Genomic DNA, 126,836 nt, shown 5'->3' on the forward strand with positions numbered 1-126,836 from the left:
TGATGAGAGTGCTCGTTGCAAAAAAGTGTGGTAAGCATGCCCACACTCTCCTCCATGAATATTTTAAGTGTTCATATATGAGCACTAAAAAATAAATTAAAAAAAAAAAAAAAAAGAGGAGAAACACACTAAAAAGTATACTTATATTTCCCTTCCTCCCACTCCTTTTAGCAGTGGACAGACAGCAGGAGAGCACTAGCAGCTCCTGCCCAAGTAACTTCATCAATCCAAACCTGATCAATCTTCCAGAAGACAGTACCAAGAGGAACAAAAATGAGCCACCATCTGTGGCGTCTTCTGGGTGGCAGCACAACTACGATTTTGTGAGTGAGCTGACACGCATGTCAGAGATGAGAGATGCACGATGCTTTAACAGAGAAACTTTTGTATCACTCTAAATTTATTTTTGATAATCTATTTGAAAGAAAAATTGATGCCAGGAGCAGCAAGCTGCTTTTTTGTGTAGAATGCTAACAACTTATCTTGACAGTTGCTGCATGGCACACTCTCATGGCTGTCATTGTATCTTCATGGCGTGACACAAGCTAACCCTCCCTGAAACTACAATTCACTACTGGCAAGCAGTACCTGAAGGTAATTCAAAGCTCTTACATGCCCTGGTACACTGAGGAGATCAAAGAACCACCCTGAATGCACACAATGAGGGAAGCTGCTAACAAAAGCCTCTATGCACTCAAGTAGTCCAGAATATTGTTTTGGAGATGTGTTCATTGATTTTCTGAGGTAAAAGCTTACTGTGGTGGAAGTGATAATGGTGAAGAAAAGTCACTTGATACACAAGCTCCAGCTTTCCCTTCAGCAGACAGGTCCAATTGATTAATTGCTAGAGTGTTGTCAAATATCCGACACATCAGACCCAAACGGCGCAGTGCGTTTGCACATTCTATGCAGCAGTCAATCCAAATCTTAAAAGTAAAGTTACAGCTCTCAGTGTTGTAAGGTTTCCAAACAGGCACATCGTGCATGTTATTCATCGACATCTGCCCTTTAGATGCAGAGCCGCAAGCTTTCACCTGAAACTCAGCGGCAGCATCTCAGTTCTCCAGTTAAGCTATTGAGTTACTGGCTGTTTCTGCAGACAGCCAAAAGAGTGAGAAAAGATGAGAAAGAAGCTGCAATTAGCAATGAGGAAAACTCAAAATAGACAGATTGGGAGAGAAAGAAAGCCTGGTAAAGGAAAACTGTGACAGGAAAGAAGATGCCAGAGAGCATGTGAGGAAATGAACACCAGAGAGAGCAGAGGATCCGCAGCCTCAGCTCAACATGAGATGCCCAGGAACAAGGCAACCAAAAGCTGAGCCACATGCCATGTTCACCTGCTCACCATGCCCCACAGCTGCTAGGACCAGGCTTTTCATGCCAGAGGGTCCCAGGGCCTGCCAGAGCCCCCTCCACACACACCCCTCCCTCACAAACCACCCTGAAGTGAGGCCCCCCCCCTCCTCCTTCCCCTGAGGGGTGGAGGCAACTTCATGTAGCCCAAAAACACATTTATCACCTCAGCAGGACAAAAGCCCCCACAGCCCCTGTGAGAAGGCACACACCAACCCACACAACGCGCATTTCAGCACTCCTGACCTGGTTCATAGTCTCCACAGCTCATCAGCCGCTTTATGTGATGGAAAATGGATAAAAATTGAAGAAACTTGTTGCTTTCCTCCTCAGGCTGCCGCTGGTCCTTCCACAGCTCACTGAGGGCTGCTGGGCCATGCCCAGGTGTCCCCCTTCAGTCACCTGCCCCGGCCACAGCTGCCTCCCCTCAGCGCAGCTGGCACCCCTCAGGGCATTCTAGAAAATTCCGCGCAGCCCCCTCAGCCCTCCTGGGCTGGCTGCTCCACAGGGGGCCTGTGAAGGAGTTTCAAGTGGGCACAGAGGTTATCAGGGCTCACGGGCAAAATAAAAGATGCTGTTCTGGTCTCTGGAGCCACAGGTGTCACCAGGATCTGCTGATAATACACCAGCAGAAAATAACTTGATCTGAATGTGGGCCAGGTGTTGCTTGGTCTAAAATGTCCTTTCTTTGTTAGCAACCTGCACAAAACACCTGCTCGGAGTCAGGGCTTGCTGAAAGGATGTCTCCACTGTGGGTTCTCCCTTCAAAGGAAAAATAAAAGTTTTTGAAAACTAGGGCAAAGGCTGGTAAATTGTCATAAAGTTATTTGTACAAGAAAAATCAGAGGACTGCCTCTGTAAATGGAGAGCTCCTGTAAGCAAAAAGAAAACATGTTTTGCTCCCCAATTTGATTACGAGCTGGAGGCACCACCTCGTTGCAGTGATCTGCAAGGAGAATGTTGTACAAGTAGGAAACAGCAAAAGCTGCCTTGCTGCTGTCTGACATCAGAAATGTGTCTGACCTGTCGTGTATTTATACATCTGCACCTTACGGCTTCTTCTGTCTGTCCATGACTTCGTCAGCAAAAGGTGTTCAGGGTTTACCTGATATGAAGTAGCCAGACAGAAGGTATTAGCCAAGAAATGGATTTTTACATTCCACCATCAAACTGAAGTAGTCAATAAATACAGTGGGATGCAACTGCATTAATCACACAAAGCTTCATGTGCATATTACTGTTGTAAAGGTACCAAGTGTAGCCTTCTTACAGTGGGGTTTTAGTCCCATTTTGGTTTCTTCGTTGCATCTTTATTTTGTCCTGCACCACTTAGTCCTACCTGTGTAGAATAGAGCCAGCTGCCAAGGTGCCTGTATCTTCTTTAGGAGCTGCTGTTGTTCAGCACAAATGGGCCACACACACCACCAAACGTGGATCCCAGCCTAGCAAATTCAAATCACTCACAGGGTGGAAGGGTCACACATCAACTCTGTTTCTTCTAGGAATAACTCTTAGCAACACAAAACTTAGTGAATATACTCTTGGAGGAAACATGGAGAATTCAATAATAATAATAATAATAATAATAAAAAAAAGGCAGAAAATCCAAACTAGGTTTAAGGTGTTTTTTTTTTGTTGTTGTTGTTATTGTTATAGTTCTGTTTGTTTTTTTTTCCCTCAATTGCATCGCAGCTGAGAAAGTTTGCTTTTAAACTAGATAAAGCAATGCCCTCTAGTGTTCTGCAGAGAAATCTGGAACAAGGTTGCCCAGAGCCTTCTAAATCTCAAGGTTGGGACTGCTGTACTGTTTCAGTCACAGCCAAAGTTTTGAGAGCTTACAGCTGATGCACAACACATGTAAAATTTCTGCACGCAAGTATGGCCTACAGAATTGTTTGGGATCCTTTTTTTCCCCTCTGTTCCTGCTGCTTGCAGCAGAACTCCATGCCAGAAGATGGAAGTATATTCTGGGCATATATTAATTGCTTGAGAAGCATCTGGGAATAAAGGGGGCTTTTCAGAAAGAGACAAAAGCCTGATCCGTTCCTTCCCAGATTTCACAAAACAAACGAAATTTATCTCCTCTCTTACCACCTACAGATATCATCTGTGGATAGGTTTTTTTACTGCATTCCCAGCTGTGGCACATGACAAGTCACACAATACTCACCCTGCACCTTTGCCATGTATACACAGCATTTGATACCCTGTGTTACTGGCCCACCATACCTCACAGCATGTGGATTCCCAATATATCGATAAATTCCACATAGAACTGTCCAAAGACAAGAAAGGTTTAAATAAAGAAGAGAGCATTCTCATTGTTTAAAAAAAAAAAAAAAAAAAAAAAAAACTAGTTATCAAAACATTTATTTACACTCTGTATACATTTAAAAACTCAATTTTGTATTACACAAGAGATTTTTGTAGGTCATAAAAGCAAAAGATGAAGTCCTTGATGAAGGCAGTTCTTAAATGGCCAGCTAGGAGTTCTTAACTTTTACCATGCATTCATTGTTCTTGAAAGACAACTGCTGGGACTCTCACCATCTAGACAGAATAGAAACTTGAATGCCTTTCATTAAACTTTTACTTTCATCAAGTACTTTTAAAATAATTAGCAACAAGGAAAATGACTGTTGACCACTTTCTGCTTTTGTAGTTTCCCCCAGCTGCATATCAAAAATTGCAATTGGAAAAAATAAAAAGAAAGATCAAAATGAAACATCAGTTCCACCTATGTCCTATCTAAAATAAGAGGACAAAAAAGGTGAGACAGTATCTTCTGGAAACTTAGGGGGTGCTGGTAGACTTAGAAAACTTTTTGACAGGTAGAAAGGATCTTATGTCTCTAGGCTAGGCATCACCCTGCACCTCCCAGAGGTATTTGTTCATAAGAACAAAGCAGAAGAAATAACTTTATCAAGTTTTATTCATAAAAATTATTGAAACAGAAGTCTGCCAGACTGACTGTAGTTCTACAAAAACTATTGGATACAAATTAAACATCCACTTCAGTGAGACTACACTTAGGGTAAATGCTGGGCTTGACCTAGCATTTGTGATGAACACTTTAGGACGCTACCTTTGTAGCTCATGTGTTGGCAGCTGCAAAATAGAATATGGATGTAGAAGTGGGAATCAAATAAGAGATTTTTAAAATGAGGTCTAAACTTTGGAATACTACTTGAAAATTTAAATTACATTCCCTTCTTCTCAGAAGACAATCAATACATGTTCTACTTAAACAAGCAGATACGTGTTTTTCTCTAAGGGGGGAGTAGTTTCTGACAAGCATTCTCACTGCAAATAAATTATTTATCTTGTTATATATGTAAACAAATAAGGGAGAAAATAAAGCAGTTTAGATACTATCCAAAAGACAGACAAGGTAAGATGTCAACTGCATTAGGAGCTATTGTTTCTTAGAGATCCGGCATCTGTGACTGGTCAGAATATGATCCTATATATGGAAAAAACATATGTGAAAAGATAAAAAAAAAAGTTCACAGGATCAGCTTCTTCCCTGCTGCGCTGTCATTTTATTTGCAGGGACAGTAGGGGAAAGGGACCGTTCAAAACTCAGGATAAAAAAAAAAAAAAACAAGGGAAAGATCTCGGGAAGACAGACATCGTCATGAGAATTCACAATCTCCGGCCTGAATGAACAAAATGGCTTTTTCAGTTCTTTCAGTTTATTCAACAGTCCAGTGCCTCTTAGACACATTTCTGCCTCCTCCAGGAAGAAGTAGAACAACCTGAAAGAGAATGCAGGAAAATGCCCCAGCATTCATAATGGAGAGGCCACACACACATTGACATATCTTGAGGTTTGTATTGTACTGCAGGGCTGGGAGCATTCTACCAGTGCTTCACTTTGCTGAGAGTGTCCAAGCAAGACACTGTAACTGTTTAAGATGTACGTAGTCTCATCAGTGAAGCATAAACTGAGCTCTTCTATTCTTCTCTTTAGACCTCCACTTCCACAAGTGTTTTGCTATGAGACTAGCACTGGTGTGTTCTCCTTGTTTTCTTTCTGTATCACCGTTTGCAGGTACTTCAGTCGCATAGGAGGGAGTTGCTCATAAAGGTCAAATCCCAAAGGGCTCTCGGCATTCAGCAGTCTGTAGTAGAGAAGGTGCTTTTTCAGGGTCTGAAGAAAGAAATTGCAATTATTAAGCATGTCTTAAAAGTAAGAATCTAATCATTCCTATCTCCAACACAAGATAGCAACCTGCCAGACAATACAACTCCACCATGCCCAACATATTTAACTGCACCATCTTCAATAGAAGAGCTGTAAAAGGTGAGTTTCTTCCAAGAAACTCTCTTGATTTGCATGAGTTTTCCACTTCTGAACAAAAGTCCACTGTCTCCTCAACAACCCCTCTCAACGATCTCTTGCCAGATGCCAAAATGGGGTTTTGAGCGGGAACTAAGAATTTACCCTAGACACTAAACATAAAGGGCCAAACGACTAAGCTCTGTTACAGAAGTGATAGACTTTGGCAAGATCTGTTATGATAAGGCAGGACAGAAAGCAGAAAAGCAGACACCTCACATTTGTTTTGTTCTTTTGTGGGGAAAGCATCCAACTAAGAGTTAAGGGAGGTCCCTGCTGGCTGCCTGTTCACAGCTGTGCTACAACCACCCCTCACCATCCAAATAAAATACTGCTCTAGCAAGAGGCTCAGAAATACAGTACAGGAGATCCATCTGTGTTCCAGTGGGCTCAGTGCATTGAGTTCAATTAAAGCAAGAACTGGATAATACTCCATATAGCCACTGCATGTTAAAATCCTTCTGCTAATCTCTCATTCTGAAGTTAGCAATGTAGACAAAAGCAAATTTCAGACTTCAAACACAAATTTAAGTCTGTAAGAGTACCACACCTGAAAAACTCTAGCCCCAGTACCACCACACACTGATCCTTACAGACCCTACCTCATCCACCAAGAGCCAAGTCTTTCGCAGCATGCTTTTCCGAGCAGCATCAGCCTCCTAAGAACAAAACACATACTTAAATTAATACGGTACAACACTAGCTTTGCCCACAGGCCATGCAGCACTCTAGAAGGATGCTCTGCTTATTATGATGATGGTCCAAAGAGCAGCTTGTTCCATCAGAAAAGCCTTGAGGTGGCAATCACTTGGATCCCTCTCCTTTTCCTCCTTCCCCTGACCTGAAGCCCATCTGACATGTATTGATAGAAAAAGTGGTAATGGCTTTAAACTGATAGAGGGTAGATATAGATTAGATATAAGGAACAAATTCTTCACTCAAAGGGTGGTGAGGCACTGAAGCAGGATGCCCTATCCCTTGAAGTGTTCAAGGCCAGGTTGGCTGGGGCTTCCCTGCCCACAGCAGGGGGTTTGGAACTGGATGATCTTTAAAAACCCTTCCTAACCAAACCCTTCTATGATTCTATGACACCTTAAGATTGCCCGAAAAGAGGCTAAGTCTATTACAGGCTATGGAGCTAATCAGCTCCATCATTTGTGCTTCATTCTTTCCTTCTGTACAATAGCCCACAGTTGTAGACTTTAAAGGTTTATATAGGATTGGCTGCCATTAGTACAAGTTTCTTATTTTATAATGAATAATGGTTATCATCTGCTCTCTCCTATGTGGATTCCAACCTTCAGACCTCAAACAGCTGCACAGTCCTCAACATGTGCTTGCTATCTTTGTTTTCAAGCTCTGGGTCAGTGATTCACCAACAAGCCACAATGGACTCTTGGGAAGAGCAGGTGCAAAACTCAAAGCTTCCAGCCCTGATGCCCTGCCATTCATTACCTACCTGTGTTGTACTGTCTTGGGAAAAAATAAAGCTGTTCACATGAGCCACAGCCACCACATAAAGAACAGGGCACCAGGTGTGGCGCAGTGCGCCAGTGACCAGCGTTCGGAAGTAGAGTCGCAGGAGGTTCAGGTTATCCTCAGGAGGGGAAGTGTATCGCTCAAGAGGCACAGGAAACTGCAAGAAAATCACCCAAAGGCAACATTACTTTGTGTGTCAGGATCTAAGTAGTGAGGGGAAGTTCAGTATTTTAGTGTCCCCTTCCCCAGTTGTTTTGGTGCACACTCCCATGTAACACAATGCACCTCAGTGGCACAGCTCCCAGCTGGAGCAGAACTGTTGCCACCCACACTGACTAATGTGATGTGCCTTTGTCAAAGCGCCCTCAAGACCTCTTCATCTTTATGAAGAAGTGTTTTACTGGTCAAGTGACTATAGTTGCTTTTGGGCACAGGTAAGAAGAGGTGTTTCAAAGTGAGGAGACAAAGTGCTTTCAGCAGCATCTCCTGCTAATGCATCAGAGAGGCTTACACTGACCTATGCATTTAGTGAGAAAAGGAAAGCAGGTATTTATGCCAGAGTTATCATTGCTATTAAATGAAGTTTCCAGCACTTTGACTTCACCTTCTAGCTTTGAAAAATAGGTCATAAATGCTTTTAAAAACAACTTGGTTCTGTTTGCTTCTCTGTTCTCCAGAAATCCAAATTTTGTTCTTCTCCGTTTTTACAGACATTTTCTAGAACCAGCGTTATGTATTTCACTTTGAAGCATCTTCTTTGCAAGACTTGAAGACAATCATTGACTACACTCTGTAAGTCTGCAGTGACAACATAGCATCTATGCCAAACTTCAGTCTTTGGCTACAAAGACTGTACTACTAAAATTTTTACTGCCCTGCCTGCTAGGGTATGTTTAACTTACATTAAGACAAAAGAAAAGGAAAACACACCTCCCCCAAAATGATTTTGCTCAGATTTTCCAATGCACAATTTGTTTTCAAGCAACACAGCAATGAAAACATTATCCAAAGTATTAATCGTTTAAAAAAAAATCTGAGCACATGAAAAACAAAGCATAGAAACCTGTTTTGAACTTCCTCCATTGTAACGTATGTCACAGTTCTGCTGGCATTGGGGGATTTGGCATTGCAGGATCAAGGCAAGATAAAGCATATGAAAAATGAACATTTTCATCTGGAATAGGGTGTTCAGCTCTATGTATATTTGTGGAACTAAAACTGAGACAGGGAAGAGCTACTGAGAATAAATAGGTCAAGAAAACAGAGAGCTTTATGATAAGAAGCAAGCCAGAATATCTTGGCTTACTCGGTTTAAGAAACAAAAGGCTCATCTGGTCATAATGATATAGACAAGCTGGCTGCAGGGCTACTATATCCAGAACAAAAGTATCGCAACCAAGTGATGCAAAGCATTGATCTCACGTAAACTGCTGGTTCACAGTTGCTTGAATTTTTTTTTTGAAACATCGTTTTTGTATTAACAAACTTTAGGCAAAATCAGGTGTCAACTGTTGCAAGAGACATAGAATTTAAAGAGAAATTCCATGTCTTACGCTCTGCTCATTCAAAAGAAGTGCAGTCCTGCACTTGGCAGGTCAAACTTTCTCACTGAGCGACCCAGTAAAGCACAACTCCAGTATAACCAATTGTGGAAACACAGTATGAGAGGAAAAAACAAGTGTTTGTCCATGCAATGCACAGGAAAAGGTTCTCACTAGACAAAGAAAATATTTAAGGGAAAGGTAATGTATGTCAGAAGAACATGGGTGCAGAATAGCCCTTGATACATAGAGGCCATGAATGAGGAGCTTCTCAACCATTAGACCAAGCAGAGCAAGGACAGAAAGCATTACTATTCTACTGGACACTGAGGGATGAGGAAGAAGAGGAAGTGCTGGGAGGATGCCCAAATCAAGGTTGAAGAAACATGCAAGAGCCCAGTATCCCAGAAATGTGCAGTGACAGGTAACTACTAAGCCAGGATTACCTGATGCAGCGGCACTCCCAGTGCCCGCAGGATGCTTGTGTGCTCCCCAAAAACAGAAAGACGCAGATGAACATTGAAACGCTTCTGCAGAGGTAGAAGAACAAAGACTCCAAAGAGTGGATCTCCAAAGGAGACGCCTTCAAACTGTTCCAGCAAACTTATATAGAGATCATGGAAGGAAGCCAAACCAGGGAGTGGAGCATCCAAGTTTAGGGAGTCTAGTGCCTTGGGCTGGCAGTAGATAGAGAGAAGGGCAGCTGTGTAGCAGTGGATCGGTGCTTCTAGAAAGAGGTCACCACCTGTGAGGAAGACACACATAAGTCGTGCAAGTTTGGCAGCAGTAGGGATGCTCTGAAGGGTTTTAGCACGCCACGTTTCCAGCAACAAGACCCATTGAAGGTTCCAGGTCACAGTGTTGACTAGATCAAGTGGGAGAGAGTTCAGCACAGCCCCCCGTGTCTCCGCATTAGTCACTTTGTTGTAGAGGCTGATAAGTGGAAAGAAAGGCCAGTCTGAAGGCAGGATGGGCCCTTTGACCTCAGGAAGCAGCATTGACTGGATGAGGTAATTCCGTCCTTCGTAGGATGCTTGGGAATGCACAAGGGCAGGCTGCAAGTGAACAAAATGAGAGAGGTAGCAGGAGCGGATGACAGGCAGATTCTGGTATGATTCTTTCAGCAGGGCACCACGTGTAGGCTTTGAAGATGCTGCTGCTGCAGAGCCAGGCTGTGCCAGTTTGGCACTGGTACCCAGATGCAGGATATCAGAAAAGTCAGCTGCTTCTGGCCCTCCAGTTTTCCCTTCACTGTAAGACAGAAATAAACATCAGTTAAAATTAAACAAATAAAAAACACCACACACGCCAACTGCCAAAAAATGAGCAACACAAAAATTCATCTGTATGATCTCCCTGGATCAGGGAGATTAGTAGTACACACAGCAGTTGCAAAACTTTCTGCAGCATTCAGTTATAATAATACTGTGTGCCTGTAAAGCATCAGCTACCTTGATATCTACAGGAAATTCACAGAACTACATCTGGAGCTAGCAACATGAAGGTATTGCATGAAAAACCTCTGCACAATGTCAGCACTCTTGTGGAGGATGAATCAGTAAGACAATTCTCACTACAGTAGCTTTGCTGCTTGCAGTTGCAACTATACAGACCGGTAAATTGAAATGGAGGGAGGGGTGCTGTCAAACCCATTTGCCATGATTTCAGATCAGACTGACCATCGTCTTTGAGTACTTGTCAAATTCTTGCAAAACAGTGCCTCTATAGCAGATATTTGCAAGAAAATACAGTTTAAAAAAGCTTTCCTTTTGAAAGGCAGCTTTTCTGGAGAAGTATGGTATCTCTTTGCAGTGTATTTGTCCAACTTCCTATACGGATACACCATGGCAAGTTTCAAAGTGACTGGGATGAACTAAAACTGCTGCCATCTTGGCTAGACATGAAGGCTTTACGTTTGAGATGCTCAAGATTTCTTCCAGTACAAGTACTTCATCATTGTCAAATCAGCAAAAGTTTATGTAAGGAATTGTATAGTAAGGGTTACAGAAAGACTTAGTGAGCTTTTCAGAGTAGGTCAGGTTGCAATGTGTTTTGTATGCTCACTACTCTCAGGACAGTAGATGCTGGACATTAGTGAAAATCAATTCTACCATGAATCACAGGACTCCAGCCACAGAGGAGATCAAAAGAAAGTGGTCATATTTCTCTGCATGGCTACGCTGGAAAGAAATCTGCAACCACGCTGTTGGTCTGACTGGAAAGCTCCATGACTCAAGTCAAGTCATATTCTCAAGAATACGTCAATGAATATCTACAGTTTGAATACAAGCCCTATTAAAGGCAAAAAATTACAACCAAATGCCAGTGCCAACCTCTGCTTTTTTTAATCTTTCCCAAATCTACCCACGTACCAGATTACAGAAAGAAGGACAAAAAATGCAAAGCTTACGGAAGAAACTCTGGATTAAAGGCAAGATCCAGTAGAACTTCGTAAGCCAGATGCTCGCTCCCTGGTAACAGACGGCTTAGCAATGCCAGGGCGACACAGTGATGGAGCGAGGCATGCTGCCTGTAATCCGGACAAGTGCCCACCTGTATGGAAACAAAACACCAGGTAAAAACACTGCAGCATTTCTCAACATGACAATCAACAAGGATGGGAGCAGCTGAGGCAGAGATCTCACTCGAAAATTAGAAACTGAGGCACCACGAGCATCGTCAGCATTCACATGGACATTTTTCTGCTTCCCCTTACTGCCCTAGAAAGGCAGACACAGTTTTCAAGTGTGCTGTTAAAGAAGTTGTTCTCACTCTAGCCCAAAGACAGCCAAAAATTTAATTTTGCCATCCAAAGTGTTTTGGATCTAAATCCCCACATCAGCAACTGTAAAGTGAAGATACTCTTTGCTAATGGGGCAGAACAGTCACCACACCTAAGCCAGCTACATGAAAGAACCCTGATGTAAAGGCCAGTTGCCAGTCTGACACACTGAGTTACAGAAACCGAGGTGAAGTCAATTCCTGGAGTGAAAGAAATTAGAGGACCAGCAAGAATACCATTCTCTTAGCCAACGCCAACACGAAGTACTGCAGATGATATTCATGGCGCAGCATCCATGCAGATGAGGGAGTTACAGAGGGAGGTCCAGTCTGCCAGCTTTGGTGCAGATAATCTTTCAGGCCTCCAAAGCTCAGCACAGAGCTGTACTATAACGGAATCAGAAGCAGAGACAGATACTACTAATACAGTCCATGCATGCATGAAAGTAAAACAGTCCTCTGCAAAGTCTACCCCCCCTTGCTTTCTCCCATAAAAACTCATGTTGGCTACTGCAAGAGAGACATTTAGAAATGGCCTGATAACCACCTTTCTGCCTTGGGGCTCACCTGCATCCATCATGACCACCCCTGACCTCAGGTAACCCATAGTCACTGCCTACGTTTTCCACTTTGCTTTGTAAGACAGAAACCTTAACCGCTGACTTTAAGTCAGCAACTTAAAAGGTTTTTCTCTCACCTAGCAATATACTGCTATTAGTAACTGATCAGCTAATTAAACATAAGATCACAGAGGAAAGCTCTGAGAAAACTTATGCTAGGTACTCCATCTCCCTAGGATGCTGCCATTTCCTCTTCAGAGTTAGCACTCTTCCATGACTCACTCTTACTCTAACAACTCAGGGCAACAAGAAGTGGGAAGAAACCTTTCCAGCCACTGTAGCTTTCATTAGCTCATTTATTTTTATCCCATTTTCCTTTGTTCTATATCCTTCAACCACCTCTTTTCCCTCCTCTGACAGTCAATTATTTTGTTTAGCCAAACAACAGTTGCTAAACCCTTCTAAATATTCTTCATAAATCCATCCTTTAAGCCTCCTTGTCATTTGACACTTGCTTTATAATCCCAGCTTCCCAGTGTCAATTGGATATTTGAGTTCAAAGGCAGGATATTTTTCAGATGCTTGTTTCACCCATTCTGAAAATGGGGGTATTTCTCTCTACAGTACTTTGATATTTTTAAATTAAAAATATACAACAATTCTATTTTAATCATCTTAGTAACGTCATTCTTAAGCCTGGGAATACACAAACACTAACCTCCCTCCCAAGTACACTACCATTCACATAGAATTTATAGCCAAGAAGTCTATTCTCACCTTGCTGATCAGCCCTTTATGAATGTGAGTGATGCTATTGATGAGAAACAGGAGGGCAGTGAGGAAGGGAAAAGGGGACTTGGAACCAACTAGGTTCAAAGGAGGTTTGCCTCCAGTACAGCTCAAAGATATGATGCTCAACACAGATTCAGGTCCCGGGGAACAGGACAGAGGATTGCACAAAGCAGAACATGGCCTGTGTGAACAAAGAATGAGAGAGAGATCAGATCAAAAGCACATGTCTTTAATTCTTATCTTCAGTTGAATAGTACATGATGTACAGAAATATTGATGCACTGATATATGTCTGATTTCAAACATTTGAAAGTACTGGACCCTTGATTTAAAAAGAAATATATATATTTATATATAAAATATAAATTAAATAAAATATAAATTTATAAATATATAAATTTATAAAAATATATGTTTTATATATTTTTTACACATTTCCCCACAAGCACGTAAGCCAGACTAATAGGGCTGCCCGCACATTTGGGACATTCAAAAATAAACTGTCAGGCAAAGCCAAAAAGCCATCTTATATCTAAAACTGACATTGCAAAAATGCTGCCCCTTGTGTTGGACTCTTTGGTGCTAGAAGCTTCCGATTTTTCAATCATGAAAGAACATGGGCCAGACAGTTTGGTGACCATTCAAATGCCACTTAAAACCAAAAATTTCAAGTGCCCCTCACATCAGACATTGTTAGAAGCAACTAGATGTTTCCCTGGCTACAAGTGGAGCCTTTCAGGTTCCCTCTCCTCAAAGGATTTATTCGCAGGCTGGTAGCGAGGCTCCCTCTACAGTAGAAAGACAGAATATCTGCAGCGCTCAAGAGTCCACAGAGCCCAAGAGAAAAGTCACGTTACCCAAATGTCTGAAAGGACAGTTTGTCATCTGGCCTTTCACTTTCCTGCAGGGGCTTTCAAGGCCCTTGTGGAGCTCTGCAGGAGCTTGAACTATTTTATAAAAGAAGTATCATATAGAGCATGTGAACTGTACATGTACTCCCCCACCAACATAAGAGGGACTCAAACTGATGTTATTTTCTTGTTGTTTTTAAATCAGGGAAACCAAAGTAGAATCAAAGCCAAGAGTGACTACCACTGATTTGGAATTAATATAAAATACAGCTACATGAAGGGTAGAGATGCAGGCACTGCAGCCGCACCAGTAGGCAAGGAAGAACTAGAGAACCTCTGTAGCCGTCCTGCTTTTTGCTATGAGCAGAGAAGACAGCAGGGTGTAGACACAGCCCTACTGCACTCTAGTTCACCCAACTGTCAGTTGCACACACACGGTGCACTTAGGTACAGGGTAAACAAATGGGAGGGGGGAAAATATTTGAAGCAGAACTGTGCTCTTTTATATATTCTAGGCCAACGTTAGAGAATTTCTTTGCTGTGAGTGGATTCTCAGTCCTTGAACCACTGAGCTTTGTCCATTCCTGATCATGCAGTCCAAAGGGCTCCCTTATATAGTACAGCAGTGAGACTCCCTTAGCTTCAGGAAACTGTTTCTTAGCAGTGGAATGATTTTACCTGAGTAAATCCCACATGCTGTGTATGGCTGGCTGGCTGAGAAGGGGCTGTAGCACCTCAGACGTCAAACGTTCCAGTTCTTCTAAGCAGTCAATCGGATTGACCGATGGCTGCATAAAACATGGGAAAACAGGAGAAAGCAGAAGAAGACAGGCTGATTTAACTTTTCTCTCTTTTGTTAATTACCTCTTTGAGACAAGTTATCATCTACATACTGGTACTGCTATAGGTTAGAGCTGGCCTCACCACTCAAGGTGTGGAAGCCGAGAGCTGGCACCTCAAGGTGTCCTCAGTACTCAAGTATTAAATGCATCATAGAGAATTCTTATTTAGCTGGAAGTAAGGGAGTGAGATTCCCTAAATGAAAACTTGCCCTAAGTGGCTAACCTCACCCTCCCCATACTATCTATGTGCTGATCTTCCCATTTAACTTGAAGAAAACACAAAGGTGATCAGAACTACCTTGAGAAAGCAGAGTGGCATCATGAGGGTCTTGAAAAAAAAAATCAACTGTATGAAGTGCATTTGACCTACCCATCAAGACATGGCTGTGGATGAACACTGCACAGGGGAGGATCTGTGGCTTTTAGAGAACCATCCGAATTCTTCCGACCCTAGTAAGCAATATTCCAGGTTGAAGGAACTTGCTGGCAATTTTTTTACTCTACTTTCTTTTCATTTGTATGCTGCTTTAGGATACAGAAATACTCATTTCCATAACAAAATCTGATTTTCCCTAGGTGAAAACTCTCTCCAGAAACCAGTCAGCAAAATCTAAATGAAGATGTTAACCTCAGTTGTTAGTAGTCTAACAAAAATATTCTGAGGTCCCAATATTCATGAGTCCAGTTACCATACAGGTTGATTTTTTTCTCTAGCCCATTAAAAATAAAAATAAATTTTATGTAGCATGTTTGATTTTTCAAATCAGACCAGATAAACACAGGTGGATGATTACTTTTTTTTTTTTAATGGAAATAAAAATTCTTATGGTATAGTTCAAGGATCTAAGAATTATTTAGGCAGCGATTCTTCTGGTATATCTATTAAGGTTAAAAAGGAGTACTAGTCTCTTTAAATAGTCATCCTGGTTCCCTAACACTCATGACCTAATGACAGCAAGTGAAAGGTGCGAACGACCTTTGGGGCACTGAAGATAGCTTTGAAAGATACTAGCAGTTTCCACCCCAGCCATGGCAAGAAAACTCAATTGTTTGGGGGCAGATTTCAGAGGAGTTGCAGATGTCTGGATATCTATGGGCGTTAAATTACCCCCACACCTTGAAGACAGCTCTCCCAGGTCAGAACCTGTGCACATCAGTTGGGCAGTAAAGAAAAAACCTGCACTTATCTTCAGAACATGAATCTTTGAGATAGCTTTAAGCTAAGTATAAAACAACACACTGATGTATAACCTTTGATGTATAACCTTCAGAAAATTCAGTTTAGAAGATGGTCACATACAGTGACTGGGTTACAGAATTAGACTTTGAATGTCAGTGGGGCAGCAAATAAATTTATCTTTGTTGCCTCTTATCCAAAGTTTATATGGTATGATCCTCAGTGCTCAGTCTTCCAACCAGGTTATTGCAGTAACAATCCACATGTAAGCTCTCAGACCATAACAAATGCAAAAACATTCAGCTTAAGTTAGCCCACAAAAAGAAAGGACTGCCAAACTATATTAGGTCATATTTGCTGCATGCTATGGTTTTCCACAGTAAATCTAAACAGTCAGAGTATGACCACATACTTTGATTGAGACTCCAAGCCCAAAGGAAGAAATGACAACAGTGATATTTTGCAATGTTAATCTGAAGGATCAGCAAATTCATTTGACTCTCAATGCCACCCACTCTAGATATGAGGTGTGGTAAACAAAATCTAGTCCTCATTTAATGTTCTTCAATGCCTTTCTTTCATTTTTTTTTTTTTTTTTTTTTTTTTTTTTAGGTTTTTAGTGGTAATATACAAACTGATGCTGGTGAGATGAAAAGACACCCTATATATTTCAGGCCTTACCTGTTGGCTGCAAGCCCTGTAATAAACTCCCAGGTAGATCATATAAGTTGTGGTCAGAGGCTGGAGAGTTTGCCAAGTTTCTGTCTGGGATATCTCCTGTAGGATTTTTTTCAGACCGGTTTCAATGAAAGGTTGTAAGCCCGACACTTGATTCCATGCTACTGGAGGAGGCGGAATCTGATCACTACCTTCTGAACTATTGCTGAAACACAACAAAATAATGACAGGATAGTGAAAATCTCTCAAAAAACAATTCTCTCCAAAACATCATTTGATCATAAATCATAAATTATTTGATCAAAACATCATAGTAAGATTTCCAGTTCCATGTAGCCCAGAAAACAGAAGCCTAATGACAACCACTAGGGGAAAAACATATTTGCACATTCCCGCAGACCAAGCCAAACCACTCCAGGCAGAAAGGTCAAATGCAGAATCTACTAACTATAGCAAAAGTTTCTTCATCTGTATTATTTTGTCATTAATAAGCTCTAGATTTACTGGACATGTTACCCTAGTATCCAGCTTTGGTTAAAATGGTCCAGTGTTTCTTGCTTTGGACCAGAAAATGTACTTGTGTCTTCAGCAACTTCTACTGCTTTGACATATGCCAAAACCAAATCCACTGCCAATTTCTCTCTATCCTCACCCACCTCGGTCTCTGCAGAGAGGTTCTTTCCTCCAAACCTCAGAGGTTTTTCTTTTTCCCAAAGGGTAAATTAGAGGAGTTTCCTAGCTCAATTCAGCAGTGCGTTTTGCTAACACTGCCCTTGTAACCCACTGCTAAATGCACATCTTTACTTCTCCGTCTCATAAGGCTAGCAGGCATCCAGCTGTCTACCAATCTAGATACCCCCTTCTGACCTCACGTCAAAGGGAACACGCTCTGGCATGAAGGGATTCACACATGGGATGGTACACCACCCCAAAACAAAGAAACAGAAGGGAACAGCCAGGTCTCCTAACCAAAGAGAAGGAATACTGGACACCAACTGCTCAGACAAACCGCACTGGTGACAGAGGGGCTACCTGCTCAGCTTGGCCTGCAGCTCCACCGTGCAGCCTGCTGTTTGTGTCACGTGCATCAGCAGAGTAATCACTGCTGTAGCTCGCTGGACAGACAACTCACGCACTGGGTTCTTCTCACAGCAAGAGCTGAGCAATTCAGGCAGGGACTGAAGTATCCTCACCAGCACAGGGTAGAGATCCCTAGTAAGAATCACAGAATAAATGATATTGGAATGGAGATCTACAGATCATCTGCAGTCCAACTCCCTGTTCAAGCAAGTTTGCCTAGGAACATGCATAGCTGGGTTTTGTGTATCTTCAAGGATGCAGAATCCACAATGTTTTTGAGCAATCTGTTCCAGTGTGAACACCTTAAAAGTATAAGAAAACGTTTTCCTACTGCGAAATAAAATTTCTTGTATTTCAATTTGTGCCCATTGCTTCTTCAACTTTCTTTGCATGCCATAGGAAGCTCCCAGCTCTATCTTCTATGCACCCTCCCATCCCAAGTTTATAAGGATTACTAAGATAAGACGAGAACAAACACCACCAACATAATAAAAATAAACAGACATGGGAAAAAGATGACAGAGAAGGACTTCTGTCATTCCCAACTCGACTGAATGGAACCTACCCTGCCTCCAAGCATTGTGAGCAACTCTTGAAAAATGTTATTTTATTCTTGTTTCTCTAGTTCTCAAATGCTCAAAGCGTCTTTGGTTATAATCATGCAAATTTAAGGAATCTTCTGCTGCTTCTCTTTCCTCAGCATTATTTACCACATTAAAAATTATATACATTTTTTTTTCTATTAACCAAGACAGATGATGGGGCTGGAGAACATAAAATGCTGTTGCAAAGACAGAACCTCCCTTCTGACACTTACTCCTGGCCTCCTCTTTACTCCTCTTCAGGGTGACTCCACAGGCTTATCTGTGGTTTCAAGGCAGTGTAATTACATGAAGAAGATTCAATGCTTGAGACAGGTCAGACTTACCTCAGTGCAGACCTTGAAGGTCAAGTACAAGAACTTTAATTTTATACTGAACTGAGAGTCAATGCAGAGTGCCGTTTGTTGGCATTAGTCTGCTTCATTTAGCATGCATGCTGGTGACTGCTGCTCACATTGCCCTTAGCTCATCAGATTCAATCCTGGGTGTGCTGCGCTCACTGTGTCTTGATGTTATGCAAACACAGATTATTCATGCCTGCCAGGGCAAAAAAGATGTAGCCCTAAAAAGTTCAGGTGCCCTCCCACAGTACAGAGAAGTAAGAGATTACCGATGATTAAATGTGGGAGATAAGGGAGAGAAAGAAAAAGACAAGAAAATAGCATGAATAGCTTTAGAAATTGAGTTTTACTGCAGAAGACCAAAGAAAGGGAGGTAAGATTCCCTTGAAGGAAGTAGCAAGTGATCCTAGAGATCCCAAATTCACTCCCTCTGGAACAGGATGTCCATTTCCTTTTGTGACCTCCACCCCGCTGTTCCCATTCCTCCAGCTTTGGACCGTACCTGTAGATATCACAGGCCTGACCATAGCCAGCAGCCACAGCCCACAGCCGGAAGGCTTCAGTGCTTAGCCTGATGGCTTCTTCCTTTGGCAGAAGCAGATCCTGTGGATCTTCAGCTATAAATCGAATTAATCGGCTCTTCATTTCAAACTTGTTAAGCTGAAAACAAATAAAAAACAGGAAAAAGAACAAAAATGACAAAGGAATAAGAGGCTTCACTCCCATGCATCATGACACTCATTAAGCTGCAGTGAAACCTGTAGCTTTGCTGGTGCATCGAACTATTCTAAGCTCCCTTCACACTGTTCACATCTGTCTTTAGCATCTGTAATCTTAGGGAGCGTATTACAAAGAGTCAACAAATGGTTAATGGCTATTAAGATAGAAGTATTCCTGGGAGGGATGTCTAGGTATTACCTAATCTGTTCCTTACACAGATCAAGCACACTTAAATCACTCCTGGCGGAGGTTTGTCTAGCCCACACACACTCTTGTTTTAGATGCTCTCTGCAGCTTTCAATTGACTTTTAAAATATATAATTATCCTTCTTTAACTAGTCATAAGCAGAACTCTATTAGTCAAGATTACACAGAGATTTATCTTATGAAGACACTGTATACAAAAATACTGAATAGATGCTTACGTTTTTCTTAGGAGGTCACACTTAATGGCTTTCAGAGGTCGTACAACCTGAATCTTTCTATGATTCTGTTTATTTCATGAAAAGGGTACCTTCCTGCCTATTACTTTTATACAATTATGGAATTTTGGTGCCTTGAAAATGTTCTCAGGTTATTTTAGTACTGAATTAAACATGACGTGACTCATCTGAAGTTCTCTAGAAATAATTTTTATCCTCCCCAACAACTGGGTATTTTTGCTTAACCATAAAAAAGAGCTTCTCTTTCCTTCTCCCACACATACAAAAGCTTGTGTGTGCTCTGTCTAAACAAATGAGTTGACAATGTCTTTTTCACAACACAATGACATATTATAGATCATTTAAAATTCAAATGCTTTAGAGCCATCTTGTAGGGAAATCACTGCACACCAGTAGGAAAGCAAAGGAGCTGATGAATCAAACTGAATTTTGACACCCCTCCTACAGAACAGAGGGCAAAGTTATATTTACTTTCAGAGGAGGAAGATGGAAGAATTTTGTTGCTCAGTAAAATAAATTCCTACATTGACAATTTTGATTTGGGTTTTGATTATCTTCAATTCCCATGTTCAAGTGCATGCAGTGAGCCATATAGGAGCACAACAGAACCAAAGCCTGAGTAGTAGGAACCTTGTAAACATTTTTTGCATACCTTGAAACATCTGGAGTACACAAAGCATGGAAGAGTAAAATTTAGAGATATTCTATTATGTTCCTACCACCACCTGCAGCCTTTAAATATTCCACTATCTGTTATCAGCATATTATTCTATGTATCTTGTAGCACAAATTAGTACTCTCGTGCTGATGCTAGCAATTTCCTGTATGGTAATTTATTAGATACTATTAAAAATACTGAACTAACAACCCTAAGAGGTGCTCATTGCTCTGTAATGTGTGCCGCTCTGGGTAGATCTTGTGTATTTATAGCACTAGTGTGATGACCTATATGAGTGAACACAATTATCTCTGAAGTGGAAAACCCATCCCGAAGTAGCTAAGAGAGGTTGGAAATACTGATAAATAACCTTAGAGTTATTAAGAGAAATTCATGGCAGGAAAAGTTCAACCAGGGCTGTAAAAGACAAGGATACAAATTAGATCTCTGGCTTATGCAGTCCTAAGCTGCCAGGACATGGGAGAGGACAGAGCACTACGTGCCAACGTGTGCTCTAAGCATCTGCTATCGATCAGCATCACTCAGCTGTGCTATTTGGTTTTGCACAGCTGCACTACACAGAACAAAAAAGTAGATACAAGCTTGAGACAGCTCCTCTACTGGCACATAACAGAAGATAGCATGATTGCAACACTGTCAGCAGCTCCTTCCAAACATACACATGCACCTTCTTCACAATGATTATTTCAGTTTCTTTATTCCAGCTCACACTGTCTTCCAAGAGATTTCTAAGGTTTGCCTGCAACTGGCAGAACAAATCCAAAGGAGCATAGACAGTGCTGTTAAGAGCTATGCTGTGCTTTAACCATAGGCAAGTCTATATTCATAGGCTTATAGAGCCACAGATTAGTTGTTGGTCAAAAAGAGCTTCTGGCAATTGCCTAGTCCAGTCCTCCCTGCTTAGAGCAGAGTCAGCTTGAGAAGGTTGTTCAGAGCTGGGTCCAGTAGAGTTTTGAATTTCTTCAAGGATAGGAAGTCCACAGCCTCTCTGTGCAACTCATTCAAGTGTTTGACCACCTCCACAGTAGAAAAAAAGTCTTATGTTTATCTGGAATGCCCTTATTTCAACTTGTGCCCATTGCTTCTCATCAGTATATCCACTGAAAGGGTAAGAGTTTTGCTCCATTTTCCTCGGTCCCTCCCATGTAAAACATCACACACAATGACAAAACATACTACAACCTGAACTTTTTCTTGCCAAGCCTAAACAATTACAGCACTCTCAGCTGTTCCCTGTATATCAGATGCTTCAATTCCTTAACCAACTTAGTGGCCCTACTGCTTCTCTTTACCACAGAGTGGGACTGCAACAGGAATCCTAACACAATCTCTCCCAGTTTCACATGTATTCATCAGGCCTGAATCAAGACCTTCAGCTCAGTCACCTCCAATTAACTGTCTATCTTACTTAAGAAGCAAGGCACAGAGAACAACAGCAGCTGCCGTCAGAAAAGCTCTTGTAAGAATCACTCACCAGCCTAGCTGTTGCATTTCTGCCTCCAGATGCCAATACTCTGATGAACTTCATAGCAGCGGAGCAAGCAACTCCATGGAGACTGGTGAGTAAACACCCCGGTTCAGCCACATGAGGATCCCACTGAGTAGGGATAAATTCCCTGACAATGGTGTCAATCAACCGAGGACAGTCAAGCAGCTGCAGAGAAATAGCAGGCAACACAAATAACTAAAGAAACACCATTCCAGCAGCAAGACATACAGAACACCCAAGTTTGTCTAACTCCTTGCCATAACTTTGTGTGCTTCTTTTTTCCCTTTTTTAAACCTTTCCTTACCATTCCTGAACCACTGTACAATGGGAGATTTACCTGGCTGCATGCTTCAGAGGAATGCCTCGCTATGTGGGTAAGGATGTGCAGGATATCCAGGACTACTGTTGGAACAGGTCGTACCACCTCAAGAATGTACCTCAGCCGGTGCTGGATCCGTGTCTTCAGAAGTCCCTAAAAGGGAAAAAAACAAAATATCTGTTATACTCCTAATGGTAGCTCTCTGAACAGCGGAGAAGCTCGCTGAACAGTTGCTGGAAGGGAAAAGCAGACTAAATTAAATCTGCAGAAAGTATCAAAATCACCACTGGGGCAACAGGGAGAACTTCTGGACTAAATAAGACTACCAGCAGGGTTTTTGGATACTTCTGTTTTCCAGAGTATGAAACTGCAAGTAACAGTGAGTACCTCCCCTATAAAGGAGTACAAAACCATAAAGTGGCTGAAAAGGGTTCTCTTGCTCTTTGATTCATTTTGGCTAGCCACCACCTCCATCTAATGCAGTATTCTGTCTTTAGTGCTGATAGTCTCTGTTACATCAGAGAAAACTGAAAGAAGAAAACAGACACCAATTCCTATTTTGCACTAGGAAGAGAAAGATGCAGACAGATCATGTGATTTTGTATGGTTCACAGAGCAGAAGGCCATGATCAGTGACTGTGCTAGGAAACAAATCTTCAATATAAGTGACATTGTTATGCATTCCTAGTTCCAGGAAAAGGCATATCGCCTGAGTTCATAGAACTGATATTTAAAAAAAAGAGTTGCAGTCAGGCAAGGTTGTGGTTCTAGACTTGAATGAATTCAGCTGCTAGTTTCAATATTATTTTTCCAACATGTGGGGTAATTGGGTTGTAACAATTAGCAGATGTGAAATGGATTTCACAACAGCTGGAACAGGGCAGAATTTGATCCCAAATCTCTTCTGAGTTCAGGCCACTTGGGAGAAGTTAATATATTTTATGCTGAACCATGTAACTATTTCCAGAATGACAAACTAACCTCATCGTTATCTACACCTCTTTTATTAAGCCTTTTAAACAGTGTAACATAGTAGAACAGATCTGAAATCATGAAGTCACTAACTGAGACCAGATGCCCAAGTACAGTAATTCAATTGCCCAGTGAGTTTATAAGCAAGTGCCATTCGGATACAGGCTAAAGCACACGGATTAAGTGATGTGATCACAGACATTAACAACTGCTGCAGGTAAGAGAATTGCATCAGCTCCCCCAGGATTGGGTTTGAGATGACAGATTAATATTGTTAGATCTCATATCAGGGATGTGGGATTGGGTTTAAATATATGTAGAATTCCTTCTAAATGTTACAACTTTTTTTTTTTTTTTCTGAGAGAGGCAAACATGAAAAACAATATTGGGGAAACGATAAGTAGCCACCCTATGTCAAACACAAAAGGGAATGTCATTGTACAAATCTATCTAATTCAGATCTACCCATCTGTAATGCTCCTGCTTAACTTTACAACAGCACATAAAGACACTTCAATTGTGGCTACAGCCATTACACTTTTAGCTCAACTAAATGAGCTTGAAAATCATGTCTGCATGCAATCTTTCAGCAGGTTTAAAAAAACTGTTTTGTTCAGAACATTAGTAGCGTACACAGAAGGGTACACATTTCAACAGCATGCCTAGCTACCATGCAGAGACTATTTGCCTAAGAAGATTTGAGACCTAGCTCTGTGCTTACCTTTACAACATCATATCGGGCCACATCTGGATCTGGCTTGTTTTCATCCTTTAGTTTTTTATTCTGAGATTTCTCTGTTCCAGTTAATTCTTCCTCTTCCTCCTCTTCTTCCTCCTCATTGTTGGGGACAAAGGGGAATGCAGCCATCCCTTGGTACCATGAGAAAGTCCAATCGAGATATTTCTATAAGGAGAGTAAAAGCACACAAAATTCTCACACAAAGATGTATCATGGAAGACAAAAAAAACAGATCAAATCAAGAATGCTTTACTGATTTCCACCTAACCCCAGGAAAAGAGAACACAGTAAAGGTACTCTAAGCACATACAAGTGGGATGAAATGCTTTTTCAGGGAAGTGATTTTTAACCTATGACCTACAGACACTTGGGAAACCATGAAAAGCAATTACTGTGAGGTAAATTAAATTCACTAGACACGGAACAGAAATGCAGCTTAAGTGGAAAACATTTAAGATAAAAACTAAATAAAATAACCACTGAGGGGTCTAGAAATTAAACTGGAATTTGGCATTTATTGGCTCTATTCCCATTTCTGGACTTGTGTGGAACTCAAATAACAAATAACAGAATGGCCATGTAAAAATTATTACGTTAAAATAAACACTACCCAACACGTTTGTTCATGCTTGTCTAGCTTTCTGTTGAGTGACCGTTCTCAGCTTCAGCAAAGAAGAAAAGCATTTTTGTTCACAACCAATGACAGCATCAAATACCCCCAATTTCTATGGCAATACTGCAGTATACTGCAGCTTTCAATTCTTTGGAGAGGAGATTGTGCCCACAGACCTACTTCCCCCAAAATGTTTTAGAATATAAAAGATGGTTTAAATTGATCCTTGCACTACTTAATAACTGCTTTAAATTTCCATTTCTTGAAGCAGCAATCAGAAATAACTACCAAATTAGTCAGAAAAAAAGTGGTAGACTTCAACTGAACCTTGAGTCCTTTTTGAAAATTTTCAAATTAAAGTGCAAGTTATTATCAGACATTAAAACAAAGTAAGAAGCAACATGAAATAAAGTTGGTGAGTAACTGACTGATATGATCAGAAGAGGCCTGTCTTTACTGGACGTGGCTATAGGCCCACCTGGAATACCAACTTTATCCTATAATCTTCATTCCAGCAATAGAAGGAAAAACATAGTATCTGATTCTGGTCTTCAAAGGAAACAAAGAAGAAGGTGCTTCCCATAAACACTGATGAATGAACAAACCATTTTGGTAGAAGATATTTATACATTTTGATCTTCTATGTGTACAGCAGGGATAAATCCAGTTTTGTCTTATAAAATCTGAAGCAGCAGGCTAGACTTCCAACCCTGCCACTTCATGGAGGTCCTTTTGAAATTCAGCAGCATGAGACTCTAGGAAGGACCCTCCAAACAGGAAAATACACTGACACAACACTTACAGTACTGCTTTTGGCATGAAGAGATTTAGCAATTCCCACATACACAAGACATCAAACCACAAGTTTTGATCTTAGAATCACAGCATTGCAGACATATGTAAGACAGAGTAATGTCAGAAAAAAAAAAAAGAAAAGTCACATTAAGAAGATGGTTTATAGCATTAATCACCTAACACAGGTGGGCAGCACTCAACTAACAGAACACCATTATGCTGATAACTAAGAAAAAGAGCAAGAGGTGGAGAAAGCTACCCAATCCTTGCCTTTCCACTAGGGATAGCACTGATGGAATGGAGAAGTTATGGTGGACTTCTTGAGATCTAACCACTCTTCTCTAACACCAGTCCCTTTACAGCATGACAGGAGTAGCTCTCATGAAAGGAACTTGAAACACAGGCCTTAACCTGCTCTGTTCATAATGATCTGCTTCTGTCCAACCACGAAGACATTTTAATCTCGCTGCTCAGGGCTGTCCAGTATCTCTGAACATCCAAAAGAGGTTTCAACTTTCTAACAGGAGAATAAGCGTCATGGAGAAAATAAAACACGTAAGAGAAAACAAGGTATTTATCAGTGAAAGAAAAGTATGAGAGAACAACAAATAACGGACAATGAGTGGGAAAGAGAACAGTACTACTGTGAGGCATGAGGGAAAGCAGGGAGAATATTTAGTCACTAATCTGTTCAGAAGCAGGAAAACTACACAAAGAAGCCAACAACGTAAGAGGCCATATTAAAAATAAAAATAACAAGACTAAATTGTACACTTTCATTAGTAGTGACATGATCTAGATTGTAAGGGTGTCAAAAAGGAAGAGAAAATCCCTCAGCAGCCGCACTGAGTTTAATCATAGGCAGAGCTAATTCAAACACAACAGATGACTGAAACGCTCAGACTTAGTAACACACCCTCTTGTCTGTCACAAAGCACAGCAATAGCGTTCTACTGACAGTTGAGCTAACCCATCCAGCAAGACTTTGAAACTACTTACCACGACTTTTCATTCTGATTCCTGTAAACAGTTTAGTATGAAAACAAAGTGGAGCACGTAATGATTTTCTCACCTCATCATCGAGTGACACCAGTAGAGCCCGGAGAGCGCCAACAGATGCTGCCATGACATTATCCACTGCATCGTCCAGCGAGAAGCGCAGCAAGAAGAGAAATCCAGCATCAAGCAGCAGACGCAGAATACTGCCCTTCAAGGATGATGCAAACTCCCCAGCCCTAGCCTGAAAAGTACACCATACAGAGCCGATGTTAAAGCTCTTGATACGTTGCATGTTTGCCTCTTCCCATTGCAAATTGCAATTGCAAAGCAGCTAAACTGCGTGCAGTCAGCACAACAGGCTGCTCTGCTGGCTGTTCTCCAAGGAAACTTCAGAACTACCTACTGGGACAGGTAATTTTTGTATCACCCAGTTCATTGCAGTGATATGAAAAGGCAGACAAAATGCTTAGGACCTCAGACATCCTGAAAGACCTACAAAGCCAGCAGTGCAGTAAAATCTGTGTAGATACTATGAAACTGGGCACCTGAGCCACATTCTGACCACCGGCTGTTATCACTAGAGTTAGGAGTCTTCCATGCAACCTTACTGTAGGACATCACTGACTGATACAAACTTCCCACTAGGGCCTTGCTATACAGCAAGGTAACACAAGTTGGTAAGTACTCATAAATGTACACGACAGAATAGAGAGCCTTTCTAGGGAACATTACCTACTGATGAATGGCTCCTGTTTTTGCATTGTGCTTACTCTTCCTCTCTGCACAGGGGGAGGGAGGGTCGCACGCTCCCAAGAGCAGAACAGAAATCCACCAGAATGCCCACCCTGTTTGACATGCTACAAACATCTCTTCCCACTTATAATTCTGTGACTCAAGGGCCAACACAGGAAAAAAGAAGTGTTCTAATTGAATAATTTCATATTCCAATGATATTTCAGCAACTTGGTGGCATACTACCCATCTGGTTTAGAGCACAAGAAATCTTCTTCTGCTTAGGTCCGTCTTGGGCTACCTTTTCTGAGTAGTCAACAACCATCCCATAATAATAATCAAGGAAGCAAGTCAGCTGTTTCCCACAGAAGAGGTTTTAAGAAAAATTGTTCTTTATTTGCTCTTCCTTTCATCCTATAGAGAGGCATAACTCCAATTCCTTAATCCAGAGAAGTCTGAACCCATCTTTCTGAAGTCTGGACCCATCTCACGACTTCATCCTGTTCTGCCCCTCCTTTCTTCTCAAAACCATACTCTTTCTTCTCTGCCTCCACTGCTGTTGGAGGAAAGGTTAGTACTTCCCCCAAGAGAGTTAGGTGGGAAGGTGCATGGAAGTAAATATTCACTCTGCTTTATGCCCGTCACTGTAAGAGTAGGCTGGTTCATTCTCACCACCTACAGAACAAGCACATCATGTAGCTGGTTCTGGCAACAAAAATGAAAGGGTCATTGCCAAGGATAGCTTTTATCACAGAAGTAACCCCCAAAAAACAACTTTTGTCCAAAGAAACAAGGAACTGAAATTTCAGCACTGCTGCTGAGCAACATCTGAAAGCAACTCTCCGCAGAGAAACCTGAAACTCGGTTTATCTGCCAACACTGTAGGTTTTCTAACAGCAAGATCCTCAGGGTAAAAAGAATACTCTGCAATTGATTTTGCTCACCGTCATTAAATAAAAGAAAGCAAACAACTAGCACCAGAGAACATGGACCCTGATCCACTGCAAATCTGAATTATGGGGAGAAGTTCCATGGAAAGTGGCTTACCTTTTGAACAATACGACCCAAAACCTGTAGAGCCAGCGTCCTCTGTTGAATAACTTGGCTGCGAGATAAATGAAAGAGCTCTTGGAGAGAATAACCAGCCCTCTAAACAGGGAAGGAAAAGAACAAAACAAAAACAAAAGCTACTATAGGCAAAACAGGCCCCCTTAAAATAAAGTAAGATTGGCTCTAAAATAGTGCCTAACAGGAGACAAATTGCAACTCAATGTTGTTTGCTATTTCACATCAATCACGGAACAGATTCTGATGGATTACATATGGAAGAAAACTACTTCTTAAGAAAAGAAAGTATGTGCACCTTTTTCTCCACACCACAGATGGCGTTAAAGACAAAAAGCATTAATGGAGTTAACAAACAAATGCACAACCCAAGTTAATGCAAGCAAACCCAACTTCTCTTCAGGAGCTTGTTTCAAAAGGAAACCATACATCCACGCTTTCCTGAGGGTTTTGTCACTAAAAAGCATTGACACAAAAGGAATCTGACAAATTAAACACAGAAAATGGAAATGGGTGTGCTCCTTCCTTTCTGCTTCATTACACCTACCTCTGCCTCTTCTCCATGGTGATGCAGGCCTAGATGAGTAGGCAAATCAGCGTCTGCAGGAATCAAGTCTCCCTTTAAGCTGAATCGAGCTTGCATTCCCTAATATAAAGGAAGGGTGCAGGGGGAGAGAGAAGGATTATTTCTAGTGCCTTGTACTCTATTCACCATTTAAAATTCCACTTCTTAAATCAAATTCTGAGAAGTGACACCTCAAACTCCCCAGATCAGACCTCAAATTCTTTTTAGAAAAAAAAAAAGTTTACTCAATTTTCTTTCCTTTTCTTTTTTTCTTAGATTTCAGACCTGTTTCATCACAGATGACAGTTGCTAGACTCTCACTTTGTAGCTCTCTTGAGCACTGCAGACTAAAGAGACCACGGATCACCTCACCTCATGAAAAAGACTAAGGGACCTCTCATTCTTACAAAAATCTCTCAGATTAAGTAACCAGAGGAGTGGTTTATGAAACCTTCAAAACTGTTATTGCTGAGAAACATGAACCAGACACCTCAAGAACATGAAAAATCAGTTTCTGCTTTTAAACCTTTTTGGTTTTCTTCTGTCGGGGTGAAGGCAAATCTTTCATCCACTCCAGCTTCTCAAATTCCACATTGTCCATGTGGATCCACTCCTTCTTCGGCTTCACAGGCAGATCATCATCTTTGGAGGAAAAAGGAAAAAAAAGAAGCCTTACATTTGAAGCAAAGATGAAGAAAATACTACTCCCTCTTTGCCAAACTATTTGGCTTAAAAACCTGATTTGGCTGCATCAAATATAGTATTCATGTAAAATAAGAAAACAATTTTCAACCTGACTGTTGGCTGATGCATAAATATCAAAGATTTAAAGCTGTTTTCATCTTCCAGGAGAGCTAGAAAAGGAAGTAAACAGCACTGTAATGAAATTAACAGACTGCTAATTTGGTGGAAAACTGAAGTCAGGATACAAATTAAGTAAAGTGATCAGAACCAGGGCAGAAAATAATATCAGTCCTACTTTGAAGAAAGCAAATGAATATCATTCAAGGAAGGGAGTGTTATGGGAGATGCGAAATGATTCAAAAGAAGTAGTAATGCAAGTAGCTCCAGGCAAATTACTGCTCTGTTGTGAAGCATGGTTTTAAAGATGCCAGTACAAAGTCAGCCTAGATGCACCAGCGGGAGCACCAGTGCTAATACTCATGCTTCCACAGCACCTCCAATACTGCTCTTCATTCTGTGTCTCTCTCTAAAGACTTGAGGAGATCAGCTTGGGAGGAAAAAAAAAAAAAAAAAACAAACCACAGAACAAGTGAAAATTTACACAGCTTGCCTGAGAAACAGCTTAGTGGGGAAACTGGGCAGTTGAACAAGAATTTCAGAGGTGCAAGCACTAAAGGGAAGAAACTACTGATTTAACTTGTTAAGGAGCTTTGACCAGAACAATTTGAGAAACAAGACATTTATGCTTGTCATCACAAGAATTGCCCTAGGAAAGAGACAGATCAGCATGTGGAAGGATCTCCCAAGTGAAGGGACAGGAGAGATTTAATTGGGAGTTATCTAAAAACCAGCAAAGGTAATGCTTTGCTAGTAGGAAACCATCCCACACTGCTGTGAGAAGAATGAACTAAGTCTTTGCTATCTCAAGAAAAATCACATGTGGACAGAAACAGGCAGATTGAGGGCATGAAAAGCAGGATCATCATTCCTACTGCAGCAAAACAAGCCCAAAATTAATTTGCACTGCAGCTATTAATCCTAGTGCTCTGGTCTTCTGTTGCAAGGAAATCTCTGAATTGGAGAGAGATGGATCTGAACTGTGGACCATTCAGATAGGGAACTGGGTGGATGGCCGTATCCACAGCTGTCACCAGCTCTACATTCAGGTGGCTGCTGACACGTGGTGTCCCTCAGGGGTCTGTCCTGGGACTGGTGCTGTTTATTTTCTTTATGATACAGAGAGTGGGATCGAGTGCACCCTCAGCAAGTGTGCAGACACCACCAAGCTGAGTGGTGCAGCTGACACAACAGAAGGAAGGGATGCCATCCAAACGGACCTGGACAGGCTTGAGACAGGCTCATGTGAACCTAATGAGGTTCAACAAGTCCAAGTGCAGGGTGCTGCACCTGGGTCAGGGCAATCCCAGCCAAGAGGATACACTGAGAGAACCCACCAAGAGCGGCCCCACAGAAAAGGAGGAATGGTTTTAAGCTAGAAGAGGAGAGATCTAGATTACATGTTAGAAAGAAATTCTTTACTTGGATGGTGGTGAGGCACTGGCACAGGCTGCCCAGAGAAGCTGTGGATGCCCCATCCCTTGAGGTGTTCAAGGCCAGGCTGGATGGGGCTTTGGGCAACCTGGTCTAGTGGGAGGTGTCCCTGCCCATGGCAGGGCGTTGGAACCAGGTCTTTAAGGTCCCTTCCAACCCAAACCATTCTGTGATTTTATTAAGGAATAGTAAGTCCAGCTGAGACGCTCTTCTTTCATCAGATCTTTCCCTGCTGATAACTGGCCCCAACCCAACCTTTTACTTTACACCAATTAACAGATAAACTTTCAGGAAGGGCACTTATCATTTTTTAGGATGAAACTTCACCCTTATGATCAATGTGGTACTGAGTCAGGCAAGGAACCAAGCACAGTGTTATCTTCTCCAGCCAGAAAGCTGTTCCACAGAATTTCAGCCAAAGGCTCAGCACACATTTTAATTGAAGAGACAGAAAAAGCATCTGAAATGCAAGTAAGTGGAATGGTTGTGGGTGGTGGGTGCAAAACCAAAGGAAATAAAATCAACAGAAAAAAAAAATTAAATCTATTGACATTTGTAATTCAATAAATTGTTTTCTCCTCCATTAATCACTAAATTGGATAATCATTCCGTGATTAGTTAATCATTCTATGAATAGGATTACACATATTACCATCAGCCCTTAGCATTATGATCTTGTCAACAAGACAGATATATTCCAAGGCATCAGCAGATTGTTCAGCTAGTGAGAAAATCCTTTAGAGAAACACAAGCTGACAGTCTGAATACAACATTTGTACTGAACTTTTTCAGAGTTGCATTAAATTAAGGGCTACCAAACAAATTCTTCCTTTTCTTGTTTGCTTTCTCTTTTGTCTTGATGTCAGAATTTGTTTTTTGATTTGATAAGATTACAAGTTGCTAGATAAAGGCCTCACTATCTTGTTTATTAGAAACAGTGGCCTTTTATCTTATTAGAGAGGCAAGTTTGAGTTCTGAGCAATTAATTGTGTTCTTTTCTATTATCCTCCTCTTCCTGAGGAAACTCAGAATGACCATTTCTGCTGGGTTGTTCATGACATTTTTATGTCTCCTGTTAGCCAAGATAGGCTGTAGGCATAAATTCAGGTGCTAGAAAGGCTTCCCTTTGTTTTATAACGATGTTCCCGCTAGTGCTTTCTTTGTTTTTTTTTTGAATATCCCAAGAAAATTGCTTTTTCTTTCCTCTGCAGTCTTCCTTGGGAAGCAAAATATACTGTCAGGATGCAATGCTCTGAACACTGAGCTATTCCCAAGAGCACCATCACAATTTTGTTCAGTCTTTACAGCTGAACAACCCACTCCTCCGATTGCTCCCAGGTGAGTAAAGGAATGTCACTTAAACAGGTGCTACTTGTGCACCCAACTGTTCTCAAAAAAGCAGTAAGAACAGTTCTTTTGATTAACATGGATTGGTGAAAAAGTAAAACTTGGGGAAAAACAGCAAAAGGACTGCTCAGTGAGGTGTTTTCTTCAATAAGAGGCTAATCATCTTCCCTTGTCTTGCACTTGTAAACACGCTCATAGATTCATCCCCCTCATCAAGGAAATGGTAAACAGTTGTCACTTGCAAACATCAAGCTGAAATCCAAGAGTGATTCAGAGACCTCCTTCATCAGTCCACATGTTGCACTGGGACACAACGAATGCATCAGAAGCCAAAGATCAACATGAAAATGGGAAAAAAAGCATGCTAATGAAGGAGAGATGTCTCTTTCATACATGCTACAAACAAAAGCATTCAGAATTATGAGAATGGGAGTCTAAAATCATGACAAAGAAATGACTAAAGAAAAAAAAAACCTGCAGTGAGGAAAGCAACAATAATAGCAGAAACATAAGGAGGAAAATTCTTTTGTCTGCCATGAGAATATAAGGGCTGCTCTAACTGCCTGGGATAAAGCAGCTTTCTTCTGATGCAACCACAAAAATTGCAGAAGCAACACAGGCAGCATCAGTGCAAGCTTCCTTAGCCTGCCTGGAACACGGAGACAAGCCAACACTTACAAGCAGGTAATTAAGCAAGAGGTAAAACTTTCCCCTAGTGGCCCATCAAAGACTCCTTACGTCATTTAGAAAGGGAAATAAGAGATGTGAACAACATGCAGAAATTCACAGGCAGGCAAGTTCAGGGGACCCAGTTCTGATATGAGTGCACACAGACTTAGGTCTCTTGCCAGTTTGAGGGCTAAAATAAAGATTTCCATCAGCAAACTTTCACATCTTCATTCTTTTTGACACACTACCACTCTCTTGCATCACCAAGATATACAAGATAAAAGAACCAATGGCAAAATTGAGTATTAAAGTGTTCTGCCATTAAAGGCAACAGCTCTATGCAATTCTTCCAAAAGAGCAGAACTTTCTACACCTTAATACTTCCTTCCACATATGGCACACAAAGGAAAACTTGGAAATGACTTCATGGGCTCTGTAATACAAGCCACAGAGTGAGGCCACCAGGAGCAGTGTCACGATAAGACACATGCTGTATGAGCAATTTCACTGAGATTAGATTGTCATCTTCATGCTATCCTGTGAGCATATCAGTGATTCTTTTTAAAGAAATTTACCCAACAACCTTCTGTTCCCACCTAGTCCCAGTTAAAAGAAATTATTCAAGCAGCAGCTGCATCTATCATACTCTTCTGTTTCCCTGTTTACATGACTGAACAGAAAAGCAATGACACTTACTGTTTAAAACACGTTTTCCTTCCCAAGGAAGGTAAGAACAGAGATCTCAGAGCAAATTCCCAAAACAAAGCAAGATCTCCCACTGCATAGCTCACCACCTCCATTACGTAGTGTATCATGCTTCTAATCTACAGAGCTCAACTAGAAATGACAAGGATGCTCTTTCCTTAGCTCAAAAAAAAAAATTCCTTAAATATCATGATAAATTTCTGATTTGACTAATTAACAAAGTGCCAAAGAACTCCAATCTGGATTGACGCAAACTCTATATGAACTTTACATTTACGTTTAGAACATTAACAACATGTACTTTGTTTCTTACCTGTCATTTCCATTTTCATATTTTCTTCCTTCCTTACAGATTCTTCCAGATCTGACTCCTGTATGGAAAGAGATGCTCCTACACCATGCTGAGGCACAGTCAGAGATTCCACAAACTCCTCCGGTCTGTTCTGTTCCTTTTTTAATTCGTTTTTCTGGCCTGCATTAACACCACGTCGTGACTTTAAGAAAGCAACTAAACTGGGATCTGCAAGTATTGACAAAGAGAGAGACAGAGAAGTGATAGAAAGTCTCAAAATACTTGATAACGCCTATAGGTCTTGCTATTTATCTTGGTCTTTCCATTCCCGTTCCACATATCCCCTTCTTCTGTGCCAGCTGTCATTTCTTTTCAAATTGAGGCACTTAACTGCTTTATGACCTCCTGAGCATGTAAACTGGGGACAACTCCCTGGTGAGGTGACACCAGAGAGAGAGATGATAAATGTTTTTCAAGGTAAAGCAGCAAAAAAAAATCTGTTTATTCTTCTGACTTACAAACAAAACCAGAATTGTTTCTTTCCCCCTCACTGCTACTGAAAAAGGCACAGCCATACAAGACCATTCGTTACAGAGAGAACTCTGGTCTGTGATTTATGGGAGGAAGCCAGGTCTGACAGTTTGCCTACCCTGTCTGTGAATTGTTCAGTTCTGAATGCTATGAGAGTACACAGAACAGACACCACAAAAAGAATTACCTGCTGTACTGAATTGCACTAGAACTGCAGTGCACGGTCTACATATTAAGTTAGGAGAAGGAGATCTTGTTCATTCTGAACTGATTCCGCATCCTGAGACTTAATTATGGTCTTATAACATCCAGAAAACATAAGTGATCGTTCTCTTCATGCTTTGGAGAAGAGGAATGCTTGGGAGGCAGGGGTGTTTTGAAGCACAGCTAAGATTCCTCTCTCAAACAAGAAAGCATCAGGAGACTTATACATGTTACTTTCAGATCTGCTACAGATATACTGCATCGTTTTTGATGAAGTGCATTTTCTCACTCTGGAAGATGATTTTCCATCTTGAAGATGGTGTTGGGATGTTTATGCCTGAGACAAATAGCAAGAGCCTGTGCACTACCTCCCTAAAACACACAGAGACACTTTGATAAACCATGTCAGGCACGTGTAAAGTAAGAAGAATATATCTTCCATTGGTTATTTATTCCTTGGAGGACAAAGGACAAACAATTCAGTTCTCTGTACGCAACAGAGGTCATCCCCCAAAAAAGAAACAACTACTTCATCTCTTGAACAGTTTGAAGAGGATGCAGGGATCCATCCCACACTTGTGACTGCTGCATGCTCTTCTCATGAGGCAGTATAAACCTCCCTCAGTGAGGGAGAGGCATTCAGCCCCATCTCATTAAAGCATCCATATTTTTTTATTGAATGCAGGCAGAGCTCTCACTTTCCCACACTTTACTGTATGCAGCAATGAAGAGGCTATATTCCCTATTTCATAAAAACATTAATCAAAAGTCACCAATTATATAAATCTGTGCACAATATGAAAAAAAAAAAACAAACTATTTCTGCACACAGTATCCATAGGTAAAAACAAACTAGTGACAACTATAAGAGTTTGAAGACCCTACCCATCCTCACAATCCACCCCAAACAGTCTCATTTACTTCATGCTTAAGAGATGAATTCTGAAACTGGTCAGCAATAAACACCCACAAATTATTCTGACTCCTGAATATGGAGGAAAAGTCTCCTGAATCCACATGTCTGTACCTGTCCAGTTCCCAAGCTCATTCACAAGCAGGCAACTTAGTTTAGGAGTTGCTTCATTGTGCATGATTCCCTGGGCACGGATATTTTCAGAATACCAAAATAACCCCCAGTATACTTCAGGCCTCAAAGACTGAAAGATTTATAACTTCAACCCATAGGGTACATAAATACATATGCGGCTTAAAAAAATAATTAATTGTTGAAAAATACTTAACATATACCCTATCCTTTTTTAAATCCTTAAGTGTTTGCTTCACTAATACCCTGACAGGCTGAGTGGTGGGTGAAAGAAGCAAAGGCAACAAATCAGTCACAAGAAGAATATGCATGAACAAGGTATTTTTCATACACATGCTGTTGTTACAAACAGTGAAGTTAGAAAAGCAAGATTCTGTTACCTTTCTTATAGGCATCACAGAATTACATTTTAGGACCCCAGTACATGTACATGTAACCGGGTATCAGGTGTACAAAATACACAGCAATCCCACAGCAAAGGGGAAAGAAGAGAGTGTTAGTGTAAGCCCCCTCTCACTGAAGAATAAGCACTCTGGAAACTCCTTCACACTTGATTCTTACTCATAAGCTACTGACATGACATGGAAGTTAAACTACCCCCATGTGCAATGACTGGTGATCCTGAGCTCCCATCTTTGATCTGCATATTTGTTCAGACTTTGAGAGACCTACAAGTTCAGTAAACTTCCATGCCTTGAGGGGAATTCACCCTGGGAAGCACATACCCAGCTGAGCCAGAAGCTTTTCCTGTTCCTGCAGGATCTCTTCCTGGGACATGGACTGCAGCTTCTCCAAGTTCTCTTTGTGAATAGCCTGAGCTTCCTGCTCACTCTTTTGGCTTCCAAGACCCTCTCCCGTTATGATACAAGGCCGCTGAGTGGTAAAAAAGTCATCAGCTTTATCTAAAAGATCCAGCAAAGAAAGCAGTTAGTGATTTAAGTCTCTGGTATTGTAAGCTCTTTTAGATTTTGTCATTATCAAGCAGAATCCACAAACACTTTTTTTTTTTTAAAAAAAAAAAAAAAAAACTTGGTAGCCAAGTTAAAACAGGAGGAAAGTTTAATTTATCTTGAAACAAAGTATTTGGGCTTTCAGGTTTTTGTCCCATGTGACAACAAAACACCATTTCTGCCTTGTTTCATTAGGAGTTGAGAATTAATTCTCACAAGAGAGAATTAATTTAGTTTCTGTAAAGCAAAGCAACAAAAGGTGAACTTGAGCATAATGTTTATTACAAGAAACGGAGCTACTCTGCTTCTCCTCTTGCTTCTAGCAACCCTCTCACAGAAACCCTTCCCCAGCAATCTCATAGAGGCTAAGCCATTTCCTGATCCCTCTGTTGTGTTACTACATTTATAAGTGTTCTCCTGCTTCAAGGGGATCACAGCCATGGGGCTGCTGTTTCCCTTTGGTATTTCTCAGACAGAAGTACACTGGCACAATTGTAACAGGGTATACAGCAAACAGCAATTGACCTGGGTGGTGGGTTAGTGCAAACACCACACAGCATGCTGAAGGTTTTCTTACCAATTCTTTGACAGGATCCTTAGCCAAACGATGAGAACCTTTACATGACATCTAGCATCCGTTTCAATGTGAAAAAGAGGATGTCAGGGAAAAACCCAGACATATGGTAATCCTGTGCAGAGGGGACTGCTCAAGACACACACGTGCATGCGCACACAGAAGCCTGGAGTTGCAGGTACCACTTGAATTGGTTTCATCTTTCCTTGTCACATTGCTGTCAGACAAATAACTGCTGGAGGTGGCACTGACTCAGCGCTGCCTCACAACACTCCTTATAAAGCAAAGCCACAGTCTCATGGCAGAGCATCCAGGGATGGAAGACTGAGCTTTCAACTTCCAGGTAGTAGCAATGGGAACCTTTCTCAGGGGTCCTGAACCATCATGGTGCACAAGATGGACCCTTCTCCAAAAATTGCAAAAACTACTGATGAACCAATAAATGCTATACATGTGACAGACAGAGAAGAAAAGGAGGGCAAGAACCTTGAAAAATAAAACTATTTGGCCTTGTGTAAAAACAGAAGAGAAAACTATTGTGAAAGCTGACCCAATTTTTAGAATGTTAATTTGGGTCTCTGACCATTTCAAATCCTTGCCATGCCACAGACATTCTAAGTGACTTTGCAATGTCTGAACTAAGGACAATAAGGTTTCCCTAGTTTAAAGATAAGGTGCACTGCTTTTATGATATTATTAAGGCTATATAAATATAGTAGACTGGATAAGCAGAACCTTTTCCACTTACCATCCCTGTTGCCAGGCCGAGGTGCCTCTTCTGTTGATCCCTCAGGATCCAGGGCATCCCGAGGAGCTGATCTTACTTGCACGCACTCAGCAGCAGAGGGAGCTGTTGCTTCCTTTTCAGCAGCCCTTCTTGCTGCCATCTTTTGTGCAAAGATGCTTTTTCTTCCAGATCCCACCTTCACCTGCAAACAAGGAAGCCATGTGTCACCATCTCAGACTCCCCCGCACACCTGGCACTAAAAAAATATGTAAATCTGATCCTAAAGACACCCTCGGATCAGACTTTGGGACACGACACAGGAGAAGCTGCTGGCAGCCACCTGCCCTTTTCTGTGCATGTGCTGTTCGGTTTTTTAGCATACAATTTAATGCTAGGACAGAGAGACAAAACACCTGAATGTTTTTTCTACCTAGGGAGAGAAGATGATTAATTATAACTCAGACCAGGCGAGTACACCTAAAATATCACCAAACATAACAGTTCCAGCTTTCCTGCTGCTTGGAAACCTTGCATAGCTGAATACTTTGCATTTCTGAGGATAAATGGGGCTGTGCTGTGCTCACCACATGCTTGGAACAGGCTTCTTATAAGGTGATTAGAGAGCAGCAGGGTGAAGAGATTTACACAGTAAGAAGTGGGCAAGTGGTGCTAAAATAATCCTGACTAAATTACTGTTCTGCCTGCCTAGGCGATGGAAGGGCAAGGCTCTGAACAGCTTTTGATACACGGGAAATCCAAAGAAGACTAAGAAAGAAAAAAAAAAAAAGAAAAAAAAAAAAAAACTCTTGCATGTCCCCAGTCCAGAGAAGGAGCTTAAAAGGCAATCTTAACATTTAGTAGCTACTGTGTACTCCTGCATCAGGTAAACAGAACTGGTAGGTTTGAAAATTACTACTTCCTCTCAAGAGAACTGTCCTTCAAAATCAACCCTCTCTTCAAAGCAACCATAGCTATCAATCGCATTCCATTTCCCAGTATCTGACACTTACTCAGCTAGCAGCTCTTGCTGCTACAACAACTACTCTGATGATAGCAGCCATGGCTTCCAGCTTTACAGCCTCAGAACAAATTTTATGTCAAAATCTAAGAAGCTGCAAAAGATAATCTGAGCAACCGCATTCAAATGTCATTCCAGGAAGAATCAGGGGCAACTTGAGTAAGTACAGACTTACACAAACCTGATGGGCAAATTCACAGAAACTGTTTCTCAAAAAAATCAAGGCAGAACACACTGTCTTACAACAGGGCAGATTTGATCCTTCTCACTAAAGTTAGCTGAAGGGGATTGCCTTGCCTAAACTGAAAGAATTCCAGTGTTATTTAATTGCAGGGTATGGACTGCCTATTTGATGGCAGTTTGGTAGGAGAATTTTCTCCTGTACCAAGAAGGCAATGCCAGAACGATGCTGAGCCAACTCTTATCTCCAGCATGCACTTATTTGGAGCCCTACCAGTCACCAGGCACTGCATTTTGTTGTGGAGAAGACTTAATAGTTAATGAAGGTAGCATAGAACAGTTGGTCCCACTCTTACCTCACTTTTTATCTCAGAACGGTGAAATGTCCTGGGAAATGGGTCTCCAGTGGGCACTGGCATGGTCACTTCTACTGCACTCGTGTCTCGCTCCTGCAGCAAAAAAAAATCAAATGCTGTAGAAACCAGAACAGCCCCACATGTTTATACTATTCAGCTAAAAGTGGGCTAAACTCTCAGCTCTGCAGCTCACAAGCTTTCTGTTATGTAGCTGTCATGCTCAGAACACCTTGTGCTTACTTGAAGCCAAGGTGAGGCTATCTTCCAAAAGGCTGTGCTGCCATGCTCCACAAGCCACCCGAAGATTCAGATGTAGGGAAACCTGGGCCAATGCAGAGCAATAAGAACATCCCCTTCAGAGAATCCAGAACCTCACCCAAATCCACACTAGAGCACAAGCCTGCACACATGCAGCGTGATCTGCAGGCACTCTGGACTGGACAGCAGATTCAAACCCATGTTTAGTTGACAGCAAAAATATACCCAATGAGTTGTTTTTTTCCCCCAGGATGCTTCAGGACACTGGTCTACAGTGCTACAACTGCTTCATTACACTGCAGAAATAAAAATCAGCAACAGAACCCTTCATCCCTGTGCAGTGCTCAGTCCATAGCACTAAAAAACCACTGGACTATCAGGTGAAGGCTAGACGTACAATGATTTTGCTGAAGACTGCTGTAATGTGCCGATCATGACTCTCAAGTCTTTCCTCTGGATCTTCATCCTCAAAGTGGACAGAGGCACTTTTAGACTTTTTTGGAGGACCAGGAGTTAGAGCTGGGAGAACATCAGGAAAATCTGTGGAGAGGAAATAAAAAAAAAACAGACAGATTACTCATGTATAACTACTACACAATAGGTATCAAACCAAACTCTCCCTAACAGCACCTATTATTGCTATGATGAGAAACAAACCAGATGAGGAAGCAGTAAGACAACTAAGAATCCTCCGTCTCTGACTTGCACTGGAAAATGGAGAGCAACATGCTTAAGAATTTTATTATTTATGTATTGGCACCAAAGTTTTTTCAAAGAGGTGCATAAGCAGAAAAGGGTACTGAGGCCTGACTGCAAATCTTAAGGGAAGAAAGAAGGCTGTACAGAAACAACTGGTGTCCTTGCAGGTTGTGTTCAGGCACAGAAAAGCACAGTTCCACTGCCAGCTCCAACAGTGAGTGATTAGTATGATCACAAGCTAGCTAGTCAAGGCCTTCGTTTCACTCTAAACTGGGATCGCATTTCTTACCTAGAAGCAAGCTCTGCAAGATTTAAACTGCTGCTTTCAAGAAAGCACCTTGAGCTTCTGAGACTATTAAGTGCATGATAAGCGTTACTACTGGTGGAGGAAAACAAAACCACAAGAAGGAAGTTTATCAAAAGAGATCTGCCAGCTGAAATTTGGAACTGCTAGCAGAGCTAAATCTCAGAGACAGTGAGAAGGGGGCCTGGATAGATGGCAAAGTAAGCACCCAGAGTCCAATGAATACACATCTCATTGCAAGAGGTATTTTCTGTGATTGGCAAGGTACCACAGACAGCTGATAAATGTAGATGAAGACAGTGTGTTGGAAAGGTGTTTCTACTGCACATAGTAATGTTGAACAAGGGCATTTTCAAACAAGGGCAAGAACAAATACTACAATGGGGATATATGCAGGAGTACAACAGCAAGTTCAAAGGGAAGAACTGAAAGGCAGAGAGAAGCCAAGCAATTCAGGGAGCCCCACAAGGGAAATTACCATCCAGCATCACCACATCCTTGCTGTCCTGCAGCGGGGGTCTCTCAGCATCTGTGCTCCCTTCCTCCCCCTTTCTCTTGTCTGCTTTCTTCACAATCTTCACCGCAGGTGAAGCTCTGGCTGCCAGGAACTGGTTTTGGAAGTGTATCAGGTCTGCCTCGGACTCGCCAGGCTTTGGTCTTGACAACATCCTGCCTTCTTGCTCCTGCAGGCCGGCCCTGTGTGGTGTTCACATGGAAGACGTGGAAAACGGGTTAGAGGACTGGTGTTCCTGATGAAAGGACGAGGGCAGCAAGCGAAAATTACACATTTTTGTCCTGCTCTGTTGTTTCTGTACAAACTGCAGCTCTTCAGGATCTACTTCAGGATCACCCCAGGATACAACTAGTTGTACCAGAGCCCCAGACAAACCACTCACCTTGTTCTTCACTGCCAAACACCATGCCACTAGGCAAGCCAACACCTGCTCTAGCATCCAGCTGGAGCAGAATGGCATCCATCCAGCACAGAACTGGCCAACAAGTCTATCACTGCCAGAATGCCAGCCACACGGCCTTGGATTTGCAAAGCCACAGAAGTACCTGTGCCAAGGCAGTAGGGTTGACTTATTCCAGTATCAGCAAACAAGAATGTCAGAGGGAGAGGGACATGCACACCTCCTACCTCCACCATACTGTCTTATCAAGATCCCGCCACCAGCATCTCTGTCAGGATGCAAGAGCCTCTCCATGTAGATTTTGGACAATACACTCACCACTATCACTCCCCTTCTCTAATCTCCCAACAGAAGAAAAAAAAAAAAAGAGAAAAAAAAAGGTTTTCCTCTTTATCTCACCCTTCTTCTTCAGTTCTCTGTTTCACTGTCTTCTTACTGGCACAACTTATGCTATTCCCAAGCATTTTCATTCACTGCTCAGACCAGTTTTCAGATGAGAGATGGGTGGTATTTATAAACACTTGTATCTCAGTCTATATCGGAGCTTACACGGAAAGAAACTCTTCCACCTCTCATCTACTGGCCATGAAAATACTTGCAAATACTACACCTCTCATTCCCAGAGCCTGGGACCATCAATCTACTTCTCCCAGGCAGCGAGGGTTTGCAAATACCTATCACTCGAATTGAATTGCTGATCAGAACTAGTGCTGCAGACTTGACACCCTCCCATACCCAGAATTTTTAAATGCTTTGTACACATTTGATCTCTTCTACTTCTAACAGATGATCAGGACTCAATGATAATTTATTTTGAAGCTGGAAAGGGACGTAGATGTGGATTTTTAAAGCTTCGTTCATCTCCCATATGGACAGGCTGTATGCACGAGCAAATGCAAAGCTTTGAAGTGAATCTGTCAATTTCTGACCAAAACCAAGTTCAACCCCAGTGCAGACACAGCCTGCCTTGAAATCAATGTTTTGTTTGTCTTACTCTGTTACCATCCTTTTCTGTAAAGTACTTGGGCAGATACCTTGCGGGAAGGATGCTAGAAGACACAAGAATTACACAAGTATTACCTCATGCAGTATTTATGGCCTACACTTGGAATATTTCTACCATTTTCAATGATCCCATTCTTGACCAATGCCAATTAGATATGATGCTGCTTGCTCCATCATCTCTAAGTGAAGAAGAGACCCAGGCACTTTCACACTTCTGTGTTGTTCTTTGGTTTTGGTGATTTTCTCTTTTTCTTTTTTTTTTTTTTTTTAAATCAAGACCTTCATGTAAAAACAACGGCCAGACCAGATCAGCTGAAATACTTCTTCCTGCCCCTGCTTTTGTGCAAAAATTGGACTAAAACCATTCAGATTTAAGAGCTTTGTGCGCCAATACAAAGTGGATTTTCAGAGGTTTTGAGTTTGCAGGGACTGCATTCACTGCAGCACTCAGTAATGAGGAAACCGGCCTCTTCATCCGATGCCAGCATCACGAGTTAGTTGCCGATTTCAGACATCTCAACACGCTGGCCTTAATGAAAGCTGTCAGCTCAAGAGTCCCAGAACAACAACTTCCATTTACACCAAGCCTACACATGGCATAGGCAGCAGCAAGGGGAGCCTCCTCGTATCCTCTGAACCATAAAACCCTCCCAATAGAGGGAAAAGATGCCCAGCCTCTCTGCCAGATAGCATCAAGGATGTCTGTAGAACACGGCCACCAGTGGGGGGCAACTTCCCAGCCGGAAGGTAGGGGAGTGGAGCACGCTGCTACCTTGCCTGACACACCTGGGATGTCACTGTGGCTCTGACTGATGCTGAGCAGGCAGAAACGCTCCCAGTTCCCCTCCAATTGCACAGCAAAAATTGCAGCTCCTGCAGACGGCTCCTTTTTTGTGCACTCCTAGCATACCCACGCCTACTCGCGGTTTATTTATGGACCTTTCTGCCTCAACAGGGGCTCCAGTAGTCATACCTCAGTAGATAGGTCCCCCTTTCACATGCATAAGCAGCATCGCATGCATCAAAAGCCAAGTGTTTCATGCCCTGTCATCATGGGCTTCAAAGCCTGAGCGAGGGTGATGCTAGGATTAGCAGACACAAAACACCTGGTTCTAAGCAAAGCGTGCTGCTAATCTTTCTGTGCTAAGCCCCTTCCACACACACCATTGTCTGAGTCTCTGCATATCACTTACATTATTCAAGAATATATGGGGCCTTGAGGCTGCCTTTAATTGCCTGGAGAACTGTCAGGCAGAAGAAGCCAACTTTGCAGTCACTGTCTAAAGAGATGGGACAGAAACTTGTCAGGAACCATTTCCTCAAAGTCGGTCCTTCCTCCATATGGATATGAAAGACACCCAAACAGTTACAGGGTGGTAATACGGAGGTGGGGCATTAGTCTGGTGTGAAAAATAGATAAAAAACTTCAATGTGTTCTTTCTATTTTCTGAGTCTAGAAATTTAATACAACCAAGGCCTTTGACTTGCTCCTTCTACAGTCTAATGGGCAAGAAATTGTTTAAATACACATGGTACTTGCAGACAGAATGAGGTAAAAATAATTTACTTTGAAACAGTACCTCTTTCCATGCCTTCTGGAGGCTATCTAAACACTTTAGCAACACTCACCTGGTCATCACAAATAGGAATTCTCATCCATCAGCACCCAGAGAAAACACATAAGACAAATAACAAACGGGGCTGATCATCAGCACTGCCACCAGCACCACACAGTCTGGTTATCATCAGTCTCGCAACCTGCATTTTAAAAGCTACCCACTCAGAAGTTGTCTGTCTACAGGGTCCACCACCTAACCAACACACACAACCTGCCAGGGAAATGTTGTCCTAGGGATGCCTGCAAGGGATCAGAAATACAGTGAAAGGCCCATAAGCACCTATACACACCAGAACGCTGTGATTGTTATGCCAGACATGGGATCATTTGCCAGTGTATCCTCTGTCTGGACTAAGAATCTCAATAAATACCTTTCTGTTATGTGTTGGACTCATGGATATGGACTGTGGATATGGTTACTTGAAAAGCCTGTCAGCGCTGCAGATAGTTTAACAAATGTGGTCAGGACCAGTGGGTGAAGTTGGAGTAAGAAAAGGTGCAAAAGGACAGACGGCGATGAAGTCTCTGAGTGCTTCAAGTGCAAAGACACGTTTTTGGATTACCCAACTTCAGCTCAAGTGTCACCCTGAGGAGGAAGGCTGGTTAGGGCAGTAGGGGCCTCCAGTCACAGCCTAACACATCACTGGTGTATCGCAGAGGGTGGCACTTACGTTACAGACACACTGAGGTTTGTAATACTCCTGCAACACTCCCCTGAAGCAGCCCTTGAGCTCCAGAGGCACGTGTTACTCCTCCCTGCCGCCTCCCCTAACCAACACAGAACAGCACCAGAATCAAGCAGTTTTGTACGAGCAGCACACCACGCTCCTGCCCAAGATGTGTGGTTGTCACCAGGCTACAGGCCACACTCGGTGCAATCCCCTGCCACAGCCACTTTTATTCTGCTCTACATCACCTGCATTTACTTGGCGTTGTTTCTCCTGCAGCAGCAGAGGCCCGCAGAGCCACAAAGCCGCACACCAGCCGCGAAGTGGGCACGGGCTGGCCCCGATGGCCCCGAAGGCCCTTCCCAACCTTATTAATTCCGTGCCTCTGTGATTTTACGGCTCCACAGGCCGCCGGGCTGCGTACAAACACGAAACCGCCTCAGGCTCCGAACAGATTCTGCAAGTTGCCAGCGTATCACCCCCGTCCTCAAGTCTACAGCGTTATATTGGTTTATTAAAGCTGCAGGGTTTGAAATAAAGGAGAAAAGAGCGCCCAGGGGCCGCAGGCAGCGCCTCCTGAGGCGGCCGGTAACGCGCGGGGCCCCGCGCCCGGCCCCGCCACCACTCACCTGCGCTCGGCCCGCACCGCTCGCCGCCAGCACTTCCGCTCCGCCCCGCAGCGGCTACTTCCGCCCGGCAGCGCTACTTCCGCCCGCACTTCTCCTCCACGGGGGGGCGGCGCCATTTTGCCTCCCCTCAGTGCCCGTCCTTGGGGGTGTCACGCGCACCTCGCCCTGCTCGGTGATGAGCTCCAATAATTCCCCCAAATCTTTCTTAGGTTGCACAGCACAAATGCGCGCTCCCCCAGGTGTAAATATAGGGCACCACCTCATAATAGTAACATATGCCTGCCAGTATTAAAACACATTTATGTAAATCTCTGATCTGTCCATTGTCTTTATTAGAGGTTGTTGGTGTGCCTGAGACTATAGGTACTTCAGGAGGACGGATATATAAAGCTACATGAACAGAGCTATAATTTATTATTCATGCCTAATTATTCATGTATTATTCACATACACCAAGCTTTATTAAAGAATTCTGGAAAGCAGTCGTAACTTGCAGAAGCATTTATTTTAATAGTGGTCATTAGTTTTAGTGCTTAATCAACTTTGAGCTTTTTTTTTTTTTTTTTTTTTTTTTTTTTTTTTTTTTTACCAGAGGTAAACTCAGTGGGCATGGGTAGGGATGCAGGTTGCAGCTCTTGGGCCAGGTGGGCCCCCTGTTTGGGAAGAACTCACTACAAGTGCCCCAATACCATAAGGAATGCAGTACGTTCCCATCTGCTGGATCTCATTAGGCTTTTTATTCCTTCAGAAAACTATGCTACTGGCAAAATTGCAGCCAGACACAAGTTTGACACTTAATTCTCTATAGAAATTAAGATAAACCCTTACCCTGACAACAGTGGTCTCAACCACAATGTCTGTGAACCAGTTGTGATTAACTTGTACAAAATGGAACTTCTCAGTGAAAATACTGGGCAGAAAACATCCCCCTCAGCTGTCATCTGATGCTTTGTGCTATTCCTGAGATAGAGGTTGAAGATTGTGTTGCTTTAGATCATTAAATACTTCTTAAAGCAGAAACCAGCAAAATCATTTGAAGATGACCAACTAAGTAGCCAAGAGTGAGCCCAATTCTAGGCTTGTGGGTGGACAGTTTTCTACCTGGTTCTGGCACAGGTGTTTGAGCAGTTACTACTATTATGTCTATGCTTATAGATGACCCTAGCAGGAGGAATAAAATTACATTTGGAGATTCTCAGAAGAGAGCCTTAAGAGTGTTTGGAGTGCCTCCCTGGTGCTGCCATGCCAGACTGCAGTTCATCAGCTGGCAGAGCTCATCTTTGCACTCCTTAAAGGAACTGGAATCAAAGTCAAACCTAGTTCAATAATAGCAGTGACTGTTTAGAAATGTAAGGTCCAATTCTCCATTCCACTGAAATCAGCTGTTAGCCCTACCGCCACCATCTGTCATTTAATTTTGTCATTCACAGATTCTGCTGGTTTGGGATGCAAGAAACACTTTGAAATAACTGGTCAAGTTTCTTGCAGTTAAGCCTCGAGAGCACCATTTTCTAGTCCCTTCTCCATGGAACCATCTGACACTGCTCTTGGCAACAGGAGTCCATGGCTACCGCAAGAACAGCACCTGGAAGCAAGAAGTTTAATGTTCTATTTGGTGCCTTGTTGGCTTCTGCGCATTTTTGTGCTTGTGGGTCTGTTAAGGTTGTGTAGAGCTGCTTTAAAACCTATTGAAATCAATGGATTATGTCTCTGCCTGAGGCAAAAGGTGGAATTTGGATTTTAGTTTATTGTGCTGTTCATCTTTAGACCAGACAAGAGAGCATTGATTTTACAGAAGGATTTGGCAGATACATTGGTAGGAGTAGACCTTTTTCACTCTGAGGCTTTGCTGGCGCTAAACTTCTGAACAATTTGCCAGGACATTTGGGTTCTGTTACCTGGATAATAAGGCAGGAAAGCTTTAGCACTGGTTGCATTAGAATGTATTTCAGTTAAGTGTTGAGACTGTTTTAATTGTCTGACAACTGCTCATGAAGTTGAGTTGTTCTGAATTCAGAGAATTTAATAACTGTTTGTAAAGTCACTTTGACCTTACCAACATTGTTAGTATAGAAATGAAGTAAATGAATTACTATACATCCAGTAAAAAAAAAAAAAAAAAAAAAAAGTACCCTAAAGGTGTTACAGGATATTTGGTCCTATTTATCTTGTACTGAATCAATTCAGCAAACTAGATAGCCTGAGACACGAAAGGGCCTGTTTGAGCTACAGTTCTTAGGGGTGATCCGCTTGTCATCTTTTTGTCTTAAGCCCAGGAACCATGTATATGATATACATAACCAGTTGCTAGCAGAATTTTGCTTTGCCTTAGTTGTTCTCTGATAATAATGATAATAATAATAATAATAAAAACATGTTAACTTTGTCTCTTGCTTTCTTCTGAAGTAAGCCTGCACCTTTCTGTAATAATTCTCATGTGAATGATCAGCACTGAACTTAAGAAAGCTAGCAAGTGTTATCTCAGTTATATCTAATCTGAAACTAATCTGATGGCAAACAAGCATAACTGGTCAATATCCACAGATGGTAATCCTATCCTGAGAGCGGTGTGGCATTTAAACTGAGCTGCCATAAGCATTTTTCCTCCCTGATTTCTCTCACACTGGCTGCACAAATTCTACAGCCACACATGGTGATTCTTAGCAATGTATGTGAAGTGAACAAATAATCTTTTTTTTTTTTTTTTTTGGCAGAAAGATATAAAAATATGCCCAAAATGTTTTTTATTTTAATTACTGCAAGACAGGAATACTTCCTGTCACCACTCCTGGAGTTTTATGTATCTTTTCTTCATTCTATTAATTATTTACCTTTTGTTTTAATAATACAGCTAAGGACACTATATATAGCTGATGCTCTATCAATAAATCATGCTTGTGCGTCTTCATATTTATCCTATAAATTATAAGTATCTACACACTTGCGGGGATCTGCTAAGCTCTTCTGGCAAGGAAATTCCCACCAGAGCATCTATAAGAGTCATTGGAGGTGAACTCAAATAATTCCTCACTTAAGGAGAGCCATTTTATGATATTTTAAAAGCTCATCAGTCTTGTCACAGGCCCTGATGTTCTCCCTCACCCCCTTCTTCTTGCTTGCCACAAGCGAGTAGCTTCATGTGACTTTCTGGTGGATGTTTTTGATCTTCCAAAGCAGAGAAGCATAAGAGCCTACAACCAAATGCTTTCTCACTAGACTGTAAAATCCAGAGCATCAGAACAACAAAGACAATATGGCAGTGGCCTTAGTGGGATTAGAAGGTAAATCTGTAAATGCAACAATATTATCTGTGTTGCAGAGATGGAAAATATTTGGATGAGTCGCCTAAGAAGGAAATGGCCACGGAGACAGATAATCCTAGAGTTTTGTTTCCAGAAGACAAAAACCGAAGTCAAGAACAGAGTAGGTAAAGAGCAGGGTGGTGAGAAGTACACAGGTTTGTGTGAATAGAGAACTGGTGATAATATGGGATAGGTCCAAGATACAAGTCCTTACGTGTGTTCTTTGTAAAAAGGAGTTGAGACTGGTAGAACAAAGTGTTCCGTGTCACGTTGTCACCTGAGCTATAGGTTCAAATCTGCAAGGATTGGGCCTTGAACTTGAAAGGAACGGTAATGTATCATGCCTCAAAGGAGTAGTTGCACTGCACATTGACACCAATCTCTGCAGGAATCCAGTTGGAAGAGAAAAAGCCTGAACCAGAAGGCAGGGAAGTACACACAGCGGTGTCACACAAAGCACAGCAGGAGTCCCTGTGGTATTAAAAAAATACACGTGTTCTTGAAGAAATGTGCATGCGCAAGAGCAGAACCAGATTGTGAGTAATCAATGGCAGCTTTCTCGCTGGTGGGAGAACAGGATAGGCAAACAGAGATGGAGCATACATCCGAATGTCCTGAGAGATCCATCTGAAGAGCTTTGGTTGGCTTTTTCTGCAGCTCTCTGGCCAACTTTTGGGGTGAGACCCTGGGATTCTGTGAGAAAAACACTTCAGGCTGCTGTGGATTCCTAGGACTAGGTAAAGCAGGAATATTTTAAATCAGACCTCTACTCACTCACCAATAAAAAGCACAGATCCATAATCAATGTAAATTGATTTAACCATGTAATGAGGAGGAGAGGTTGCATGTTTTAAAAGCCCAAAACAACAGAGTATTTACTCATCTCTAGCAGTGCATCTGCCAGGCATTATGTTGGTTCTTGACAGTTAGCATGGGATTTCCTCTTGGTTGTTTGTTTTATCAATTGTTTCTATAGAAATGCCATTTTTATCAGACTAGATGAAAATATCCTGAAATAAAACACATCTTCAGCAAATAAAGATATTTCTTGCTCAGTCTGTATAATGTATGCCTATCACACTGGGACTTCCTCACCGCATTACAACATCAAAATAAAATCCTTCTAAAAGTGAACTGACATACAGCTGAGACTCCAGAGGGCAGGCTGCTGTGGAAATTAGAAGGGGCAGTCAAGCAAATGTGTTTCTCAAGTCAGGTCTTTCAAACGCTGCATCTGAAGAGTATTGCAGGTGAAAATCACTGTTTGCACAGATGGTGAATGCATCATCAATGACATTCACTGGTTCACAGAAGGCTTAAATGGAAATAGTCTCTGAGCTGACCCTGCCTGGCAATGCTCTCTGCCCCTAATATCACCAAGGGAAGCAGCATTTCTGAACTTCAGCTTCCCTGGGCTGAGGACAGTGTCTCTCATGGCTACTGCTGCTGGATCTGTCTGCCAAAATTTGAGCAATGTAGTGGATGCAATCAAGTCTACTGTCATAGATTTTAAAGGAAGCCTGTCAAAGTGCCTAAGCCTCATATTTCACACAATTTAAGACAGTTTAAAGCACTGGCTGTGCTCAGATGATTATCCTCCGTGGCAAATCTCCTGGAGAACTGGCTGTTTTGTTGGCAGTTTAGGATTTGTTCCTTTCTTCAGATTATTTCCTGATGTATCATGGGGAAAACCTTATCCTTCTGCATCCCAGCAGGATGAGAGTGATGCATGCATGCTTCATCCAGATCCCACCTGTACCAGCAGAATGTGCATCAAAAGGAGTGCCCAGGGAGGCTCACTTTCCCCAAAATCCAGCCCTGGCACCTTGGGAACAGGAAACGTGGCCTTTGCTATGCTCTCAGTTTGGGGAGCTCAATATTCAGTGCAGATGCATGCTCAGCAGCTAGTTCATACTGCCTGTACACCCAAGCCTGAAGTACGTAATTGTCAATAGCTATGCTAATGCTGCTAGATCTGCCAAGAGTTTTTAACAGTGATGATCGTGTTGTCCTGATGATTTAAGTGATCTGGCAGAACTAACTGCAGTCACACGGTTGGGGTTTTGCCTTCGTCTTTGAAAATGTAAAGGGCTGCAGTGGCTGGCTCTGCCTTGTCTGTGTGAGGACTCACCCATGGAGCCTTATTAGGCCCGAGCTGGTTTCCCAGCTCCCCAGGGGTGACATGAAATGCTGTGGGTTCCCAGAGGAGCGTGCTGGTGGTGTGCATTTCTACTTCTTGGGAGGAAAACACACAGCATTCACCGGCTGTCCAGGTAGGGAGAGACAGGCAGTGTGGTGATAACTATCTGAAAGGACTACCCAGCACAGTGGAAGTGGTGTCTCGAAGAGGGGTTTTCTAAGGAAACAACCATGGTATCACATGGGATACTTAACACTTATATGTGGTACTAGTACTGAATCACTTCTGAACTTTTTTCAACCATGCCTAGCACCAGGACAAGACTGTTCCCTCACTGGTGATACTTGGTGAGGGAACCAAAATCATCAGAAGTAGGCTCCAGCTGCCTGCACTTCTCTACCAGGTTGATGTGGAAGCATTTTTCTAGAGTGCTCTCTTATGCTCTTTGTTTGCCTGACAACAAGTTCTCTTCAGTGTTTTGTGTTTGTTTATTATTATTTATTGTTATTATTTGCAAGGGCATTTAAAGCTATTGTGATCTCTTGTGACAATTGCCTACATGAGGAGAGAAGAAGTCGATGGCTCCCAGAGGAAGGCCCGCAGGCAGAGAGCCCCCCTCCTGCTAGCGGCAAGTGGTGCCACTAGCAACGCCAACACTTTGAAGCCCTTTTCTTCAGTGACACGGTTACAGGAGAAACAGCAGAGATCTAATGGTTGCACAATGTCACCGCGTTGGAGCACCGACTGCTCAGATGCATGTGAGCACCTTTTCATGTTGGTCTGTCACTGGGGTCCACGCATTTATTTAAAAGTCTGTTTGGCACTAGACAACAGCCCTGGGGGCTGGCAGGCTGCCTTCTGGAGACATACAGCAGCAGCGACTGCCCAGCTTTTTTCCCATGGGAAAATGCTGGGAACCCGCCAAATTATCGACTTGGCTCTGGGATGTCACTGCCCAGATGGCCGTTCTGCATCAGAAGGCGTGAGACACGGAGGTCAGTGCGTACATCTGGGCTTCTGGGTTTAACTTTGGAAAGAAGTTGGTCAAGCCATGTGATAGTTGGGTGTTTCCTGCTGAGGACAAGAGGAACCTATCTGCTGTTTCTCTGACTGTGCACCCCCTGTTTTGGTGTGTGGAGCCACCGGTGAATTTCCTGGCCTAGAGTTGCTCTGAGGCAGCTGTAGGTCCTTCACGCTGCCTGCGGCCTGTCGTGTCCTGCCTAGGGCTGGGGGGAAAGTGTGTGACAGCTCTTGGTGACAGTGATTGGGACACAACTAGGGAAGGTTTGTCAGGACTCAAAGACTGAAAAAGCTAGGAAAGAACTTGTGGGTGATGCTGATTGTCCAGGTGTTGGAAACAGCACATCAGAAGGAGCAAGATAAGGGAAAGAGAACTAGACAACTGGTGCCAAATTTGAAAGGCGCAAGCTAGAGGAATAGATGAGAAGGGAGAACATTTCATTCTGAGGGGAAAAAGCAAATGTCAGTGCAAATTCTGTCGTATCTGCACAAGTCAGCAATGGTATTATTAAGCCTAGAGCTTGAGAGTGGGCATCACTGCAAGCAGGAAAGAGATTATGAGAGGCAGGGCAGGGACATCTGAGGGAATGGGAGGGAGGCAGTGCAGGAGAAAAGAGCCTGGGATGTAGAGATGGACTGAGAAGTTAAGAGAAGATGGTGAGCAGTGCCAGGAGGTGACCAGGGCAGGAGGTGACAAGGAATAAAAGGAGTTCTTTGCTCCTCTAGAGAGGGCCCTTGTCTTGGGCCTCACATCTCTATGGGTGACAGCCATGCTGTCCAGCCGTGTCACATCCCCAACACCCACTAAATTTTGTCCATTACCTATTAAAGCCCAGACTCCTCTGGACAACAGCAGTTGACAACAGGGGTAGCTACATACCGGACATGGTACCAGTGCCACCCAGCTCATTTCATGCTGGTAATTGGAAGGGCACCACATGACATCAGGCTGCTGGTTCATCCCACTGTGCTTCCTGGAACTGTGACCGTCACCCTGACAGCCATGGATATTATTTGAGTCAGAATGAGGCATCCTTTGTCAACATCACTATATTAGAGAATGCAAAGACTTTACAACCCAATAGACAGTATTGCCTTTGTCCTCTTTTTCTCCAAGAAGGCAGCAAACTACAAGCACCAGAGGATGTAATCCAAGTGCTAATAAATTATTGATGTCTCCCTTCAGCTTTTTACTTACTAAAAGGATATCAAAGCTCATTTTGTGAATGGTCCAGACAGATTCTCTTTTTCTATATCTACAATTTAATTCACAAATATTGCACTGAGCTTTAATATTGACGCAATGTGGTGTTCTCCCTTTACAGACTTTGCAAAGGCTAATAGACGTGGTTTGGATTATACAGACTCATAAACAGATACAGTGAAGGAAATGCCACTCGTGACTCCAATAGAAGTTTGAATTTGTAATTAAAAAAAGAAAGCTTGGTATTAACTAGAAACGCTGTGGTTGGGATTTGTTTGGGTTTTGTTGTTGTTGTTTTGTTTTGTGGTTTTTTGTTTGTTTGTTTTTTTTTAACACATTAAGGGCTGATCAAAAGCCTATTGAAATAACTGGGCTTGCTCCTTAGGGATAGGCTGTCTAGTTCTTTGGCAGCTCACACAAGTCGTAGGACAGTATGACGTATTTTATATTTAGCAGTAGCTCCTCTCTTCCAATATGTCTATTTGCATAAGTCAACTTACAAACCATCTGTATTGGAAATATTCTTTCCATTACTTTTAGCTTTTGGGACAGCATGTGGCAGTTTCTTAACAGCATATATTAATTTACACTGGTTTTTGGAGCAGCAGATAAGTAATTTGAAGTTGTCATACTGCAGTTTCCCTGCTAGGAATCTCCCCTGGACAGAAGGCTTAATGTTTCTCTTCCATTAAAGTGCTCTGTGAGTTTTGATGGCCATAAACACTCAGGATCCTGATAGCTGTCTCATCTGGAAGACAGGCAACAAACTCCTATGTATACCTTAAAAAGGTTTCAGACCTTTGCAAATTTAGCCCAAATTCTGTGTCGCACTAAGGAGCAGAACAAAATTCTGCCTGTTAAATCGGAGCACTGGCCTGGCCGAGCTCAGGGAAAGGATTAGCAGCGTTTTAAGAGGCATGCTCTGAGTGACAGGGGGCTGATTGCAAACCAACAGTGACTGCAGTTCCTGACTGCACCAGTTTCTTGGTGCTCTGAATAGAGGAGGCAGCACCACAACCCGTGTTGTCTCTGTTCTCTGTTAGCCATTTAGAAAGTGTGAGTGACCAGGCACAAAGCCCAGAAACGACAGCTAATTTTTACAATATGGTATACATATTTTGCAAGCCAGCCTGCAAACTGCTTATGACATTTTTGGTACTATATATATAAATATTCATAATTAATCTGTGTTAGAATAGAGGGAAAAGCTTCTAAAGAACATAAATAGCCCCTTCAGGCAGCTTACACCAGTGACACTGATCCCCTGCATTTCTGAAATTAAAAAATGAGCTTTGCACAGATTTTTGCAGTACTTTCTGGAATTCAAGCTTCTTTCTTTTTTTTTTTTTTTTTTTTTTTTTTTTTCCCTGTTTCTTCAGGTTGTGAAGACAGCCTTGATAACAGAGATTGATGCACTGAATCTGGAGCTATAGAGGTGGAAATAAAGGCACCGAGTGAGATATGACATTTCCAAAGCTTCAATCTCAGGGGCAGCAACATTCATTTTCCCTTCTCCAGGTCTGCTTCGTCTGCAGGCTTTTCCCGATGTTTTTCAGGTGCCACCTGGATGCTGACAGCATGTCAGGTAGGAAGATGTACAAGCCTGTGCCTTTCGGTTCAAAAGCCTGAGTTCAACTGGAGCCTACCTAACCCCAAGAGACATCTTCTTCCCTTAAAGGTGAAAGGGCTGATTATCCAGTCCCTGGCACTGCTTGTAGCTGTAACCAAGCACCGGTCAGGATTGGTTTAGATTAAATAACTCACGGGTTATTCAACATCAAAAGCTGAGTGTCTGTGGAAATGAAAATAAATTAAAAACCTTCATGAAGCTGTTCAGGCTGCCCCAAAGCCCGGTGGGTATTAGATGTATTTATTAAACAGAGGTGACTATTCGGTATAGGATGACAGACAAACCTGAGCTCTGCCAGGTCTTTGTTTTCTGTCCTTGTGTGACTCAGCTCTTAAATTTGATTCTCTTACTCCTTGGCTGCTCGGCTGGCCTGGCTGACACCTCCCTGATGCACAGCCTCTGTCTCCCTGCTGTCTGTAAAAATGGGGTCCCCGACTTCAGAAAACTGCCCTCCCCTTTTGCCTTACCATATGGGGAGGCATCTTCTCCACAGCCACGCAGCACACCAAAGCCCATTTTTTCCACCTCCCTTTGTTGCCACTGATGCCTTTGACTGCTGCTGTTCAACAGCCCCCACAAGGAGAATTTGGCACAAGCGTAATGCTCAGTTTGGGTTTCTCTGTGGATGATTCTCTGGCTGGGCACATTTCCCCTCTAACCACAGCCCCATCCTGTCCCGGCACCGCTTCCACCACCGTTTTTACAGTGTATGTAAGGTCACTGAAACCATCCAGACAAACATGCACAAGCTGACCAAGCAAAATGGATTTTAAATTTCTCTCTTCCCCTATAGGTCCTGGCGGGTACAGCACAGGCACTCCTTACGCATTCTCTGCTGCTCCTTCCTGCATCCCAGATGTGATCTGCTCCCTGCCCATCTGCTGCCCAACCTGTCCCCTAGAGATCCTTCCCAGTTGTGCCACCTGCAGAAAGGAAACAAGGTATTTTAAATGTGCGTTTTCATGTGGTTTAGAGAACCTGCATTGTACTGTCTGCCACTGAGTGCTTCTGGCAGCTCCTCTGCAGGGCTGGCAGGAGCAAAAGCCAGACTACTCTGTGCATATGTACTGGGTGCAGCCAAGCAAATGCCCCTCCTGGCAGGAGGAGATGAGCTCTGGGGAGAAAAAGGCACCTGCGGCTGTAGTTGCAGCAGCAGTGTGTGCATTGTTGTTGGTCCAAAGCCACAGGAGCCAAAGGGAACTTGTCTGTTATCTCTCACGGATGCCCTTCTCCTCCAAAGCTAGGTGGGTTTCCCCCTCTTGGATCAGCTAAGATTTGCCCAATGCAATCCATGCCCTGAAATCCAGATGTAGCAGGTGCAACACTTCTAGAAAACCCCAGCTTTGGGGGTTTTCTCCCTGTACATCCACACACCAAGCGCCGTTCCCTGCTCTGCAGCCCTCCTAACCAGCCTGGTACGCAGCCCGAGTGCCTTACGCTGGAGTGGAGCTGTACAGAGCGGCACGCCTGAAAAGCAGCAAGCATGTTGGAGCAGGAGTTGAGGTGCGAATATTAAAGCTAGGGTTGATGCCTCAAGTCTGCTCACTTGCCAGTTTGCAAGATTTTATGGAGCATTTAAAATATATACTGCTGTAGGGCACCGAGAGAGAAACAGATCAAATGAGATGAGCCTCACAAGGCAAAGAGTGTAATGAAACATGAAGCAAACATGCCGGGGTAAGATGGTGCAGCACACCAGTCCTGGGCAGCAGGAGAGCAGATAATGACGGGATGCACAGGATGCGGGCGGGAGGAAGAAATATTGGCGGTGTGGGGAGGTCATGGCAGGCTGCAGCTCTGGGGGGGAGACCTGTGCTGGGGGTGGGTGAAACCCTAACGAGGAGGGGACAGGAGAAGCGGGGCGCTTCCATCTCCTCGGGGAGGGGAACAGGGGGGCAGCAGGGCCGTGCAGCCCCCTCCTGCCGGGCCGGGGCAGCCCCAGGGCTGGGTGCCGGTGCGGCCGGGGAGAGGAGCGGGGAAGTTTGCCCTGGCTGCTCCGCGCCCCCCTTCCTGCCCCGGCCGCGGTGTGAGCTTGGGGAGAAGCGGGGAGAGGCACCCGGGGAGGGAAGGAGGGATGCTCGCCCCCAGGGGAAGGCGGGGGGAGCCCCCGGGCGGGGCGGGGAGGGGACCAGAGGGGATGAGATGGGATGAGAAGGGGAGGGAGGGGAGGGAAGGGAGGGAAGGACCCCCCCGTGGCTCCCAGCCTCCCCCAGAGGCTCCCACCTTGGGGGGGCCGGGAGCGGCTGGGGCACCCCCCTCCGCCTCTCCTTTCTCTCCTCCCCTCCGCCGCCTCCCTCCCTCCCTCCCTCGCTGCCCGCCTGCCTGGGATGCTGGAAGGAGCCGGGCGGACCCGGCGGGGCGGCTCTGGGAGCGGGGGGCGGCTCGCACCGGCCCCGTTCCCGGCCCCGTTCCCGGCAGGGGGGCGGCCCGAGGGGGCTCTCGGCCGTCTCGGGGGTCCGCAGCCCCCGCCGCCCGCCGGTGATGGCCAAGGATGTCCTCGGAGGGGGATGCCGAGGCGGCTGCTGAGAGCGGGCCGGGCAGCACCCCCGCCCCGGGGGCGGCCGCCGCCGAGCGGGAGGAGGTGAGCGGCCGGGGATGGGGAGGGGGACACCCTCCCGGGGGGGTCCCGGGGGATAAGAGGCAGGGGAGGGGGCCGGGGAGCGAAGGAGGGAGCCCCGGGGGGTGCCCGCAGAGAGGGGAGGCAGCCCCGCAGCCTGGCCGCTACCTGCAGCCGCCGTGCGGGGTGCGGAGCGGTGCGGGAGCGGTGCGGGGAGCGGTGCCCGCCGCGCCCTGCAGTGCCCGGGGCGCCGGCGGTGCGGGCGGGGTCCCCGCAGCCGGGAGGAGGCTGCAGAGGGAAGGATGCAGGGGGAGAAACGGGGCCTGTCCAGGGGAAGTTTGTCCCGCTCGGCACCTGGGGGGCCAGGGGTGCCTGCTGCTGCCCAGGGGGCGGAGGTGGTCGTGGGGTTGCAGCTCTCGGGCGCTGGGATAACTTGCAGGCTGGGTTTGCAGTTTGGGGCTTGGAGGGTTTCAAATGCTCGGGCCACAGGACTGAGGACATCCCTCCCATTTTGTCTTGGGGCCTAGGCACTCTTCTTGGCTGATCTGCAGTAGAAAACACCGTAGGAAATAATAGCTTAATGTGCTTCTTCACATCAGCTGCGAAGCCCTCGCTGTGGCCTTGCAGATCACCGGCAGGGAATGACTGATGTGTCTGAGCGGTGACACAAAAAACACTGAGCCACAAGGCACCGGCCAGACAGAGCTGCAGGGCTGTGTGGCAGCCGATGACAATATGCTTACAGTCCTGTACATTTGGGACAGCGAGCGGTCCGGTGTTAGGAATGCCTGTGGTTTTCTTCTAGCCGTAATGTAGCCTTGGCTCCCGACTGTTTTGACAGGTCTGCCACTTGCATTGCGTAATCCGTGTGCAAGTCGTGGAAGTGGCTGAACTTTCTTCATAATAGTTAACAGCAAGCATAGATGCTCCTGGGGATGCATGGAGCAGCCTCCAAGCGGGCAGAGAACACTGCAAACAGAAGCGAAGGCAACCCCGGAACATTTCTGTGTGCAATTTGTCTGCTTACAGCTTCTCTTTATGTTTACATTACTCGTCAACGGTCTCGTGGTCCTATGGTCGTAATCTCAGCAAAGCTTACGTGGAGCTGCCGGACGCTTGGGTTAAAACCAAGCAACACTTTTTAAAGTCACTATAATAGAAAATTGACTTCTCAGCTGAGGCTGAAAAAACTGTCCTCTGTGGGTGAAAATTAGGGTTTTGTCCTGTCCAATTGCTTTTTAAACACCTGCGATACAGTTCACCGCTACGAGCTGTGGCTGGGCCCAGGATAGAGCCGCTGTTCGAGCGGTAGAGCTCCCCAATGTAATTACAGCCCTGCAGAAGATCAATAGATGGTTAATGCTGGAAGGGATTTTTTGATTTATTTGGTCAATGGCCACAAGCTACAGAAGGCTTTCCAATATATTAAGTCCACCATAAAAATATCTAAGCCGTTTCTAGACATGAGAGCACTTGATCTCTCTGCTAAGCACATTATATCTTGCTTCAGTCATCCTCTTCTCAGTTTTTCTTCTGTTCCAATACAAACATTTGCACATTTGAGTCTATATTTCAAATGCCTGTAACAGTGATGTCTTAACCCTGCAGTCCTACATCATTGGTCTTTTCCTCTTGCTTCTTCTATCTCCATGTAAATAGTGTTATTTTTTTTTGGTTCTGGGACCTGCAGTTGCATTGAATTGCCCTGAATTAAATAGGCATTTCATGGTCTTCTATATTAGTCTTGTCATTTATGGATTTTACTTGGATCAAATACATGGACTTAAATCCTAACAGTGACTTAAAATTGTCTTTATTGGGGAATAAATCAATGTGAGATAAAATCCTGAGTGAGTGGCAGAGAACGCGCCTCAAGTCTGAGTTTTTATTCATGAAAACAGGACAAGTGAGGATGCAGCTGCGGAGGAAAGGAGAGCAGCTGCTTGGTCCCTGGCTGCAGCCCTGGCCCTGTCCTTCCCAGGGCCACCTGGGTTTTCTGCTGGCAGTGCTGAATGTCAGAGCAAGCCCTTGGATTACCTGCCACTATTCTGCTGTTTTGTGGTTTGGTGGCTGTTTCTGTTGTTGTTGTTGTTTTTCTGTTGAGATATCGATTGCTAGAGCTGGATGATCTGTACCAGTCATGCTTTTGGTGGTAGTGTAGGATTTTACCACCCCATCAACACTTGTGAAAAAGAATGAGGGTCTTTGAGGTGAGGGAATGGAAGGGACATGGTTTTCCAAAAAAAATCAGCAGTTATTGCTGTCGATTTATTCTCTGGACATATTTTCTTTCACTTTCCTCCCCACTGCTCTGTCCTGCCCTGGTTAGGCTGTGGGCTGGCTACTTTTCTTGTCTTGCTTGTTACTGTGACAGCCTACACCTACGCTGAAGAGCTGATAGTGACTTTTCTGCATTTTTGCCAACTTACACCTCAATTAGGAAATGGTCTGAAATATTTTTTTTAAACTTAGCTGATTTTTTTTTTTTTCAGGAAAGTGAAGCTGGTGAGTACAAACATCATTTATTTGCTACCAAAGCCAACTAATCACTGAAGGAAGCTGAAAGCAGCAGCCACTTGACATTTTGAAATACGTATTTGTCTTGTCTGTATTGGCAGAGTCAAACAGCAGTTGCCCATGACTGGTTTTGTCTTGTCTTACATATCTGAGGACTGTAATTGGGCATGACATAGCACAATCAGTTAGTCTGTCTAAATAAAAGAGGGAAAACCTCATGGGTAAACATTCCTGAAACCCATGGTCACCAGCGTGATGATGTACTTAGAAATGTTGCAGAAGAGGGAGACCACTCAACGCTGTCTCATCTGCCTCTTGCTGCCAATGCAAGGCCCAACAGGAGTTGGTTTCAAAAGCGCTGCTTGTGGCCACAAATAACTTAGACTAGGTAGCTTTACATTGTGCCCATCTATGAGCAGAGTCTTACCCACATGGATGGAAGGTGGTGGAGGGACCAGGCAGGCGGCCCTCACAGGTTTATCAGCCCTGCCGTAGCTGCACTTTCCTCACCAGCAGCCCCCCTTGCTCTGCTGAAGCCTTCTCCCTTCTAGACCCCCTTGAGCCTGTTGGGTCCCCACTGCCTCTGTGGCTGCCGCCTGCTTCTGCAGAGGCTCACTGTCCTCGTTGAGGCTTCTCTGCTCGCCAGAAACAGAATCAGGAGCCAGGGCTGGAAAGGAGAGAGGGCAGAGGGCCTATGAAGGAGGTTAATGTTGGTCTCTGCCATCTTTTAAGCAGAATCTTAGAAGGTACCAAGCATGAAATGTGGGACCTAGGGAAGCACTTTTCTTCCCCTCGGCACTTTCAAACCTCTTGCAGAAGACCTACTCCAGTAGCACCCTGAATATTAGCTACTGGTTGGCCCAGTGGAAGCCTGTCACCGTCCCAGGCGAGTATAATTGACCAAAGAGGTAATATTTGTATGGTGCACAGTATTGCCCCTCTTGAATGTGGGTCAAACAGTGATAGACCCTTTCTACCCCTCCTGCCCACTCATTCAGCAAACACAAATCAAGGAGAGCACCTCATTTCTTGATTCAAGTCATCTCCCTCATAAAGACAAAGGAACAATTCCATCAATAGTGGCAATGGAAAAACAGGAAAGCTTATTTTTCATGATCCTGCAGTTCCAGGAAATATTTGCATTGCAGATCCTGTCAAAAGAAAATCCATGCTGAGGCATCACATCTTACTCTGCTTTTGTTCTTTTCTGTGCCCCACTTTATCTTCTGCTCACGTGCCTGTTCTTGGTGCCCTGAAGTTGTCTTTCTTCTCTGTACTTTGAACCAGAAGCTGACAAGAGTTTAAAAAAATAGAGAGGAAACAGCAGATGGATGTGTCTGAGCTCTGAGTGGCAGCCTGGGCTCCAGCTGGGGGGGCTTCCACGGCCAAGGTCCTCCGTCCTTTGCAACAGAGAGCACTTCATCACAGCCGTGGCTGAGGCTGAACTGTGTTGCTCCTCCTGGCTGGTGTTCCTGCTTCCTTCCAGCAAGATAGTTGTTTCGGGGGAGTGGACTGGGGTGACTGGGGAGCTTGTGGAGCACCGTCACTGGAGGGTTATGAGGACAGCTTTGGCAAACAGCTGCTAAGTGCACAGATGTTGCCTTGTGGGAGAGGAGAGGTGAGGAGACCAGGCGCCATTCAGGCCTGGTTGCTAATGCTGTGCCCTCAGGAGGACAGCCAGCCGGCTGGTACCAGTGGAAGGCAGGGGGTCTGCACACTGCTTTGAAGCCCCAGATATGCTCCTTGTTCTCCCTTTCTCACTTTGGAGACCTCAGAAGATAATCTCCACCCACAGGGAAGAGTGGTCACCAAGGCTTCTTTTCACTCAGCGGAAGCCACGGCAGCGATGAGGTAGAAGGTGTCTTCTCCCTGGGAACAGTATGGGGCTTCCTCCCCTTTTTTTCCTATACCTGGAAACAAAATAGCTCACAGCTTTGCTGGTGACCAGGGACACTAGGGGAACAGAGATTTAGAAGAGTGAAATGTCCCCAAATGGTCCGTATTCAGTGGGGCTTTGTTCTCGGTGTGTTCTGGCACACAGCAGTGAGTTAACACCAAACCCAGCCACTGCCGAGCTATCAGCACCGTAAGTCCCTGCAGTTGTTACGGTGACACTGTTGTGACACTGCAGATAAGGCTCTGTTTGATTTCTCACTTATAGCAGGAGCTCCAGTTTCCAGAAAAGCGTGGTTAAGTAGTTAATTAGTTTTTAAGTTCTAATCATGAAAAATATAGTTCACTGAAGGTTTCGCTTTCAGACTATAATCATTCATCCGTCTCCTCTGAGCTTAAGAACTACAAAGTTAAAACTAGTGCACCGTGAAACTTTGCTGAGGTCACTGTTCTTGTAGCAGTGCTGCTAACTAGCCAAAACCCAAGGGGCAGCGCTGTCTCTAGGCGGGTTATGATCCCTGGGATGCTGCCCATGCTGGACCCTACATGAGCTGCTGTCGCCCTTCCCGTAGCACATCTCATCCCAAGACACAAAATTAAGGAAGAGAAGTTCCTGGACCTAACTGCTTAACAGTTTGTGCTTTCTGCTCTTTCCCTGCACATCCCAGCCCTGGAACAGCTACCTTGGCTCTGCCCCAGCAGCCTTGGCCCCCCGAGCATGGAGCTCCTGCATGGAGCACTGCAGAGGCTGGGTGGTTGCATCCACCAGTAGGTTCCAGCCAGCATGGGGGACCCAAAAGGTGGAAAACAACCCCTTGGGACTGCCTGGAGGTGAGGAGACCAGCCAGAAGTGCAAGTACCTGGTGGAGGAAGGAGGCAACGAGGGCATGTGGTGAAAAGGTGTGAGTGGCAGTCTGTCTGCAGGCCTGAGGTGTGCAATGGAGCTGGAGCACCCATGGGCCTCAGCAGGGGCCTGTCCAAGGCAAAAGGCAAAGCCCGTGGTTCTCAACAGCAGGAACATGGAGCAGCAGGGTGGGACAGCTTACACACCCTACAGGAGAGTGCTGCTGCGATGCTCATGTGAAAGCACTTTACAAATGCTGTTTTTTCAATATCTTCAGGAGGTGCAGAAAGGTGTGATGAAGCCACACCATGCTCAGGTCAGGAAATAAACCCCAGATGTCCTGGCTCCCAGGAGTTCTCTTAACCATTAGGTGTTTTAAATGAATCTGCAGTGAAATTTTCACATGCTGTGTTGTCACAGGTTATGGCAGAATGTTTCTCTGAGAGAAAAAAGAGTAGCAAGAGAGAGAAAGGAGTGATATTCATCATGAATCTTCTTTTCTCACTGGGAAGCATAAGCTGCTGGGATGCTACCTCATCTTAACAAGAGCACCATTATAAAATCTCACAGCACCAAGGTCCCAGCTGTGTTCAGAAAGGTGCAGGGATGGGGAAAGGCACTCTCTGAGTCTGGCAGAGCAGTGCTAGATGTTATTGCAGGGGAGGCTCAGCTCAGCAGCACAAGGGACCAGGCACAGCCACAGCCTGAGCCCAACGCCGTGGTGCCAGGAGGTCTTCTGCTGAGGCACGGCTGGCCCATGGGAGGTCCCACATGGGAAATAAGGAGGATGGAGACTGAGACACCAACTCACTGAGCCACTTTGTTCTGGTTTTTCTGGTTACCACTTAGGTAACCAGCTTCTATCCCCCATTCAAATCTCAGGGTGTTCCTTTAGAGTAAGATTAAATGGCATTAATAATAACAAACTATTTTTCTCATTTGCAAAGGCTGTCTAAACCGGGGCGTTAGACAACAAGGCTGCCGACAGCCTGTGAGGAGCTAGCAAGACGGTACGCCTGGCTTCCTGTTGGATCCAGCTGGAAGATGTCAACCACGTGGAGCTCTCCCCTTCCCGCTGTCCCCGTCTCACCAGAGGCTGCCTGGTGGAGCCAGGCATTCTGTGCCTGCTAGGAATGGTCGATATCCAAGGGGAAGGCATAGGGAATATGATTTTGTGGCACTGCTGAGTCAAAAGCCAGTGGCAGCAATGTCAGTAATTTGGGGGGGGGAAAGGGATAATTTTGTTAGTGTAGTATTTTGCAAGCTTGTAGGAAGCTGTCACTGAAACAGCCCTAACTTCTGTTTGCAAATGGTGACCGCTTTGTTGCTAGGATTCCTTTGCGCCAAAAATGCACCTGTGTGACTCTCCTTGCAGCAGCTTGTGAGCCGGCTGGGGCCAAATGCTTCACGCCCCTCACCTTCCTCCCCTTACATTTTAGTGGGCAGCTTTCTCATCCCGGTGCAATGTGCTGCATGGATACTGGCTGGGATCCAAATGCCTTTCTTTTCCAGGATTTCCTTTGTTTATGCTTGAAGAACTTAAAAGTATCCTGCAAGAGCTACCTCTGGATCTGATGTTTTAGAGGACTGGAAGCTCCTTCTGTCCTGACCTCTGCTTTCCTCTTCTTCAGACAGTGACTTTTTAATGCTTGAATTCATGAAGGTGAATGGTGTGAAGTAATGGGCTGCCTCTCTACAGTACCTCAGGGGGGTCCTATCAGCTGATATTCAGGTGGATCAGCAAGATGTGTGCATTTCTGTGGTTTGTCTTGTGCTGTGATAGCCTCTGCCTGGGAGAGAATTGAGTGCCTCCGTTTTGTGAACCTTTCTGCCCTCCGGTGAGGGAAGGAGGAGATTAAATCTCTGCAGGGCTTTGACCAACCAGAAGCCCAGCCATCCCCATTCACCGCAGGAGTACAGCTGCTGAAGCGAATGCCTCCGCATTGGTGACACAACCAACATGTGGCATGCGTGCAGGTTGCTCCTGTTAAACCAAGTCACAGAGCTTCTCTGCTCGGTGCTGGCATCACAGTCCCTGCCTGCATGAGGTTTTCACTCCGGCAGGAGCTCCATGGCAGAGGAGCAAATGGTGCGTTCGAAACGTACGTGCAGCAACCATACAGCGTGTTCAAGGACCGAAGGGAAATTCTCTTTGATGCTAAATGGCTTTTTCCGTTGCCTTCTATTCCTGATATTTCCCTTTCCCTCCGTGCTGGCAGCCATGCTGAGAGCACTTTCTATTGGCTCAGCGTGAGCTGGGGGTAATGGGCTTCTTGTAGTTCAAGATGGATAGGAGGAGGGATTTTATTTCAGGCTCCCCAGGAGGGAATTTATGAGATGACTGTTGTAATATCTCCCTTTTCCCTCACCAGGCCTTATTATCGATGCCCCATGTGGTGCCCAGATTGGGTCACATGGTGGAGGCGTACTTCTAACAGTCGTACACCAACATCTGGTTTAGCACAGCCCTGCAGGCTCCTTTCTTTCTGTACTAATGAGCATCTCACCTAGGAGTTCACTTGGCCCTGAGAGGCAAGAAGAGGTTGTACTCTGACTCTTCTCCTGTCATTGTCTTCTCCCTGGTCACCCCGCTCTCCTTGATCCTTTCACCAGGATCTCCTCAGGACTTGGAGGCTGACATCTGCACCCAGGTCAGTGGTGGCTGATTGGGGAAGTGGGGTAGAGATTTCCTTGCCCTCATTGAATCGTCCCTGTCTCACTGGACACATGCAAGGCCTTTCTCAGCAAACTGGAGGCTGGTCCTGGCATCAGAGCTCACCTCAGTTACGGTCAACAGCACAATTGAAAGCTCGCCTGGCAAGGACTTGCTGGTCCTCTCTGCATTACATCCTGCCACGTCCATCAGGAGGTGAAACATTTTCCACTGCCCTCTCCTGATCAGGATGGAAGAAGCCTCATAGTCAGAGACAAAAATCTGCTTTCATCCAGGCAGGTCGCCACCTGCCAAAGTGTGTGACTTGTGGTTATTGATTGTTCTTCCCCTTTCATCTATCTCATTGGGATGTATTTGTCACAAGTATAAATCCACAGAGGCAAATGAAATTGTGGCTGGCATTAATTTATCCCCCATTTTCAGTTCTTTCTCCTCTACATCTATTTCTCTTCTTGCAGTCCTATATCAGTGTTTCTCTTTTTCCCCTGTGGACAGGAAGACTACGCTTGCAAAACTAAAACAAAAACAAAAGACAAGATGGACTCTGCTCACATGAGCAGCCCCGAGCTGTGGGGTCACTTTGCTGTTGGTGCTCAGGTCAGCCCACGGTGCTGGAGGAGAGCAGGAACGCACCAAGACACCAGGCGCTGCCTCATGCTTCTGCTCCCAGGGCCCGACTCCCTCCCAGCCTGGCCCACGCTGGCAGGTCCCCATCCTTACCCACCACAGCCCCTGCCTCAGTGACATTTGCATTTGGAGCATGTCTAGGCCACCCTGTTCTCTCTTCCACCTCTTCGCCTCCCTCCTACTGTGTTTCCTTCTCATTTCTCTATTTCCATTCAGGCCACGTCTTCACCACCCTCTGTTTTCTCTCATTCTTTCATTTCAGACATGATAGCATTTTGCTTCAGCAAAATTGCAGCTCTTGAGGTCAGCCACCAAGGGCAAACACGTTCACACATAAGGTTTCAAGGGACAGGAAACGCTTTTGGCATGATTTCCCCGAAGGAGAATTTAAATGCTTTTGAAATTGGGGAACCCAGATATCAGACTGCAAACCAGACACAGGCAGTCAAGCTTGGACCCCAAACTGTCCACAAAACAAACATTAGAATAAATTCCTGCTGTTGCAGCATGTTTTCTGCCTATCCAGCTCATGATGGAGTTTTCAAAGAGACTGAAGTACTGAGTCTGGCAGAAGAGGAAAAAGCCATTTTGTTGTTAGAGAGCTACAGAGAAATAGTAAACATACGGCAAAATAATATACAGGGTGTTTTTTTAAGGACTAACTCCAAAGCAGTGTAAACAGCTTCCTTTGAACTTCACAGGCCATTTCTCCACGTCCATCAGGGTCAGCTTGGTAGCCTTCAGTTCAAATTTATTCTAGCAGTCCGGATTGGAAGTGGACAAAACAAGAGGTTTATAATTGTCACCGTAACCATCTGCATGCCATAAGCAGCAAAGAAAAAGAAGTAATGCTTCAAGCCCACACTGCCATACACCTGCTTTTGGAGTAAAATGCAACTACTGATTAATAGCGTGTGACAACAGCAAGCTAGGTAATGACGTGCTCCACTGAAGCTCTGGAGGGTTTGTCTTAGCATTGCATCTAGAGCTGCTTGAGGGATTACCCCCGGCAGTCAGCACTGGAAGTGTGAGAAGCACCTTGGTGTGCACACAACACCCACAGCCTTGTTCTAATGACTGACACTTGGCTTTATGAAGACTTGTATATGTAAATGGGGTATTTAGCCATTAGATTGGCAGAGTTCTGGAGGAATAATGACTAGATTTGACACTATCCATTGGATTTAGGCATAAAATCACTGCTGGTAACATTTACAGTTGGCACAAACATTACCAGGCTGTTCTGTTACAATGAGATGAGCACTGTCCTACAGAGGGATCTGCTTCATTTAATAATTTGGTTATTCAATCCAAAGCCAAATCTGAAGTTACTCATTTCAGGGTGGAGAGTGCAGCCAAGTCTTTAGCTATCTTCAAAACCGTGACTCAAAAAGTACCTAGGAGCAGTCAGTGGCTGAATTTACACACCCAGGGTGGTGCTGGTCCAAAATCTACTAATGCAATTCTTGGTGATATTAAAAAGGGAAAATGTATGGGAATGGGAGGTCCTTTTATGTTTTGGTATGATGTCAGTGAAATGAATGCTGAAGTCCTGTATCCACTTGCAGGGTACACATTAAGAAGGATTTCAAGGTGCCAGAGAGAGAGTGGAGTACCAAAGGGCAGGAATAAAAACTGTGCAGTGAAGGACACTGAGACCTTGACCCATTTAATATGTCAAAAGAAGGCTTAGAGGTGTCAAAATTAGCATGGAGAAGCACCTTCAGAGAGAGAAGGAAGCAGTATGAAAGAAGTCTTTCATCACATGGAGAATGGGCATCCCCACTGCCACCAATGGGGACTAAAGTGAGACAAAATTACAATGGCAGTGAAATTTCAACATCAGAACAAATTGCAGAAGGGATTGCAGGCCCTTCATTTGCTTTTGTCTATAAATTAATGCAGTGTGTCTTTATGGAAGATGAGCTTTCACCAGCCACCAGTTACTGGGACGTACATAGGACTGTAGAGTGAAATTGCACTGCCCGTGAGGTATAAGAGCTAAAGAGAGAAGGTATGGTGTCTCCTGGTCTTAAGGTGTAAAGGTAGCTTGGATCATAAGAGGAGCTGAACTTTTCTGACCCAGAATAGTCTTGCAAAGTTGATAGGAGAAATCCCTATGACTACCTGTGAGGACTAAAGAACCATCTGGCTCTTTACTGTATTGTAACCATCCCAGCCATCACCTAGGACAGCCATGTGGCCAGCGAGTGAATCTGGCCATCAGATAAGCTGGTGTCCAGAGGTCAGCAAAGGCAGTGAGCCTTCACTGATAAAACTGAGGCACTTGAGGTCCAAGGTAGGCACCCAAAATCCTGTGCTGGTGGAATCAGTCTGGGCTTCTTTGCGCATCCCTTCCTCCGCATGCTAATGGGGAGATGCTTGCTTGTGGAAGCAGGGGCATCCAGCCCTCCATGACCTGCACCCCAGGAAACTCATTCCTGGTTATGCACCCATCACAAGGAAGGGACCCAGGGACACAAATCATCCAGAAATATTTTGTTCTCTAGCATAAGTCTTAAAGTTCAAATGTGCCTTTTAAGGAGAAATCAGGGCTCGGTGTGTGTCTGTGTGTGTGTTGGGCTGTGTGTGTAATTTTTTGCCTTCTTGGCCACCTTGGTGCTGTTGCTTGTAAGCTCACATAGGATGGTTACCGGTTACAACCCAGCTGCCTGCATCTTCATGCTGGTCTCACAAGCAGTCCAGAGATGGGTGAGAGAGCCAAAATCCTGGTCACCCACCCCTCCAGCCCCTGGCCACACTCTGCTCCAGCTGCCAAGTGCTGGGCCACATGCTCCCCCTCTCCTCTCTCCCCAGCCCTTTACACTAGGCAGGATTAACAGCCCAAATTTGCACGCTGTTACAGCACGAACTACTTTTAAATGATTTTAATTATTGTTGCTGCAGCCAGAAGCCGAGCTGGCTGCTGCAGAGCTGGGGCAGGAGCAGGGTGGGTGTGCCGGCTCCGCGCCGGTCCCTGCATACCAGCGTTTGATCTCCAGCATCCGCCATCCGAGGGTGTCTTTGAAGGCAATTGCCCTTTCAGCCACTGCCTGGGTGCTTTATCATTTGCAAACTAAGTTCTGCACAAAGTTTCTTGAAGGAGAAATAATCGAAATGCTGCTAGCCTGGAAACTCCTGTCTGCTGTAGGTGTCAGTTGAATTTCCAGTTTTCCTTCAGCAGCTAGGGCTTTCCAGACTATTTTCCAGCAACTGCGGCAACAAATTAAATAACATCTATCATTTAGTGTCTTGGAAGACTCCACGCCACCAGACAACAAACAGACCATGGGAGAACACAGACCCGCCTCTCCATTTTGTGTGGGATGCAGATACATCTCTCTGCCTGAACTTTTTTTTGGAAAGAATGAGCCAAAAAGCCCCAATGTAAAGGTAGAGTGGGGAAGGGCAGCTTGGGGCAGGGCTACCTCTTGTTTTCGGTTAGTGACCCAAATCTGTGGGCCCTGGTTTGCAGGGAGGATGCCTGGTGACTGAGCTTTCGCCTGTTTGGGGACAGTCGCTGCTTGGCCTTGGCTTTCTGAAGGGCTCGCTGACCTCACTTTCTTCAATTACATTTCTCTGTTAACATTTTCCATGGGTTATGGTTTTGCTCCACATCAAAACGACACAGAAGCCACAGCATTCCCCAGAGAATGCAGCTCTCGGTCGCTGACTGGCCCAAGTTATCATGGAAATTATTAGTTTTCTTAAGCATTTATTGTAGTCATCCCAAAACACAAGCTTACCCCATTTTGATCTGAAACATTGCACATGGCAAGGAGAAGATTCCATGTAGTACCACAAACACCATGCTTGCAAGAAGGTGGTATGTTAATTAATAAAGTTTGGGAGCCACTGGTTTAACATGTTAATGAATTTGTTATGCAAAGATAGATGGAAAGATATATTTCCTTATTAGACTTTTGAATGTCTGATGCTTTTGTTGTAACTATTTATTATATTTCCTGTCTTTCTTACAAACACACTAAGAGTATTTCTAATATTATAAGGAGAAATAAGGAGATATAGGCCAGATGAACATAGGTAGGACGTGAAATGAGAGGGACAGCCGAAGGGGCAGACCCTGCAGGAGAGATCCTTTTATACCTGAGGACTGCAAAGAGTGAGGTCTGGCTGGCAGCAAAGGAGGGTATGAGGTGGTGGGTCAGAAGAAAAGAATCATGGTTTTCCCAATGGGTTTTGAGCACATAGGCCCTGTGGAGCTGGGCTGATTGGTGTGTGTGCATCCAAGAGATCTGCCAGTGGGCATTATGGCTGCATGTCCTCACTAATGCGGGAAGGAGAAAAGCTGCATTTCTTACAAGCCGCAGTGAAAACAGTGTAGGTACCCCAGCTCAGGCAGACCCAGCCCTCTCAGTGCAGGGGTCTGAAGGCCAATTTTGAGGTATCTCCACAGGACACATCCAGAGACCTGGACCTGCAAGCCTTGGAGCTGCTGCCAGCTCAGGCCTGTGCTGCTTTGGGACTGGTGAGATCGCAGCCACCCCTTTCCCCAAAGCTGGGGTGGCATTTCATGGGGCTAGGCATGTTAGGAGGCATTTGCCAGCTCTCAGGCTCCATTATGGCCACTGATAACCCTAACCAGCAGGGCTGGTTGAATCAGTCCTTGGGTAGGAGCCAACCTGTGGGCTGCAAGTTGGAATATAGAGCTTCAGAGAGCAGAGAAGTTTATTAGGCAAAGGGAATGGAGATAAACGAAAGGTGGGGATTGCAGTGCCTTTGGCAAAGAGTGCCTTAACTGACATGGGACAGCCCTTGCATGGCCAGGCTGAGAGTGCTTTCAGTGGGTTCTGGAAAGGATTGGGGTTCCTGGAGTACTGAAGCACACACCTTACATTACAACTGACTGCTAGACATCCTTAGCTGGGTCCTCAGCGTTTCTGCAGAGTATTAACCAGATGCTGTTCGTGTCAGATGTACCTATGGAAACAACTTGCTGAGTGCGGACTTCAATTCCCATGACAGAACCCTGCCCCACTGTCTCCTTCTGCTCCATCCCAGAGATTGGAGCAGAGAGTTTCACTTGCAGAGTTTTCTTCACCTCAGTAAACCTTCAGGGGAAAAAAGGCTGGAGGTCTGCAGTTCTTCATTGTAGTCCATATTTTTGCATTACGACAGCGCTCAAAAACTCTAGTTCCATGTAAAGTCAAGAGAAAGAACAAAAGACAGAGATTCCGGGCAGAGTCCCCAAGAGCCAGGACAGCCAGCATGCAGCTGGGAAGAAGGCTATGGCAGAGCAGTCATGGCACTGGGACAGAGCAGTGGGTATTTGACAAGATTTCCAAGAGATGAAACTCTTCATGACTGCATATAGACTCAGGAATTCATCCCCAAATCTCCCATAGACAGTATTCAGCTGATTTGGGTCTGCCTGAAGCCACTTCCTTGCTTTCCACAAGGCTTCCTGCCAAAGGCTAGGAAAAAAACAGCCTTATTCTTTCTCATACTAAGGTCTTTTCTCTGCCCTACCCGCAGAAAAGGTGTTATGTACCATGCCCTGTTTAGCTCCTCTGCACCCATTCTGGCCACTGTTTCAGTCAATGGCCTTAGTAAAGAGAACACAGTCCAAAATAATTATTCTTCCTTCTGTCACAAGTATATACAGAAGGCTTGGGATCAGAATAGAAATTCTTTGTAGGTTTCTTCTGGATGCATCAGGAAGAACCATGGGCCAAATTCTGCCCTTAGTTGCTGAAGATGAATGGTGTAGCTCCCAAAAATAAATAAAATTACTCTGCACTTACACAGCATCAGATTAGATGCTACAAAATCAAAGACCTAACCCTGTGTAGTCTATTTGGCAGTGCTCAAAACAAATCATAAAAACCTCTACAGTTACTTAGAAGTGGCTCTCTCACAGGAAAAAAAAAAAAAAAGAAAGAAAAAAAAAAGCAGTATTAAATAGTATTAAACCTGATCTGATAGCCCTGCAAGGTTAGGTGCCAATGCTTCCATCTCATTGAGAAAACAGTCAATTCTTTCTAGTGGTGCCGCGCTATTATTTCCTGAGTCATAAGATGCTGGTTCTTAAACTCTTCGCTGGTTCAAGCTTACTTACTGAATCCTAACTGCTCTGGGTCTGAGCAAGCTATATTGGGGGAGAACTTTATCTCTGGAGAAAAAGAGAAGACATTTCTCAAACCTAGCATCTGCTGGTGTCTATGCAGTAGTTTGATGCACGGTGGCCCCTTGAGAGAAGGAGTAGCAGCATGCTTCTATTTTTGCATAAAATCAGGCTCAGCAGAGGGCATGATGATGCACGAATATCAGCGTGTAACTGCTTTCTCACTGTCGTTTTCTCAGAGTTAGGGGGAAGCGAAGGATGGTGGTGACGAGAGAGATGCATTCAGCCCTCCACATGTCATGTACTTTCTTCGGACCAGCAGCTGCCAGCCAGGAGTGTAACCCATGCTGCTGCTGCTGCTCTTTGCAGAAAGACAACTCTGTTTCTGCTAGCTGCTTGGCTGGATTTGGTCTTTTTTATTATAGCCCAACATAGCATGACAATGCAGCTGATTCGCTGCAACATTGCTGGGGTAAGGACTGCAATCACATCGCCTCAGCAAGCACAGCGGGAGCACAAGAATGCAAACTCCCCCTCCACTTCCAGCCTGACTTTTGTGACTTGAAAGACAGGGATGTGCTGCTGCATTTTAGATGTTCACTCATACACCCTTAGCTCTAACACTTAAACCACTCAGGTGTTTTAGGTAGGAGCTCGTCTTCTAACCAGCCTGCAGCTATACTGCACTGTGCTGTAATTCTGACATTTTTTTTCAAATAAATGTGCTCGAATCTGGTAATTTTCCTGATGGCTCGCCTCCAAGAGAATGGTGTCGATCACTCGGTAGGTTTCAGGGCTGGGGCTGAGTCAGCTCTGACTCAGGCAGCAGCTCCGGCTCCGCCAGGCGCTGGTCCCCTGTGCCGTGCGACCCAGGGGGCTGTGGCTCCACCAAGGACACTTCTCCCTGCCCCCCCCGGCAGTGTGGTGCAGGAGACCCCCAAATCACAGGGGCAAGCCCACAGCCCTGTGCTTTCAACCAGTTATCTGCTGTGAAGCCTTCTTGGCCTCAGAGGAGGGTGTGTAGATGAGGGCGGGTGCTGGCTCCTTGCAGTGAGAAGGACATGGGGGCCTGTCTTGCCCCCATGGAGGTCCTGGTGTTTCTGGGAAAGCGGTTTATATTCCTGTTTCTGTGAAGTAGGGTGGTGTCCCAGTCCTCAGGCAGTTGAGAGTGAACCCAGACACAGTCTGGAAAGCAAAAGGCACCATGTGTGTGCTATGTAAAGCAGTGTGACTGACAGGTTCCTCTCTTTGTCTTTCTCCCCCCATTCCCGGTGGTGTGATTCGAAGCAACGCCCCGTGAAGCAGTCCCTGAGTGCCTGCATGTGCAGAGAGTCCCACTGGAAATGCCTCCTCCTCTCCATCCTCATGTATGGCTGCCTGGGGGCGGTGGCCTGGTGTCAGCTGGCCCGGGTCACCAAGCTCAGCTTCGATAGCTCCTTCAAGGGCAAGTCCATGATCTACCATGACAGCCCCTGCTCGGACGGCTATGTCTACATCCCGCTGGCCTTCCTCTCCATGCTCTATGTGGTTTACCTGGTGGAGTGCTGGCACTGCCACGTCAAGAGAGAGCTGCAGTACAAGGCGGATGTGGACAGTGTATACGAATGCATCAACCGCATGCAGCAAGCCACTCCGTGCATCTGGTGGAAGGCCATCAGCTACCACTTCGTGCGGCGAACCCGGCAGGTGACCCGGTACCGCAATGGCGATGCCTACACCACCACGCAAGTCTATCACGAGAGGGTCAACACCCATGTGGCTGAAGCTGAGTTTGATTACTCTCACTGTGGGTACAAGGACATCTCCAAAGAGCTCCTGGGCCTGGAGAGCTACACAGCCACCAAGCTGAGGTTCACCAAATGCTTCAGCTTTGCCAACATTGAGTCTGAGAACTCTTACCTGACCCAGAGAGCTCACTTCTTCACAGAGATCGAGGGTCTGGATGACTACATGGAGGTGAGGGAAGGCATGCAGCTCAAAAACGTGGACTTTAAAGAGCTTATGATGGCCTACGGGGACCCGGATCACCTCCCATGGTATGTGTCGCACTATGCTTTCTGGGTGGCTGCCATCCTGATGATCTCGTGGCCGCTCAGGGTACTCATAGAGTATCGGACTGCGTACGTCCACTACCACGTGGAGAAGCTGCTGGGCCTGGAGTACACTGCACCCACTGCAGTGGAGGAGCCCCTCTACAGGTACCGCATGCCCCGAGACGCCACGCAGGACAGCACGGAGCTGGAGTGGCACATCTGCACCAACCGGCAGCTGATCCCCAGCTACTCGGAGGCCATGCTGATGGACCTGGCCGACTCCCCGGCCTACAACAGCTACACCGTGTGTCGGTACAGTGAGGCGGCCCACGGCTGCGAGCGCTGCAACCGCACCTCCAGCACCTCCTCCATCTTCTCACGCCACGCTTTCCACAGCTGCAGCGGCAACTCCCGCCTGTCCCTCAACACCAGCCGCTTCTCCCTCTGCCGCGTCCATGGCTCCCACAGGACAGGCCTCTGGAGGAGCCGCAGCAGCAGCATCGCTGACCGGGGCTGCCACGACGAGCAGTGCTGCTCCTACTCCAGCCAGCTGGCTGTCAATGAAAACCCCCCAACCTACCACGACGCCCGCTTCTTCCCCGTCTTGATTGTGCACAGGCCAGAGGGGCACGATGGACGGCCCTTCTACGTCAGACGCTCCTCCTGTCTGGAAACGTCTCTGTGATGGGCCCCTGTGGTTTCTCGGCTCCTCTGCCCTGGGACAGATTAACTGCTGTGGTTGCAGAGATGCCACAAGCCTGCAAACGTCAGTCTGCAGGACAAGCTGCGGATTTCAGTTCAAAACCTGCCATTGCACGAGGATATGGTCACCCTGACACGTGGCCAACCTCATTTCCAAAGCTTATTTTCCTCTCCCATTGGTCTCCCTGTTCATTTATCCCCTCTTCCTTTTGCTCTTTTACTCCTCATTATTTCTTTGTTCCTTGGGTCTCTGCCTCTTCTCCCATCCCACTCTTTCTTTTACTTTTCAGTCACAGTCTTTGACAGCTGTTTCCACGGGAGGATTCATAAAGCCCGTGTTTTGCAGTGCATTTGCCCTCTTGGATGCCCTGCAAGGTAAGAAACTCAGAGACAGCAAGGCCAAGCAAGGCACTGAAACGCCTGCGGCCAGTCAATGTCAAGTCAGGAGGAGAATTCAGATCTGCAGGCTCTGAGTTACCTGCAGCAAACCCCAAGCAAAGCTTTTCAAAAATTTATTTTCACCAGTCACTTTCTTTTCTCTCTCTACCCTTATCTTCCTGTTTCGGTTTTCTCATTTCTACTTTCCAATTTTTTCACTGGGTCTTTCTGGGGTTTTGCCAGGTATCTTTCAGCCTATAATTGGCTTCCATTGCCCCCAAATTAGGTATTTGCAGCACAAATTTCACTGACCACTGACACAGCCACAATATATGCCCCTGAGAAGTGCTGAAGACTTTCACCACAGATTAGTGAGACACATGAATAAAGCAAAAAGCATGCCCTTTGCTAACCTTGCCCTGCCTGGTCTGTGGCAGAGATGCTGCTGCATTTCCAGCTGTAGTTAACCTCATTCAGCTCCACCAGTGTTAGCAGTCGTCGAGAGCCGTAATGTAGATCAGTGCCCTGTTAGTGCCACTATTTTTAGGACTGTAGGTCAGGTTTGTGGTTATTTCATTCCTACCACTTGCTCAGAGCTGCAAGGGCTGGCGAAGGGGAGAGGGGCCAGGGAGGGAAAGGTAAAGGTGGTGTTAACCCACCACAGCCCACCCACTGGTAGTTCAGAGGCTCTTCCTGCACAGCTTCCCCATGAGCAGGTGCAGAGCCTTCAGTAAGCTGTTAGATCAGCCCAGCAAGGTCACATCCAGGAGGTGACCAGTCCTGGCAGAGCCAACTGAGTCCTCCAAAGAGCCAGGGACTGACCCAGGAGCTCCTGGCTGTGCCCAGGACCCATCAGGGACCCCTCAGGCTGCCAAACCTCTGTCCCACAAGGGACAAGCCATGCGCTGAGCAAGCTCTGTACCATTTCATCGCGTGGATGGCAGAGATGGGCATCAACCATGACTCGCAGGGGAACGCAATACAATCGCAATACAGTAACTGTGAAAAAAAAAAAAGCGTTGTAACTCCCTATGGCAAGTAGGTAAGGAACCAAGGGGCTGGCAACAAATGCTTCCTCCCGAGTCAGTTCTGTGTGTATCTATGTGTAATACGAGATTTGTAAAGTCATATCGGTATGTGTAGAGTATATATAACTGCATACTTCTATGGTGATTTCTTATGGCATTGACTGTTGTACCATGTTAAATATATTTTGTTTTGGTTTGATGACTCCGTTTTGATGCACTGTGTTTTATTTCAACTCCGGAGATAGAAACATTGCTTTCACGTCGGCAATACCTGGCCAACCTGCTGCGAAGGATGGCACCATCAGAAAGGTTTAAATTTGTATGAGTCAATCTTTTTTAATGTAAATACTTTATGTATGATTTATGTGACATTTTCATTCTGACAGCTTGGCATTTACTGCAAAAGATAGATAACACATACGATGTGTTAGTTTATCACCTCTAAAAAAGAATAACCAACCCAGACACATGGAAGAATCAGGTTTGGGCTCGGGGTAATGATTATTGTTGGACTGGAACCAAAATCCTTAACTGGATAAAAGTCAAATTTAGGAAAGAAAAATAAATTAAAAAAAAAAAAATCCTGACTTAGATCCACCCCATAATGACCAAGTCCCAGTCCCCCAGCCAAGAGTCTAGGAAGGAGGAAAGGATCAGACCCAAACTCCAGGCTCAGACTCATCTCTGATTTACTTTTATTCTGAAGATGGAGTAAATGCAAGTCTTTCATATGGTTCCCTCCCCTTGTCTTCACTCAGACAGAAAGTTTAAACCAGCACATATGGAAGGTTTGAGAGCTGGAGGAGGCTGAAGCTTGCTTCAAGAAACACAGAGGCTGGAATATTTCAACACTGCTACTGACTGAAGGAGGTGTTAGGGAGGGAGACAAGAAAGGAGAAATGAAGAGATGGTAGAATAATATAAATTAAAAGAGAACAGAGTTCGGATGCAGCTCAGATAAATCTCAAACACGCAGCAGAACTCAGTTATGGCAAGCTTGCCCCGGGCAAAGTCAGGGTGCATTTCAGTCTTCTCAAGTAGCTGCTGCAGCCACCTGCAACTTTAAATGCCATGTCCAAGGTCTTGGCATAGCCAGCTGGGTCCCATATGTATTTCGGGACTGAGTGTTATATTTGGGTCCTCAGAAGTGGCCACGTTAAACAGTGTTATTATCCGACATGAACAAGCTCTAGCAATCCCATTATTATGATGGGTAGGGCAGAGAATGGAGACAGTTTATGCCAAGTTTAACCTTTGCAGTGTCCTCAAAAGGAAGAAAAGAAAAAAAAAAAAAAAAAAGAAAAAAAAAAGATCCTGCAGCTCTCAAGCTGTGTTCTTGTCAGTGTTTGAAAAGCCCGGAGGGTTTCTACTTCCTTGCTCCTTGTGATCTGGCCCAACCTTGGGGAATTTATTTGAGAAGTATTCCCTGAGCTGCAGAAGTCCCCCCCTTCCCTGCTGGAGCTCCTTCCTTTTACTTGCTGTAGCCACTGGTGATGATGACTGGAAAGCTGGGAGCAGCTCCCATAGTGACCTGGGCCTGAATAAGCTGATTTCTGCAGATGACCCACTCAGGAAACACCTGAGCAGTCATCCTGGGACTCCTACCCAGCAGGGCAGGGCTGCTCCTGCCAACCCTCGGACCTCACGTCATTGCCACTCTTGCCAGTGCTGCAGCTTCCTGACGTGATGGATCAGTCCCCTAACGATGGAGGGAATGCTGCTGCCCTTTAAATCCTGAGGCAGAGGACAAAGAGGACAGGTCCTCGAACCTGGCAGCTCTGTGGAAACACCTTGCACAAAACAAGAGGATTTTGTGTCTAATTGCAGACTTTTGGCAATGGAGCAGTGGCACAAGCAAGCCACTTTTGCTGACCTTTAAGGTATGGGTGTTTTGGAGCACTGTCTTACTCTGAAGTGAGAGGGATGGGCCAACTCATCCTTGTCCCAGTGGGTTTCAATAACTAGAAATGGCTGAAAAGCAGAGGAAGGTGAGGAAACCCAGCAAATCCCACCCTGCCTCCTTGCCTCCCTCTTTCCCCTTCTGCCTTTTTCTTTCTCCCGTGTCTTCAGAAGCCTCTTAGTATGGGGATTTCACCTCCTGGTTACTGTGTAGCTCTTAGGCATATTCTCAAGCATGCCTACACTGCCCAGCAAGTCTTGTGAGAGGTGGCAATACACTGTCACAGCAACAGAAGTAAGAAAAAGAAGAAAGCACCAAATTATTTGTGAGCCGCTGCGTTTGTCCTTTGCCTGTTCACAGCAGCACTGTCACTGGTGTCACAGCTTGCAGAACAAAGCCGTGCCACTTAATTCAGCGACACGAACGGCCAGGAGAGTTTATTTTTCTTCAGTTCCTGAAAGCATTTCAGAATCGCCAGTTCCTTTGATTTCTGCATGGCAATATAGCACTCCTCTGTAAGTTTTCCCACAGCAGTTTGCACTCCAACTGGCAGTGCACGCAGGATCTTGGTCCAATTTTCATATGGCTCTTCCTGCCTCTCGCTGTTGACATAAAGCCCTTCTCAGATGAGCTGAAGCCAGATCCCCTGCTAGTGAAAATTCCCATTGTTCCTCTGATTCCAGCAAAGCTTTGCTGTCTTACACCAGCTCAGTGCCTGGCCTGTATCATGCTGCAAGTACTTCTCATCTCATGCTCCCCTTGGCAGATAAATGTTCCCTTTTCCTGCTTTATCCCCTTCCCCTTCAGCCTTTGGAAGGGTCACACATGACATTTGGGCGAAGCACACTGTGCTCATTGAGATCTAGGTGTGGAGGCCAGCCTCCCTCTGCCACTGCCTCCCCAGATGGTCTTGGTCAAGTCTCCACCGTTGCTGTTGCCTCCTTGCTCCTGGTCGCAACCCAGCACATTCCCTGTGCCCACAGGACCAACGTAGTGCCGTAAGCCTCTAATTGTAAAGCTGCCTGAAACCCTTGGGAGCACAAAGCTGTAGAAAAGCAGCGTTATTGTAATGGCTGGCCACTGTTTTTCTCACGAGGCAACTAAAAGCTGAAGAAGGAGCTACTTTCTAGAAGGCGCTCTCCATATGAGTAAGCGCCGAACCACGCAGTGCACTTCGACAGATGGGTATATACGGATGCACGGGGGAGAGAGCAGCGACAGCGACTGCGCGTGAAGCTTTTAGCAACCACCTGCACAGCACCTCTGAGCCCCAGAGCCGTCACGGTCTCGGTGAAGGGGATGTCACTGCCTCCCATCCCCGAGAGCACCCAGGCTTGCCGCACGCTCTCCGGGGGCTGATTTGTCAGTGTCTCCTCCTTGCAGAGCGAGGAACTTGGGAGGGAGTGACATTTTAATTCCAGTCATGAAATCCCCTTGGCCCTGCTCCAATATCCTAGGAATTCCTATCAGAAAGGCAAATGGCTTTGGGGAAAAAAACAAAAAGATCAGAGCCTATGACTCGGGAGGGAAATACGCGACCTTGTTGTGCCTCAGTTTCTCTATTCGCCTAGTGAGAATAACGCTATTTCCTCGCACTCCTCTATTTATCTAGGTTTGCAGAGTATTGCGGGAGCCGCTAGGTAAGTGTCGTACGCTGGTTGCTGCTGCGGAGCTGAAAACTGTGTTGTAGCGACATTGCTCCTTATGGTGTCTTTCAACCGAGATCCTCACCATAATTCCTACAGAAAGACGGTGCCAGATATACATATATTTTAATTGCCAGTGACTTTTCCCACACCATGTCAGTAACTTTGTAAGAGCGGAGATCTCCTTCCTCAGACCTCTCCCTGCTCTTGCTCCAGCAGAAAGGAGGACAAGAGGATGTGGATCCTGCTGGAGGGACGGGGTTGGGGTGGCCGTGCACCCTGTGGGGCGCTGGCTGGCGAGACCCGGGAGCAGGGGAAGCCGAGGGGTGCTGTGTGGGTGCCTCGGGGGTCTGGGGATCCCCTCAGAGCCCTGGCTGTGGGGGTGGGCCCCAAGCCCTGCTCCCCTCGAGGGCAGGCGGGTGCGTGAGGGCTCCTGAGGGGCCCGGGGGGGGGGAGATCAGCGACCTCCCGCGTCCCCCCGCCCTGAGGCACCCGGGGCTCGGTGTTGGGGCTCGGTGCTCAGGCTCGGAGCCCCTGCTGCCCGCAGCCCCCCTCGAGGCTCTGCCCGCCCGGGGCCGGGGGCGGCGGCGGGGCGGTGACTTTGTGCTCCGGGGGCCGCTGCTGCATATTCATGAGGTGATGTCAGAGGGGGAGCCCAGCGCGCCGCGGCCGCCCAGCACCGCCATTTCCTGGCCGAGGAGGCGGCGGCGGCGGAGGGACGGGCCCGGCCCAGGAGGCGCCGAGCGGCTGCGCGCCGGCAGGGGGAGACCGCCCGGCACCGGCACCCGCAGCCGCTCCGCTCCGCTGCTCGCCGCCGGAAAGAAGTTGGAGATTCCCCGCAGCCTCCCGGGGCAGCCCGGCGGAGCCGAGGAGCCGGGGGACGATGGTGGTGCGGGAGCGATGGAGCTGAAGCGGGGCATGGCTCTGCCGCGCCTCCTCTTGCTGGGACTCTGGGCTGCGGCGCTCCGGGACGGCGCCGCCGCCGCGGCAGGTGAGGCGCTGGCGGCCCTCCGGGGACGAGGGGGCTCGGGGTTGGGCTACAGGTGGCCGCGGGGCTCGGCGGCCCCGCTGCGGTGCCGGGCACGGCCGGGAGCTGCACCTCGGGGAGCTGCACCTCGGGGAGCCCCGGGAGCCGGGCAGCGGCGAGGCTCGGTGCCCTGCCCGTGCACGGCGGCAGCGATCCGCTCAGCCCGGGGGCGAGCCGGGCACGGTGCCTTCCCCAGCCCTGCGCCCTCCGAGCCGCGCTGCCCAAGTTGGAGCCCCCCGGGAGGGCTGCGGAGGCCGGGCAGCCTCCCGCCGGCTGCAGCGGGCGGCCAGGCCGGGAGCAGGAGGAGCAGCAAGGCTTCCCGCAGCCCCCCTCTGTCCCCGCTCCCCAAAAAACTTCACGGGGTCGCGCTCCCAACCTCCCGAGGTGTCAGGAGCGAGGAGGCGAGGCGCGCCGACCCGCTGCCTGTCGCGACAGGCGGTGCCGCTGTCGGTGCTGCCTGATAAGGAGCGCGATAGAATCGCGTCTCCGAGCGGCCAGCTCACGGCTCGGCTCCTGTGGCTGTTCCGGGGAGGTTTGGAGGAAGCCGCTTGGGCTGGCGAGAACGTTATCGGGTGGGAAATCGTGAGTGGGAGAGCCCGAGGGGGAAAGGTGGACGGTAAAAGCGGTGCTGACCTCCCGTGCGCCTCTTCCAGATACCTGCAGGAAGGGATGCTAAAGCTGAGTTCTGTCAAAAACTTGTGAATTTATTTAAAAAAAAACCCTGATTTGTATTTCTTCCCTTCAGTTGATCTTGACAGAAGGCTTATATTAGGCAATGTGGAGAATTACAACTTAGGCTGAACACTCCTGCTGTATATTAATTTCCTCCAGCATTAATTTGTATGGGAACTGAAACCATAAAAGGTCTCTAATGACACTTCATTGTTTAATTTGTGGTTAACTCTTCGGCAGAGCAGTCTGAGGAAAGCCAAGTAGTTTGCCTTTCCATTAAGGCACCTGTAATGAGAGTGTCTGTCAATTTACGTGTGCCTTTAGCAACCTGGCTGCATTAGTTTTCTGTAATACTGAGAGAGCTGCTGTGAAGCTTTCATGTTTTGTTCCAATATTGTGAGTGGTGGAAGGGAGGTTGCTTTCTGGCACACACTGGGACGTGTAATTTGTGTTACAGATGAGTTAAGTAATGCAAGATTAGATCATCCTCACCCAAGGTGATTAAATCCTTAGCCCAGCAAACCAGCTGCAGCAACTAACCTAAAACGATCGCCTTACCAGTTTTGCTGTGCCTTTTGTCAATGCGCTGAATTAACAGCAGCAGGCAGAAAGGCAGAAATACCGATCGCTGGACACCAGCTGGGAGCAGGCTGGGGGATCTCATTAGAAACAGGCACGAAGTCCTTCTGCCGGTTCGGGGATGCTCCCGGGGTGCTGGTGGCGGGGGGAGCTGCTGTCCCTACAGGAGGGTGGTGTATTGGTGGGGGGGAAGCAGCACACCGGGCGTCTCCGTGTCTGGTCACTGCTCAGGCTGTAACAGAGTGCGAGAGCAACAGGGCTGCTTACTTGGCGCTCTGGCTTTCACACGTGATGTTGTGTAGGGTAGCGAGGCGTCCTGTGAGAAGCTGACCGGCCAGTGACCGGGGCGAAGCTGGAATGCACAGTGGTGATACATGGCTGCACCAGAGCAGTGGAGTGATGGAATTGGGGGTTTTGTTTTGTTCTGTTGTGTGTTTTTTCCCTAAAATATGCGGAAGCTGCTGCTAGGGCATAATATTGAGCTGGGCAAAACCTGTTCTGGTCTGTCAGTCCTGTGCCACGGCATAGGAAATGGCCACTCTCCCTAACAAAACTAGCTTTACATTTATATTCCACGTTCCTGCTTTCCCACGGTCTCCTTTGATCCTCCGGTTCCTCCTTTATTTGCTGTCTTTCTAAAATGCGCTTGTACAGCTGGCTTCCGTGTTTTCTCATGGTAACACATTCCATAGATTCACTTCTGCTTGAGGGAAACACTCCCCATCCACCCACACGTACAGCAATGCTCTGGGCCAGATTCCGATCGCATCTGTGGCAGTGTGGACCTGAGCAGCTCCCCTGGTGCTGGTCCTGCTGCTTCAGGGTCCTGCTGCTTTGGAGTCGTGGCTCTGTGGCTCTGAGCGCGGTGTGGTCCTTCGGCTGGACCCAGGGAGGCTCGCTGGAGCGCACGCCCACGTCACGCGACAGAAATCTCTGCTCCTCGGCGAGGTGCTGTAGAACAGGCTTTGCTTTCACAGGTTCTGTAAATTGCAGGGAAGCTTTCTGTAACGCAGAGGAACCGTGTGCGCTGAATAACGTGGCATAATTGATTCTTTCTCGTGTCCCAGCTCTTTACAAATGCATACAATGGAGCAAGTGTGATGATTTCTTAGCGGTGCGGGAGCACCGTAGCTGAAATGCGAGAGGGAGGTGTGGTACCACGTTGAGAGCGTGGTCGGCATGGCCGGATCACGGGCACGGTGAATCTCCCAGCCTTTGTGGTGGGCTCTGTGGAAGCTCACCCTGCTGCTCCATGAGCGAGCACAGAGTTGAGAAAAGCACCCCGTGCAGACCGAGCCGCCACCGCTCTGCAGCTATTGCGATTTCAGTGCTTGCCTGTGATTATTGCTTAGCAGGCACCGGCGGGCAGAGGCGAGGTCCACAGACCCCTCTGCAGCACATGCCGTGCCGGTAGGGTGTGTAATTCCAGACCACCGACTTGGAGTAATTTGCTGTACTCCAACCCCCCTTCTTCCGGGGGTGGGGCGGAGTAGTATTTTTCTTTTAGGTATGAAATTTACAGGATCTCCAATCAAATTAAAGGTGTCCCAGGGTCAACCCGTCAAACTAAATTGCAGCCTCGAGGGAATGGAAGATCCCGAGATGTTGTGGATCAAGGACGGAGCAGTGGTGCAAAGCGTAGACCAGGTGTACATTCCAGTAGATGAAGAGCACTGGATCGGCTTCCTCAGGTACAACAGATGCGGAGAAGGAAGAATATCATGGAATCTATTGCACAATTTTCTGCTGTCAGCTATAGCTATGTAACTGCGGTGACCTCTTTGTGGCAGGGTCCTCAGGTCTGCAGTTCAGTGTGTGGCAAAGGCATAACTGAGAGCAGAACTGAAGCCACTGAGGGCTGAGATGGTGCACTAGAGCCGTATTGGTTTTCTGACTACCCTGGTGACAGGTGCTTTGCTAACACTTGTGATGCTTGAGACGCGACTGCAAGGTGAAAGGATATGCTCTTGCCTTGTTTGTTCATCTTGCTCTGCTGCGCAGCAGGAAGACTAAGGTCTGATGTGTAGGTTTTCTCTCTTGTACTCTTTCTGCTCTTTTTCTCTCTTGAGCTGTCAGTCTGCCTGAGGGATGAGGCTTGCTAATTGAAATGAGACTCGCAGGACTCTGTCCCCTTCCCTTCTTTGTGAAGGAGCATTTGGCACCTTAACCCATCCCCGAATTATTTTGCAGAAACTTTCCCTATATGTTTATGCCAAGTTATATCAAGCCTACTCTGCTCAGGGGCTTAAAAACTCCCTTCTGCAGAGCAGCTCTCTGCCCTTTCTGCAGCAGAAGGTGGATGTCGGTGAGTTCTGGAAGTACCACGTTAAACAAGACCCAAAGTTCTCCTCTGGCTCTTTATCTACATATAAAGAGAGCTTGTACAAGCAAGCATGCCATCGCTGTGAGGGCTCAAAACCATTGGCTGGCTGAGAATCACTCTTCTGTGAGCTCAGGCTTCATCTCCTCTTAGGTCTCTTGGCTTGCCGTTGCATGGAGTCTCCTATTCTAGCAACTAGAAGTCTCTGTCATAGAGCTTGTCTGTAATAAATGTTCTGGTAGGAAAAAAATCGGTGCCTAGCAAAACTGTTGCATAACGTTATGTTGTGGAAACAGTTTGTCTTAAATCTATACCATTTACTCCTCCCTGTTCTGCTTTGCCACTGTCAATCTGATCTCTTCTCACGTCTTATTTTTCTCAACTGAAAACTTCCTGCAGCCCCAGGGCTAAGTTAGGGTGTTAAATCCAGATGTGTCCGTATTTCTCTTTTTCCTTTCTCCTACTAAAGTGATCATTTCTACCACCCGCTGTGTGACTCTCTGCTGCGATCTCTGTGTTTCTGAACATGCGGCTGGATGGGCAGGACAGCTGATTCCTGTTGAAGGTACAGCTCTGAAAATCAGGCTTTAGCGGGACCATTTTGTGCATTTCAGCAAATGGTCTCCCTGTTCAGTCTTCCATCTGAGAAATTCCTCCCCTTCCCCAAGATGGACTGCTAGCGTTAGAAAAGCCAGCATCAAACCTGCTGAGGATCTCTGTATGACAGCCGACGCATGGCTGTGCATCCCGGGGGGGCAATTAGCACTTGTACATTGGTGGGCACTCAGAGTCACACTGGTGCCTTTGGTAGCTGAGACCTTACAGTGGTGGAATAAGGAAGAGAATTTATCTGCTGAACCACTCAGTCCCTGTGACTGCTTTCCCTTGCTTGGGTGCACCTTCTCAGAAGGAGAGTTGTTGCTGAGCAAGGGAGAATGGAGAATGGTTTGTGGTGTGAGGCCCTGTGCTGGAGGCCAGCATAACCCCTTTGAAATCACCAAGAGAAAGGCCCGAGTAGTTTTGCGGTGCAAAATGCTCTTAGGATAAGAATACACTAAGCATAGTTGAAATGAGAGGGGAAGTCTTCTGACCCATTTATTCCCATATGAGGCTGTCCTATCACCTAACCAGAGCAAAACATTCGGGCTCGTTGGAAGCATGTGATTTGGAGTTTCCCACTAGCTCAGGCGCCGTAGGCTAAGCTGCCACTCTTGAAGACCAGCTAGAGTCACAACTCAGAGTCAAGGAGATGAGCAACCCCTTCCTACTCTCAAAGGACACAAATTATGGGTTTCCTGCGAGCACGTTTTGGAGGAACGCTGTTTGCTCTGCTGAGGATTCTTTCCATCCACCCTAGAGAGGAGGCTCCTTTCTCCACTGTTTTGCTGCGTGCTTTGTGCTGGCTGGCTTTGTCTTCCTCTCTAGGGCTGGCAGCATTTCAGTGGGTTTTATCCATGCATCTGGTTTGTCAAACACTGGAGGGTCCTTTGGGGCAAAAACATGCTTAATCCACATAAAATATCGATATGGCTTTTGACTTTTTTCAGCTTGAAATCCGTCGAGCGGACAGATTCTGGGAAGTACTGGTGCCAGGTTGAGAACGGGGGGAAGAAGGAAGAATCACAGCAAGTGTGGCTCATAGTGGAAGGTAAGGAGTAGTAGTAGTGCTGGTTTCCTTCCAGGGTTGACCCACGAATATACCGTAGGTGGAAGTGATAGGCCTCTTAGCTCTGAACCATTCCTGATAACTGCAGTGAGATCACTATAGGGCAGATAAGAAATGATAGGAGAGTGGCTTCCAGGAAAGGAGCTGTCCGTCTGTTAGCCTTCTGGTTTTATTTTGGCACACTGGGAAGCAAGTGAAAGCTTATTTCATAGAATGGCTTGGGTTAGAGGGGACCTCAAAGATCATCTACTTCCAGTCCCCTTGCCATAGGCAGGGATGCCACCCACTAGACCAGGTTGGCCAAGGCCCCATCCAACCTGGCCTTGAACACCAACAGGGATGGGGCATCCACAGCTTCTCTGGGCAACCCCTTCATGCACACACATTTCCTTCCAGCCCCTCAATCCACTGTTGCTTTGGTATTCATAAAATTACGGGATGGTTTAGGTTGAAAGGGATCATCTGGTCCAACCCTCTTCTCAAGGCAGGGCTACAGCTGTTTCTATGTATTGGGCAAAGTACGGCTTTAGCATGATTTTGAGAGTTTCAGGAGCAGTGTTATACATCGGTGCCTCACAGCCATGACTGTTCATGTTGCACTGTTTTGCTTAGTCTTGTCTGATAAAGAGGAAATTGTAGGTGGTTGTCCAAAAGTTACCCAAGGCAGAGTGGATTGATGGCTTCTCATTGTCTCTAGTTTCATTTCCCTTGACCCATGATCATTTTAGATCCTCAGAAGCTGGTAGTACTGACATGGTATAATATTTAGTGAGGCAGTTGAGAGGGACAGTGTATTTGCAGCAAGAGCTGGATTTTCTGGATGCAATTGGTAATATTTTGTGCCTGAGCTGAATTAGTACTCTTTAAGAGGGGACACGGGTTGTGTGTCTCAGGAGGTGGTATGATTTGGGTGACATATAGCACAGGTCTCACTCATCCAGAGCCATGGAAATATTTGTAGCAGTCCTCGTGGAAGGAGGAATGCTTACCTTCTGTCTTCCATGAGTTCCAGGGTTTCATCCACCTAAAATTTCAGGTGCAGTTTCATCTGGAGACCACTGTTTACAGCTTAAAATTTTCTTTTGTGCAGGTTTCTGTTTCTATTCCAATACCATGGCCCACTCCAGAGGTGGCTGCATTTGCGTGTTGGGTGCATTGGAAGTGATTGGGTAACTCAGTGTGCTAAGCAATCTGGAAAACAAAGGAGCCCTTCTGGGTAGTGCAGGCAAAAAATAACAAAGTCACAAAAAACAGCTGCAGCTAGATAAGGGGGAGTTTTGAGAATGAAGGCCAAAGCTTACAACAGAAGCATAAGTTAAAAATGCAACTGGTCATTTTTAAGACAAAAGCAAGTATGACAGAAGCTAGTTAAACCTGAACTGAGTGTGTAGTCACATGAGATGGGACTCAGTGGGGAAAAAATAAAAATTAACAAGTAGTGATAAGGGGTGGATTTAAAAAAAGCTATCAGCAGTTAGTGTAAGAAAACTAGGGACTGCAAAAGCCTATCAGTCCCACCGGCACTGTTATCTCTGTATGTATTTCTTCCCTGGGCACACCAGCTTTGTCTAGAAGTTACTTGCTGCTTTTGTAGCAATTGTTCTCTTTGGCTGAGAGGGGATGTTTACCTTCGATTCCTGCAGCCCTTGGTAGGTGTTGACACCCTTCAAGTATGCCGTACAATGCAAGCATAGACTATTGGTATCGAACTCAGAGAACTAGAATGGATTTCTTTGCTATCGAGTGTCTGTGGCTGGAGATCCAGTTAGGTAGTCTTAACAAGCAGAAGTTGTATCAATGGTATTTGAACTGTGCCTGTGATACCACTAAAATGTTTGATATTATGAAGAACTCTTCAGAATTTACCCCCCCCAAAAAAAACAGACTTTGAAACTCTTTCTGTTTTAGAAACTAGATTCTGGCCTTACCAAGAACGTGATAGTGTGTTCAGTGCCTGGAGATGTAAACCAAGAGGCACGCTGCGGAGTGTGACCATCTGAAAATAAGGATTATCTCTCTTACAGAACTTTACCTCTGAAATTACACCCCTGGCTGTGGGGCTGGCCCTTGTTGCGGCTACAGAGTCAGCACACCAGCCCAACCCACATGGACGTGTCTCCTTAACGCCATCTGAAAACTGAGCTGTAGAAAAAGGCTGTCCCTGTGGGAAGGATATGGAACAGGGCTTGGAACAGGGAATACACAGGCTCATTTCCCTATTTTGCCACTGCTTTCCTGGCTGTTGGCAGCTCACTGCTTCCATGGTGCATCTGTGAGGTATGGGTGCTGGCACTTGCCTCTTGCACCAAGAACTAGCAGGATAAATGTGCCACAGACTGCAGGGTGTCCAGGTAACATCCTGACAGGGGCAGCGCAAGTTCCTGAGCTGGATGAATCAGCTGCACACCCTGAACTACAAGAGTTTTTAATTGTGGTCTTGTCTGATCTGGTTAGTTGCTCCCAAAGTGAGAAAACCTGCCAAGCTGGGCAGGATCCTCCTGAAAGGTTACCTCGGGTACCATGGCAAAGGGACAACAGGCAGGGATCCAACTCACGGGTAGAAGAGACGCTGGTATTTTCCCCTTGGGCCTTCCTTAGAAAAGGAGGTCAAAGCAGGTGGAGGTGTCACAGCTGGTATTTGGAAAGTTTGTTCACTTTTACTGTTTAAGTAGGACTGCAATAAAAAAATAAAGCAAAGCATGTAAGCAGAAACCAGTGGTGAATCATGGTGGATATACCTGTCCTGAGCGGTAGCCTTTGTACAGATAGGCACTGTCATTCCTGGGTGACCTGTTTCTAGACCTATGTTAGCTTTTTTTCATTTACCTGCCACTCTAAAGGGACAAGAGGCAAGGAAGAGAGGAGGGCACAGAGAAACTGCCACCTAAAAAATGCAAACAAGTGACAAGCCCCTCAGTAAAAGACTGAGGATGCCGTTTCCAGTCAGAGTGCAGGGGGAATGTCAAGCATTAGGCTCCTAAATCCATGTTTTGGCACCAGCGTTAGTTGCCTGCTTTTGGGGGTGCTCAGCACGTGCAATGCCAGCTGGAGCCACTCGGGCCTGTCATCTCTGTGGCCAAGGGCAGTGTGACTGAAGCATGTGAATGCCCAGTATCGCTGGTTCCTCTTTCTGTGAGGTGGTAGATCAGCAGTTTCCCAAACATTTTCTCCAGCTGAGGTTATCTTATTTTTGTTTTGGTGTAGACAGTCATTGGCAGCTGTGCTTGAGTTTGAAAGGAGCCCAACACTTCTCCAGGCCTTGGTTCCTCCAGCAGTTACCAGAAGTGGGTGTCAACCAGTCTGCATGGTCAGCACGGTCAGCACTGATACTGATGGCTGCTGAAACTTTGTGCAACTAGGTGGGAGCGCTGAAACCACCAGAGGCTTGGCATTGCCTGTAAGAGGAACCACACGTTTTGATGTGCTGAGCTCCATTAACTCTTACCGGTTGAGAGAAGACCTGAGGTAGCAGCACTGCAGCTCCCTGTGGGTCTGATCCAAGGCCTGTTGCACCAAACAGGAATTTTGCCACTGCAGCAGACAAATACTTATTGAGAGAGCTGTGTCCGTGTTAGCTCTGTAACAAATTACCCCTAATTTCAGGGCAGCCTGGTTCTCTCGGTGCCGAGCATGCTGGGCGGCTGCTCCAGTCAATTAGATTGTGCAGAGAGAGTGTAAGTGATCCCTGCCTCTCACCAGGGGAATTCTTTCCTCATTCATTGGTTTGTCACAGCAGCTAGTTCAGCGTGTTTACAAAGTTCAGTTTTTAATGCGTGGCAAGAAGTACCTGCAGCCGAGTTAGGTGTCCTTTAAAAGTGGTGGCAGACACGGCTACAGATATTGACTGCTTCCTCTTTAAACCCCAGTTTTTCAGCTGAAACGTTGAGCAGATTCTACTGTTTTAGGCTACTTTATAGGGGATTTTTGAAGGACACTCAGTGAAATAGTCTTTTCAAAGGCATTTTAGGAAGAAAGCACTCTTTTCTCACTGACTTGTAGTGAGAGCGTGTGGCCATTCACATCCCGAGGTAATCTAGTTTATTTTGTGAAGGGCTTGGACAGAGTCAGATTAGGTATAGGGGCAGGACAGATGGGTGTCCAGTGTTGGGCACTGGTATTAGTGGTAACAAACAGAGACAGGAGGAGTCTCTCAAGTTATTATCACTTGTCTGTTGCTTTTCTAGGTGTACCCTACTTTACTGTGGAACCTGAGGATGTATCCGTGTCCCCTAATGCCCCATTTCATATGGCCTGTGCTGCTGTTGGTCCCCCTGAACCAGTGACAATTGTCTGGTGGATGGGAGACTCTAGAGTGGGGCTTCCAGACATCTCCCCCTCCATCCTAAATGTGTCAGGTAAGGCTACTGCCAATGCAGGGGATCACTTTGAGCATCACAAGTGTGGAGAGGGAGAGCTTTTTTCTGTACGTGCCTAGTGACACTGGGTAGCCACATAGTGTGGGAACAATCTTTGACTGCACCTTGAAAGCTGAGAGACCATGATCACACGTGAAGGCAGATCATCTCAAGGGGTGCTTGTAGCCCAGTGTGTTTTTTCGCTGGCTTGAGGCACGCAGGCTTCGCAGAGCTTGGGTGGGGCTGGCACTGTGGCAAAGATGCTACTGGACAGGTGATGCATTGGGTCCCTCTTTTGTTATTCCACCTCATGGGGAGTGTGTATGGCTTCAGCAAATGACTCTCTTGGTGACTTTTGGCTTAGAAACCTAAAAGCATTTGCATGTAACAGATGCCACCTCCTCCTCCCATGCACAGCCACATCCCACATTGCTTTCTGCTCTCTTCCCCTGCTCTGGTCTTGTAGGCTTGCTGGATGCTCTTATCACTATAACCTGACCACCTCTTGTAATTGTTTGCTGCTTTTAGACTGTTTTTATTGGTGCTAAAGTGGGCTGGTTGATATCCTCAGAGACTGAGGTTTGTCCCAGAGTGGGTGCTAGCATGTGATGGTAAGACTGCCTTTCCCCCAGCCATCAGCTGGAGACCTCAGGAGGCAGTAGGGATTTGGGCTTCTCCTCAGCCTGCTTTCAGGGAAGGATGACATACACCTACTGGGAACTGACTGTAGCTATTCCTGTCGTTACCTTGTAAAGGTAACAATTCTAGTTACTTCTCCAACAGCTTTGTGATATTTCTTCTCTTTGCTGCTATTATTCTCAGCAGCTGTGAGTCAAACTTGAACTAGCTAGGTTTTACGACTCAAATTCATCTCTGGGGCCTCTTCCTCAGTGTTAATACAGTTACACCCAGGGGGAGTTTCTTTCGGTAAATCTCTGGCCATTCTTCAAGCTATCCAATTCTATTAAGCTTTCCCTTTAAACCTAATTTGTATGTAAATCAAAACTCGGTTTGTGATTTGCGATGGTTTTATCATCTGCTCCCTCTCTTACGTAGCCACTGGGTGCTGTTCAAAGTTGGAAATGAAAACTGCTCCCTTATGATAGAATCTGCCAGTTGAAATGAAAACTGAAAAGATGCATAATGGAGAGGGGAAAGACGATAACAAGAAAAAGTCTCCTTTCCTCCCCTGAACTCATCCCACAGTGCCTCACAGAACTTTTGTCATTGTAGAGCAGTGATGTGGGGGCCTGAAGAAGGGCAGCTGCTCCTAGCGACTCTACAAATAGACTGGTATTATATATTTTTCTCACCAGCACCTTTGTTTGTCCTTTTCTCTTCCACTCCAGATAGACAGGAGCCCTTGTTGGTTAGGGATAATATTGTTCTGAGAATTAAGCTGGGTTGTGTGCAGCTGTTTGTTAGTGACAAGAGGACCTGTGCCTCTCTTGTACACGGCTTCAGCAGGTGCTGAGGGAGCTGAGATGCTCAACCCTGTCTTGCAGGAGAGTGCTCAGCTTTAATGCACTCAGGTGCTGGCATTTCATTTTATTTAATCAGGGGGAAGAACACAAAATTAATAGTTTTCTAGCATGGAAACTCATTTCTGGATAACTTAGAAATTTAACTCCGTAGTGCTCTTTGGGATATTCCTTGGGTGGGTCTCACAATAGAGAACATGAGCTGCATGGTCAGATTGCCAAGGCGTGTTAAAGAATATGGTTGGTCAGGCATTGCTAGCTAAAGAAAGTATCAAATCCTGAAGAAAATGGTAAAGTAGTAGCCAGAAAGCAAACCTTTGTTCAGCAAGCAGTCAGTTTGGTAAAAGGGCTATTGTGCTTGGAAAGCAGTGCTGACAATAGTGCCGGACAGCAAAGGGGTCTTGGTTTGTGGTGTACTTCACATTTTCCTCAGGACAGGACTGTGTTTGCTTCTATCTTTTGGGAGCGCCTCATGTATCAGGCGCTCCTCTGCTCTGCTGCCTGCTGTCAGAGTTTTCCTCTGGTTCACTGGGGTGAGTGGATGGAGCCAAAACATTTTACTCTTCCTTTTTATGGCAGTCCCTCCTCTCCTTCAGTACACCTTCTTTGCAGTGCAGTCAATTGCAGGCTCTTGGAAGATGAATTGAAAGGCAAAGATGGACACTGTGCAAGCTGCTTTGTGCAGTTCTGGGAGACCTTTTGCCTCCTAGACTGCATGCCCATAGTGGGCCAACCCTTAACTTTTATCAGATAGAGCCCTATAAGGCAGCAGAGTGAAATCAGATGCTGGCTACACCTCTCCAGGCAGCTTTGCAAATGTGTCGAAGTCATGATTTATTAACAATGCCAATGCACACCTTGGAGCAGCAGGGCATCAGTATGAAGCCATATTCAGGCCCTTCAGATGGACAGATGCTCACAAAAGTGAGGGTGCGTAGCTGTCCCTTGTATTGAGTCACCCCTGGAGAGTGCCTCAATGTAGGTGTAGTAGCATTTTGCTTTCATCTCCTTTGCTTGTCTCCAAAAGTTGGGTGAAAGGTGAGGGACAGGTGGGCATTAGCTCCAAGTCTGCAGCATTTGGTTGGAAGTCTGCTTGGGCTCCCAGCCCAGTTAGCAGGTGGCAGTGCTTCAGGTTGCAGAGGTGCTCAGGTGGCAAGCTGAGCTGCAGGGTGCTGATGGGTTGTACAAACCTGTGGTTCTGCACCATCCTTGCTCCAAGGAAGCTTGCCAGCATGTGAGAAAAGGACATCTCCAAACTGAGTGCTGTGATCTGCTGTTCTGCCAGGTTCATCCTTCTTTTTCAGTGCTTTCTCAAGCTCCAAGGGAAGCTCTTCTATATTGCCACACACTCTCCATTAAAAATGTGGTTGGCACATTAATTACATTGAAATCCACGTGCCTTTGATTGGCACCCAGCTCAGCCCTCCAACTGCCTGTGCAGCATGAGCTGGATGTCACGCAATTGAAATTCTGCCGACGGTTGGAGCTGGATTATATAGCTGTTTGTGTTTCCTTTCCTTTTCTTGGCCAACCTCCAGGTATTAATCAAAGCACAGTGTTCTCCTGCGAAGCTCACAACGTAAAGGGATTGTCTTCATCTCGGACAGCCACTGTTCAAATTAAAGGTGAGAGAATGGGCACGGGAGATGGGTTTGCTCTGTGGGGAGGGAAGGAAGGGCTCCCTAATGCAAGGGGCCGTCTCGAAGCTGCCAGCAAGCAGCGCTGGCTGGAGCTGCCAGCAGCTGAAATAATGCTTTGTACTCTTCTGGCAACTCCTGCTTGCTGTGCGGGGCCGTATCCCAGGCTGCTGGAAATAAAACGCATCTGATACAGGAATGGAAACATGATGTCAAATAGCAGTTTCTCCTTGAAATGTAGAGAGTTGGAGCACTCAAATTGTTCGTGAGAGATGTAGCTGGATATCATCTAAACTAAAGCTGGGGAAATCTTTCCTGCTTGGAGATGGATGGGTCTTGTTAGAGCTAAAGAGCCCATTATTTCTGCTCGCTTCTGTTGGCGTCACATTAGATGCTGAAAAAAGGAAAGGAAGGCAATCACCAGTGGCTAGTAAAACCTATTCATCTACACTGTCCTTTATGGATTTTGTTTTTTTTCGTTCTTTCCCCTTTCGAAACTTGTTCAAAACAAATAATCCCTAGCACTTGCATGGGCAGCTGCCGTTTGGAGTCCCTAAGCTGCTGCCACATTTCTTCTGTGCATCCAGGTGACTGAAACAGGGGGGTACTCGGAGCAGTCAGCTCTTCCCCTCCTCTACATGTTGGGATGCTTCTGCATTTGAATTTTTAGTCGTGCTTTAATGCGCATTAAATGATATAATTATCAGTTCCAGGAAAGAGACTTGTCACAAAAATAATTTGTTCCAAGCAGTAGCTTATTGCTCAGCCTGAATAAGAGCAAACATTTATGTCTATATCAAATTCAGAATTGTGTTAGCTAGTATAAGGTATAGCTTAAAACCCAGCTGTAGATCTACCATTCCTATGGTGTGTTTTTCTTCAGGACAAATGTTGTGGTTACTGCTATGCCAAGAATGCAGTGTGCTGGACTAGTAAGATTTACAACTTAATTTAAAAACATTTGGAGTTGTTGCCTTAAAGGCTTGTCTACGCAGGGGAATTAGTTATTGTGGAATATATCTTGTATGGATATTTTTATCCTGGGATAGAGGTTAGTTTGCAAAGCTATTAAGCTTTAAAAATTGCATAAAGCCATAATTTGAGATAATGTTTGGCATGAACAAGCTTTTTTTTCTTCTTTTTTGATGTTAACACATTTTTAATCATTAATAAGATGACAGGATAAAGGCCTCACAGTTCTCGTATTTCCCAGCAATTACATTTTGCCAAAAGTCCTCCAAATGCTTCAGGGGCAATCTGTCAGGTAATGAATCCACACAACCTGTCTGTGAAGGACATACCACCAGCATACGCCTCTGTGTGCGCACACGTTTTTGAGCTGAGGAAAGTGACTTTAAGTGATTTGGCAGACGTTTCACCAGTATGTGACATCTTCTGTAGATATAAAAACAGCTTTTAAATGTCGAGTCCAGAGCAGTAGTCCTATTGGTTCGAACTGTAATACCTCAAAGATATGTTTTAAAAATTAGTTATGAGCTTAGGGAAGCGATGAGGTTCTTTTAAATAGAAAAAAAAAAAAGCCTTTAAGATCCAGTACAACCTCTGTCAAAGCTCGGGCAAAGCTTCCCAGTAAGAGCATCAGCAGGAACAGGAGCAGACGGTGATAATGTTCATTTAGTCCTTGATCCTATAGACGTGGAATTGAATGAAATGACTCCTGGGAGCAGTTGTCTGTACGTGCGTGGTCAGGGCCTTCCTCTCTTGCACAGATCCATCTGCTAATGAGGAGACTAAAGTCTTTCTACAATTTATTAAACAATTTGTTTCTTCTGTGTTTTCAGAGGCAAATGTTTTTGCTAGGACATTTACAAACTGTTAGCATTTCTTCTTCTTTGCTGCTGTTGTTGTTCATTATCTATTCTCTGTAGTGCCCACAATGTGCTGGGTGTACTCCAAGCAGAAAATTACTGTTATTGTAGCCCACAGTCCCCAGCGGTGTACAAAGCCCCATTGTTCCAGGCACTCTGCAAACACAGAGGAAGTTAACTCACGTTATCTTAACACTTAAGCTGCTGTTTTCAGACTGGCTTTGCTCTCCTCTCCTTCGTGTGTGCAGCTGAGACTTTGTGGGTCACATCCTGTGTTTCACAGCACAGCAGAAACCACAGCCACTGTTTTTTTTTCCAGCATGTGATGGGGAAGTGCATCCATCCCTCCTGCCTATTGCAGAAATAGGGGAAGGTGCTAGTCTCTTCCATGGCTGTCTCCATCGCTGCTTGGATGTCATAGCAGCTGATTATTCTCACTGGTGTTACAGCCCATGCCTCCTTTGGGTATGCAATCCAGTGTTGAAAATAACATCGCTGAACCCAAAAGTTATGGGAACGTTAGCTAAATAAAGACTTCAGGGCAATGTTTGGATGATATCCAAGCAAGCGAAAAACAGCCTTCTTTTCTCCTCAAAGAGCTTATGAACCTGAATGTCCAAGATCAAAAGGGAGAGAAACCAAGACATGGAAGAATCTAACGTAACTCGCAAAGAATTCATTGCCCATCTTATGTCCCAGCCCCATGCTCTGCCACCCCACGTGTACATGCACACCTGCGTGTGCACTGTTCTTGCCTGGGTGGCAGCCCCCTGCCCTTGGATCCTAGTAACTAGTTACTGGTCTGCAAAGGCTTTATAGGGTTGATCTGTGGCATCTTCTATTCCCTGCCCCATCCTCTCCTCGAGGCTCTTTGGAGGCCTGGGAGTGGGATTGGGTCTAAGCATTTCTCCTGTGAGGTGGCCCCATGTGGAGGAGATGCTGAGGCTGTTCTCAGCATGGTGAGAGATGGAAGAGCTCTCTGGCAGAGTAGGAGCTGCAGCTGGAGGAGTCCTGGTTTGCAATTACTTTTCCACTTCTTCTTTTCACTGAATATAACCCAGGAGAGGTGGAAAATTTGGTCTTTATGTAGAACCTTGTCCTGAGTCCCCTTGGGTTTTTGAAAGAGGACTCCTGAAGGTACCATTTGTTGAGGAGCAATAGAAAAGAATTTCTCAGTACAGCAGCTGTGATTTTAAGAGAGGCTCAAAAGGTCGGAGGAGAGGTTGGTGTCTATGAAACTGGTAGTTTTTCAGGAGTGAGACACTTAAATTAAAACAGACTCAGGAGTGAAAAAGAGATGATGAGGAATATATCAGGAAGAATATGAAGTAACTGTGTGAAATTACACTGGGAGAAAAAGAGAAAGCAAATGGAAGTATTGAGCATTATAAAAGGGAGCTGATGAGCTTTTGTTGATGCAAGTAAATCCTAGAGGCCCCTGCACTGATGGAGGTGTCTGGCCAGAGCGAGCAGAAGAGCCGTGCTCTGGTGCTGCTGTGTGATGGTAGGGAGCACAAACATCTGATTAAATGCCTGTCTGAGAACCCTGATTTCGTTCCTGGCTCAGCCATTAATTGGTAGTGTGGTGCCAGCCACATGATGCGCGCTCCCTTTGCCTCGAAGTGCCTCTCTGTCAAACAGAGTGCTGCTGAGTGTATTAACTCCGAGGCTGGAGGAGCATGGTTCTCCATCCAGGCCCTGTCCCTGGGTGCAGCAGGAGGCTCAGTGGCAGGCACCTGGAGGCGGCACTGTCACGGCACCGAGCAGGCTGCTGCAACCCCAACTGTGGGGTATTGGGGTCATGCAGCAACACACCCTTCTGCTGCTGCTGGCAGAGCTGGTTTGGGGCCGGACTGAGAGCTGGAGGAGGGATTTTCAAGGCCTGATTTGGGTCACAATGCAAGTCCACAGGCAGTTGTGTAATCAGGGCTGGGTCATGTTTTGCAATGGAGGGGGCAGGGGAGAGGGCTGCATAGTGCAGGTGTGAGTATCACCCACTGGTGCTGCCATCAAAGAGGTCAACCGCTGCTTCTGTGCATCGAGCAAGGGTGCTGGACTATTAAAGAATGGATGAGAATAGCCTGTTCAATGCTAAGATAATAGATTCATTCACAACACTCAGCGATGCTCTAAAGATGTGATATTGTACCGTTTCTGCCAGCAATTTCATTGCATAATTTCTAGCCTCAAGCCTGTGCGCATTTCCATGTGAATACCTGCTCAGTTCTGTGTATGCTGAAAAGTGCCTTTGTTTCCTTCACAGCCATGCCTCTCCCGCCTCTCAATGTGACTGTGAGCCAAGTCACCAGCAGCAACGCCAGCGTGGTCTGGGTGCCGGGGTTTGATGGCCGCGCTCCTCTCCACTCTTGCACTCTTCAGGTACGGCCTCTCTGCACCGTCCCCTCTGAGTTTTGTCCCTGCCCTGCGGAAGAGTGGGACTCCTCGGAGCCACCTCCCCGAGGAGCTTGCAGGGCATGGGATGGTACAGGAAAAGAGGCAGATGGGGGAGGCAGGTGACAGGCTGGGCTTTTTTAGACAAAGCTAGGCATGGTTTAGAGTACTATTAAGCACTACCTCTTATTCTTGATTAGCCTGTTGTCAAAGACCACTTCTGCCAAGGAAATCAAGGGTACTGTTATCAGTGAGCTCCAGCTGGTGCTCAGTGCTCAAGACCTATTTAAAATGGGACCACACCTGTTAGCTTCATGGAAACAATGGTACGAGGCTAACTTTGGGCAAAGTTAGTTATGCACGTAACTGTAAAATCAGATCAAACAGTAACTGAGTGGGCGAGAGAAGTGGTGGTTTCTCAAGAAAGTGTGCAAACACAGCTAGGCACGTTCCCCATGGGTTTATCTGTCAATATAAAGGGTGGGCCCCTTTGCTTTCCCCACCTGACTGCAGCAGTAATACGAGCCGGAAAGGAATTTCTGTGGGGTGTTGCCAAGTATGTAGAGGAGGAAGGATTTACAAACGCAAGGTATGCTGGAAGCAGCCTGGCTAATTTCCTTACTTATAGTCAGTCCTCTTTCATTTGGGGAGGTGGAGAGGAAACCAGAGATTTCGTGCTCTGATGTTAAGTAAAAGAAACCATCCTTCTGATTTAACTCCCTGGCAGAAAGAATGCTTGAATATAGCTGGCCCCTGTCTCTGTTTTTTGTTGCTGCTTCTGTTCTTGTTCACAGCTGAAAATGGCTTTCTTCCTCTCTTTTACAATGCTGATTTAGCTCCAATTGGAACAGCCTATTCCCTCTGGTTTGCATGCTCATCAGCTTCAGCAGTGCTAATCACCCCGGGTTTTGAGTTCCTCCTCGCACTTTTGGCAGGGGTGTGAGGGGACAAGGACATATGGAAAAGAGGCTGAATCAGAGCAGCTTGGTTTCTGTCCACTCAGCAGTCTCCCGCCCTCCGCTAAGCCTTGCAGACTTTTCCTGTTCTTCTGAGGACAAAGTCGCTGCATCTGGATCTGGGAGCAGGTTAACTTGGTGGTCGTTCTCTGCTGACAGAAAGCTGCCGTCCCTCTAAGGGTCTTTGGGGGCAGAAATGCCACAGTTCATCTTCCCTCCCTCTCCCATGGCTCTGATTTTGTGAGAGCCGCTGACCCACATTTCCATGTGAAAATGCACACGCTCCTGGCTCCCAGTGAGGGAGCGATTGTCCTTCTGCTGGGAACCTTGTGGGGAGGGGAGGGGGCAGGGCGGGCAAGACTTGGCCCTGGTTTTCTGGCACTCTGACATTGCAGCGGGTGCCCTGAGAGCACCCTGTTCAGACAGGCAGATTGCTTCTGGAGGGATGGGGCAGGAAACTGACGTACTCACACACTGTTAACACAAGCCGTGCTCCAGGGAATAAAGGGGGCAGATGCAAGACCCCCTGCTCTTCCGACTAGTGAACAGAAACACATCATCAGCACGACAGGGTTTTGCACAAAGGTCTGATTGTTTTTCCCGTGCTTTGGAGGACACTGATAATGACAACAATATGCATTTCTATTAAGGAAACGTGAGAACCATTCTTTTTATCAGCCAAATAAAACAGTGGGCCAAAAGTGTGTTTAGGAATAAGTGGAAGGGCAGGGAGGAAAAACTGCTATAATCTCAGAGAATGAAAAGTCCCATGAGTGTTTTCGTTTCATCAGTGTATCTTGCTTTTACTCCTAGCTTGCTGTTTTGTATGCACTTGAGAAGACGAGCTGAGCCTAGGAGCTGTGCAGAGATTTCTGCTATTGTCAGTACAAAAGCAAGTGGAAGCATTGAACCTGTCTGTGCATTAAAAGCATACTGATACCAGATTTAAATTAACACCCGTGTTGCTTAGAAGTTCTGAACCTGGGGGAGTGGGGAAGAGAGGGGCTTCAGGAGTGATAAAATTCATTGTTTGATTAGAAATAGTTCAGATGAACCAAGCCAGTAGTGTCTGCCATGTCTCTAATCAATGACAAGACTGAAAATCTACAAACTTCTGAAAAAGGACTCGAGGAAGAAGTGACACGAGGCAACAGGGAAGTTGATTAACAGTTTTCATTGCCCAAACTTAGACGAGGCTCAGAAGCAAGCTGCTGGCACTCAAAGCAACAAGCGCATTTAGTTTTCTCTAAAGGAAATAAAATTCTGTGGTTGATTATAATTTTAACATAGGAAATGAATTAAAATGTGGAATTGCTGGTGGAAAAACACTATGTTGCTACAGCTAGGAGTGATGTTACTTAACCAAATAAAGGCATGGCTCATGATTCTTATTTGACAGCTCCCTTTCCAGTATTTTGAATGTTGCTGATACTATATCTGTATCCCTATGGAACTGTTTTTCATATGCTTATGGTAACAGACTGCTCTGTTTCATGCTTGGCACAGGTAGCTGAGTCACCAGATGGCCAGGAGGTTTCCACTGAAGTTGCCCCCGTGCCTCCCTTTGCCTATGGTGTGCAAGGTCTGAAGCACTCCACCAATTACAGCGTTCGCGTGCAGTGCAGCAATGAGATGGGCAGCTCTCCTTTCACAGACAGGGTTTACTTCCAGACCCTGGAGCTTGGTAAGCATATAGCAGACAAGTTCTGAAGATAGTTCTCAAATCGAAAAGGAGAAGAGGATAAACTTGACCGAAGTCCTTGCTAATTCCAAAATGCAAGGGAGGTTATGCCATCGGATTTCTTTTCTGCTCTAAGGGCCTCTTAACATAAAATAGTAATACATAGTCAAATGTGTTTAACAGGTATGATATGTGAGAAACAAGTTGATTCAGCCACAGGGCACCTGCATGCTGGGAATGTGTCCCACTGGCTCCCCGAGGTCCTTGGGGTTTCAGAGAAAAACAAGAGACAGTGACTAACCTTATCTTCTCCACTTGAAGCCACCATAGTGCTTGGTGGCTTACAGAAATGGTTTCACTCCTCACGTGCTCTCTTCTGACTGATCTCAGGAAAGAGGGTGAAGCTGTCTTGTCAGAGATCTTTTCAGTGTGGATAGTGCCTGAATTTCCTGCACAGTGACTGTGTTCTCTCCTCTGCCTTCAGCTCCAAGCAGCACCCCACAAAATATCCATGTTATCCAAAGAGATCCTGGTTTGGTTTTGGAGTGGGAAGGTGTGGCTCCAGATGTGCTAAAAGAAAATGTCCTGGGATACAGGCTGGAGTGGATTCAGGATAACATCACTCAGGTAACAGATCCAGAGGGGAGCTGAGCCATTGGGCACAGAGTTGGAGAATGGTCAGATTGCATTTTCTGGACACTAGGGTGCCTCATCCCTTATCCAGACCAGAATAGTTTGCTGTCATTGCTTTTCTATAAACAGATCTATTCTGTTTTGTAGCAATTGATACTCACACCTTAATATTTGGGACATGTTAGTGCAACATGCCTTTGCTTGAATGCTTGTATGTACACAGATCACTTCCCTGCTTCTCCTTGTAGAACAAGAACAGCTGTGAGGGGATTTGGTTCATCTCTGCCTCTTCCTAGTTCTGTCCCAAAAGCAGCTCAGACAGTGCAGGATCTCTGTCCTGTGACTGGACTTGGTTTTTCAAATCCTAGCAGCAAAGGTGTACTTAACAAGTGGATGAGTTGTACTGTAAATTACAAAAAGAAGGTTGCAGGTTCATTTACAAGGTGTAGAGAGTTGAAAGGACCCTGTCAGGGTAGAAGGCCTTTCATTTGATTCTCAGCGTTGACCTTTCCCAGGTATCTGCCTTTGAAGTTCACAGCATTTCTTACGGTTTCTTGTTTCTTAATATGCATTTCACCAGCATCATTAATGATGAGTAAGCCTGTAATAACAGAGAGCTAGAGGGAAAAGAGACTTATTTCCTTTTTTATGATCCATTTCATGCTAGGTCAGTGTCACTGGCTTTCTAAGTAGTAATATTGTGAATCCCCATTTAATTTACATTGTGTAAGCAGTGGCAGCCAAGTCTTTGTGTCTTTACTGCAAATGATCTGTAAGAAGATCCCCAAAACTGCTGCAAATATGTTGGCCTTGTCTTCCTAAGTGAAAACTGGCCATAAAATTTAGTTGCAATTTGGGATTTGGTTAACAAGGCAAACCAGAAAAAAAAAAACTCCTCTGAGTTAAAATTGTCAGATGCTTTGCAGCGTGATAGTGCATCTTTGTGTCTAAAACAGATGAAAGATTTTGTCTTTTAACAGGAGAAAATAACATTTCTATGGCAACTTTCATAGAAAGATCTCAAAGAAGAGAATCATTAAACCTGCTGTCTTTCTTACATCCTGGGAAGCTGTTAGCATTTTTTGAGAAGAGAAACCCAAGATGATACCCTAAGTTAGGGGCAAAACTGAGACTAGAACAGAGGAATCAGAGCTCCCAACCCTTGTGCATTGGTGCTGCACAGTAGTGATTTGTTTTGAAGGTGACATTTTAGATGTTTTAGCTCCCTTTTCAGGCAGCTTACAGCTCGTTACTGTTTGCTCTCAAGGGGGAGATGATCGTGCAGGACACAAAAGCGAACCTTACAACATGGAACCCTCTCAAAGACCTGATCATCAGGGTGTGTGTGCTGAACTCTGCCGGCTGCGGGCCATGGAGTGACTTCTTCCTGCTCGAAGCCCAGGAGGTCATGGGTGAGTGTCCTCTGCACCCCTTTGCGTGGGAGGAGAGAAGTGACTGGGACCGCTGTGACCTCTCTGACACCTGTCCTTTTGGTGCTCATGGCTGGCTGAGCCACGTGACTTTGTACCACAGCACATTTTGGAATGGAATTGAATAACATTTAAGGAGCAGGTATAAGCAAAACGGCTTCTGGCTACTGCTCTGTCTCTTTTAAAGGCAGGGCACGGGGAGTCACAATAGCAAAAGTGCAAATCTCTTTGGTTTAATTTGAGGCCATTCCAGACTTGTTTAAATGGAGCCTGAATTAAACTATGGCTGCATAGCTTTTTTGTGGCGACTTTACCGAACGTGTTTATGTTAAACCCGCATGATGCTTAGCATGGAAAGACTGAGCTCCTGATAAAAGAGGGAGGTAATGGTACAGCAGCCACGCTGGATGGCCTGGGCCCTGTGCAAAGGGTGTGTTGGGAGCAAAGAGCATGCAAGATGCAAGCGCAGAGTGCGTTCCTAGTGGTAAAGGGCAGGTTGGCTCATCACTGCTGATTTGCTTGTCGCTTGCATTTCGCAGTGAGTGAGAAATAGGAGTCAGGCTATGGAGAAGGGCAGGACAGTGTGCAGGAGAGACACGTTGTGTTCTGTTTCCAGCTCCTGTTGTAGGCCAAGACATCGGTCTATAATCTCTGGTGCTGACCCACGTGCTGCTGCTTTCTTCCCAACCCATGTATCTTTTGGGCAATCACATGGACATGGATCCCTCTGGGCAGAGGAACGGGAGGGGGAACTGGAGTGGGGCTCCTAGGCAGGCAAGAGCTGAGGGAGCGGGGCAGAGTAGCTAGGGGAGGAGAACTGCAGCCCCACTTGATGCTGGCTTTAAGGTGCAGGTTATTCAGAGGCCCCTTGGCAGCCCGGTTCTCATGATGAAGGAAGTACTCAAGGGTGTGTGTAAACACACTCACTGTAGAATTGGATTATTGAATTATTCAAAGCAGAATGAATGGGTGCAGAGGTTGGCTCTACTAGAGGTTAGGCATCTGCTCCATCATGTTTCTTCCGCTGTTGTCTTCTGTGGCAGCCAAATACAGAGAAAAGTACCTGAAAGGACTAGAAAATCCCTCCAGAAAATACCCAGCACCGGCAAGAAACCCCAGGGAATGTACAGGATTTGCATTTTACATGAGGCTGGAATGGGATAATCCTGAAAGCCCAAATGTTTGCTTGTTTTTATTTACCAAACCACTTCAAAAAAAAAAAAAAAAAAAAAAAGTAGCGTCAGGAGTGGTGCATGTTTTGGCCAAGTGCTGTCTGAAAACACGTAATTTGTTCACAAGCATAACAGCCTGGAAATAAAGGTTCACTGTGGAAAAGCTGACAGGCCGTTTAAACGGCAGAGCTGCAGAAAGACTGCAGTTTTGTTTCAGGCCTGGTAGAAAATATAAGTTGCTTCCTTTCCTAAAATAGCAAGCCTGGCACTGGTTGCTTTCTGTGAGAAATGCCAGGGGTGGTTTCTGACCAGCTCCCAGTGCGGCAGTAGGGATGACTAAGCTTGTATAAACTTTAAGGCGTATTTGTCATCACAGCGAGCTAGTAGGAGCTCCACCCTGCCTATGCAGAGATCTTGTGCACTATTAACAAAGGTTGTTTTAATATGTTCAGAAGCATCCTCTGTAGAAACCTGTTTCATTGCGGCGAGGAATAGGGTGGTCTAATAGCGTTTTTTTTCTCTCTGTAATCTTCATGATGATAAGCAGGAGAGGTCTCCTGGATTGTTTTTTTTTTGTACACCTTTGCAATAAAAGACCTACTACAGAAATAAAAAGCGTTCTTATCATCAAAGGGCTCCTAAACACTCATTTAAGCTCATCTGGCACTAGCATCTTCTGTCTGCCTTGTGCAGTTGTAAGGCATATGCTGCTCGGAAGAGGGGAGAGCAGGAGCTTTGAGAGCGGCAGAGCTGGGGGAGGAGAGGCAGCTTGATCTTCTCTTGGGCTGCAGCCATCCTCCTTAGCTCAGTGGCAAGAGTGGGAAGCCAAGATCTGTGGGGCAGAGCAGGAGAAACAGTGAATTTCAACTCTCATCTCTTTCTGACATGTTTGCTGTAAACTGTGGGATAGGCTCCTGACTCCTGGCAGTTCAGAAACAAGGAGTCGCTTTGTGTTTTGTTTTCAGCTGTCTTCCTTCTGGAGAAACCCCCCTTAAAGTGGCCTAAGTCCTGCTCTCTACAAGGCCAGATCAGGCAGAGTAGACAAACAGAGAGAGACTTGTCTCACTGCGGGTGCAAGGAAACCTTATTGTTAGCTGTCAGAGAGGACCTTTTACCTCAGTGTTGTTACCTGTTCCTCCCCTAATTGTGTGGCAGGAACAGCCCGAGTGATTGGCTTGGGAGTTGTGGAGAGGGATGGAGTCACCTTGCATTGTATTTTAGTTGCAGTGCTGTTTCTGATCCCTCTCCCTCCTCATTAGCAGCTTTGAAGGCCAGGTCAAAAGGAGCAGCAAAAAAGGGTCATCATAAAACTCAGTCCATAAAACCTTCTGGGTGGGAAGAGAACATGAGAGTCTCTGAAAGAGATAAGATGCTGATGAATAGGTGCTAAAGCTCTGATAATGTTTTGTAAGAGGAGAATTCTCCAGAGCTCTGTTTCCTTAAGCCCTGCATGTTTATTAGGCTAACAGTGTTTCCTTGAAAACTTGGGTGATAAGGCTTGACAATGCAACTAGTAAACGAGCTGCAGAAGCCCTTTGCTTGCCAGGGCTCTGCCTGTAAGAATGTCTCACGCCTTTTCACATACATCTGTGCAGAGATTCATCCCAATCTCAGCCCATTACCCTACCATCTCTTTTAAGGACAGATTTACTTACACTCTCATGGCATATAACATAATAGGATTGTTTTCACCATCTTAGATGACTCTTCCTTGGCTTCTGGTAAAGCACAGTCAACTGTTGAAGATGTGCAAGGGAGCAAGATGAAAAGTGCTTAGGGATCTGTTACCTGTACTTATTTGTTCTTAAACAATTAGAAGATATGAGGGCTATTCTAGATTTTAATAAACCAATTCAAATTGGCGTTTAATCTTCAGCAATTGTATTTGGAGAAGAAATCTCTCAGGGAATTGGATTAATTTATCTGCTGTTTGCCAAGCATAGATAATATTCTTCTCTTCATAACCATACTGGTGCAGAATCTTCCTTCACCGGTAGCTTACTCAGATTGGCAGCATGTCCATGTCTTCTGTGGAGGAGAGTTTGTAGGCAAAAATATGCATAATCTGAAAGCAAATACTGGACCAGAATTGTAACCTGCGTGCTGGGTAACTTCTTTCTTGACTTACAGGAAACTTTTTATTATTATTATTCTACTTCTCTTTGGCAGAGAGACATTGAGAAGTTAAAACCAACAAACGACACTGGGAGATTACAGCCAGTACCAAGTCCCACAAGGTGCTTCTCTTTGTGGGAGGGGAAATGTAGATGGCCTTAACCAGATTGCCAGAAGGAGCTATTGTCTTTCAAAACGCTATCTGGATGGCTTTCAGGCAGTACTATGTAGCCTGGTCAAGCCTCTTCTGGCTGCCACCAACAGGACAAAGTGAAACTTGTATGCAAAATCCTCTTACTAAGTAAGGGTTTTACCATGAGACTCCAATTTAAAGTGCTGCAGATCATGATGTCGTATAAATTATACGTAATCTGGAGCATTGTCTCTCCAGAGTATCTGGAGCTATACTCTGGAGTATAATCTGGAGCATTGCCTCTTACATTCTAAGTGCTTCAAGCTAAGAATGGGGTCTGATAACTGGATGTGTTTGCACTGCCTTTGCTGCGTCAAACAGCTAGAGTAGTTGTTTATGCCACGTTCCAGTGCACGATGTTACCCTGTGTAGATCAAACTCAGCAAGATGATTTTTCCATTTAAAAACAAAAAGATTATATATCCCGATATGGTTCTGATTACCATTGACATTCTTCTGTTTGCTGACTGGTGTTTTCTGTGTCATCTAGGTGGCCAGAGACAACCTCCTTATGGGACATCCTGGGTTCCTGTGGCATTGGGTATTCTCACAGCTCTGGTCACAGCTGTTGCCCTGGCTCTTATTCTGCTTCGGAAAAGAAGGAAGGAAACACGGTTTGGGTAAGGAAAGTTCTCCTTGTGCTGCTTAGAGACATCTTTGCTTTTTCCTCCAGCGTGGTTTTCGGACTGATTATTTTGCAAAAACATTTGTGGTTTGAGTACAATCATGCATACTGTCTATCGCACACTTTTCTGCCTTCTAGCCATGCCTTTGGCAGTGTGGTTGGCCGAGGGGATCCAGCAGTCCATTTCAGAGCTGCCAGGTCTTTCAACAGGGAGGGCCCAGAGCTCATTGAAGCAACGTGTAAGTAACATGACCTGAATGATTCTATGTGAGAAATTGCATTCATGCATATACTGTGCTCTGTGTTTTCCCTGAACCTGATGTTTTTGGATCAAGAATATGGGAAATAATATACAATGATGCTTAGGCAGTCTGTGGATGATACCAAAAGTGAAAGGCCAGAGTTGCTGTTACCATACCAGTTATGTAGCATCATTTACTTGTTACTTAAATTCACGATGACTGAAACTGTATGCCTTACACTAAAATGCATCACTCTTCTGCCCCAGTTTTACACTACAGGGACTCTTTTAACTGTAATATAATGTAACAGTGAAATGAGTATGGCTTAACGATATTAGCAGTATGCTTTAGCTCAGTTTTCTATAAGCGTGAACCAACTGATCAGTCCTGGGAGGCCAGGAACTGGTAACTTCTCAAACAGCAGATTGAGTCCCAGGAATGGCCAGAGTTCAGATGGTTAGTTTCTGTCTTCTGATTCAGCCTGGGCACAGCTCTCTGAACAGCTGGGTTAGGATGATGCTCCAGCTGTCTTTGACTTTGCTCCCAAAGATTTAGAGATCTTTCCATTACTCTAGTGAACATAAAGTGTTGGACGTTGTTACCCATTCAGCCAGGTATTGTGAGACTGGTACTGTTCTTAAAATAGTCTGTGTGCCAGTCAGACTATTGAAAATAGGTGCAGCTCCATCAATTTAAATGAAGTTGGATGACTTGGTGTCCATCCAGCGTCCCTTCTGATTGCATTCTGTACTCTCAGCTATTTGCAATAGTTCCAATCAGATTGGAGATGATATTAGAACAGGTGACTCTTGATGTTGTGACAGAACATTTAAGTACCCATGATTTGACCCTTCCTTTGTTTTCTTTTAGTGGAGAGTGTGGGGATCAGTGATGAGCTGAAGACAAAACTCAAAGATGTCCTAATCCAGGAACAGCAGTTCACTTTGGGAAGGATGTTAGGCAAGGGTAAGAACCAAAATCTGAATAAGAATTTACATTAAAAGTCCACGTGTGTTGCCTTTACTGCTGAGCACGGAGAAGCAATTACAAGCAACTGGTTTTCTGTTCTTCTGCGTGTAGCTGGCAATTTAAATGACACTTTGTTCCACTGGGGTAAAAGATTTCAAAAGTTTTGAGTGACTGAGGGAATATTAGCTAAGCCATACCTATAATACGGCTCTACAGAGTCACAAAATGTTCAGCTTTCCAAAGTGCTGTTGATTCACTGGGGTGTGAATTTCTTTCAGAGGTTTAAACAAAGGAATGTTCACTTAAGCTTCTCTCCTTTCTCCTTACAAAGGGACGATATAAAATTCCTTCCATACCAGCATCCATCCAAATATACTAAGACAATACAGAGACAGATGATGTACCACAGGCACCACAATGCCTCACAAATACATTGATTCAATTTCATGTGTTCTCAGCATGTCAGGTGGTTTGGCTCCAGATTTTGGTTTGGGAATTTGGAGGCACATTTGGAACAGGTTCTGAATTTTGCTGGCATTTGTCCTCATTTAGGTTCGTGGGAACTCTTATTGTAGGTTTCCAGCTGGATCTCCCACACAGGTGCTCTTACCATTTCTCTGAAATTCTTAGGTCAAGAGGTATGGGCAGAGTTAAAGTGGGATGCTTCTCACCTATCTTTAGCTAATAGACTGGCCCAGGAACTCTAAAAAGATGGTTTTGAGTTTAGATTTCCAAAATTGCAGGCTAGTTAGTGTACTAGTTGTTGAATCATCCTACTTTTTCAAGCTGAGGGCAATCTCTTAGGAATAAGTGAAAGTGTGTAATGATAAAGTGAATAACTAAGAGAGTATCATAAATCAGGGGTCATAAGCAAAAGGGAGCTGGAGTGTTTGGCTTCCTTTTTCTTTATAAGACTAGTTTTATTGAATTCACTTTAACCCTGGCCCACTGGGAGCTTTCTTCCGCTCCATCCCTCCCAGAACAAATCTGTTTCTGAAGGCTCTTTCAGAGCAGGAAGATGACCTTCCTGCAGAAGGTCAGAGGGCTGAACAATGCTAACAGTGTCAGCTCTTAGCCAGTTTCTGGGATCCTGCTTTAACCCTCCTGGGCTGTCCTCATAACAGGTAACAAAGTGGGAATTGGCTGTAGTGGGGCCCTTGGTGGAAGGATGCCAGCTGGCAGGATCTGCTCAGTATTGTCAGCCCCATTCCCCCAAACTCATGCTCAGTGTGTGTGTTAGAAGAGGACATGGCTGTGTTATTTTGGGCTCTGCTGACTCTGCAGCTGAGAAACAGTTCCAAAATACAGGAGCAATATAAAATTGCTGTGATCCTTACCTTTTGTCCTCTTTGTGGTCTGATCCACTGCTTGTGATTATTGTGAAATAACACATGCCAGACAGTAGTCAAGGACACTTGAAAAGATAGTGGAAAGATGATGTTTTTGGGGTATGTGGCATGGTGCCATTCTTGCCTTCTTCTCATCAGTAACACATCTTGGATGGGGTAATTAGTTACCAAATTATGGAGAGCAAATCTAGAGCCAGAATTAATGCAAAGAGGCTGTTATGCTATGCTGTAAAGCCATTTCAGGGTAAAATAATCTTAAAGGGGTTTAACTAGTTGCGTTTCCTGTAACCTCCCTTTGAGAACACACAAGGCTGAACTCTTCCTCCTATGAATTAACATACCGTGTACACACAAGTAGGTGTTGTATGTTTTGTCTGGCCAGCAATGATTCATGCAAACTGTTCCCTGAATTTTGAGAGATAAGGCCTGATTGTGTCTCAACTGACTGAGTCCTGGCACCATTACTGGACTGTAAGCTCTGACAGCTGTCACCTCCAAAAATGGTCAGCACTGAGCTTCCTCAGCCAGCTCATCCACTCGTCTCTCCAGCTAATAGTCCTTTCCCTGACCAGAGTTTTGCTTAGCTGCATTTCTCATGATGTGTCTTCCCCAGAAATGCCTGCCTGGGATCCCGGTTTATGCTCTGACTCTGCGTTGTCTGCCTGGTAGAGGATTGCTTTCTTTCCCTGTTGCATTCCTTTGCTTTCTGGACTGCCAGCACAGTGGCCTCTGTCTGCTGGTAGTGCTACTTCTAGGCACGCACATGCTGAAAACTGCCGAGTGGAGCTGCAGAATGGAAAAAATGAAGCTGGTAGCTGCATTTCTTGTGCTTGCTCAGCTTCTTTGTCAGCGACCCCTGGTGTGAACCTGCTGTGAATCATACGTTCTTCAGTAGAAGCTGTTCCCTCACTGCCTGCTCTGGTCATTTCACAGGGGAATTTGGGTCAGTTCGAGAGGCACTACTGAAGCTAGATGATGGCTCTTTCCAGAAAGTGGCAGTGAAGATGCTAAAAGGTAAGTGGCAGTAGGACTACCTGAAGTCCTTAAGAGAAAGAGAGCTTAAAAAGATTAAATGCTGTCTGTCCTGTTCTCCAGCAAATGTCTCCTGACGTTCTTCCTTCCTCCTCTCTGAGCTTCCCACTCAACCCCTCTACGAGTGTTTTCTCCCACTGCTTTCATTTCAGTCTCTTTGTAGTAACTCTTCCGGGAAGGACCTATGCCACCTTAGTTGATTGTACAGCATCTAACAAACAGTGATTGCAATCAAAAGCAAGTCATAGCTACAGCTTTCGTGTGCACAGGATCTTGTTCAGTTGCTTGATTCGACACAGCACTACATCATGCGGCACAGACAGCTCAGGCAGGTCTGCTTTGCAGTAATAATCCGGCAGTGAAAAACACATTTCTCCAAGCGTGTGTCCTAGAATAAACAGAAGAGTGTTGGGACTGAATGTAGGGGCAAACTAACTCACTTCAGTCAGGAGTAGGTGACAAAATAGTCTAACTGCCTTCCAATCCCTTGTTTGAGGAGTATACATAACAAGGTCAACTAACGTTCATCAGGTAGAAATGCGTGACAGCAAAAACAATTAGCACGTATAAGTGAAACAGAGTGTGTGCATTCCTATATATATGTTAACCTATGTTATTTTAGCCCTCGTGCCTGTAAGGCAAAAATTAACTGTGACTGGCTGAAAGCAGAGTCACGCTTGCTTACCTTTGAAGTTGAAATTGGCTGCCACAGAATGCCAGTCTGTACTAAGTGCACTGATACCAGTTAGTGTGAGTTACATCATTTTCTCCAGTTTCAACAGTAAAATAAATCAGTTTGCAAGCAGTTTTGTGAATAGTCAAACTGTCTGCGTTCAGCCATCTAACTTGAACTCTGTATCACCTTCCAGAGGCACCTTTCTTTCTCCATTGGCCGTAGAAAGGAAATCCACTTCTGTCTTCTGAATCATATTAAAATGCTTGCCTACAGCAAATAATGTGAATATTCTTGTGTAGGTCTGAGTCTGATCTTGCCAGCAGTGCTGGAGGGCTCCCGCTAAATTCAGCAGCACCAGTGGGGGAGGTAGACTGCTGGACTAATTCTTGATTATATTGATACAATTCCATAAATCTCGGGTAATAAGTGAGAAATATTTTACTTCAAATTTATGCTGATGTATGTCATTGTTGAATTTAGTCTGAGCTCTCCACTACTGTGGCTATTTAAGAAATCTGAGCTCCAGCACATTAGAAGACGCACTTGTGCTAAGAGATGCGAAAGTGTGGATATTTCATGCCATCCTCATCAAAGATGAGTTGATTTCTGCCACTGTAGCTCGGGGCCATATCCTCTGTCTTAGTGTCTTCTTTAATTCTGTGTGCCATCTCTTCTCCCTGACACTGTAATTTAGGTCCCTTTAGCTAATGTATTCTTAACATCTTTAATCCACACGTGATTTCTGAGGCTTCCAAGGAAAGTTGTTGCTGAGAAAAGAGCTGCTAATTGGCAGGTCTTTCCTGTGCCAAGAAGCAATTTACCAGATGTCCCTGATGTATGCTTACTGCATTTTGTCCCAGGAGAAAGTGTTAGGCTCTGCTTTTGTTGTAAACTGGCTCATCTAGCTGTAGGTCTGAGAGGATGTGCGAAACATCCTCTATGAAAAGCTTCTGATAATCATTATCTGCAATGTCCCTTGGAGCCACCCACTGAGGAAAAAACTTAATGATTTTTTTTTTCTAGCGGACATCTTCACCTCGACTGACATCGAGGAGTTCCTGCGAGAGGCTGCGTGCATGAAGGAGTTCGACCACCCGCATGTCACCAAGCTGATCGGTAAGCCAGCAGTGCTGCTCGTGGTGTCATGGAGCACTTCCCGCTCCTGCACCATCCCACTCAGCCTCACGTGCCCACCTGTGCTGCTGTCCAACAGCAGTGGTAGTGCAGCCACCCCTGTGGTGCTGTAGGGAGCAAGCACGTGCTCCTGCCCAGGCCTAGAAGAGGTTGGAGTGGGTGTAAGTGCTCAAAACAAATGTGCAGCCCTTGTACACCTGCAATAAGAATCTCACTTAAGCCATTCCTCCCATTCTTGCAAATACTATAGGAGCACGCAAACGAGCTTAGAACCTACCCACCAAAAATGCACATCTTTTTCCTCCAGATTTGTAAGAGAAAAGCCCAGCAGCCTGTAAGATGGTCCTGATCTGTTTGCTAAAACCTCTTTTTTTTGTGTGTGTGCTCTCCAGGAGTCAGTCTACGGAGCCGTCCCAAGGGCCGTCTCCCAATTCCCATGGTGATCCTGCCCTTCATGAAGCATGGAGACCTTCACGCTTTTCTGCTGATGTCACGGATTGGGGAAAACCCTTTTGTAAGTCTTTTTTATTTAAAATTCCTTTAGGGAGGGTGTGGATGTTCAGAGAACGTGCAGATCAGTTTGGGCTTGGTCTCCCAAAGGCGTTGGTAGATGATCAGATTTTGATACCAGAGAAAGCTGTGTTTGGGATAAGATGTTGAAGTATTTCATCCCATGCACATTGAGGACCAACTTGTGCTTTCTATTCCCTCCCTGTATCCACATGTTCTGGCTTAGTAAGCTAGCAGTAAATCTTGCAGTCTTGCCATAAGTCATTGAAAGTGTCCAGGAACAGACCTCAAACTATTATTTCTTTCAGAACTTGCCTGTTCAGACGCTCCTCAAGTTCATGATTGACATTGCCAGTGGGATGGAGTACTTGAGCTCAAAAAATTTTATACACAGAGACCTTGCAGCTCGGAACTGCATGTAAGTGAACCATGAGCTTTTAGAGAATGACCAGAACGGATAATAGAGGGATGCACAACAGAAGTGGGGAGGGATCGTCTCCAGGAATGCTGTGGGGGGCAATTCTTAACCTTCAACTTCCAGCTTGTCCCTATTTATAAGGACCCATCCCATCCAGCTTGTCCCTATTTATAAGGACCCATCCCATCAGTGGTTTGGGCATATATTTTCACTGAGTTGATTACAATATGTGTTTGTAATTAGTCATTCTAATAGCTGTGTGTCAGCATGGGCTATTTGTTCCGCCTTATAATGTAACCAATGGGAGAAAAAGGGTTTGGCTGTGTTAGGAGAAAGGAACTTTAAATATAGCCTGAAATCTCTATTCTTTGCGTTTATTTGGAGGACTTGATTTTCACAATATAAGAGATGTAGAATTTCCTGGAAAGCATGTGAAGAATGGCTAATGTGGAGAACGCCTTTAAAAATAATTGCATGGTGAACACGCTGCATGATCCCACATTGCTGTTCACGTCCCCAAACTGCCTTACCTGCTTTGAAGGGAAGAAATGTCTGGTTTTTGTCCTTTCCCCTCTGCTTCCTCCCTGAGAATGGAGTAAGGAACAACCCATTCTGGCAGACAGAACTCTGCATCTGAACAAAACCACCACAACCAATAAAATCAACAACAAGACACTGATTTCTAAAGGCATCTAAATGTCCAGATGTATAGACAGGAGCCTGATGGTTGTAATGAAAAATGAGGAGTTAGCCTGCTCCAACACTTCTGAGAAACCCATGCTGTTTTCCTGTTTTTAAAGAACAATAAAACAAATAGCAGACTTCCTTCAGAGGAAGCTGAATGCCTATTTCGTCACATCTTGGGGAAAGCAGGAGAGTCCGTTATGAAACTGAGAAGCATAATATCTTCGTGGGCTTCACTTGTACTACCTTCTAAAGTGCCTAGGTTTAAGCAGGTTACGGATCAATTCAGAAAATTAGCCTGGCCTGATGAGAATGGCTTGCAGATGTAGTTCAAGCAGTTGTAATGTGCAATCTAGGCAAGCACTGTGTTTTTTTTGATCACTTACACAGGGTACAGGTCTCACTGACAGCAATGAGCAATGCCGGTGTCATTTGTTGATCTTTGAGCCTGCAGAAAGTATCCGAGTTCACTCTGGATGACAGAGTGGATCATCTGAGCATGGCTGTTTGCTTACTTCCTTGTTCCTAATTATCTCCCTGTTAGTCTCAAGGAACTGATGTGAGACCACTCAACTATTTCACGTTGGTCATCAAATAGATGAAGTCATTATCCTTCTGGGTAATACTTGATGACTACATACCTCAGTTTCCCGGCCAGGAAATCTTGGACCTACCTCTTTTCTTGCCTGAGGTAGCCATTAAATGCTTTTCTTAGTCATTAACACTTTCCCTTAGGTTGGATGAGAACATGAATGTGAGTGTTGCAGACTTCGGGCTTTCTAAGAAAATCTACAGTGGAGACTACTATCGTCAGGGCTGTGCTTCCAAGCTGCCAGTGAAGTGGCTTGCTCTGGAAAGTCTGGCGGATAATCTGTACACAACACACAGTGATGTGGTGAGTTGCTCTGGTGTGTTTGGGGGCTGCTTGTATTTCTGCAGAAGTGGAGGAATCCTGTGTTCACGGAGGATGGGAAAACTCCCTGGTGGTGGGAAAAGGGAGTTTGTCTGGTAGCTTGTGTTGGAGGGACAGTGCCACCTCTGCATTGGGTGTTCTCAGAGCTTGGGACAAAAAATACATGAGTGACTCATGTCAAGAAGAAGAAGAAGTGAACTCTTTTCTCCTTTTCCTGTTGTCCTTTGGTCCTTCTTCATTCTTCAGTTGTTATCCCCATCCTCTCCTTCACATTTTCCCTTATCCTCCTCATTTTCTTCTCTACGGACAGTCTCTTACTCACTCTTTTCTTACTTTTCTGCATTAAAATTTGAAGGTGACCTAATCTCAATTGCACGTAACCCATACAGTCATATGTATGTGTAGCAATGATACTCCATCCTACAGAAAGCACTGATGGAACTTTGTAGCAGGAATACATCAGTGCTTAGATGTTCTTCCACGTAACTTCTCTCATTCCTCTGAGATTTCTGCTTCCTTTTCCCTTGTTTACTTGTTCTGTTTTTCTTTTCTGATACCTTCTCCTGTATACCTTGCTGCCTTCTGACTGGGTTTTGCCTTAGTTTTCTCCTTCAGGCCTGTGGACTTGCCTTCTCATTTGTCCATGTCGCGCAAATGGGGAGCTCACCAGTTCTCTGTGGTGTTCCCTTTCAGTGGGCGTTCGGGGTGACCATGTGGGAGATTGTGACCCGAGGGCAAACCCCTTATGCTGGCATCGAGAACGCAGAAATCTACAACTACCTCATCAGCGGGAACAGGCTCAAGCAGCCACCGGAGTGCCTGGAAGATGTGTGAGTACTTCCTCTCCCTGCTGACTTGTGCTTCCTTGAGAGGTTTGGCTTATGGGACGGAAACGGGGGCAGCTGGCTGAGACTGTGACCTGAATCCATCCACTTACCAGCACACAGAGGCATTCACTAGAAAGTCTCTGGGTTAGCTATCAAATTTGCTCTGCTGGCAGAGCTCCCTGGAACCCGTGGTAGCTCCACAAGCAGCTACTTTGGCTCAAGAGCTTGAACAGTATCAATGCTAGAAGCTCTTGGCTTTGTAGAAACCGTAACTGCATTTCCAAAGCTCAGTGTTCCCTGCCTTCTCAGGCCAGCATCTTTGAAGAACAGTCTAGCAAGTTTACAAGGAAACTAGATTGCAAAGGCAGTGGACTGCAGGTGCTTTTCAAAGCTAGGTCTCCAGTTTTCAAACTTGGATCTACTACTCACACAGAAATCAGGATGAGAAAGGCACGGGAGACAGGATTTAAGGTTCTGTAGTTCAGTGTCCCACCTTAAATTGCAGGCTAAAACAAAACCAGGACAGCCTTGTGGATATCGGTTTCAGGCATTTCCAGACTTGCAGGAAGGAGTCAAGTAGCCTGCTGGGGAGCACAGAACTGCACGTTGCAGTCCATGCTCCTGCTTTAGTCCTGTGGCATATCTACAAACGCTGGCTTTAGTGGCCTTTTCAAGCCATACCCAGTCTGTGAAAGGGTCAGCAAGAAGCCCCCGTCCCTCACGCTGTGATGGTGCAATATTCCACGTGGCTTCCTCTCCCCAGACTTTTTTTTTCCAAGTAAATGAATAATCTGTACTCCTTACTGAAGCTGTGCACTTTTGTCTTTTCAGCAGCTCATTTTAACTGTTCCCAAGCTTAAATGAAAACATTCTTATGCTGCTGCTTAAATTCATTATGTCTGCATCTTGACTGCTGTGAGTAGCGGTGGTTCCCAGTTGTGGAGCGTATGGCCATAGGATGTTAAAGATGCCAAATGTAGGGAAGATATTCAGTGAGCTGCCTGGCACTGAAGAACAATTCATCAAAAACTACTAAAAAAGTAACCTCCATTTTGAGAGGCCTTTGAACTACAAGTGATTGAGACCCAAGGAAATATGCCAGAAACACCTTATTATATGCTCATCCTTGGCTTATGTGCTTTTTCTGGGCTTCTGCTGGCAGCTGCTGTCAGCGGCAGCATCCTGAGGCAAATGGGCTTTGGGGTTGATCCTCTACAGCCAGTAGTTCCTTACCTTTCTTTCGAATGAATTCGTGGTGTCTACCTGGCAGGGTAAAAGCATGTATTTTAATATCATGCTGCAGATAGGAAGGTTCTATTTTATGCTGAGCATTTAGAGTTGTTTTGGCCACTTGAGAGGGACGTAATTCAGGATTCAGGCAACTGAGGCATTGAAGCTTTCTGTAAACCTAGTGTGAGATCCAAAAGAGGCTCATAAAGTCAATGGCAAGTGAGGGACATAGTAAAAGCCATCATGAATTGTTTAATTTCCCAGTGAGGGCCATATCAGATCTTTTCGGCTTACAAGCTTAACTGAGGCTTGTTTGTCTGCAGTGTTCTCCAGTGCCAGCGCTGTGCTTTGTCCCTGCTCTCTGCGGAACTGGTGACAGCAAACAGGAGTGCAGCTGCTGCTTTGGGGGGCAATGTGTGAGGAGGAGAAGGGGGATGATGGCTCTGGCCATGCTGCAGCCAGGCTGGTGTGAGCCGAGGGGCAGAGCCCATCACCCCCCGTCCCCTGGTGCCATCTCCTCACACCAGCACTCAGGCAACTGCTGCTTTCGGCTGGCGTTTGGCCGCAGGATAAACACCATCTGCGTGGCAAGACAGGGCCTGCAGCCAGTAACAGCACCAAACAGGTGCTGAAGTTCAGCATCCCTTGGCAGGGCTTTTATTACTCTCTAAATAATTATTTTGATTAAAATGCTTTTGAAAATAGGAAGGAACGAGTTTAGATCCATAATACCTGCCCATGTGCCATCACCTGTGCGAAGCCAAAGCCAATGAGTTTTGGAAAACTCTCAGTGCTTTTTAATTGTGACTGCAGAAATAAATGCCTCGCTCTAAACGTGTTTAATACCCTGAGGACATACCCAGTCTAATTTAACAACAAAAGTTATGCAAATTCTGTGCAAATAAACACACACTGAAGCTAAAATTCTTGCCATTCTCTATTTTCTCTGCTCAGTAAAGCCACTGCCTGGAGGAGGTCAGAACCTGTTCACCCATGTTGTAGGTTAGGGAATTTGGATGTCTTGAGGTAGTGGTACTTCTCCGAGGCACACACCGGAGCAGTGCCAGCTCCTCACCAGCAGCAGGTGAGGAGCTGGCTCCACTTACCTCCTCTGCAGGTGTCCCCCTCACTTGATGGCTGGGCAGAGCTGTGCTGTGCAGAGCCCCTGCTGGGATGTTTGGGGGTGGCTGTGTGGGGTCTCAGTGCTCTTCTCTTCCTCTATTGCAGCTACGATCTCATGTGCAGATGTTGGCATCCCGAGCCCAAGCTACGCCCGAGCTTCGCAATGCTCCGGTACCAGCTGGAAATGATTCGGGGGAGGATGTCCACGCTCTCTGCCAGTCAGGACCCTCTTTATGTCAACATTGGGAAGGACAAAGAGGCGTCCGGCAGTGACCCTGCCCTGCACGCCTCCTTTGCAAACACGGACGGTGATGAGACCGTTGCTGGGGCAGCTGCTGCTGTCACGAGTGACTATCGCTACATCATGAGCCCCTTGTGCCTTGGAGATGATGCCGAGGCTGCAAGGCATCCAGATGGGCAGGAAGGGGAGGACAAAAGCCTTCTGTATGAGCTGGAGACAGAAGGAGAGAAAAGTTGTTAGTCTGTACATAGCAGTGACACTCTGCTTCCCTGGGACGGGATGTGTGCAGCCACGGTGCCGCGTCGCTTGGGGCTCCGATGCCGGATCTGGAATGGCTTTGAACAACGCCGGCCGGAGCTCGTGGGCAGCTGTGGCAGCTTTCACCAGCTGTGTGGGCTGCAGCTGTGGACAGCTTGGACGGACCACAACCCTGACACCCCCTTGGATTTGGGAAGGGGGGGCGGTAGGGTGGGGGGTTGATCACCTCCCGCTGAAAGAAGGTCAAAGCCGAGGTGGGCAGTCAGTCTGTGCTCTGGTCCTTCTCACTGACAGCTGGAGCAGAGCTGAATGCACCCTCTGTGTTCAGTCAGCGCTCGCTCTCGTGTAGATGTTGTCTTCGGTACTGGCTGCATGACTTGGGACTGGTACCTCTGAAAACACTAGTGGGTATTTACGTTGTCATTCAGGACACCAGGGAAAATTCCCCTGGTGTTCACCCAGCAGTGCTGCCTAGACGTGTTGCCTACCTCAGTGGTTCTCAATCTGCAGATCTCCTTTCACCCAGCATTGAGTTTGAACATCTGGTACGCTTCACGCGGTGACACTTGCTGCTCCTTCAGCCCAGGGCTCTTAGGAGATTCAGATGTTTCAATGAGTGGTGAAATTAGGAAGAGGAAAAAAAAAAAAAAGAAAATCCAGCATCCGTCTTCACCCCACACACCTCTTTTGTATTTTTTCTTCTGTTTGGCATCAGCTCAGGTCTGACCAGACTTGCAGCTGCCATTCAAATGGGAAGGAGGGAGAGCAGCTGGCGCGGGTGAGGGCAGGATCTACCTTCAAAGGGATTGAGAGGAAACCGTAGAGAGGACTTGCCAGCAGTAAGGGGAAGCAGTGCCAACTAATGCTAAGCTCTGTCCTCCAGGAGAGGAAGGAGACTGCTTAGCTGCAGAGTGGCAGCCTTGCATCACTTTCACCAGGAGCAGGGTTCAGTATTTGATTTAGAATGGGTTTTCTTTAATCTTTCTCTTTAACCATTCAGTGACTTTTTCCAATAACCCAGTGCTGTAGCTGCTGTGGAGAAGGTGTGAAATCAATTCGGGGAAGGTGTGTGTGTGTGTGTTGGGGGGAAGAACAGGGAGATCTCATTCTAAAGAGAGAGAGTCATCATCGCAAAAAAGCTTGAGAACCACTGGCCATTCTGTTTAGGAGGTCTTTTGGCACGCTGTAAAAGCCACATCAGATCATAGACCTGTATCACTGCAGCCTTCCAGACAGGGCAAAATTAATGGTTTTGCTCTTTGGATTTTGTTTTGTTTTTCAATCAGCATGTCTGACTCACTGTAACTGCAAGCGCTTCTGTGGTTTTTAATAATTTAATATTTTAATGTAAAATCAGCATTTGCTTTGTGCAGTGGTTCCCAGCAAGGAAGTGCAGTTACATCTTACTCTAATTATCCTAAATATTTGCTAGATCCTGATTTCTTTTATTTTCAATGCGCTGAAAACTCGGCAGAACCACAAGACTTAGGATTCCTCATTGCTCTTCCTTGGAAACAAATACCACCGCTGTCATCACTTGCCAAGTTGGCCAAGGTGGGACCAATGAGTCGAGTTAGACTGCAAGGCTCAGTATCGGGACACCCCGTTGTTCAATGCCAAGTTCTCGGTTATTGCAAGCTTAGGGGCTCGCTACAAAGTTTGGGTCCAGTTTGATCCCTTGTGGAGAGCCCTTGGTAAGGGAGGGAAATTCCAGGCTGGGGCTTGGGCATGGGTCCTTTCTGTGAGGTTTCCTACCACAACGCAGCCTACAGCTGTCTCCAGAAGCTCCGTATGGTTCCTCAGTCACAGATAGGAACTGCACAACCTTACAGCCCAGGCACTACGGGGGTTTCTCTTCGTAAACACAGGTGGGAAGATAACACCTAACAAAGGGTAACAGACGTGTGCAGTGCACACGGTGGCAGAGGGCAGAAGGCTATGCTCCCTGCAGCTGCCTGGGAAGCGCAGATGTACATATAGATTCTAACTTTGGGAAGCATGTCATTAGTTTTTATGCATTTTTTTAATAATAAAATACGTACTGTGTCCGCGTCACGGCCTCTTCTCTGTGGCAGGGGCTGAGGATGCTCTGAAGGGGTCTTCTCCCTTGCTGGGTGCGGTCACTGGTAAAATGGGCTCAGAAAGCCTCAGCTAAAAGCCTTTCTCCCTTCCCCAGCCATGATTAATCTGCTTCTTGGAGGCAAGGAGCTCGCTGCATCCTACCCCTACATGCGGCCTCTGCTCCAGTTCCTTCCCCCTTAAACCCGCCTGCACCCAGCCGCCTGCTGGCAGCACTCCCCGGGGAGGAGAGGCTTGGAGGCAGCGGGTGAAATTGGGCTGCTGAGTCAAATGTTCCCAACACAACACAGAAGAGCCCCTGGGTTTCCAGCTTGCGGAGAAGAGCAGGCTCGCCTCGTGCGTTTGTTCTCCATCAGCTGCACGCCCTCTGCCTGCCGGCTCGCTCCAAGAGGACGAGCGATGGTGAACGGCAGGAGTGCTCACCCCCCATCTGCAATGCAGGAGGAACAACTTCCGAAGTGCAAAGTGGATGCTGGGGTTAATATTTTAAGGTTCCAGTGCCCAGTGATGTCCCTTGGATCTGGTTCAAAGGATGATTTAATCCTTTTGCACGCAAGCCTGGTCAGAGCAGGTACAAACGCAGCTGGGCCGTGGGTGGGAGAAATGACAGCAGAGGAAGAGGCAGTGAGGGAAGGAAATTGGAAGATGGGCAGAGGTCGGGTGAGCTGTGAAGGCAGCTACAGAGGGAGCTGGACAGCAGGGCTGGGGCTTTCAGTTTGTGAGGTGCTGGAGCAGGGAAGGCATTTCCCCAGTTTCCCCAGCTGGGTCCCACTGGGTGGGGGCTGGCTTTGGGTGCTGGTACAGGTTGCAGCGCTGCTCTGTACCAGGAGCGCTGGTACAGGCACCCTTCTGGCAGGCTGGTTTCCTAACAAAACCTAAGCAATTCCCCCACGACCCCCACTTATTTGGCTGTCATGCTCAGTAGTTTGTGCATGAGACCAGATGCGTGGCTGTTCTCGTGCCTACCACCTTCCTTCTTGGCCCGTGTTTGGGCAGGAGCCTTGCTTTACTGGGATTTACCCAGTCCAAACAGCTGCTGGAGTTAAATGCAGTTAATTTGGGGTAAAAGTTTGAGTCTGTCTGAGCACAGCAAGAAGTAATACTTTCACGTGTACTTTTTTTCCTGATATACATCACATTTTGCTGGCAGAATTCATTCTCTAAGCTTGGCTGGCAGCTTTTCCAAATGCCCCCGCCCCCCTTTTTAACCATTAACTTCTGTCGAGGCAATTCCATGGGGGGCCCACGTACAGAGTCCCAGTTTTATAGGGACTTGTTAACACCCCTTGTGCTCTGCTGGGATACCTGGAGCAGAGCCAGTGAAGCTCTCCCCAGCTGCGGCGCTCACCACAGCTTTGCCCCCCGAGGAGCCCGGTGGCCAGCAAAATCACCGAATTTCTGCCTGACAGGAAGGCACTGATGTGGTGTCTACAGCCTGCCCTCAGAAAGCTTGTAAGGACTGCATCGCCTCCAGACCTCTACTCTGCCGTCGTTTGGGCTGCAATGAAGCAATGGATTCAGAAGCTTTTAGGGACAACACGTGCGGGCTGTGATCAGGAAGCCTTGTTACCAGGGGAAACCGGAATCGATCGCTCGGCCCATGAGCAGAAATACCGACGGACGTGGGTTTGATCGCATGGGCTCTGTCACAGCAAGGAGCTCGGCGTCGGCATGAATCAGCCGCCTGTCACCGTGTGATGGTCTCGTGACAAAACCGAGACGATGGAGCCCTCGGTTAATAACTGCTCTGAGGATCCTCCGACTCGAGGCATGCTGAGCCAATGCGTTCCTACATGTGGGCAGGCTGGGGAAGCATAAAATCCCTTGGCTGTGCTGACGACAGCACCAAAATGCAGGGCTGGGTACTTCAGCAGCAGTAGCTCCTTGTCCAGGGCTGCCCCAGCCCCAAGGGCAGCCGCCAGCGAGTAGGTCCAGTTTCCTCCAGTTTCTTTTTAGTGGCTTAAAATGGAGCTGAAAGATAGGTCAGACCTCGGGAAGTGGCATCTCTGCCTGTGGCAGGGGGTTGGAACCAGATGCTCTTTAAGGTCCCTTCCAACCCCAGCCATGCTGGGATTTTATGGTTCTGTCATGTGGTGAGTTCAGTATGGATTTAATGGGACTGGAGGAGCTTCCAGAAAAGTCTTTATAGGAGCTGACTCTCAGCTGCCTGCTGTGTGCGGTGACGGGAATTTGTGAAGAGGAAGGAGGGTTTGCATGCAGGAAAGATCGAGTTGGGAATACAAGACACTGCCCGACCTGCTGGAGAACACGCGTCAGTAGAGGTGACAGAGTGGGAGTGGAGAGAAACCGCGGGGCAGGCGAGAGCGGCGCTGTGCCCACGGCAATTAGTGTGGCGAATCTGGGAGCTCGCTGCCTCGCGGGTTAATCTGCGAGACAGCGATCCCGGGAGCTGCCCTCTCATTAAACAAGCTGCGTGGGAGCGCGCTGCTGCCACCTCCTCGCTTCTGCGCAGCCGGTGCGTGCCGCGGCTGCAGCTGCTGTGCCTGCACGCTGCCGGCTGCAGCAGGGAGCCCTTGGTCACTCACTGCTGCTGCTCCCTCCTTCCCCTTATTAAATTGCACTAAACCAAGCCACAAAGCCCACCGAGGTTCCAATTGCTGAACGGCGTAAGCCAGCATGCTGCCGCTAACACCAGGCCTAATTAATGCGTTTCCCGGTGTTATCTGTCTGCATCATTCCTCCTCCTGCACAAAGATATGTATGAGCAGGAGCAGAAGCGGTTTGCAGGCATGTGGCTGGGTGCAAGAGAAGGGACCGAGCTGTAACAGCCTTTTGGCACCTGGTACCCGGGCTGCAGGGTGTGCAGGCAAGGGAAGATGCAGGGGCTGTGCCAGGCACCCCAACTGCTCCCCAGGACAGGGCAGGATCCGATGCGGGTGCTTAGCTGCTCACAGGAGCGGTGCCAAATCCTGGCATTGAGGCTTGGACAAGCACTTACACTGAGCGCTCAGCTAGGGCAGCCCAAGCCCCATCTGCCCTGTATTTGCTCATTCCCCCCTCCCTGTGCTGCAACGTGGGATCCCGGCGCTGCTGATGGTAAGACGAAAGAAAGACGGCAGAGGCTGCAGGCAGGAGGCTGAAGCACGGGCATGCGTCTCCAGCAGCGCCGCTGCGGGGGTGGAAATCTCCGGCAGAGCAAGCAGCCGGTGACTCCGCACCCCTGAGTGACGCCAGCCCGGCTGCCAACGTGCCCAACTGCGCCAGCGCCATCTCACCGAAGCTGATGCACCGAGCGGGACCTGGGGCAGTGACCTGGCTGGCTGCTTGAACAGTTATCTCTGCTTTCTACCTCTCAACGGGTTTTCTGTGTTTTAAACCTATTGATGGGGGCTCTCTGGGTCACTGCTTGCACTGCCCAGGGCTGCTGCCTGGCCAGCGGGCCAACTTTTCCTGCAGGCATAATCAGGCAAAAATCCAAATGAGAAGAGCTGGCCCTATTTATAGCAGAAAATAGCCTAGCTTGATATTATTTCTCTGTTTTCTTTCTTAATACGCTCAGGAAAATGTTCCCAGCCTGCTGAGTCCTGCAAAGCTGTAGCTGCAGTGCTGGGAGCACAGACAAGGGCTGGCCCACGGGGGCTTTATTTGGGGATTTATGCTCCCGCGTTTGGCAGCCGCTGTATCAGCAGAGCAGAACTTACAAAGGCCGGCTCCCTGGCACGGCAGTGACACAGCTGAGGCAAGCGTGCAGCCTGCACCCGGCCTGCCTTCACGTCATGCCCCCACACCCCTGGGTGTAGATGTTTTTTTTCCCCTTCTCGTGCTCATGCAGCTGCTGAGCCCCACCGAGCCCTGGTGCCGGTACCGTGGCGGGGCGATGGGCAGCTGCTCGCAGAAGTCCACGGGATGATGCCTTCGCAAGGCTGGCACGAGCTCAAAGTCGTGCTTTGCAGCTTGCCCGTTTCTAGATGATTTTTTATTGGCATCAGAAGGCTGTGCCTGTAGAAAATCTGTGCTTGCCTTCGTTCCAGGAAGGCTCTAAAATTTTATTAGGAAAAATAGTGGATTTCTTTATTTATTTTTTTTCTGTAAATATCTTACAAAGGGTGCAGGCGATAGCACATCACTGAGCATGAGCTTTGCAAATACAGGCACAGATGTCCTCAGCACACTGTTAGTGAAACGAGGTGAAATCCTCAAGAGGACAGGGCTTTCTGCTTTCTTTCCACGTGTTTGCAGGGTGACATTCAACCCCGGTTCCCCAACAACTGGCTTTCCCCAGAACCGTTCCCCCAGCTGGAAGCAGGGGTGTGGATGAACCTGCAGAAAACATCGTGTTTTTTTTGTTTTTTTTTTCCCCACTTGAAATTCTGTTTACAGGAAGGATGTCATGAACGTCTGCTCAATTAGATTGGTTTTGCAAATCTATGGGAAGAAAGTGAAGTCAGAATTTGTCCCCAGACTAGTCCTTTTGCCTTGTATTGACATTTGGCGTGCAAAATCTGAAGAGATTTCTGGGTGTGCAGTTGGGGTTGCCCCTGCGAGGCCCACAGTGAGACTGGGAGAGCAGTGAGGACGCCTCTGGCAGCTGCCAGCCCCCAGCCCGTGCCGGGCTCATTTCTGTGCTGTTCCCTGGGATGTTTCTGCAGTTTTGTGATGTGGTTGTGCTGCTTATCGGTAGCATCCATGGAGAAAGTGTTTTACATATGACTTTGCTTTTGGCTGTTTGCATTGTCTCTGCCATTTCTGCAGCTTCTCTGGGTGCACCTCAGTGCAATGCATAATGTACAAACGGTGCCTTTGAGTGGATGCCTTAAGGTGGCCCTGGTTCGGATGAGGGGCAGAGCCCTGGTCCCAGCCCTCCTGCTGCCTGCCTCCCTGAATTGGTACTGGCAGGATGGGGAGGCTGCAGGGCACGGACACAGTTTGTCCTTTAGCACCATTTACACCCTTAATGTCGATCAGGGCTGCTGCAAATGAGGATGCTGCAGCATGAGAACTACAGGCTTCACCTATCTGAGGAATCATCAGCACTTCTAACGTGAAAGGAAATAATTCTGGGAAGCAGCCGGCAGCTGGGGCACTCACTGAACAACGGCCAACAGCACTCCAACGAGCCGACTGCTTTTGCACAGAGGCTCACGGACACGGGTAAGGTGCTTTGTGGCTGGTGCTTTCAGCCGGCCCCGGGGGCAGCTCCTGACTCCCTCGGGCTGGAAGCCAGCAGCAGCACAGAGGCCCCATTCGGATCCTGCTGCATCCTCTGTGCATGTGTCTGCGCTTTGGGAGGTGAGCAGCAGGCAAGGGGGGATCAGCCAGGGCCGGGCCCCTCGCAAAACCAGGGCTGCCGAGCCAGCCTTGAGCTGTGAAATGTTCTCTAGATCGTATTTTAGGAAAGGTTTGTTGTCCTCCCCCCATTTATTAAAAGGTTTGAGATAACGATCTGCCCTCAGGGAGCTGCTTTGCAAGCAAACATCACCCCCCTTTGCAGTTTTGCTGGTGGGAGGAAGGTTTAACCCCTTGCTCTCAGAACCACCCGTTATCCTAACAAAGGGACAGTATCCGCTCTCGGGAACTGTTTTCTACCCTGTCCGGGCAGGGAAGGGTTTCTTAGGTCGTGGTCCCTTCAAAATGGGAAAAGGATGAAACAATACTGGGCAAGACTGTCGCAGCTGGAGACGCCAAACCTCCAGTGGCTACAGCAGCTGGGGCCCTGGCTTGCTGCCCCCTCAGGGAGCACTGATCCTGAGGCAGATCCCAGCTCCTGCCCCTCAGAAACTGGCCCCAAGGAAAAGGCCAGCTTGAGAGGGGTTCCCACAGACATTTTCCTGGGAGGTTTCTACCAGAGATGAACACCAACAGCAGTGAAGCCCGCAGAGGGGAGAGAAGAGTGCTGGGGAAGTGGGCTGGGAGCCCCAGTGAGCGGCCACTGGCTTTTCCTGGGGCCATGAAACTAAAACAGTGAGGGGCAGGCCTTCCACATCGCTCCACATTGTTCCTTGGGGGACCGTTTTTAAGAAAATCTGCTCAGCCCATCTGCCCAACCTTATCTTTTTACCCCTAGCGGTTGATCAATGGCATCAAGCTTTGGAAATAAAATATGTATTTATTTTTGCTGCCCATTTACACATCATGACACAGTTTGCAGCTCTGGTGACATCCAGCACGTGCAGGCTTAAATCGTGATGATGATGTGAAACAGCAGTGGCTCTGAGATGACCCATCCTCTTCTTGAAAGGTTTGCCCAGTTCAAGTACCATGGTGGCACCCCGGGGAAGCAGCCACCAGCAGCGCACCCCTCCCACACCTCCTGACGAGGAAGCCCTTATTTGGGATGCAAAATCAACACGGGAAGGCTTAGGAAGCGGCAGCTTTACAATTATCTCAGCAATCTTTATCTGGCTGCCGCGTGCGTGAGGCTGATTTCATGAAACATCCACACGTTGTGTGGCTCAGATGGCCCTGACTCACTGGGAGCGCAGCAAGGCGCATCCTGCCACTTCCCAGGCTGCGTGATTGATCCAAGCCTGTAACCGGCGCGCTCCAGGCGTGAGGGTGGTGGTGGTTGTGAGAAGCAACTAACTGCTGTTTATGGGTAATTATTTCCACGTTATGACTAATTGCAAACGGGCGTTATTAATGGGAGAAGGTTTGTTTGCGGGGGCTGGGGCTGGGCAGGCACACCCCTGATAACGGCTCTGGCAGCCCCTCGCCCCTCACAGCCCGCGTTACCCCTAATTTTATTTAGAAATAAATAAATTTTAATTTATTC

The 126,836-nt window shown here is 46.0% G+C and overlaps 4 protein-coding genes across 10 annotated transcripts in view; 2 read left to right on the top strand and 2 right to left on the bottom strand.

The window, feature by feature from the left end:
- The window catches only part of LTK (leukocyte receptor tyrosine kinase), a 156,508-nt gene extending 154,440 nt beyond the window's left edge, over positions 1 to 2,068 (bottom strand). Inside the window, exon 1 of the mRNA XM_068684266.1 lies at positions 1,600 to 2,068. The gene's annotated coding sequence lies outside the window, so the exon portion shown is untranslated. The remainder of the gene's footprint in view (positions 1 to 1,599) is intronic.
- Positions 2,069 to 3,707: 1,639 nt separating this feature from the next.
- On the bottom strand, positions 3,708 to 45,573 carry RPAP1 (RNA polymerase II associated protein 1). Of its 3 annotated transcripts, none has more exons than XM_068683886.1 (25): positions 45,478 to 45,573; positions 41,122 to 41,339; positions 40,038 to 40,180; positions 39,383 to 39,475; positions 37,850 to 38,030; positions 36,303 to 36,479; positions 33,819 to 34,025; positions 29,076 to 29,191; positions 28,532 to 28,630; positions 27,967 to 28,068; positions 26,261 to 26,428; positions 23,763 to 23,945; positions 22,088 to 22,222; positions 21,736 to 21,915; positions 18,922 to 19,079; positions 17,429 to 17,608; positions 16,400 to 16,601; positions 14,378 to 14,487; positions 12,834 to 13,029; positions 11,734 to 11,883; positions 11,126 to 11,268; positions 9,162 to 9,966; positions 7,155 to 7,331; positions 6,298 to 6,354; positions 3,708 to 5,506 (listed from the first exon to the last, which is right to left on the bottom strand). In XM_068683886.1, exons 2-25 carry the CDS (start codon positions 41,309 to 41,311, stop codon positions 5,351 to 5,353), a joined length of 4,308 nt encoding a protein of 1,435 aa, XP_068539987.1. In that variant the 5' UTR covers positions 41,312 to 41,339; positions 45,478 to 45,573; the 3' UTR covers positions 3,708 to 5,350. The 3 variants fall into 3 exon arrangements, with proteins under 3 accessions (XP_068539987.1, XP_068539988.1, XP_068539989.1); XM_068683887.1 differs by having other exon boundaries at positions 41,122 to 41,392; positions 45,478 to 45,531; XM_068683888.1 differs by lacking the exon at positions 45,478 to 45,573 and adding an exon at positions 45,097 to 45,447.
- Positions 45,574 to 56,956: 11,383 nt separating this feature from the next.
- LOC137857439 (transmembrane protein 151B-like) lies at positions 56,957 to 76,313 on the top strand. The gene is made up of 2 exons (XM_068683889.1): positions 56,957 to 57,354; positions 73,258 to 76,313. Exons 1-2 carry the CDS (start codon positions 57,265 to 57,267, stop codon positions 74,686 to 74,688), a joined length of 1,521 nt encoding a protein of 506 aa, XP_068539990.1. The 5' UTR covers positions 56,957 to 57,264; the 3' UTR covers positions 74,689 to 76,313.
- A 3,968-nt stretch (positions 76,314 to 80,281) lies between these two features.
- TYRO3 (TYRO3 protein tyrosine kinase) lies at positions 80,282 to 120,076 on the top strand. Of its 5 annotated transcripts, none has more exons than XM_068683890.1 (19): positions 80,282 to 80,648; positions 83,443 to 83,626; positions 85,803 to 85,903; positions 90,106 to 90,276; positions 93,296 to 93,382; positions 97,487 to 97,602; positions 100,077 to 100,254; positions 100,736 to 100,878; positions 102,152 to 102,296; positions 106,285 to 106,414; positions 106,558 to 106,658; positions 107,532 to 107,627; positions 109,913 to 109,993; positions 111,711 to 111,803; positions 112,214 to 112,335; positions 112,640 to 112,749; positions 114,169 to 114,328; positions 115,040 to 115,176; positions 117,631 to 120,076. In XM_068683890.1, exons 1-19 carry the CDS (start codon positions 80,297 to 80,299, stop codon positions 118,004 to 118,006), a joined length of 2,883 nt encoding a protein of 960 aa, XP_068539991.1. In that variant the 5' UTR covers positions 80,282 to 80,296; the 3' UTR covers positions 118,007 to 120,076. The 5 variants fall into 5 exon arrangements, with proteins under 5 accessions (XP_068539991.1, XP_068539992.1, XP_068539995.1 ...); XM_068683893.1 differs by having other exon boundaries at positions 80,512 to 80,648; positions 83,478 to 83,626; XM_068683892.1 differs by having other exon boundaries at positions 80,525 to 80,648; positions 83,429 to 83,626.
- The last annotated feature ends 6,760 nt before the right edge of the window (positions 120,077 to 126,836 follow it).

This window comes from Anas acuta, chromosome 5 (assembly GCF_963932015.1).
Source record: "Anas acuta chromosome 5, bAnaAcu1.1, whole genome shotgun sequence".
Classification (NCBI taxonomy): domain Eukaryota; kingdom Metazoa; phylum Chordata; class Aves; order Anseriformes; family Anatidae; genus Anas; species Anas acuta.

What these genes read in the sequence shown, in the direction of transcription:
- LOC137857439 (XM_068683889.1), top strand. Translation starts at nt 57,265, where the DNA reads ATGTCCTCGGAGGGGGATGCCGAGGCGGCTGCTGAGAGCGGGCCGGGC. An exon ending in CCGCCGCCGAGCGGGAGGAG is followed by an intron (nt 57,355 to 73,257) that starts GTGAGCGGCCGG and finishes TGTGATTCGAAG; the next exon opens with CAACGCCCCGTGAAGCAGTC.
- RPAP1 (XM_068683886.1), bottom strand. Translation starts at nt 41,311, where the DNA reads ATGTTGTCAAGACCAAAGCCTGGCGAGTCCGAGGCAGACCTGATACAC. An exon ending in CAGGCCTGTGATATCTACAG is followed by an intron (nt 17,609 to 18,921) that starts GTACGGTCCAAA and finishes GATTCTTACTAG; the next exon opens with GGATCTCTACCCTGTGCTGG. An exon ending in CCCAAGACAGTACAACACAG is followed by an intron (nt 6,355 to 7,154) that starts GTAGGTAATGAA and finishes TTTTGTTCTTAG; the next exon opens with GAGGCTGATGCTGCTCGGAA.
- TYRO3 (XM_068683890.1), top strand. Translation starts at nt 80,297, where the DNA reads ATGTCAGAGGGGGAGCCCAGCGCGCCGCGGCCGCCCAGCACCGCCATT. An exon ending in AGTGTGGCTCATAGTGGAAG is followed by an intron (nt 85,904 to 90,105) that starts GTAAGGAGTAGT and finishes TTGCTTTTCTAG; the next exon opens with GTGTACCCTACTTTACTGTG. An exon ending in AGGAAGGAAACACGGTTTGG is followed by an intron (nt 106,415 to 106,557) that starts GTAAGGAAAGTT and finishes TCTGCCTTCTAG; the next exon opens with CCATGCCTTTGGCAGTGTGG.